Raw genomic sequence first — 121,319 nt, 5'->3', positions numbered from 1 at the left:
TACAGAGTAATACTATAAGATCCCAAGTGTTGTATTGTGGTATCAATCCAGGGGTTACTAATTGTTTTGCTTCCCATTTTAGTGTTGAAATCTATAAGAATGTTGTTCATTTGTTATTTCATGGGAGACAGTTATTAATGGTCCCCAATACATCTTTTGTTTATGTTTGAGTCTGATAGAGAAAGATAAAGAATAATGAGGGAGATTCTGAGAGATCAGGCATCAGGTCCATGCGGCGACTGGAACTATCATGCACAAATTGCAAAGTATAGGTGTGATGTGAGAACCTGTAATAAAAGCTCCACAGATAATAACAGATTATAGCCCGGTGGCTCTGACCATTGTCATGCAAAGGTTTTCAACAATCTCACAATTCCTCATGAAAAGAAATGAAATCAATTAGTTATTTAAAAAAAAGACAAGGAATTTGAGAAATTACCTCAGAATATTGGATTATTATTATTATTTTTTTACAGAAATAGTTGGTTAATTTCTTGGAAAAATGTTGCCACACTGTATTAAGGTGTTTTAACATTATTTTCTATTATCTGACAAATTGGATTTTCTTGAACACACTGCTCTGTGCTTAGAGATCCAATAGTCAGTGTAGGAAAGAGTGATGCAGAATGAAAAGGGAGAAAAATGAGGGGGACGGTTGGGAGGGAAAGAAGGAGACAAGAGCAGAGGAGAAAAGGAGGATAGAGAAACTACAAAGCAACACCCTAGAAGTCTGTTTGGGATTAAATATCTAAATCCTGACTGATCAGCATGTCCCAAGATACATAGCACAATAAAAATGACACAAACTTGTATGCTGACGTTGTGATGTCATTCTAAATAATACATAAAGCTCGTCACATCCATCAACTGATTTAATTTATTCTCTCAGGAAAGCAAAGACAATTAGAACTGTCAAACTTATTTTTGGGGGTTTCATACATGACTTTGCTAAAAGTCTTTGCTTACCTCTATAAATAATTAAATTTGTTAATTTCTATGACTGCAGGTCGATAAAATCAATCACTCCGGCATGCAGACAGGTTTCATAAACTTTTGTGAAATAACAGGTCAGTGAATTTTACTGTTCTACTGTGACAGGATGACTGCTTTTTAAAAACCTTTATTACCTTGATATCGATAGGTTCTTTAGGGCACTCACACTTAGTGGGAATTATTTGATTGTATTTTCATCTGAAAACAAAAATAGCTTCATTTTGGTTAAAATAAAAATGCCCAACTTTATTATTTGGCTTCAAAATTCCTTTTTTTACTTGCCATTTACTTAGAATCTGCAGTGAGTCACTTTGAATCATAAATACAGCTACAAAAGACTGTGTTCACATCTCTTGGTTTACTTTGCTCAGAACAGCAAAGTAAACCAAGGCTTGAGCTTTGAACTACAAATGAGAACATATTGTTAACATGCTAAGTAGGAAATCTGACATTATAGTCCAACATTAGGGTGCAAAGTAGTCATTGCAATACTTCCTCTTAGAGTTGAAAGACATAACTTTGATGATAACAAGATAGGTCTGTTCGCTGTAGCTAGCGGTTGATTCTTGCCCTCTGTTGCAGGTTCTGGTCAGCAGATCTTGTTAAAGCAGGTTGTCAGAATTTGTGGGTATTTCCCAACAGAGGCAAAGGAGACTTGATTGAACTTGAAGTTGTAAATAGTCAAGCAACTAAAATTTTGTGAAACTTGGAACAAATTATCATGCAATTTGAGTTTTAAGGAAATGAGGTTATCTTTGCTTGATGTCTGAGAGAAAACCTTTAATCCTGAAGTGTTCTGGGTCGGGAAGGTAACACAAAGATTGGTCTCAAGCATGCAGGACCTATTCCCTGTGGTTTTATGACTCTGGAGAGGTCTATAGAGTGAAAACAGCTGACCGATCTTAGAATAAAATACTTCAAATAATCTAAAACAAAAGAGGGGTGAGGAGCACATTATAACATTTTCCATTACACTCACTATAATTACTGAGTCAATTAGTTCACATCCCCTCATTATGTGTTTGAATGTCATGTTCATTGTGGGCGTTTGATGATGCATTGTTCATTCAGGGTGGGATACTGATACAAAAAACAAATTCAAAAAAAAAATATATATATATATACAGTACAGACCAAAAGTTTGGATCACTCTGAGAAAGTGTGTCCAAACTTTTGGTCTGAACCAAAAGTTTCAAGAAAAAAAATATATGGTAAAAATAATAAGAGTAATAATAAAAAGTAAAACACATCTAACTGGAACTATATCAGGAGCCTGTTGATGGGTATGGAAACCATGTGGTTGAGGTGCAAGTTGCTAAGGGATGTTACTCAAATATAACTGAGGTTGTGTGCATGAGCCTGTATGTAAAACTGTGATCTTGTGCTAAATCAAGAAATAACTAAAAAAAATAAAATCACTAAAATGACTGAAGCTGTTTAACTATATGCTCATTCCTTCCTGGAGAAAGGACACATAAATTATTGAGAGCCTGCAAGCAAGATGACTCATGTTAATGTCGAGTTCATGTAAACATCTGATCAACAATGCATCTAGTTTGTTATGATGGCAACAGAATAAATAAGATTTAACCTGGTTTTGGATTTAATCAGAGTATTTAAATTAAAATCCGAAGTGGATCTTTTAAAGAAATATATACAAATTAGTCCCAAAAGGCTTGCTCTTCATCTGGCCACACTGTAATTGACAGTCAGCTCTGTTTGCAGATCATTAAATAAGCACGCAGAATACGCACCCAAACACTTTGTCTTTTGCATTTGTGGCCGCAGAGGGACAAAGCCATCTGTCTTGTCATTAACAGGAGCGAACGGATTATATTTTGTGGAGGAGAAAAGCCGGTTTGTTCTGCCACATCCTGCTCTATATAAAACACTGGGGCTGATCCAGCTGCACACTGTGGCAGCTTAGCATCAGGTTTGGACGCACACAAACAAATACACATGGTGAGGAATCACACATTTATAATATAATGGAAATTTTCCACAGGCCTTAGAAAAGATTTAAAATCCTGCAAAAGGCAATGAATACAATTGTTTCTTTTGTTTGTGTTTTAACCAATCTTTGTGCCACTGTAATTATTACCACTTCAGTAACAGACATACTGTATATTCAACCTGTAGTGCAGTTGATTTTAACATTATGCCGTCTACTTAAGTTTATTTTCCTAGAAGTGTTTTTGTATGTAGTAATACACCATGTCCCCCTGCCATGTCTTTCCAACTGTACATGTTGAATCCTCAAACCCTCTACGACCCGTTTAAAAAAAGAACATACGTTTAAGCATTGAAAGAAATGGTTTCTTAACCTTCAGCAACTAAAATACCAGCGCCTACTTCTCACATCCATTAGAGTGATGAGTTTACAAAAGTCATGAGTAAAAAATGCTTTTATTGTCGGTGGAGAAGTTTTTAGAGTGCAGCAACAAAGGCTATTGGAGAACTACTAAAGGTTGGTTATTGCAGTAAAAATGTTCAGAAAATGTCAGGAAAATGACTCGATATGCTAAATGTCTCTGCTGAAAAAAGAAAAACGCATTTTGTTTCAGGGAAAATGAGACACAATATAATAAAAAATCAAAGCAGCACAGAAAAACCGAATAAAAAGAGATCTTTGGCATAAACAGGAAACATTTTGCTTGATAAGGGAATTTATTTGCTCGTTGCAATAAAATAGAAGACTTGTGTCTGCCTGAAAGGGCTGCTCTGTCTAAAAGAGTTATTTCCTCCACCCACTCTCTGCAGGCTCTCCCCTGCCTTAAGTCAACATGAAGCAAGCAGCTGGTCAGCAGAAAATGAACCATGAATCAGAAGCTTTTTCAGTAATTCATAACACGCCAAGTGTTGCTTTTAACATGTGTGGCACAGTTGCAGAACGTACAAGAAAGGCAGGAAATGTAAATTAAAACTGTCCACCCAGTGTTTGAATTAACTGACATAAATACACACCCCCACCCATGGTCGCTTTCCATCCACCCTGTGATTTACAGATTCCTTCCAGAAGACTTTCCTCAGCGGCTTTTTAAGAAAGTATTTATATCCTAAAGTTCTGAGACGCCTTGTCATTAGAATGTCTAATTTAGCAATGAGAGCAGTCCCACCCATCTCTCCCACAGCGCGTTCTCTCCTTTTCTCAACTAGGCCACCTTTGTGGGTTTGTGTAAACACAACATTAAGATGCCAAGTGTGAAGTCCCACAAGACATCTGGTCGTCTCATCGACACTTTAGTGGTGACTCGTTTAGTTGCTATGAAAATCAAATCCAGTACTTGTTTGACATATCATCCTTCTGCAGAAGCAAATAGACATTTAAATTTCTGCTACTATAAAATATTTCACACGCTTTAAGATGCTCAAGTCTGCCAAAAAGAAAAGAAACACAGCAGCAACTCAGACTGTAGTTTCATTTATCCCTTAGAGCAAGTCCAGTCCTTAAGAGAAATCCTGCAGCTTTCTGATGTCTCCCTTCTCTGACACATGTGAATTAATTACCTCATCAACATTTTCAGACCTATTAACAAGCCATTCACTTGATACGGGTATCCTGGAGAAGAAATACATCTACATGTTGCAGGATAGTAGCTCTAGGGGTCACCTCATTAAGAGATTTTAAACAAATTTTAACATGAGTCAAAAACATTAAATACAAAATGATGTTTTCAGTTGCTAAAGGGAAAAACATTAGCAAAACCAGAGTCTGGAATAAAAATGTCGCCCTGTTAAAGCATAAATTGACTGTGAAGTTTGCTTTCACTATAGCCACATCAAGGCCGGAGTCAGATATCACTTTATAAAACCTGTCTGACACCATGAAGTAGGTAAAATCTCTCAGAACACAATGGGAACTCAAGAACATGTGAGAACTCCAGTGAATCACAGTAAAAAACTAAAAGAAATAATTAATTAATTAATAAATAATTTTAAATGTTCTTGTCAAAGTCCAGACTTAAACCTCATTTTAGGCTGAGACCTTAAACAGGCCGTTTATGCTAATGAACATTTCATTGTGGCTGAATTAAGACAAAGAAGAGTCAGTCAGATTTCCTCCAGGAATGTAAATGATTGATTCCCAGTTTTCACAAAGTAAAGTTGTTGCACTTTAGGGTGACTCAGTCAATGATTAGGTTTTCACACATGATCCAGTTGGGTTGGATAGCTTTTTTCTCAAAAATGAAATCATTAAGCACTTTTTGTATTTGCTTTGGTTAACTTGATCTTTTGTTAAATTCTGTTTGATTATCTGAAACTAATGAAAACTGTAAGTGGCCAAAAGCTTTTTCACAGCACTGTAGATTTGACGAAGAGAGCGGTTTCCACACAATATGAATGTTGCATCAGTTACTTCAGCGATCTTTAGTTTAGGACGCTACATATTATAAAAAAAATGTGTTGAAAAGCAGTCCAACGTCTTCTCTTTTCTGGTCAGATTTCTGAGAGAAGGAAAAGAGCCATAAGAACTGTGAGAAAATATGCCAGCTGGCTCCATTTGACTTCAACGGAGGCTAATGCATGCCGACTGTTCTATTAGAAAAACACTGAGATGCTTTATTACGCCGTCCAAAAAGAGATACATCAGGGGAGCAGGGATGCTTGTTGAAGAGCTTGAAGGACAAATGGAGCCAAAACATGGAAGCATCTACTGGAACTGCCAAACTAATGAGATGTGATAAATAAACAGATAAACTCAAACACCTCAGAAGACTGCATGATTTATATACTTACATAATTTTTCACAAAACATCTGCAGTTTTGTAAAACCACTTATTTGAATATCTGAGGAAATGTTACATTACATTTAACTAGTTTGTCTTCTCTTAAGTTTAGTGTGAAAACTAAACTTAAGAATTTAATTTAATTTAGTTTTTGTAACTTAACTAAACTCTTTTTGCCACAATTTCTACAGCTTTGTATATAAACTCAGCTGTGGGTATTGTGCTGAACACAATAAATTTCTATTTGTAAGAAAAATATCATATAAAAACAATGGTCAATCAACTCATAATCAAAAGATAATCAATAAAACTAAGAATAAACCTTATCATCATCATCACCATCATCATGTTGCTTGTAACAACTATACCATGTTCCAAATTATTATGCAAGTGACATTTTCTCAGATTTTCTTAAATGGTCAATGCAAATGATGGTCAGTATAATTTTCAAGTCATGAACTATTACAGTATAAATCAAATTTTACTGAACAAAGCTCCCCATGAGAACAGTAATTATTTCAAAAATAAAAAACTCAAAATGCACTGTTCCAAATTATTATGCACAGCAGATTTTCTAAACATTTTATGGATTATAAAGAACTGCAAACGGTCATTCTTTGAATGTGCAGCATTAAATGGTCACATGTACTAAAATCAAAAGCTATTTCAATCAAAAACATCTTAACAGACCAAGTTACATGTAAACATAGAACCTTCTTTGATATCACAGCACAATTATTGCTTCCATTGAACTTGTGAGTTTGTGGAAAGTTTCTACTTGAATTTCTTAGCAGGATGTCAGAAAACCTTCCCAGAGCTGCTGGTTTGATATGAACTGCATTCAGATCTTCTGCCAGAGGAAACTCCAAAGGTTCTCAATAGGGTTGAGGTCAGAGGTCAGAGGAGGATGGTGACCACACCATGAGTTTCTCCTCTTTTATACCCATAGCAGCCAATGACACAGTGGTATTCCTTGCAGCATGAGATGGTGCATTGTCATGCATGAAGATGATTTTGCTACTGAAGGTTCAGCTCTTCTATAAGAACCATGAAAGAAAGTGATCAGTCAGAAAGTCCATATACTTTGCTGAGGTCATTTTCACACCTTCAGAGACTCTGAAGGATTCGACCAATGATTCTCTCCCCATGATTTCGGCCCAAAGCATGACTCCACCACCTCCTTGCTGACGTCACAGCCGTGTTGGGATGTGGTGGCCATCCACCACCAGTCCACTACTGCGTCCATCTGGACCATCCAGGGTTGCACAGCAGTCATCAGTGAACAAGTCTGTTTGAAAATTAATCTTCATGTACGGCTGGGCCCACTGCCACCGTTTCTGCTTGTGAGCTCTGGTTAGGGGCCCAATAGTAGGTTGATGCACCGGAAGCCTCTGGAGGATCCTCCACCTTGAGGTTTCAGAGGCTCCAGCACCTTCAAATAACTGTTTGCTGCTTTGTAATTGCATTTTAACAGCTGCTCTCTTAATCCGATGAATTTGTCTAACAGAAACCTTCCTCGTTTTGCCTTTATCTGTACAAACCCATCTTTGTTCTGAATCAGCCACAAATCTCTTCACAGTACGATAAATGCTTCAGTTTTCATTAAATATCTAATGTTTTCATACCTTGTCATATGACACTACACTATCTGATGATTTTTGTCAGCAGAAAGATTCTTTCTCTTTCCCATATTGCTTGAAACCTGTGGCCTGCTTAATAATGTGGAACATCCTTCTTAAGTAGATTTTCTTTAATTGAGCTCACCAGACAAACTAATCAACCAGCTCTCTGAAATTAATTATAGTGATTCAAAGGGCCCTGACTCACAATACCATCTATAAATTTAACAGCACAACAAAATATTTTTATCTATATGATAAATTCAATTTGCATAATAATCTGGAACATGGTGTACAAGGAATTTCATATTGCTTATGAAAAAAACTAAACATTTAATATCCAAAATATATTTCACATAGTTGGCTGTGCTAGAGACAACGTACTTATACTATGAAATTAAATGAAATATGGCCATTAAGAGTTAAATGTTCACGCTCAGGCTAAATTTTGAAGATTCAGTTTTAGTTTCTAAGAGAAAAATCAAGCATCCAACATTGCAATGTATTTTGATTTAACTCCAGACATTTTCAGAAAACATTTTATTTATTCTATGATTTCTAGCAGTGATAAAACACTGGGGAAAAAAAAGATTTCAGATGAAAGGAGAAGCTCCATGTTCATTATTCTCTGTGGAACAAACGTGCTGCTTTGCTTCTGCCAAGCTCGACATTTCAGCTTTACAAATATTTGTTCTGTTATAAAAAAAATAAAATAAAAAAAAACTCCCTCTGAGGAGGCAAAGAAAATATCTTGAAAGCTAATCAAAGTTTATAATGGAGCCAAAACAACTTTGCTTGTATTTGGTGAAAAAAAAAAACAATTTTGGGACAGACACTGTGGGAAAAAAAACACTTTTCCTTAGAGTTGGTTCTTGTTGCAGTCTGAGCCACACAGAAAAATAAACACAGAAATCCTTTGTTCCTTCTCATTTAGAAATAAAAGTTTAGCATTTCTTCATGTTGGTTTGAGTCAGAAGCTGCAATGTTTCAGAAAGTATTTTAAAGACTTTTAAAATGGAACTTATCCAAACTAAAATTGTCTGGAAAATGTTGCATATTAGGTCACCCATATGTATAATCCGGGAAACAATTATTTTATGCTGATCCATGTTGCATGTTCAACTATGGTGCATGTGATAGCTTTACAACATGACTATTAAGAAGCCAAAACAACATTCTTTATTTTTAATAAGCAATAACTCAAAATGTCACAGTCAATTCTCATCACCATAAATTCAGACTACTATTTTAAACCCAACCAATACCGTTTTGGCCCCATCATATGTACACAGAGAAGCCAAAAAGTGTTCTAGAGTAAAGGTAGCAGGGCTTCGACATGACTGTTATTCAAATAAAAAGAAAAAATTACTTAGGAGTAAAAAATGTTTTGGTGTAACTGATCATAACATCTGATGTAATTTGTTAAAAAAAAAGTATGTGATCAGACAGACAAAATTTTAAGTTACGCTCAGATTTTGGTATTTTGAAGGTTACCATAAATGGTTGCATACAAGAAAATAACTAAATTACTAAGTAACGAATTCAGGCAGAAGAAACATTTTCAAATTATTTTTGAAACCAATACTTACTGTATGCAATACGTTAGAACAGTGTAAAGTACTTTTGGTAACAATATATTTTGCTTACTGTATATTAATCTGACCTCCAAATGAAACAGCAAGCTCAGCAGATAGAAAATAATATTAGAATGATGAAGATGCCTGACATTGTTTCTGTGTCTGGAGTAATTTTGGTTGGAACTTGCATCAGTGAAGTTATTTGCAGTGGGCAGAGTAGCTGGAAATCTTACTCGGGAAAGAGTAGCAGCAATTCAAAATAATGCAACTCAAGTGTGAAGTATAAAAACATTACTCAAACATAAGTGGCTACAATCAAGACTTTCAGATAAGAATTCCTTAAGATAGCAAACATGGCATAGTTCAAATTTGTTTTTCCAGAAAACAGAAATATGTGAAATACACTGAGATGTCAAAACAAGCAGCCAGTTTGTGACGTTGCATCTCCAAACTTAACATCCTAATATCCTGTCAAAACCCATCTAGTGCCAGAAAGACATCCTAACAAAAACCAATCCTAACCCTTCATTCACATAAGATAATCCTAATACTCAATCTTTATTATCCCGTTGCAGTTTTTCTGTTCTCCCACCTACTGCTCAGCAACATAACACATTACAAAAAGGATGTTGAATTCAACTCTTCAGTGTTAATTCTAGGAAATGTATTTTGGCTAATTACTACCTAAAGTTTTCTATAATTAAGGACAATACTGGCAGTGTGTGCAAATTATATAATTAAGGCAAAACGATCTCTGTGATGCTGGAGAGGGAAGGATGATAGAAAAGGATTAAATCTCCACAGATGCTTGTTTTTTGTGTCTTTTTTAAAAAAAATAGAATTTAAAAGGTTGCCCTACTGACCTCAGTACGAACTGTGCACATAATTTAATCTTTCCACCCAAATCCTTGTCTTCAGTATCTGGACGCTAATTGTCATGCAGATATAGGGACCTGAATGCCCTCAGCCAAAAACCTAGGATGTTTCAACATTGATTTCTGATTATGATCAGAATTCATTTTTTAACTATCTTACACCAATCATAACTGTTCAATAATGTGTCAGTCATGAACAAACTGGCTTATTTATGTGAACCATAGGAATACATGGTTCATTTGCTGCTTTCTGCATCACCGCATCCATCTTATGCAAACAGAGCTAACTAATGTTTAATTTCTGCAAAGGTTACTACTCAACCCTATTGGAAATATGTGCCAAGTAAATAAGACGTTTAAATGAACTGTCAATGTTAAGAAGGAAATGTCAAGAAAAGTGGTCAAATATTCAACCATGTAAAATGTGTGGTAGAGATGCTGTTTGCTAAAAGATATTTAAGAAAATATTAGATGAATGTTATGCACATATTGTAGACTGTAAATTCACACTTGTAAACTATTTTTTTTTAATCAATCAAAGAAATTGATTGCTATGTAATCATTCCAACCCAAACAAAACCCATAATTATTTTACAAGATGTATGTACTGGAAGTGTGTGCTTGTATGAGCACAAACTGATATCAAAACGTAGTTAATCTCATAACACTGATCTGATTATATTATCTGCTTGTGAGCATAAAGAGTCATCTCTTTTTGTCTAGCTGAGGCAGAAATATAGGTCGCAGAAAAGATCCTTTGCCCCTCTCCACTGTATTAAGCATGTTATTAAGGTACATGGAGGATCTTTTGTAATCTTTCCAAATTAAAACCAACTCCTTGCTGGTTTGCAACTCGTGCATGATTATAAAAGATCCCTTAAATATATGCAAAGTCCAGCAGAAATTTGCAAGCCAAAGCAACTTGTGAAACATGATGCTTACACTATTTGTGATCTGTGCACAAACGGCACAGAATAATGATTAGTGTTTGTTTAGATTTGCTGCTTTGAAACTGAACATGTTTGTTTGACAACTAAGACCACCTAAAATCTTATGATAGTTTAACAGTTAGTTGGACAACAATGCTGTCCAAGTAAGAAGGACAACATTGTTTCCTTTTCTCACAAGTAATAATTAACTTTTTCACATTACCATCCCTCACTTAGTTGAAGACAACCCAATAGTGTACTAAACAGGATAAATGTACTGTTTTATTTAGCATTGTGAATGCATATTAACTGAATGTCTAAACATCAAAATGTTCGCTGATCTTAACTTAATAATTATCAAAAACAGAATTACAAGACTTACCATAAAATATATAAAATTTAACATGGCATTGTCCCAACTTTCTCCTCTTAATTCCCACGCTTCATGAACAAAGAATAGTTTCTCTACCTTTAACCTCAGCTAGACTCACTTTACTCTCAGGCTTTAATCTACTTTGTGAGTCACCAAGCAACATGTACTGAATATTATTCAAACAAAAGCAAAATAACACTCCAAAACCCAGAGTTAGTAAGATATCACAGTCTTTCAATAGACCACCGGTGTTATAGATTAACTGGTGGTGGCATCTGGGAGAGACAGATGTTTCTGTGGGAGTGGCTTTTTAAGACCCCTTTACCGAACCAGGAAATAAACAATATACGTTGTCAAGAGAAGTGGAGTTTTGATGACTACACCGAGCCCTCTGTGAAAACTGAGGATGAAGAATCTGCATCTTCACATCCCAGACGAACCTCTTCTCTTTCTAGTGGATGAGGACGGCGAACTGCAGGAGGGTGATGGACTCCCAGCATGTGAAAGGTCTGACCTCGTGGAGGGGGTGTCAAGAAAATCCGAGCTCATCCCACTTCCCCATGCTGGAGATTTTAGTTTAACAGTAATAATAAATAAAGTTATCTTTAAAATGAATCACTCAAGTGACATCAGGGCCCAACAGTAGACTTAAGTGTCAATAAAGTTAGTTTAACAGTAATAATAAATAAAGTTATCTTTAAAATGAATCACTCAAGTGACATCAAGGCCCAACAGTAGACTTAAGTGTCAATAAAATAAATCTAGTTGTGTGTGTTGTTTTTGTCTCATGCAAACTTTGCTTTAATTCTACTTTTTTCTATCTAATCATAAGAAATCATAGTCAGTCAGAGAGAGTCATTAAACAGGAAAAGCAGGTTTCCTGGAAAAAGAGGAAGTTTCCAGCCTGCAGATTTATAAAAATAGTTGAGACTATTTTAAAGCATGAAAGTTTTAAAAAATTAAATCTAAACATTTTGAGTAATTTGATAAGATTCAAAGTAAAATACTTATATTAATATTGATTTACTTGTAATAATAATTACACTTATATTTGTGAGAACACTTATAAGAAAAACAAGCAAATGTAACTTTGGTATCAAATAATTAGAATAATAGATTATTCTTGGTTTCTTTTCAGAAAACATCTGTAACAACTCACATTAAGATCATAATAAGAGTAACTAATAAGTTATGGTTATAAAATCATAAATGAATGATAGATCAGAGAAGCTGAAGAAAATAAATGTGATATAAGTTATGGTTATAAAATTATAAATGAATGCTAAATCAGAGAAGCTAAAGAAAATAAATGTGATATAAATGTGATTTTGACATTGAACTTGAAATGGTGTAAAAGGTTATAAAACTGCAATTAAACATCACTGATATGTTGGAGGTAGATGGTAGGTGAAAGGTGACAGGAAGGGAAAAAGGGGAACTAACAGGAGAGCAGAGATGATCAGCACCTTATATGGAAACAGGAGGTTGAGCAGCCCTGAGACATTGGCACAGACATCATGACATGATGTCTCTTAAGACAGTGACGGATATGAGATCATCTGTCTAAGCAGACAGCAGGCGCACCAGGGGGGTGGATGAACCCTATATAAGGTGGGTGCAAAAGAGGAACCGTTCGTTGGATCCTCCGGGCAGCTTCGAGCCAAGAGATGGACAAAGAACTCTGCAGCTGAAGAAGAGCCGGGGCCACGGAGCCGAAGACTGTCCCGCTCATGGAGACCAACCCGTCTGGCCCACAATCTGTGGCTTCGAATCGCACTTCTCTCATCGGCTGGGTTCAGACCCCAAAGACAAAGATGAAGACAAAGACAAGGAAGAAGAACTGGTGCCTTTTTTCCTGCCAGCACCAAGTCCTGTGTGACCTCAGCATCCATGCGGAGAAGAAGCTCATCGGACCTGCGGAGATCCTGGCCTTCGCCGATCAACATCTTCCTCCTGCTGCCACACCTTCTTCGTCGTCGTGCCAGGTCTGGGGTTCGAGGCGCCAAACTCCGTCCGTCTCTCTCAAAGGTTCCCTTTTTTAGTTCTCAGTATCAGCAGTAGGGAAAGATAGACTAGATGATTGATTTTACTTATTTGATTATTTCTGCTACTGAATTAAGCTGTACTGACCCTTGCAAAAATGCCTTACTAATAAAATATTTAGCATAAAGAAAATCTAAAGATGTTGTGGACATTCAGTTAATGAGTCACCTTAAAGTTCTTTGATGGTTGTAAAATAGCTGTGATGTTTGATTCTGGAGAGGAAAAAGTGGAAAATGTTTTTAGGTTGCTGGTAGCCCATATTTAAAACAACATCCTTGGGACTCGACCGAGTCACTAAAACCTACCTGGTTCAATAACAAATGCAAGTTGCAAAATAGAGAACGAGCGACCGTTAACAGGTGTGCTCTGTGAAACTAGTTGGCTGTAGGCTGCTCAGTCTGGCTAATTCACAGGGGGAAGAAGGGTGGGACACCTGGATGTAGGCCGTCAGATAACCAGGCGAATCGTTTCTCGAAACCAGCTTAAACAGAGTTTACTTCAGTTCTGGACAGGGTAAATCCCAGCAGATTTAGGAAACTCAACGGACCCGTTAGACGGAGAGCTGGTAGCACATCTCCCCTCTCAGAAGAGGAAGTACGAGAGTGAGAGAGTAGAGACAGAAAGGAGGGGGGGGGTGTTGCGCAACAACAATCATTAATCATTTTTCAGTTCTTTTAATAAAGGTAAAACTAAGGTACATGGTTCTAGTGAAAAGGAGGCTTCATAATTTCCTTTGGCGAGAGTAAAATAATGACCAAGGGACTCACATCCAAGTCACTAAATTTAACCTAGCCGGTTCCAAGAGCAAGTTATATTTTAGAAAGCGAGCTACCGTTAACAGGAGTGGTTATTGGAATTATGCAGCTGTGAGGGCTACTCAGCTGACTGTTTCTTAACTGAAAAGGGTCGTAACTTCTGGATTGGAGGTAGTTAGAGCTAGACGAATCGCTTTCGATACCAGTTTGAATAGATTATCTCTTATAGATCTCATTCAGGGTAATACCCAGGTCTTAGAGATTTTCCGGACCTGTTAGACAGAGAACTGGTCAGTAGTCAGTCCCGGAGGGTTGTGATGAAGTGGGCGGGGCTAGCTATTGCAGGATAACGGACATTTGTCGCACTTTGATCAGGAAACGACACAGCCACCTAATTTTTTTTACAAACATCCGCGTTGAGGACCCCATTTGACTGTCATTAGTTAATTCAGGTCTTAATGCGGCTCGTTTTGTTTTTAAGTTTATTTCCCCTCGTCACCAGCCTGCAAACTGTTTCCCAGTAGAGAACACAGACAAATACTGTAGATATGGCTCATAATCTGTTGGTGGTATCTGACAGTAATGTAGTAACGTTTATTATTATAATTTTGGTTTGTCAATTTGGATATCACCACCAGCTATAATACTGGCAGTTAACTTTATATAATTTAGATGAGATTTTATTGCAGTATAACTTATCGACATTACTTGATATTCCTCTCTATTTGGACACGTAAACACCACAAGCAACACCATCAGGTATGTGATTTAAATTTTATTAAATATGATGACACCAACCTCATCGTTTAGCGACACTTACTGTCGCTAAAAAAAAGAAAAGGTTCAGAAACAGTGCGGTTACATTGCAGGATCTGAGCCAAAAACACACACTAGATTAGAAGTATTAAGCAAATCACATTACAGAAACTTGAGAGTCAATTCCAATGTTTTTTCTGATCAGTGCTGGTTACAAAAAGCAGAAATCTTCCACTTAGGTTTACATTGTGGCTGTTCATGAGATGAAATTAATTTATTCTGGTGAACCTGACTGTGAATGGGATTGTCATGTTACTCATTGATCTGGTTTTGCTCCAACGCGGTGTTTTCGAAGCGCACTGAATGCTGCTCTGTAGAAACTTGTTTTGAAACATAATTTTCAAATGCAACATTAAACATATTTGCTTCAAATGGGATTTGTAGTAAAGTTTTGCAAACGGTTTTGTCACACAAGTAGCATTTTTCAACAGGCATCAACACAGCCACCTACAATTTAGAAACATCTGCGGTGCACATAGGTTTCAACCAGTTAATTTAGCCACCAGTTAATCTATAACACCGGACTTCCCAGCACAGGTTTTCATGCAGCCAATCTAAAACTCGGCGGATAAAACGTACAATAGAAAGGTGCACAAAAGCCCTGTTGCAGTGCTGTTTACTGATCAAATAAGAGGTAAACGTCTTACAGAGTGGTGTTGGTGTGTTTTACCATGTACTGACCTGAAAAATAACAAAACAGGATTCAGCAACGACGACAGAAGCGCTGCCTTTAGCATTCAGATTGCGTCCGAGGTAAACATGAAGTCCGCCCCAAAACCAACCGGGAAGCAACGCCTCCCAAACAAAGGTTCCACTTTGCCACAACTGCTGTTTCAACCTCAGGAAAATACTAAATACAGTCGGAATAACATGCAAATAAAATATGATTTGTTCATTTTTGGTAAAAAATAAAATAAAATAAAATAAAAATAACAACAATAATAATAATAATAATCTGTATATGAAAATATTTCTAAATTACAAAACAACCAAATTAATATGGTGACATATTTTAGGTGCACCACACCATCATTAAATACACATAACATATATGGATCAATGTTAGTTTTTTGAAAGTTTGTTCCAGATTTATGGTGGATAGAAGCTGAATGCTGCATCTCCATTTTTGGTAATGGTTCTGGTGCTGCAGAGCAGACCAAAGCCAGAAGACCTGGAATATCTGGAAGGTTGATACAATGATAATACATCTCTAATGTATTTTGGTTCTAACTTGTCTAATTCTACACACTTGTGATGGTTTTTACCAAATAAATTCTGTTTCTGTTTGGACAATTGTCCTCCTCATGTAGAGACATCAAAAGTTGAAACTGACAGATCATTGAAGGTTCAGCTGATGCTAGATATTACTGGAAGTCTTTGATTGTGATAATGGCATACCACAGAGTCTTTTATCAGAGTATTACATATTTATGAGAACTGATTGCACGATAATGTGTTAAGGTGAAACTGTCAGGCAATCATCCTGCTCAGGAAAATAAACAGGATGGACTTTTAGACATTAGAGAATGAACTCTGAGTGGTCAACTCGGCCTTATCCATAAACCAGCAGTGACAAGCTAGTAGGATGACATAGTTAGATTTTAAAACTCTTCTTACATTATTTTTCTCTGAAGGCTATTTTGATGACCTGCTCCCATGTATCCAGTGTGTCTTCTAAAGAGAAAAATGTTGCAGCTTTCTCTTATTGCACTGCCAGGAATAGAAAGTGACATTCCAGTGTTTGCAACTAAGTACATTTTTTGTTATTTTGTTAGTTTTGATTTTTTAGAAGTGTTGTGTGATCCATTAGGTTTTACTTCAGAAATGCATACACATTAACAATTTTTTCATCTATGTAAAATATTTACTCTTATAGGACTCTATTACAAACATCAGATCTGCAATCAAATGAAATACTTTAAAAATATAGAAGAAAAACAGAATTACATATAATTTTGTGATTTCAGCGGTGTGGTTAAAACTCCCATTACAGCCTCTGACAACCTGCTACATGCTTCAGATTCTGGATATAACAACTGACATGACCAAAGTCAAAGTAACACAAGAAAGCACAAAAAAGCCTGCTGTTTTATTGGGGTCTAAGTTAATTTAACACTGCAGAAAAAAATATAACTTGAACATATTATACAGAAGCTTGATATTATTTTTAGCTTGGATCAGAGAGTGACTTAAAACCTAAAAAGCTACAAAGGTCTGAGGCTTTCCAAAATGTTCCTACGTCTCAGCATATCATTAGAGTGCATGAAGGTCTTCCCATCCCTTTTTCTCTGTGCAGAAACATGGAATCAAAAGCCACAAACACAGACCAACACGCCGCTGTTGCTTGGCTTCTTTAAAGCTGTTGGCCAGCAAGTCTGTCATTACAGGAGCAGAGCTCTGGGTGTGTCAGACAGTGAAAACCAGGCCTGTAAAACATCGGTGGTCCACTGACGAAGTCTCTGTGTGTGTCTCCCCCTACTGCCAACTTCTTGCACTACAACAAAGGGCTTCTTAAACCATAATGGGAAATCTGAATACTGTACCACAAATTCCAGAACAAGGCCTGGGACAACCGCTACCCTGCTGCAGCTTAGTACACATGAAGAACATATTAAAACATTACATTCAAAAATGATTAATTTTTCTTGAAAGTAAATTAAAAAAAACTCTGAACATTCTGAGGAGCTTTGCTGTAATTGTATATACATATATTTTATTTCCAAGTTTTCTGTTGGTTTTAAATAAGCAAGGTCTACATGAATGATTTTGTAATATCTCAAAATGTCTTCTGTACAGTCTTTCACATGTTTGACAATAAGTTGAGACCCCTTCCTATTTTTTTTTTTCAGTTGCCATTTGCGAAGGCTTCTATAAATTAGAAACCTATTTTCTTATTTTTTGTTGTTTCCTGACTAAGCAGTCAGGATGATCTGTAATCATTTAAAGTTGTTGTTTTTCAGGCTTCCTAAACCTCCTTCCAAGCTTTTCTTTTAACTCTAACTAATTTGTCAGCACCTGATCATTTTCAGAGGAAATGTTTTCTTTTTTGTTAGGCCAGTTAACTATGACTCATGGTTGCATAAAAAATGTTCTTAAAGACAACTGAGCAAATAACCACTTTTAGATTGCACCATCAGGCAGCTAAACACAGAAAACTCATTGTCATTTCTTAAGATTCAAAGCATCAAAGATGACACAGTTTGACATAAACAAAATCTGATTTCTCAGAAGATCAATTAGTTGAAAATATTGATAAAGACATCATAAGTCAACTCTTGAAAATGTTTTCTTTACACTGCAAGTCTTTCAGATCCATCTAAATTGATGTTTCACCTTTTTTCAGATTGCACTTTACGTTGATTAGGAGTAATCAGTAACTTTCTATTTCCATGAGGTATACTTATTTTGTAACACAGGTTTATTTAAGTTAGCAGATATAATTCTTCGTAGGTCATTGAAGATTGATAATTAAAAAGTCTAAAGCAGGGGTGTCCAATGTTTGGTGATATTTAGGACCCTTTGAATCAGTGGTCTGCAAACATGGTGGCTGATGCAGATGGACATGTTTTTCTTCTTTATAATGTTTAAAAAATGTCTTAAAATAAGAAAAAAAAATGCTAGTACAACATGAATTATGTTTTATTCTTGTTACTGAGCTTGGGTAAAAACATTTGCTAGCCCATAACACAAAAAACTCCCCATGAAATGTTAAAAGTGCAGATCTGTCTTAAAATAATGCAATCATGCGAGATTTTTAAAAATGTTTTTCGATCAACTATGAAGTCCTTACTTTACAAGATTCTTACTATTTAACTCGTTTCACTGAAGTATTGAATGTTTATTAGTGAGCAGATAAAAATAAACAGGAAAGAAATTCATTTTTAAAATTGTATGAAAAACTTCAAAACAACATGTTTATGTGGCCCCCAATCACTTTCAAGTTGATCATTTTGGCACTCATGGCAAAATATTTGAACAACTGGAAGTGTGACGTTAAGATTATATTGACACAATAAAAGATTCGTTTTTATTCACCTAAAACAAGTCTATTGCAAGTTTTTAAGTGTCTTATAAAAGAAAGGAAAAATTGCATTAAAACAAGACATTTATTACTACATCCTTCATTTTTTCTTAAAATAGCAACAGAAAAAGGTGTTAGATGTGATTTGAGGAGAATATTCTGCTTCTTCTTCACATGTTCAAAGGCAAAACTCAGAAGTAGGCCTGATAGGCCAGGAGATATCCATCATTGTACATGTAGATCTGCCTGTTGACCGGGTTGTAGCTCAGACTAGCCACTCCTTTGGCTACCTTCTCCAGTGGCAGTGCCAGAGAGTTGTCCTCTTTTCCTGTTGCTGTGTCAAAGGCGTAGAATACTTCCTCTCTGTATTCATCTACATAGCGGGTGGCGTACATCACACCACATACCATGAAAGCGTTAGTCGCTGCCTTCTTGAACAGCCTCGTCTCCCAGGTTTGAGACACGTTGATCGTCTTTGAGTTGTCATCCCAAAACAGCTTGCTCACTACCAGATTACCATGGTTGCCAACAGTGGCATATAGAGCCCACAGCCCGGTTTCATCAGCCTCAACATCCACATCGCTATTCGAGCGGCATTCATAGTAACAATATGGAAATTTGTTGTTGAAGCCCACACCTGTGCCAGGAAGGGTCACCCGCTTGACCTCATTGGTCTTCAGGTCGTAGCGGCAAATATCTGCAGAGCGGTAGCAGTGATAATACAGACCGTCACCGTACAGCACAGCACTAGGACCCTCAATGGCGGTGGGAGCTGTGACGGAGGATGAGAAAGTAGCGTCCCTGTGGTTGGCAGAACGCATGAAGTCTTTGTAGGTTTGGTAAAGGCGGACTATGTTTCCATAGATGTTGCTGCTGGTTAGGGTCTGAACCCAGTAGGTTTCTGTGTCCGTCCCACTGTCCATCTGCGCCTGTTTGCCCCATGATCCAGAGATGTGGTTCTTGTCATAGGGATTGATTTTGGTTGTAATGGGGTCACTGATGTTGGTGATCAGGCCCTTCATGCAGTACCTGTTCTGGCCTGAAACAGAAAGTTTAATCTTGAGTGCAGATTAAACTTTCAATATTTCATTGGGTGTTTCATAAAGGAGTGGAATGATTATTATATTTTGCATAATACATATTATAGTACACTGATTGTTTTACTTCTTGGTCACATCAAAATGTTTCAGAAGAAATAAATTTTAACTTCTGACCAAGGCAACCAGAGTGGATATAAAATGTAGTTTGGAAGTCATAATTTCTAAAAACCACCTGGTTCAAACATATGTTAAAAATTAAACACCCCCTTTTTCAACCATTGGACAAGATTAATTATTTGTTTTTGGAAAGCTGACTTGAATTTCATTTGCCACACCCAGCCCTAATTACTGCAAGAGAAGCATGAAATAGGCTAAAAGACCCCAAAAAGCAACGCATTAGGCTCCAATCTGAAGAAATAAAAAAATGGATGAGAAACAAAATCATTAACTTCAATTAGTCCAGAAAGGGTTAAAAAGCCATTTATAAGGCTTTATAACTATAACAGAGTGCAATAGATTCCTGTAAAAGAAATTTCAATAAGACACAATATAAATTTATTCGAAACTATGTGAAAATTCAGATGTAAACGTGAAATTGGTATTACATAATGCAAATTAAGTAAAATTAAAAAATCTACTTTCATTAAATAATAATAATGATCTGGAATAGCTCTGATTAATTAGATCTTTGTTGTCACTGCAGACACACAGACCTACCTCTGAAGTCTTTTGGGATCGACTTGCAGGATTCGACGTTGTTCTTCAGGTAGCGAAGTTTCTCCTTGACTGTCTTCATGTTCACTGTGTCTGACGTTTGCATCTTTAGCACATCTTTATGCAATTTACCCACCTGAAAGACACAAATAATTTAAATAAATATCTCCTGAAGAACAGTCTACAATTTCTTGAACTTTGGTTATGTGTGACAGTTATGAGTAGTCAGTATTTTACCTGCATTAGGAAGCATTTAGAGTTTTGCTGGTTTTGGAGAATCATTGTTAAGCTAACTAGAACTAGGAAATGCTGATGTACAAATTTATTCACACTCTGTTTACTGTATATGACATTTCCACATTTTTCTTTTCTATAAAATGGACAAGTTGCGTGTTAACAACATGGCCTTTAAAATTCATTCATTGTTATACTTTCTATATTTAGGGTAAGCTATAGCAATTATTACATTAACTGTTATATTACTTTTATTTCTAAAAATCAAAAAATTTATAGAAAAAGAAATAAGCATGAGCCGCGAATGCATGCAGCTGAAAGTTTTTACAGAGTTATGACTTTACATTGAAACTCAAACATCATTTCATAATTTAATAGCCACCCCAGGCAAAAGCTGTGGTAGAAAACTCTTTAAATTGAATCTAAGTTAATAAGGTAAAGATTTAAGTGGTAGTTTCCAATAGTAGATTGGAGTCAGGAGAAATGTTGTCCGAGAGCAGGAGTTTGGAGACCTAACAAACCGCAACCTGTGGAGGAATTCAAAAGTGCCATGTGATGAACCCAAGCTTCCTGTAGCAGGGAATAAATGCTTGTGAGTGTCGCTTTAACTTTCTGTAAGCATTCAGAGCAAAGACTGCAGTTTGAACCTGCATTGTTTCTCAGACTGCCACATGCTTTAGCGCTTCCATTGATCCAAAAAGCTATTGCTATGATACTTTATAATAACCATACAGTAATTCAATTATTCAACCTGTATTAAACAGTCCAGTTGAAGATATCATCTGCATGTCAGTCTATAGTTAGTTCTCTCACACCATGTTGTTTGGCTCTGAAGTCATTTCAAGCTATTGCTAAAGCATTCTGATTCTGAGCCACCTCAATGTGGCTCAGAATCAAAAAATCAATCATAGAGTAAAATACATTTTCTTACCTGAGAAACATTATGATCACTCTAAACACGAGAGTCACCTCATAAAATAAAACATTTAAATTCTCCAGAGTAGTGTTATTTAAATATTGCAACGACTCAAGAATGTGTTCATTTGAGTTCATACATTTAAACTCCTGCAGGTAAGATATTGGCCACTCATACTGATTCCAACCCCTCAAATACTTTACTATGATTTCAATGATTCCTAAGCTGTGCTGTCTTGATTTTTGCTGAGTATCTGTTGAACCTCTTTGTGGAGTTTCTGCGACTGGGCATTGTTGAGCTGGCTGTGCACAACGGTGATGTCCGTCTCCAGCTGGCTGAGCTCCTGGCCCAGCAGACGGATGGACAGCGCTGTGTACAGTCCGCGGTCATGCAGGTACCGGTATGGCTCAAGTCGTGCTGTCAAGTTTGAAATTTGAACCTGAATGCCAGGGAGACGCTGACTGGAGACCAAAACCTGCAGGGAAACACACACAGAAACTCCAAAATGTCAAGGTTGCAGATTGAAGCAAAACTATCAAGAAATTGTTTCCTATTTTTTGAGAATGGTTCGCATGGTTTTAATGCTCTAAAACAAATCAAGTCAGACAAAAACACAAAATGAATTTATTATTCCGCTGTAGAACATAACAGACTTTGGCAATTTGATAGCCAAAGTTGTTAGTTTTAATAATTGGCTATAATCAAAACATTTAAATAAACATGTGATTGATATATGTTAAAATGTAAATAAAATTTTAATACACTAACAATCTTTTTGATTATTGTTATTATTAAATTCATATAATTTCATTATACAATCAAAGTTTTGTGTGGTTTTTTTTTTTTTACTTATTTTGAACAGACAAAGTAAAATCAAGAAAAAAATAAAATTAAAGCAAATTACCATTTGCTTTAAAGTTGAAATGCAATTTTACATTGTCTTTTCAAAAAGGAGCAGGTGGAAGACACACGATCTAATGATTTCCTGCCCCTCTCACTCATCAACTTATAAACATTTAAATCTCCAAACACCAGATAAACTTACATTATTTCCACATAACATGACACTTAAATCTCACATTTTTGTCCTTAAATGTACAATTATTTAACTCCATAAAAATAATCTTCAGTTCTTACCTGCCCCTGCAGGCCATGCAGAGACGTCTCACAGGTTTCAACCTGCTGCTGCACAGACTCATACTTCAGAGCAGGGAACGACCATATTGTGGTGTTCACATCGCACTGGCAAGAGTCAGACTTTTTCTGACCAGGTACACGGTAAGCCCAGATCTGTACCTACGTGCAAAAACACAGATGTTTATGGAAGCAGAAGACAGATGAGGTGCTGAAAACAAAATAAAACTCCTCACTGAGATTGTATCTTGAGGTTTCAGTGTAATTTTAAGGATTTGTAGAAATGTGACTTACCGAAGAAAAGAGCAGTGGGAAGAGCAGCAGCATCATGCTTGATGAAAAAATCATCTGTGATGATTGGATCAGCAAACACACAAACGCTCGTCTGTGAGTTTCTCTAAATCAGCAGACTAATTTACTGTCTCTCGTTAGTCATTACTGACCCATAAAACCAGAACTCAACTAAATATATCAAAATGCAAAGCTACCAAAGACTTGTGGTCTGGCTCAGAGTTTCCTACTTCCCCTTTTCTTTATTGGTCATTTATTTGTGAGATTAGTTCCTCTTTTAAAAAATCTTATATTTTTTTTATTTGAAATGTATAAAACCCTACAGAACAAAACCTTTATTTCCATATTTTATTTAACAGTATTAATTAGATTGTGTTGCTGCACTGTGCCAGATTATTTGCCCCATTTCTTGCCGTCTATCAACTACTTATCCCCCACAGCTATTTGTTCATCTCCAGAAAGTTTAAACTTTTATTCCCCGTTATTTTTAACACAAACATGAGTCTTACCAACCATTATTCTATTGCTTTAATTATGAAAAAGTTTAGAAAGTATTTCATCTACTTCTTTTCGGTGATGGCTTTTGGCAACATTAATGGAAATGTAATGAAAGCACGTGAACACAACCTCTTCTAGGTGACAGTGGTGATCAAATGTTTGAAAGCCATGATTCTCTAACTGTGGTACAAATGCCACCAAGATGCCTTCTGACTGAAACCTCCAAAAAAAAAAGTGGCAAGAAGGAAAAAATAATGAATATATTTGTCTTCTGTTGTTAGTTATTCAGTTAAGATCAACTGGGTGTACTTATGTAGCACTAATTTTCAACAAATAATGGGTCAAGGAGGCAATTTACAAAAAGGTAAAATGGCTTCAAAGTCATTCATATCTGTTCCAGTTCAACCCTAGTTATTTGGCAATGAAAAAAACTGGTTAAAATGTTTTTGTTTTTTTTAAATCAGAGGAATCCCAGCATATTGCATTGAGTCACTGCCTTGGCCGCATTCACTCCTCCTGAACAAGCATGTAGAGTAGACAGTAAATTGCATGAAGTCATTAATTTGCAACAATCCCTCGTCCTGAAAATGGCTTAACACGAAAAAAGATCTGATCTCAGATCAGGTTCTGTATCCCCAGAACCAGAACCAAACATTCAGTGTGTATGCTCCTTTAATCTAGAACAAACTTCCACAAAACTGAAAAAAATAAAATGCTGAAACAAAGTTTATTTAAATCAAAGGCAAAGATTCCCTTTGTTTAGAGCTACCATGGATTAATACCAACTGGATTATCTTAAATCATAGTTTGTTATCTTATCCTCTCAATTTTTCCTTTGTCACCCAATGTGTTGTTGTTGTTGTTTCTTGTTTTATATTAATTTTAATTATGTAAACACATTGAATTGCCTTGTTGCTGAAAATCTACTTTACAAATAAAATTGCCTTTCCCTGTTCATCCCAATAATGATGAACCATGTTTTTTTTTAAACTTGTTTGAGGTAAAAAAATGCTTATTACGCAGAATAAAGGCAGTGGTTCTTAAAACTCTGAAAAATTCTACACTTAATTTAAACATGCGATTTGATCAAATTGTGGGGTTTTTTTTATGATTCATTGTGCAACTTGATAATTTTCTGTTCCTGAATCCTACAACCACATCCTCAAAAGTGGACCAAAAATCTAAATAATAAAATTAAAGGCATGCTTCAGTCAGGTTTTCTTCTCTGAGTTTGCAGTCAGAACTCAGATAAATAAGGTTATTTAAAATGGTTAAAGCGTTAGCTTATTACAGGGAAATAATCATTAAAGCTTAGCGTTAGCCTGACACATATAAACCGTTCTAACTGATGAATCTTAGAACTTAATCTAGTCATAGTTACTAAAGAAAGGAGACACAATGTCAGCAAGTTCTGAACATTTTTAAAACTCATTTACATGTGGTATTTTTTCATTATTTTTATGCTGATTCCAGTCTGGTTCTATTTAAGGTAAGAAAAAAACAAGCACACTGTCAGACAGTGGGACATAAAAAAATGCTTGGCTTGAGGAAATTAGTCTGTACCGAATCTTTTATGTGACTAACACAAACCACATAAATGAATATTAAATTTAAAAGTCTAGTCCAGGGTTGTGGGTTTTTTATTAAGGTTTTTTTTTCTGCTTTCAGTGCAGATTGGACACTTTCTGTTCCTAAATCCAAATTAATACAAATATTATTAGCAAAAAGATTATTTATTAGTGATTCTTTCTTTTGCACGTGACTTCCCTTAGCAACTTCGTGTCACTGCATCTCAACAATAGAGACCATATGAGCAATTATTCACAATGTGCAAAAGTAAAAGTCCAAATTCTAACCAGATCACATCTCTAAATCAGTTTAATATGCAAAATATTATTTGCATGTTAGACAAATAAATATATTCTTTACAACGCAGCAGTCTGATTTGTCTTTAAAGGAATCACAATGAGCAAATTACAACAAAACTCTTTGGGCTTAATAATAGTGACTAAAAATGGTAAATTTAAATTTTTTGCTGTTTTTGTTCAAATACAAATAATAATTTCTTTCAAATGGAAAGAAAACTCTGAGTTTTGTTCCTTTGTCTGATTTTTTGTTTACACTGACTTTTCTTTTTCTCAGACTTGTCCTTAAACAAATCTGAGTTGAATTGAATTGAATTGAATTGTGCAAATCTGAACTGAACTCTGCATGTCAAGCTGCTTGGTCCAAGTTGAATTTTGTGCACCGGCACCATGAAGATAAATACAAACAAGATTGTCCATTCATAGAGTTTTGGATTTGGATCTGAATCCATTTGCTGCTGGTGTCAACGACTCTCATGTCATGTTTTCTAAAGCATCACTACAGTTTCTGTTTTAGAGTAAATTACACTTTATGTTTAGGTGATCTTCAACTTAATGTTGCCTAGGAGTTGTGTCTATGCATCCTGTCAGCATTTCTTCTCAGTTGGTTAAATCTACCTGTAATAAAAAAAAAAAGGCCATCCATCCATTTTCTAACACCCTTGTCCCTAGTGGGATCAGGTGTCGATCTCCAGCTAACGTTCCGGGCGAGAGGCGGGGTTCACCCTGGATGGGTCGCCAGTCTGTTGCAGGGCAACACAGAGACAGACAGGACATACAACCATGCACACACACACTCACATTTAGAGAGGCCAATTAACCTGACAGTCATGTTTTTGGACTGTGGGAGGAAGCCGAAGTACCTGAAGAGAACCCACGCATGCACAGGGAGAACATGCAAACTCCATGCAGAAAGACCCCGGGCCAGGAATCAAACCCAGGACCTTCTTGCTGTAAGGCAACAGCTCTACCAACCGCACCACTGTGCGGTGAGGGTGTTTGCTCTGTAATGTTTTTGACAAAACAGCTGGATTTTATGCAGGGAATAAATTACACACAGCACTGTTTGATTAGTTGAAATCTACAGGCAATTGTTTTGACCAGATATAATGTATGGGTATCAGAGTAAAGGGTGCAGCGTAGTTTGACACAGCACAGTGTTGCTCTAGTCCCTAAAATCCCCTTTTAGTATTTTTTGTTTTTAATTGCTATGTGACAAATGTAAAAAAAAGTCCATATTAGTACTTGTGCAAGATTAATTTATCAAAAGTTCCTCTCCCTATGCTTATGCCTTCTTAGCCACAAATAGGAAAGGAATAAGATGCAACAAATAAGAAAAGAAACTTCCTCTTTTCCCCATTTGCATGCACACATTAGTGGGAGTGTTCACTGCTTAGAAACCTCATCTGCACACAGGACCTTGAACAAACTCCAGTTTTATCAAGCTCTTTGATCAACGATGAAGCTCTTTGTTCCACTAATTGTTCCACTGTGGGCTCTGTTCTCCCTAGCCCAGCAGGTAAGAAACAATGAATGACAACTTTCTTCATTTTAATCCAAAAACAGCAACCTGATGCTTCAATCTTTAGGCAGCTCCAAGTAAAAGCTGCAAATGTGAGCTGAATCCAACAGAAAAGGCTTTTCCTCACGACAAACTCCAAACAGCGGAAGGCAATGCGACAGACTGCAACACCCACATCACACCACAGAAGGTAATCCCACTATGTCTACCTGCATGTCGGCAGTCATGTTGAGTGTTGTGTAATCAAGTATGCCTCTGCAGGCTCTGGAGCTGGAGAGTCTGCTGCTGGGACTGGAGAAACGCCTGACCCAGCTGCACAGTGACGTGTCTGTCCTGGAGGAGGAGGACGATGGAGAGCTGTATGGTGTTCTCAGTCTGTTCGTTATAGAGAACGAAATGGTTGAGATCAGGCAGCTGATGGACAAGCTCAACAGCACCACTGTGGAACACCAAGTCCTCACCGCTGACACCGCTCAACAGGTAGATTCATGCATTAACTCTCATTCTTTGTCAATTTTTAGTACAATCAATTAGCATTGCCTCAGTTAAAATTTGAGAAAACTCCGAGTTTTAATTCGGGTATCAACTTCTTTTTTTTGTCACTCAAAATCACCCGGTGGTGCACTGACAGGCACCCCTCACGTTAAACCAGTGTTGCATGTTTTAGATGAATCCCTTCTGCCACACGCCTGACTTGAATAAGGGGGTGATTAATAGGCTTCTTCAGCACTTGATGACATGCAATTATTTGAATCAGGTGTTCTGAAACAGAGATACACCTAAAATATGTAGAGCAGTATTCCTTGAGGACAGCAATTGAGAAACACTGCTTTATCTGTAAACATATTAATTTGAACAATGTTTTTTTGGGTTTTTTTTTTAGTTGGTTTGATGTAATTCCATTAAAAGACACAATAATAAGCTAATTTTAGTTAACTATCCACAAAGGTTTAGTTTGAAAATGTCCTTGTATTTTAAACAGCACAAAATATCAAGTGCTTCAAAGGTTTTCCAAGGATTAACAAACAAAAATCATCCTAAATCCTCCACTATTCTGAGCAGCAGGAATGAGTGTCTTTATCACACATTTTCCATTGCTTCACACCAGACCTACCTTCAGTGACCAAACAAATTTTAAGTTTAGATAATTTCCCAACCATTCGACATGTAAATATTGTCTAATGGTGAGTTGCTCACCATTAGACAAGTAGCGGTGTGATGTTGAGGATGTAGATCCTCAACAGTCATGTTTGGATATTTGTTGCTCCCTGACTTAACCATCAGCTGTTTGCCAACATAACTTGGCTACTCTTCAAGCCTTGTGTCTCATTTCAAGGGGTTTTACTCTGTTCGCCTGTGGAATGTGCCAAACATGTGTTTTTTTGGACTTTGTCTTTGCTGTGTATTCTATTGAATATAGATTGAAAAGGATGTGAAATAATTGTATTCTGGTTTTACTTATGTTTTCCAACTTCATTGGAATTGGTTTTAGTTTCAGATCAACACAAATCAAAAGAAAGATGTTCATAAATTAAATTAACTACATGCATATTAAGCAAATGAAGACAAAGAGAAATATGTTTCTCTCTCATCTCATACAGGAAACAGAAAGTCACGGACTAGCTCCTAACTAAAAGACTCTCCGATCAGCTTTAAAAAGAAATATTAAAAATAAAATTGATTAAAAACATGACTGATGATTTATCAAAAAGAGATAGTGATAAAAAGAAAAAAAATCCAGTCTGCTGAGAAAAAAACTTTATAACAAAGAAACTGCTTCTTTGTTGTTTAAAGTTGGAAAGTTATAATCTGAGACCTAAAGCTGACCTGTTGTATCCTTATGTATTAAAACCTGTAGATATTATTATTGAAAGACAGTGCAAAGCTGCTGCCATCTAGTGGCTATAAAGTAGACAGCAAGACAGTTTGTGTATAGAGTAAATATTCTGACCGATACAAATAAACTAGACATGTTTCATTTCCATTTCAATAAAACATCACTCACATAAAATCAATATTAAAAGTCTGTCTGTGGCTCCATGACTTTTCAACGCTTTTTTATATTACTGTAAATTCACAAGTCAAAGTCTTAAACTTTTTTCCCCCCGAAATGTTCAATGTTTCCATTGTCTTTCTCAGCTTGAGGAGTTAAAAACTGAAATGATAAAACTGGAGAAATTTGACACCATGGAGGTGGTGAAGGGACGACAAGTCAACAGGCACCTGAAGAGCGCCCTGGAAACATGCAGGATCGGAGTTAATGCCACTGTCGCACCCACCCAACCACCATATGGTAACTCCCTCAAACATAAAGATCCCAATGACCTTAAACTCAAATGCTTAAATGTACTGACCATTTTCCCAGGAAAAATTGTCAAAAGAACTGCTGCTGTGTAGTTGTGTTTCATTAGCCTGTTTTTAAAAATTTATTTAGGTACTTGTCAACGCGGTCCACTTCGGAGCATCACCGGGCCTGGTGTGAACACACAAGGAGAGTTCTCTGGCAATTATGCATACGGAGCTTGGGGTCGCGATCCCAAACCAGAAATGAGGAAGGAGAATTGGTACTGGATGGTACCGCTGACTTCCAGCCAGTACGCTAACTATATCCGTTTCTACCCCAGTCTTAGCACCCTCATCATTGGGGTGAGCACTCCAGGTGAGGATGTATGCCTACAAAAAAGCAACCAAAAAAAGTGACTCAATAATTCTTCAAAATATATGCATCCAGTGCTTTATTTTAACTTCCGCACTTATGTAAAGTACAGTTAGCTGTTTGATTACTATTTATAAATTTCTACTGGTTTTAAGATACCAGAACGTGTTCAAAAATACCCTTCTCACCCCCACCCCTAATGCCCCACTCCTTAAAAGTATCTAGCAATACCTAAAATTGCTCTGTATTTGGTAAAATACAATAACAAAATATTTTAATTGTTTGAAAATTCAGGTTTACAAACAGCAAACTTTTAAGAAGATGAAACCATGCACATTCACACAGTAGTATAAAAAAAGGATAAAGAATTTACTGGAGGGGTAAATTTACAGCATAAGATATAATACTGTTCAGTTAGAAAAATCTGTTTGGACTCTAAGTCATTGTCACCTGTGGTGTGGCTGACTAGGGCAGAGTCATCAGTGAACTTTTGAAAGTGGCAGCATGGGGAGTTGATGAAATAGTCTGCAGAGTAGAGGGTGAAGAGGAACAGTAACAGCACAGTTTCCTTTGGGGCCCCGGTACTGCAGACCAGCCTGTCTGAGACACCAGCCCTGTGTCTTCACCTACTGTGGCAGGAAAATGGTGTTGTCCAGTATCCACGGGGACAGGCGGTGGTCCTCTTATGACAGTTTCAGACTGTCCATCAGAAGTCTTGGCTGGATGGTATTAAAAGCACTGAATAAACCAAAGAGCATCATCCACACTGTGCTTCCACGCTTCTCAATGTAGATCAGAGCTCAGAGAAGGAAGTAGAAGATGGGATCAACCACTCTGATATCAGGCTTGTAAGTAAATTGTAATGGATCTTATGATGAAGATTTTCCAAAGGAGTAAATATGGCTGATGTCCAACTTCCAGAGGATCTACATCAGATGAGAGGGAAATGCTACCAATTTAGATGAGAGGTCTTCGGCACAGGTACCATGCAGGAGGACTTCCACAGCTGCAACACTTTCCCCAGCTTCAGGCTCATGTTGAACATGTCTCCCATGATGCCATACAGTTGATCTGCACAGTACCTCAAGAGCCTGAAGCTAATGCCATCCAGACCATCAACCTTTTGCACCTCAGTCCTTTGCAGGTTGTTCCTCACCTGAAATGTTGTAAGGGGCAGGGTTGTGGTGTCAGGGAAGGCTGTAAGATGAAATTCTCTGAACAGAAGTGGGTGAGAGATGGCTGAGAATTGTCAAGTTTGGGGAAGAAAAGCAGGCGGTTGTTGAAGATGAGGGGGGTTGCAGCAGGGGAGACGAGAGAGTGGTGAGTGACTGATTATATCTGCTGAACAACTGTTTCAGCTTATTCATCCACTGTAAATCTCCTACAACCTGGGCATTTAGTGTGTCACTGGAAATTGTCGTCAGACTTTCAAACACCACTTTTTTCCCCTTCTCTAATCTTTCTTCTCAGCTCCTCCCTGTTTCCTGATCCAAACAGTCTCTTCTTTTTCTCATGAAGAGCCATTGTTTCAGGATTGATGCCAGAGCTGCAAAACATTGGACCTTTGTGAGGGGCACAGTGTTGCCAACACAGAGATTTTCCCACATGATGGAGCTGGAACTCTCCGTCAGAGTGTCTTTGGTCTCCTCAGACCATTTATTCATTGTGAATTTCATAGCTGGTTCTTTGTGTACAAGAGGCTTTTACACCCATGAAGAAGAACCAGGTTGTGATTTAATCCCCCAGGTGAATGGTCTCTATCAGATTCCCAGCTCACCAGAAATCACTAGATAAAAAATTATATTGCTAAAATGACACATTAGTGTTTTAAGCATTATAAAAGGGCATGGAGTCATATTTAAGAAGATAAAATAATGTATAACAGTAAGGATTACTTAGATTGATTACAAAATAGCAAAATTCCTGAATGCCATTAAGAATATTCGTAAGAAAGTAGGGAATCTTTCTAATATTCTGTAAACAAAAACTGAGCTTTATTGTCAGGCAGAAAAACAAGGAAATAAAATGTTCATCTTGCTTGTTTCATTCACATCGTTTAGATCACTATGTGGAATACTTACAGCAGACTGAAGAACTCTCTTCTGGATCTTGGCTCAGCCAATCAGATGATTTGTTTGTTGATCTGGAACTCACCAGTGCAGAAGAAGAACATTCTGCTCCCGATATGGTTCCAGGAAGTTTTGTTGGTAGGTGTGAGACTTAGTAGCTGAAAGGGCAGAGACCCTTCCAGTGGGGTGGCTGGCTGTGCCTGTGGGCAGCGCACTGGGATGGGGGCAGGGTATTAGGGTCCTGGGCCACTGAAGCGGGGCTCAATTGGCTTGGCTTACTGCCCTCGTCTTGGAGGAGGCCACTCTGTGGGGACTCTCCTCTTAACATCTTTGATCCTTGAAAGGTTCCACGTCTCAGCAGGTGCTGCATTGGTCTTGGGACAAGAGGGAACAAGGTGGGGAGTCCCCTTTAGTGGTGTGCTACTTGTGGACCATTACATTTCAGCTTGTGACTCTTTGGCCTGGGAGTTGCTGCTCCTTTGCTTTGCTAAGCAACCTTTTGTGTGGACTGGTTGCCTTTCTGATCCAAGCTTATCCTTCCTTTGCTGCTCTTGTGTGCTGTGGGTTGCTGGCCTTTCAACCTTCTTGGCATGAACAATTGTGCACCTCCATGTGACACTCACTCACATACACCTTCTCAACACAAACACAATTATGTCTCTTTCTAATATATTTTTTATGACACTAGTGGCCTTTATTTGCAATATAATAGACAGGAAGTGGGTAAAGAGAGAAGGAGGAAGACATGCAGCAAACATCCCAGGGTCAGGCATTGAACACTGGACAGCTGCGTCAAAGACCAGTTGCCTCCATACATGAGTGCTCGCTCTACCTCTACACCACATGGTGCCCCAAACCCAATTATTTCAATATTAATGATAATATTAATTGTTTATTTTTGCATAGAGTTTGCACAGTCCACAACCCTAACGCAGTCCAAAACATGACCCTCCCATAACCCTGCAAGAGTAAACACATATAGATAATAAATGGATTCATGTTAGTTAGTTTTTAATCTTCAACTTCTATTAGGTAAAACTTTAATGTCTTTAGCTTCTGTTTCAAGTACTTAAAGGTTTTGCTAAAAGTAAAATGTAACCTTATATGACACTGTTCATGCAAATATATTTATTTCACTTTTATCATAAAAATATTAATTGGCAGAGAGGCACTCCTTTTAGGACTTTTATCTTTTATCTAGAAAACTCACTGCCTTTTGAACAAATTAGTTTTAACCATACTGAGTTACCATGGTGATTAACCCAAATGGAAGTTAACCATCTGAACCTGAAGTAGGTCCTTGGTTAAGCACTGAATCTGTTCCTCTATCGCTATTGTAATCTGCAAGTAGGTGTGAGCAAAGAACAAATAAGTAATCCTTTACATTGTGACAAGAGAAGAATATTCTACATATGATCGCTGCAAACATCTAAGCTTCTTCGTTCTTGACAAACTGAGGTCCAGGTATTATAATCACACCAGTAAGAGTATTCTAGTGTTTCCCTGATTGTACATGTTTTCTACCAGGCAACATTCAGATTGCTTCCTCTAACCCAACCACCAACACCATTCAGGGTCCCAATAATGTTTTGTATGGAAGTGCCTTGTACTACAACTGTTACAACCGAGATGCTGTTTGCCGATTCAACCTCACCAGCAAAAGTGTAACCAGCGTACAACTACCAAAAGGAACCAGGTTAGATAATGTTGCTAAATATTTTAACAAGAACATTTGATGTGCTAGTTCTGTTTGAATCATCACTACAGCCTTAGTGTTGTTCTTTTTTTATTTTTAAATTGTTAGTATTATCTCTGTCTTGGGTCTGCTAGGTATAACTCGAAGAGTAATTTCTGCCACCTTGAAGACTGCTACCTCTACACTGACCTGGACCTGGCCACTGATGAGTCAGGCGTTTGGGTTGTCTACACCACCACCGAGGCATTAGGCAATCTGGTTCTGACCAAGGTGGAGGAGACTGAGCCGCCGACGCTCAGTAAAACATGGCACACTTCAGTCTACAAGCGAAGTGTGACCAACACCTTCCTTGCCTGCGGCGTCCTCTACGCAACACGTTACATCGACACAAATGTGGAGGAAGTGTTTTATTCTTTTGACACCACGACAGGGATGGAGAACTTCAAAGTTAACATCTTCATAAACAAGGTGTCTCCTAACATATTCTCCTTGAACTACAACCCAGTGGACCAAATGCTGTACGCATACAGTAATGCTAAAATGGTCTCCTACAAGGCTTTGTTTGGGTACTCTGATCGTTATTTTTCATAGGAGTGACAATTAATGGTACTCGCTGTATGATCATTTGACATGATAGTATCATCATGGTGTTAGATTATATAAGCATTGTCCTTTTTCTTTAGTCATGAAAATTTCAGATGCAACAAGTTTCCTATGAAAGACAGCATATTCTCAAAACGTTTCTGCATGACTTTAGTGTTATTATTGCAGCAGCGCTGTCGTTGAAAGAGAAGTTGATTGTAAAGAGGCAGATTCGACTTTTGTTAGTTAGATAATCAACTACAGTTAAAAAATAAAATTACTCGGCTTGTTCAAATGCACGCTGGATTGTGATAAATATGGAAAATCCTTTTATTAAGTTTATAAGAGAATACTTTTGAAACAACAAGAAGCCATAATGTCTCCTTTTACTTCCTCGTAGTACAGTAGATGCTTAATAGTACCAGGGATTAGGAACCAAAACCTAACTTTAAAATTATGTTCTGTTTTGAAATCTTCCAACCTAGTAAAAACTGACCATTACTTCACCTGTTCTTGATTGAGTAGTGAAGTTGTTTTCAGGACATTATATCCTGTTTGTTATAATCGCCTAACAAACATGATAAATGGCCTGAGACAAAGAGTAGGCAAACGCCTACATCAGTAAAGAAACACTACAAAGAATAACACTTCAATTTAAAATGAATTCATTAGGGTCTTTAAATTTTAATAAAACATCTAAATGCAGTTGATTTTATTGGATATACACTCAGCACTTTAGTAATTAGTTACACTGCCTTTGCATTTTTTTGTATTAGTGCAAAAAATAGTAAGAGTGATATGCTGTCTTTAGAACTTATTTCAAAAGATGAATGGTCAAACATGATCAGATAAACACACAAAAAACTTGTCAACAGTTATAAAAATCATTTCAGTGCTGTAATGCAAATTTAAGTTTTTCTATTAATTACTGAGAATTGCTTATATAAATTATAAAATGTCCTTGATATTAAGCATACAATTTTGGTTGAAATGTGAATAAATACCAAAAAACATATTAACAGTTTGTCATAAAAACAGAACAAAAAATTAATAAATAAAATCTCACAAGATGGCAAATCACAGTGCTTCATTTTGAGTGAATATGTAAATTCCTTGGACAATTGCTCCATCTGCAGGCTGCCTTGTAAAGTAAAAAATACCAGGAAAAATGCAAATAATAGACTTCAGACATTTTGGGATGTGATACCCTAAAGGCATATACAATTTTAAAAAATCTCTTAAAAATTACAACTGTAATTTATGGCTCTTGCCATATAAGAGCAATATTTTAGTCATGTGTAAAATATCATTTTTACACATAATATTTGAGGATGAAGGAGGGAGGGATAAGAGCAGCTGCCACTGACCCTCCAGGTTACCATGGCAACGTTTTAGAGACTTTGGACCTAACCAGCCAGCACTAAGATTATCAGAGATAATGTTAGCATTCTTCTAAAAGAAATTGGAAAGGGATACTTCATTGAATATTAAACCTTTTTTTTTTTGAAGAGGGGGACACAAAAGAGAAAAATTTCCTACACATTGATTCAAAAGTGTGCAGCAAACATCCAAATGAAAAAAAAATCCCAGTGTGATTACAGGTACTTTTTAAAGATTACAAGATGTTTTACAGTTTTCATATTTAAGTGTTGTGGCATGAAAAAAAACCACACTGAAACACAAGACTTATCCTTTATTTATATAAACTCTGACAATATTGTTTGGTAAAAATTTGCTAGATAACATCTTTATTCAGATAGTATTGCAGGATTAACAAACATTACACATTACAGATCGACCATCATTAATTATACAACGTTTTTGAAATGGCAAAGCCAACATTGATGATAAGTCAACACTTGCTAACATCTTTGATTGGCCATTGTTGTTGTTTAGCCAACACTTTTGCTCATTAAGCATCGTTTTTGAGTAATATTTGTGTTGTATTGAATCAGTTTAGCTCAAAAATAAAATGATTCAATGAAATCAAAAGTAGGTTTGATAGGCCAGAAGATATCCATCATTGTACATGTAGATCTGCCGTTTGATGGGGTTGTAGCCAAGACTAGCCACTCCTTTGGCTACCTTCTCCAGGGGCAGAGCAAGAGAGTTGTCCTCTTTACCAGTAGCTGTGTCAAACGCGTAGAATACTTCCTCTCTGTAATCGTTCACATAGCGAGTGGCGTACATCACACCACACACCATGAAAGCATTGCTTACCGCCTTCTTGAAAAGCCTCGTCTCCCAGGTCTGTGTCACGGTGAGGGTCTGAGCTTCGCCATCCCAAACTAACCTGCTCACTACCAGATTACCATGGTTGCTGAGAGTGGTGTAGATCACCCACAGCCCGGTTTCATCGGCCTCCACATCCACATCGCTATGCGGGCGGCAGTCATAGTAACAATATGGAAACTTGTTTTTGATCCCAACACCAGTACCTGGAAGGGTCGCCCGCTTGACAGACTTGGTCTTCAGGTCATAGCGGCAGACGTCGGCAGAGCCGTAGCAGTGATAGTACAGAGCTTCACCGTACAGGACACCGCTTGGACCCTCGACGGCATCAGCATGATTGTAGGATGGGGCAAGGGTGTAGTCCTTATGGTTGACAGATGCCATGAAGTCTTCATAGGTTTGGTAAACACGGAGGGTGTTACCATAGACGTGGCTGTTGAGCAGAGTTTGAACCCAGTAGCTGTCCTTCTCTCCCTCTGCGTCCATCTTTGCCTGTCTGCCCCATGATCCAGAGATGTAGCTCTTACCATAGGGACTGGTACTGGTTGTGACAGGTTCACTGATGTTGGTAATTAGACCCTTCATGCAGTACCTGTGCTGGCCTGAAACGGGGAAAAAGTGCCTTGAGTACAGATTACACTTTCAATATTTCATTAGGTGTTTCTCACAGGACTGGTATGATTATTATATTTTGCAATGCAGTGCATCTGTTGATGCCAAACACTAGTTAAGTGTTTGGCATCAACACTTAATGACTTCATTCAAAAAAATGAAGTCAGGTAGGCCAGAATTAAAAATGGTGGATGGTGTACCTACTGTTTACACTGAACATGTCGTAATTGATTAATACAACAACTTACCTTTAAAGTCTTTGGGAATTGTCTTGCAGGACTCCACGCTGTTCTTCAGGTAGCGGAGATTTTCTTTCACGGTCTTTAGATTAATAGTGTCTGAGACTTGCATCTTTTCTACATCTTTACGCAGTTTACCCACCTAGCAAACAAACATAAACACACATCCTCTCAGAACAGTAAACATTTATGAGAATCCATATTTTTCTGCACTTTGTTGTACCTCTGTGGAAAGTTTCTGAGTCTGCGTGTTGTTCAGCTGGGTGTGGACTGCACTGAGTCCGATCTCTAGCTGGCTGAGTTCTTGACCCAGCAGGCGCAGAGACAGTGCGGTGTACAGGCCCTGGTGGCGAAGGTACTGAAAGGGCTGAAGACGGGCTGTCACATTTTCAACTTGAGCCTGAATCTGAGGAAGACGAGTGGTGGAGAGCAACACCTGAGGAGAAACAGAAATAGAAACTCAGTGTTATATATATATATATATATATATATATATATATATATATATATATATACAGGTATATATATATACCTGTATATATACTTGTATATATACAGGTATATATATACAGACAAGATTTTATTCATAGATGCTAACATCATAGCCTGGCAATTTTGTGTGAAGCTACATATGTTGCACTAAAAAATAAAGAAAACGTAATCCATTATCCATTTCCTTAAAAATAATCCAAGTGATTTGAATAGTCAAAGAGGATTTTCATATTTACGCTTTATTTAGCCACATTATACCTACATGGGGGGCAGATGGAAGGAAGAATAAAACCCTGAACAACAATCAGAAAGAGTCTGATGTAAAGGACTAACGAAAATGCTGTTTGGCATTATTGTTGGGTAGTGGGCTTATTGGGCACAGAAATCAATTTTACATTTAATATATATATTTTTTATTCAGTTTATTCTGTGTCATTCTGTCATGAACATTTCAATCAGTCAATCAATCAATCAATCAGCTTTATTGTCAATTCCTCTTACATGTCCAGACATACAAGGGAATCGAAATGACGTTTCTCACTATCCCACAGTGATACAAGACAGGGCGTTACTAACATTGAGTAACAATAAAAGACACAGTCTAATTAAATTATCCTAAACAATTAATAAATAGATGTACAATAACTAGACATATAGCGTAAAAAGTTTTACAACTGAGAATGTATATGTTTATATATAAGTATATGGAGATATACAGATAAAAAAAAGTGGCAGAAGTGCAGAGTTTAAATGCCGAATTTGCCCTCTATGTTAGGATAATAATTCCACTTTTTACTGCTTATTGAAGAAGTAAAAATACAACAAAATAAGTGCAGTTTAATGTTTTCAATCTATCAACCTCATGTCATATAACTTTCTCAGCACAGTTTTTAATAATCCTTTACTGCGTAATGTATAAACGATAGTCTGGGAAAGCAAGTATCATTATTAATTGACATGTATTTAAGCAATAAACATGATGTCTTTTCATAAAATCCAAATAATTTAATGGAAAATATCAGTGACAGCAGTTTTACTTTGTACCTGTTCCTGCAGACTGCTCAGAGATCCCTCACAGGTTTTAACCTGCAGCAGCACAGCTTCGTACTTTAGCACCGGGAAGGACCACATGGTGGAGTTCACCTCACAATGACAGGAGCCGTCTTTACTCAGGCCGAGCACACTTTGGGCATCTCCACCTTTCTGCAGCTACACACAAAAACAATGCAGTATACAGAACACTGGTAAAAAGCTGGATTAACAAAAGGAAACAAGAATAGATTTAAAACTCACTAGGGATGTTAGCAGAAGAAGGAGAAATGGCAGCATCTTCACGGCAGGACACCTTAATGCCAAGTATCTCCCCTTTCTCTCCCTTCACTGAAATACTACGACCAAACCCTCTGATGATTCACAAATCTGTCACCACAGAAAGCTTTCACATCCACATGAAACCCCACAAAGGATGGGAAACTGTAAAGTTTCACAACAAATATGGTTGACTCAGGAGTCGCCCATTCCCCTTTTTAATGCAAGAGTTATTGTTTCATGTTTTTGGAACACACATTGTTTCGCCCTGAAAAACAAAATCACTTCCTCCCTCTCAACTCAGCAACATGTCATTGAACCAGCAACACTGAGCTGAATAGAATAATGACATCCATCCATTTCTGCAGTTTACTACATTTTTATATTATTTCAAACAAATCTCTTATGCCAGCGGTCTCAAACTCAGCGGAGCTTCAGGGTGCCCCGATGGGAGGCAGAATATGACTTTAGGGCAGTGGTGCCCAAAGTCAGTCCTCAAGGGCCGGCATCCTGCAGGTTTTAGTTCTCTCCCTGGTAGCACCAACAACCTTTTCAGGTTCATCAGCATGTCAATGTTCTTCCTAGGCCTTCTAACGAGCCATCATTTGATCCAGGTGCGTTAAACCAGGGAGAACTAAAACAGGATGCTGGCCCTCGAGGACCAACTTTGGGTACCCCTGCTTTAGGGTTTCAAGCCTTTCTGCAGTTCCAAGTCTGATGAGAGCTGGAGAAGGTGGGCTCTCTCTCCTGTTGATATGGTGTATGTAGAACTATACAAAATGGTGCCCCAGTAAATTATATAGTAGGCTGCTCCAGTAATTGTTCAAAACTTTACAAGACCGACTAATTTTAGTGACATAGTGGGTATAAAATGTTGTGCTACATGACTTTATTTTCACTCTTACATTTAACTTTATGACACACAAAATTACAAGTGGGTCGTCCATATTGTATCCAAGTGTATTCTCAACCCATCCTCACTCCCAACTCGTATTGACGCATCGGACGGTCCGTCCTCGTCACAGGGTATTGACGCAAAGGGTACCTCTTTCGAGTCAATATGTGACGCGAGGGGTTTTACCCTATGCCTTACCATAATTTTTGCCCTAAACCTAACCAAATCGTCGGGTTTTGAAGGTTCGGCAGTGGTTGCGAGAACCCTTCGGGTCAATAATCCACGTAAAACATGTGACCTACCCAAGTTTTCACATATTGACTCGAAGGGGGTACCCTTCGCGTCAATATGTGACGCATGGTCAGAAATTGTCCCAACTCATATACTCCTCAATATGACGAGTCGGGAGTGAGAATGTGTTGGTATTCTGGGTAAAGATTGTCACCAGCCGTCCACCAACGTCACCATCAGTCACTTGGCGAACTGTGCCAATTGACACAGTTTGCCAAGAGCATTTTTACGGACTAAGTTAACATGAGTGGAGCTCCATGGAGCGGCAAAGTGAAAAGGATGGAAAAAAGAGAACAAGGAAAAACCAAAAACTGGACGCATATTTTGTTCTCGTCTTGGAGATGAACTGGACTTTTTTGTTGGCAGCGATTCAGACCCGCCAAAACTGCCAGCCCAGCGAAGGAGCCGGACTAGTTACAGATAGTAACTCTGACATTATTCACAAAGTGTGAGTTAACTGTAGTCTGATTGTAAATTGTATCAGTCCAGCCGCATAGCTTACATCCCCTTTTCTCTCTGTCGGTGGTACAGCGGTGATGTCAGGGACTGAAGGCTGAGTTATAGTCGCTTTCAACAGTTCGGATTGAGCGGGTTTTTGAGCCAAGACAGCAGTATGGCGTTTATAGTTAAGGTTTAAATTGGAGCCGAATGGAAGAGCATCTTCCAGATGTTTCTGTTCTCTTGATTTGTTGTACTTCATGACAGATGGATTTCAGAATGACATAGTCACTCTCCGTAGTGGTGAAACTTGTAAGGCCCACTGTCTGTGTCATTAGCCCCGGCCCCCTGGCCCGACTCTGACTTGTTCCGCTAGTGCTCAAACTGATATAGCAGACCTAAGGGCCTGAGTCCTGTACTTTTTAGATTTGTTCCTTGACTTACACACTTGAATTAAATGTCTCGTTAGCATGCAGTCGAGCTTTACAGCATGCTGCTAATGAGCTAATATTGGAGCCAGGTGTGCTGAAGCAGAGAGCCATGTTGTCCTTGAGGACAAGTTTGAACAAAACACATTTTATTTGTACTGCAGTATTAGATCATTTTTTCTAAATCAAGTGTTATAATCCATTGCTTGTTCAAAGGTGATATTTTTCTTCTATGCAGATGACAAAAATCATCTTTTCCAGCAGTTCATAATCAATAAAATGATTAAAACTAGAGACAACATAATGTAATTTGTCATTTATTTAGCTAGAAACTGCCATCCTTTATAGATTGTTTCTTTTAAAAATTATATACAAGTAATAATAACACCAACAAAAAAGCAAAGTGTAATAAAAAATATAATGGATATAGTTTGACTCCAAGTCTAAATAATTTTACATTGATTGTGTCCTTTTCTACAAACTGCCAACAACAAACAACCTAAAACAATAACAATATTAGGCTTTCTTTTTTTATGTAAAACTTGTTTATTATTATTATTTCAGCATCCTTTCTGAACCCCTAAAAGTAAGACTATGTGCTAATGTGTTTACAACAATAGCAAGTGAAAACAATGTGTAAACTGGTATTATTTTAGAGCAGAGAGAGAAAACAGAACCACCCTTGCTAACGAAGAAGCTCTTCTGTGCAAATTGTGAAATTTTTCAAATCACAACTTCACTTTACATTTTAAATGTTTAAAAATTGTGTATGCCATCAAACAATATACTGCATAAACCCATGTCTGAGGTAAAATGTTAATTGTTAAGCCTCTGCATGTCAACCTATGATTTTCCTCTTTATTTATTTCAATTTAAGAGGCATTGAGGATATAAAATTTTCCCCAGAAAAGGAAATTGTAGCTAGTTTTACAACAGCTGTGGCTGACTCAGGAGTCACTCATTTCCTGTTTCTTTAATGCAAAAGATATTATTTCCATCACGTTAATATATGTGGTAGTTTTACTTCACGAAAAGAAAATCACTTCTTCTTTCATTAATGAGGGACAGCTGGCTCCAACAACAAATATCTTTTCTATAAATAATGTTTTTTGATATAAATGTTCAATCAGATGAGATTTTCAATTTTGATTCTTTCTGCTGTTTCACATTAATTTAAGACTCAATATTTTGCATTACATCTTGATTTTATTCTGGAGTTACAATTGAAGAGATTTAGCTTTCATAAATTGATATGATGTGAAAAACGTGAATGGAAATGACTGCAAAACCTTGACAGATTTCACATGGAATTGAAATTGCAAAACAACTAACACTATGAAGTTTCACAACAAATATTGGCGCCTAAGGACTCTCTCATTTCCCTTTTTTTTCATGATTGTTATTGTTTGACTTCTTATAACATTTCAGCTCTAAAGTTGCCCTGTAAAAGAACATGTCAAAAATATCATTCTTAATCCTTTCTTTTCCATTTCAAAACAAAATCCCTGAGGTTTTATAGATATTAATACATAATTTTGTTCCGTTCTCAGCAATGATACATCAGTAACTAAAATTTTAAGCATCCATCTACAAATGCCTTGCAGTATCTTCCACTAAATTTCTACTTATGGGGTACTTTGTGTCAGCGTTAAATACAAAAATAATAAAACTGAAAAACAAAGTAATAACGACTGTTTGGTTGTAGCATGGACATTTTTTAATGGTATTTATTTATTGAAAACAGTTCAATGAGTCATTCTGTATATTGGTCAACATACTGAAGGTGATTAGCAACTTCATTGTTTATTGTACCAACTTGGAAGGTGTTGTGGAAAACAAAAAGTAGAGAAATAATAATAAATTTTATAAAGGAAGACAAATGTCCTAATCTTAAGCAAAGTAAAATAAAATGTAACTTGAGAAAATTTTGCATCATTGTGCATTTTCTAAGTGGATTTTGAGCAACAAGAGTTTTTCCCAGGCATTAAAGTTTTTCCACACTAACTGATTAGGCAATGCATATATCAGGCTTGAACAACTCTTCTTTTTGTAAAATGTGTCCACCCAGAAGCAATGGCCTTGTATATTGTACCCATCTCTGTGTGTTTCTTCAACAGGTGGAACAAAGAAATCCCACTTTTCTGCAATCCCAACCGCAGAGAGGAAGTGAAACCCTGCAAGCATGCAAATCCACCGACTCACATACAGGAACGTGTGGGAGTGTTCATGAAAGAGTAGCTGGTGCTGCAGCGAGGCAGTTTGATTTGTTCTCTGATGCATCATGAAGCTGCTTGCCGTCCTTCCATTGTGGGCCCTGTTCACTGTCACCCAGCAGGTAAGAAGGTTATTAATGGTATTTATTTCTAGATATCAATTATTTGCTCATTTCTCTCTGCTTGTAATGTGTCGTTATTTCAGAAAGCACCGTCAGATGACTGTCGGTGTGAGCTGATAAGCTCAGAGAAACAATTTCCCTACGACAAGCTGAAAGCAGCACAGGATGCCGCTTTAGGCTGCACAAACACCGTCACTCCAAAAAAGGTAGGCCAGTCTCCTCATTTTCAGATGGACTTACTGTGCATTTACATCCGTGCACTGCTTGATTACTTACTGCTCCGACAGAGTGCTGCCTTAGACAGCCTGCTGCTGGGCCTGAGTCGACGCCTGCCCCAGCTGGAGCAGGACGTAGGGATGCTGGAAAAGGAGGATGATGGACAGCTGTTCGGAGTTCTGAGTCTGCACGTCATCGAGAACGAGCTCGCAGAGATCCAGCAGATGATTGATAAGCTCAACAGAACCACCACAGAGAGCGACCACCTCAGTGAAAACGTAGCTCAGCAGGTAAATTCATAACCCTTCAGTAGTTTTAGTGCTTTGTCTTTAAATGAATCACTACTCCGACACATATCTCATCAATGTTGCCACATTTGGAGAAATTTAAGTATATTAACAGAGCATCAACAATTCCAAATCATTAATTGACATTCATTGGGTTTTTGTTTGTTTTTTTTTTTAGTTGGAGAATGTAAAGGAAGAGATGGAGGAGCTGGAAAAATTTGACACCATGCAGGTGGTGAAGAGACAACAAGCCAACCAGCGACTGAAGAGAGACCTGGACCAGTGCAGAAACAATGAAGTTATCCCCACTATCCAACCCGCTCAGCTAATTGGTGGTAAGTTTTAAACCTCTGAATGCAACAACCTATCACATAAGCTCAACAGAACCACAGAAAATGGTTGTTTGGATCATAAATAGGTCATTTAAAGGAAGTTTCCTGCTGATGAAAATTGGGAATTGTTGAAACTATGAAAATATACAGTATTGCTTGATATCTTCCTGGAGGTTTTGATTTCACATTCTCCTAGGCACCTGTCGTCTCGTCAACATCACCGGACCAAGGGTCCACACAGCTGGAGAGTATCCCGGTTCGTACAAGTATGGAGCCTGGGGTCGGGATCCCAAACCAGAGCCGGGGAAGGAGAGTTGGCATTGGAGGGTGATGTTGACGTCCAGCAACAGATACGCTCATTACGTCCGTCTCTACTCCAGCCTGAGCTCTCTCATTGTTGGTATCAGTGTTCCAGGTAAGAGCCTGAACCCCCGCAGGCTTGATTACATCTGTATTTCTCTGACTAAAATTAACTCAAACTGTCAAGTAAAAACTATCAATTTGTGTGGGATTATCTTCAGAAGAGAACTGATTGCTTGAATATTTCATGTGTAGGTCGACCGATTATAGAAAATGTCACTTAGAGGGTAATTTTTAAAAATCGCCTTTATGTTAATTCAAACTGAGTGCTTTACGCCTTCTTTGTCCTTAGGAAATGTTCAGATCCATCCGTCTAACCCGACCACCAACACCATCCAGGGACCGAATGTGGTTCTGTATGCAGGGGCCTTGTACTACAACTGCTACAACAAAGATGCAGTTTGTCGATTCAACCTCACCTCCAAAGGTGTGACCTCCTTGGATTTACCCAAAGGAACCAGGTTGGTGCTTAACTCTTATTGAAGTTGTGAGTGTAAGAATAAAATCCAGAAAATGACAACATACTCCGAACAATTCTAAGAGCTTCTATGAACAGCTGATGAAACTGATGGCGACTGTGAAAATCTGTCAATATCAATGATGACAGAGAAAAACTGAAGAAAAATCACACATCCATCCGGCTGGATGCAGCACCACAGAAAATGGTGTCGTAGGTATGCTGGGTCAATCAGATTCTCTGTAGTGCTGCCAGAGAATGACACCACAAACATAGACTGGCACAACGTTTATTTGTGAGGGTGAAATAAACATCACTCTCTCTTCATGCGGGGAAGAGAGAGTGATGGAGCTTTGCCGTCATTGTTGTTTAAAAGAGGAAGCGGTGTGTGCAGCCACACAGAAACACAAAACCAGCTTCCTGAAATTTATCCACAATGGAACCTGGACTCAAATATGATTATTTCTGGGCTCCCAAGATGCCGATTCACTGTTGATGCACAGAAACATTTTGCGGACACACGTAAAATCCTCTCTGTGTGGATGGGACCCGAAAGCCACAGCAGAATTTCAGTAGTTTTATGTAATATGCTATGTTAATGAGAGTGAGTGAAAGACAATTATGGCTAGATATAACTAAATAACCTTCAGGAAAAAAAGCTGCACTTGATCAAACTCTGACTTTAAGCTATAACAGGCATAATCTCAAATATTTTTCATCATGATTTATAAATGTTTTCAACTTGTTGTATTCAAACAACTGTCCAAAACTAAAACACTGCTCTGTGATCACCTCTGCTTGTTTACCAGGTACAACTCAAAGGGTGATTTCTGCCACCTTGAAGAGTGCTATCCGTTCACGGACCTGGACCTGGCCACAGACGAGTCGGGTGTCTGGGTGGTCTACACCACCACCCAGGACCACGGGAACCTAGTTCTATCGAAGGTGGAGGAGAGTGAACCGCCGAAGCTCAGCAGAACCTGGCGGACTTCAGTCTACAAGCGAAGCGTGACCAACACCTTCATGGCCTGTGGCGTCCTCTATGCTACACGTTTTGTCAGCAAAAACACAGAGGAGATCTTTTATTCTTTTGATACGACGACAGGAAAGGAGAATTTCAAAGTTGGCATCTTCATAAATAAGGTGTCTTCTGACATTCTGTCCTTGAACTACAGTCCAGTGGACCAGATGTTGCATGTGTACAGTGATGCCCAAATGCTCTCTTACAAGGTTTTGTTTCAAATGAGGTAAAAGCAGCAGTAATGCTGAATAAGTGCCAGAAAGCACTGCGCTAATCTGAAAATTCATCTTCTTTATGTCTTAAAAAATGTTTTCTTTTTAAAAGTGACCTTCCTTCTGCTTTCCAGTTTCATCAACTAATTTTATCTCCTTAATGTCTGATTTGTTTGAAATGAAAACAGAACTTTTCTTGTCATAGCCTGTAATCTCAGCCAGAAATTATCTGAGAGGGTAAATGACATTTAGTCAAAATTATCACACTTTATATTATTAGATTTAGAGCTAGATCTGGGACGCCAGGACCATTTTCTGTCCTCAAGATGATTTGTACAGTAAGTTGATGCAGGTTGACAAAGTGTCCAAATAATTTTCACTCCTGAAATCCTTCTCAAGAAAAGAAATATCAGATTGAAAGGGTCTGAATAAAAATCTACAGCAAACTTTTTGCAATTTTATTTTTTTGAAAACCATTTTCCATCTTTTTTAATCTTGAGTTTTGCCCAACTTAGCACTGATCTATCACATAAAATCCCAATGAAATCTAATAAAATATTTGGTAGAATCCTGAGAAAATGCGTAAAGGATCAATACTGTTAGATGTTTCCTAGGTGGCGCTGCTGGGTGTGAGTGAGCTCCATAACAGCTGGTAGTTGCAGTTCTTCAAGCTTTATCTAAAAGCAAATGAAGAAAAAAAATTTGACAACTTCTGCAATTCTGACACTTAGTCTTTATTTCTTGTTACTTGACCAGTACATGGACAGAGACAGCTAAGTTTGTATTTATATAGTATATATATTAAAATTTTACATTACACATCTGAATGACAACGAAGCAGGTAAGAGTCTTTCTACTGTTGTGAATAGAAACAAGCTAACAGGGAAGACTCCCACAATATGAAACAAACAAGAAAAAAAAAGACCTTATTGCTTCATACAAATCAATATTAATGGCAGTAAGTAGAAGCATAAGAGTAGTAGTAACACGTTTATCAAGATCATTATACCAAGATGAGGTTACACCCTACAGTTAACTATAAAAATGGAGGGGAGAGAAACAGAAATGTGTTTTCTCACGTTACAGTAGTGTTAGTGTTTGGTAATGGTAACCTGCTCTAGAAATAAAAAGTATCTACACGAGCGAGGAGGCCTAAACAAACCGATCCAGAGAGTAGCTGACAGGGAGCCATGGACTTTTCTGTTGAAAGACCTTCAAAGAAGAAGGCGGAGGAAGGATCTGCTGTTTTCATGTTCAGGGTTAAATGTTAAGAGGTGTGGGGGCACAGAGAAGAAGTGCAAACCGTGGTGAGATCGAGGTGTAGGATGACAATACCGTACAGCACTTCAAAAAAGGGACAAGATACATTCAGGAGCCCCCCAGGCAGTGTGGGTCGAAGTTGTGTGGGAGGAAACCAGAGTGTAAGAAGGCAGAAAATAGTTTTTTATGAAGAGAAGAAACACTGAAAGATGACTGAACACGAACTCCGCTACATGCAGTCTCGATTTGTTTGAAAATTCACTTGCAGGGTGATCAGATCTCGTAATCCGCTTTCAACTTATGTTACATTTTTTTAATATAACCACAACAGTTAATCTCTCGTGCGTCAACAGATTCACATTCTTTTCCGTTAACATTCATTCAACTGTTTTTCAGGGCAGCATCTCTCTCTGCTCTGCTTTAGCCACCACTCGTTGCACGCTCCCTGTCCCCCCCTGGTGCTCCAGAACAGTTACTACAACACTCTTGAAAAGTGACTTCAGTTGATAGCCCTTTAGGGTGCGGCTGGGCTTGCCTGTGAGAGCCGGGGCACCTTGTGATTTTTTTTTTTTTTTTTAGGGAGAGGGTATTTTTTTTTTATTTTTAAGATGGCTGGGGGTTGCCCTACATTCCGAGCTTGGAGCCCAAATGGCGCCAAAAAAGCCCCGCCTCTGGCAGGCCGCCTCAAGGGAACGCACACCTCAGTATTTGGAAGCTACGCCCCTTCCTAAAGGGGACGGAAATGCTTTGTTTCATTTAAAAAAAAGAAAAAGAAAAACGGAAGTCAGTCACAGGTGAAGTGAGAGTACATGAATACTGGACGTTAATGCAGCTAAATACAAACCCGGGGAGCACCATGTTTAGTCTCAGCAAAGATGGCCAGAGTTCACAGAGGACAGCACGTGCCTTAGTCACAAACTACTCTTGCTGTACGACTAAAAGCGCTAAACTAGTGAGATTATGAGTAAACACCAAATCACTCACTGGCCATGGAGCGATGAGCTTGTGTACATTTTGTGTTTTTCTTTGGCACAGTCTCATCACAAAACCCAGCCCACACAGCTCTCCTTTCAGTAAATGGGCGAAAATGTGCGCTTGTGTGTCGAAAGTGGAAAGTGTGAGGGTGCAGCTTTGGTATATCCACGCAACAGGGCTGGGCGCTGTAAGGGAAATTCTCGGGTGCCTTGACTCCCCAAACCTGTTCTGGTTTGGCTTCTGGTCAGAGTGTGATTGTCACGTCGGAGACCGCAAACAGCCGACTACTGCCAGAACTGCGTTGGTGCAGAAGAGCCTCAGATCCACGATGGGTGTCGCATTTATGACTCTAAACATCCATCTAATCAGCCTAACGAAAACGTTGCTATTTTTACATACTACTCAAATAGGAATGCACCAAGATTTACACACACATGCAAATATGCGTTTAACATTTCTAAGCTATCATTTTGTTGTGGATTGTCTTTAACGTGAAGTGACCTACACACACCTTAAAGCTGCACGCAGTAAATCCCACTAATACAGAACATTTCAGCTAAAGCAGTCATGTTCACCAGCCCGGCCTGACAAATGCAAGAAAGAAGGAGATTTTCCTAAATGATTTCACTAAGAGAGTAGAGAGGCAGGCTCTTCCTTATTTTCTTTAATTCTAACAACTATAAAACACAAAAGAGAAGAAATGTGGTCCAGCTTTTTGATAGAGGTAGTAGTTTTAAATCTAACCCGCTCCCAAAAATCAAGATTATCCTACATCTATGCATTAAACCACTTACTCCTAGTCATTATATGATTTTTATGAAACTGGTTACATAAAGAAAAAGTGTGTCAAAGTAGGCCAATGTGCTTTGGCGGATTCATTTGTAGAACAAAGATAATGGGAATATCTAATTTTGATGCTTTTATCAAACAGGTGGAAAGAAAACTGTTTTTTTTTTTTTAACAAATCATTGTCTTTCAAGATAAATCTAATCTCTGGTTGACTGACTGATGTAACTTTCCTTTCAAAAAGGCAGAGAAGTAGTTTGAAAAATCTGAAAACTATTCCCTACAGTTATATAGGGAATATAAAAATATTCTACTCATTTTATAGAACTAACAATATTCTTTAAAAACAACTAAACTTTCTAAAATCTGAGGTATTTCATCGTAGGATGAACAAATAATACAGACATGATAATGAAGCATCTTTTCATCCTGTTTTGGTTCAGTATGACCACTAATCTAACATAAAATGTATAAACTTTTACAGATGAGTTTAACTCTAAACAAACAGCTTAAACAATAAAAAATACTTTTTATACATAAAAATTTCGTACAAGAAAATGTAGTTTCAACCGTCACCATACTGCAGAGATAAACATGCAACACAGAACTGCAACCATCCTAGAAATTATCATAATGTTTTTACTTTTCCTGTAACTTGAAAAATGCACATCCTTCAGAAACTGCATGCCTGATTTGAAACCACGCAGCTCCAGATTGTCATCTTGCATAAAAATCACCCTTACTCCAAACGCATCAGCTCTCTGCATCTATTTAAACTGATGGGAGTTTAATTTCCAGGATCACAGGTGAGAAAAGTTGCCTCCACTTTATTTTCAATGGAAACGTAAATCTACAGAGCCAGGCTGGGGAAGATGGCAACATCTAATTGTCCTATCTTAAAATTATACTCAGATCAAGTGCAGCTATGCTTCAGTGTGCTTCTAACTAGGCTCTAAAATAAGCTAACACATCATGTCTAACACATCATGCTACGATAAGACCACGTGATGAAACCTGCCCCACTCTGGACGCACCTTTTTTTGTTCCTATCGGCCCTCTTATGGCAGGAGATCAGCTTCCTCATAAGCATTTCAGAGAGAGATGCTGCCAATTTCTCACAAATAACACAAACTACTTTCCAAAATCCACATGCATTTATCTATTTTCATTTTTTTACCTTTGTGGCACCCCCAAAAAGTTCTGCTTTCCTTCTCATTTTTGCCTTCGAAACAAACAGGAGCTTTTAAATTACATATTGGTGTGTGGGTAACCAGTAGTTTGTCGGGGTGCACGTGTGTGTGTCTTTTCTTGGGGGGGAGGAGGAAGGGAATTAGAGGGATGCAGGCAAATTAAATGAGGAACACTTAGCAAACACAAGAATGACATTTCAAGAGCAAAACCAGCAGTTTAAATCCTTAAGTGTGAGGTGAAAGGAGTTTGGGGTGGCTAGTCAAAGGTCTGCCGGACATGTTAAAAGCAGTATAGATGGTATTTTACAGTGACAAGGGGAAGAAGATGGCAGACAAAGATGAAGACAGCGAGAGAGAGAAAGCCGCCAGCTGACACTCATCAAGCCTTATTTTTGATCCTCTTCTTCCCTCTCCACCTGCCACTACCCCTCTTCCTCCCTTTTCTCTGTGGCTCCTCAGCAGGACACCTCCATGGTCTGGGAGACCGCACCGACACCCTCGCCGCTGTCGGAGTTGGTGCAGGCGCGAGAGCGGGACCCCTCCATGGAGCCGGCGCTGGTCAGGGAGGCTGTCCTGGAGCGGGCCAGGCGGGTCATGCTGGCAGAGGGCACTGAGAGGAGAAAGAGGAGAAGAAGAGGCAGTTGGATTTTTGGAAAGAGCCCCCACACCTCCAAAAAAACCAAAAAACACAACGTAATGAGGTAATGTCAGGGAGATGTAGGGAGGACATGCTAATGCGAATAACTGAAGATTATACCTCTTTTTCAGCTGACTGGCTTGTAAAGCAGCCATTAAAAAAATTGGGCTGGTAAAAAAGCTGCTAATGTGTCGGCAGAGAGACACATTGTTGGCACCATGCATGTTATTCTCAGGTTACGATACACAAATCAATCAATCAATCAATCAATCCATCCATCCATCCATCCATCCATCCATCCATCCATCCATTTTCTAACACCCTTGTCCCTAGTGGGGTCGGGATGTGCTGGTGCCGTTCTCCAGCTAATGTTCCGGGCGAGAGGCGGGGTCACCTGGACAGGTTGCCAGTCTGTCGCAGAGAAGAGCTACAGTATATTTTAAATAAATTTATTCAGTTCATCTATTTTATTAAGTAAATCCCATGGCTACATCATTTCTGAAATTATTTGTTTCATCTGTACGAAAAGGTCTGAAATGTTGAAGTTCCCACCAAAGGTCAGTAGATGTCAGCAATGTTAAAGTGATAACTGATTGATTGAGTTATCAATTTATGATTTGTTAATAGTTAAAGTGTTTCACCACACATCTCAACAGTATTTGGACAAATCTTGCTAAAGAAGTAAATAAAAATGGTCCCACTGCTTTGGTTTCCACCACATGCAAAACACAGGAATAATGGGCATGCAAAAATAAGCTGCAATGCACAACACATTGCCTTTGTTTAATCTGAAGTCTTCACCAGTTATGTGTGGACTCTCTAAACACAATTTATTTTTGAATAGTGCACAGAAAACAAAGAGAGCCCCCGGTAGTCGACGGTGGTAGGCCGCCTGCAAATGATAAAATCCGTGCTGTGTGAAATCAGGCCGTTATGAAGCCCTGATCGCCCAAAAAACTTGTTTCAGCAAAGCTGAAATGGTGTAAGAAAGCAAGACAGACTACAATGCTGACTCAGTTACACCTGTTTTCTCAAGAGGGAAGGGTAAAAAGCAGCTTGTGAAGGAACACCCAAAAGATTTGACCAAAGTCATGCGGCTTGGAGGCAGTTCTGCCACATTTTAGGGAAAGATATGTAAACTACTGAATTTGAAGAAAGTAAAATAAAATCTCCATGAATTCTCTCTCATTCTCCCGGCATTTACACACAGGACATAATTTTGGTATTTTTTCAGATAAGAGGAAAATTGTAGTCAATTTTATTGTGAAATTATTGAAAAGAAGGCTATGTATCTTTTTATACAGTGTATGAAAACATCTGGTTTTCAGCATATATGCAAAAATATCCACCTGGATGTCTCGACTCCCAGTGGGACCCATTTTTGCATAATTTTCATTTGAAGACATTCTGTTTGTTGTGATTTTAATTTGAATGCTTTTGCTCAAAGCTAGCATAACGCCATGCAAAGAGCATAATCGGGGATGCGATGGAGTAGGAATGGGGGAACGGGGAGTGAGGACAGTGTATTTTTCCACTGAAGGAAAAATCTGATCTGATTAAAAAAATAAAAATAAAAAAAGTGAAACAGATAATCACAGCCCAAAAAATATTAGAATATTCATAACCCAAGAGATGAACCAAAAAAAAAAAAAAAAGGAAATAATTTTGAAAATGCCATTGAAGAGGGCAGCAGTAAGAGGTCAGAGCTGAATGGGAAGGAGGAAGTACCTGGCCCTCCACTTAACCTCCGATCCTTCACATTAGCAACTGAAAAAACGGGGCAAGGAAGACAGAGGGTAAGATTAACAATTCATCTCCCTCTGCATTAAAACATTTTCATCATATGTATACTATTTCTTCGTGTTACTTTTACTAATCTTAGTACAAGTTGAGGATACTCACTGTAGCCCATTCCCTGCAGGAAATACTTGAAGGCTTCAGTCAGCTTCCCTGGCTGGAAGAAAGTTCATCGGTTTTTAATTCAGTCACACTGTAAATGCCGTCGTCATTGTTTGTCCGGATGTTTATTTTTGTTTGGAAGGAAGTCTTGTAAGTGTTTGTGATGTTACCTGTGTGAGCTGTGGCAGTCCACCAGAATCAGCCATCTGCCACGAGAAGAAATCAAACATCAGCGCTAAGATGTAAACATTTCAGCCCCAGTTGTTGTTTGCATCAGATTAGCAACAGCAGCATGCATCAGTTTACCCCATTTGTGAATTTTAAAAGGAGCACCCAAAGGCAGTATTGTTTTTTTATCCTTTTTGCAGTTAAAATGTGCCCTTATGCAGATGACAAAGTACTTTATTCATTTGGCTCGACTTAAAGCCGAACGGTTGATAAGCTACATTCTGCCTTAAGATTGGTTCTTTATGTTAATAAAACCAAATTAAGTAAAATAAAGACAAAAAGTTACCTTTAGGAAGGTGGTGTTGGTTGGATCCAGCTTGGAGTTGCACTCAACCTTGAAGACAAAATAAAACATTGCATTGTTTGATCATACATCAGTCTTACTTAGTGTTAGCATTTTTACAGCAGAGTAGTGGTCATTAACGCAGCTCCAGTACAGGAGATATTTTTGTGAATATTTAGAATTTATAACTCAGTTATAAACTGAGTTTTATGTTCTTGCATTTTATTTTTCATTTTCATTATATACAACTCTATGATCCATAAACCTTGCTCAGAATTAGCGGTGAAACACACTTTCAAGTGGACTGAGTGTCTATAACCTAGACACTCAGATGGTGCAGTGTGCTGCAGAGATGAGTCAGTCTGGCTGGCAGAGACTCGGCTGAAGTGTTCACACACATAAATTAGGCAGATGTGCACTAATTCACGTAATGCAACGCTGCCCAGACACAAAGTGAACATCATGCACATGGCAGCTCTTTTCACTCTGCTGCATTTAATCTTGGATGCTAATGGATCAAATGATGTGGGTTACTGCCAAAGACAACAAAATGCAGGTCAGGCCACAGGACAGGAATAGAAAACGTGTGAAAATCTCAGACATAGAAAAATTTATCCATATCTCAATGTAAGGAGATCACTTCAGCAGCTCCTGCCTCGTAAAATGAGAAAACATTCAATGTTAAACTCGACCATCATCTGTTAGAGCCAACAAAGCAACTTCTGTTTACATCCCTCCTCTTCCTCACACTCCGCATCTTCATCTTCATCTTCGTTCTAGTTTCCTTTCTGTAGGATGTTTCATAACAACATCCCTCCCTGCTGCCTCCATCGGAGAGAGGAGAATCTGGGCACGCTGCAGATTAACTGGTGCAGAAGGGCATGCATATCTGGGTCACTTCAAACTAGGGAACCCCAGAGACACCTGTCCCTTTGAGAATGCACACACCCACACACACCCGCACACACACGCCCACACCCACAAGCATATCTGCACACCTATAGGATCGCAGATATGCATCATCCTCATAAAGACACACAGATGGACAGCATGCCTGCAGGGGCAGCGGGGTTGTGGAGTAAAAGGACCAGGTTTCTGCTGGCTGACCTGTTTCTGTTGACCAGAATGAGAACAAACAGTTGCTGACTGAATTAACGAGCCAAGAACAAAACACTGAACAGAGAACAAAACACTGAACGGAGCAGGACAGAGCAGGGAGGGAAGGGAGGGAAGGGAAGGGTGGTCTGCTGCCTGGAGCTCGAATTAGATTATTGTTTATTTACTCTGACTCATGTTGACAGGCTCTGCTAAATAAGGAAGGCTGCTGACAGAAGAACTGATCTCCTGTATTAGACTTTTGAAACGTTTAGTTCGGGGATGTCCAAAGTGTGGCCTGCAGGCCATTCTTGGCCCTCAGAAGGATTCTGTGGGGTCAGCAACAAAATGGTGTCATTTTGACCATGACTGAAGAGATTAATTCAATTGGACACTTTATGCAAATCTTCAGGAAATTCTTTTTATTTATTTCATTTTACTAAAGAAGAAAATGAAATATGGAGTACAATACAAGCTTTTGATATATCATGATATGTGTTATAACATTTACAAACTTTTGGGTAACCATTCAGAAAAACCGGCTAAATTGTCACCAACAGCAGTTTAGCCGACATCCACATCTTGTCAGCACTGAACTAAAGGGCTGTTTCACAGTTTTTTTGATGAGTCTGGGAGGCATTTTATTGCCTTCAGTCTAAAGACTAAAATAGGCCCACTTACTTTCTCATTTAGTCTAAAGTGCCACACTGAACACAGTTTGGGACTGAATCTTTTTATGAAAGCTTTCTTAATGCACAACATATGGACAAGTCAAATCTGCACGGATTAAATTGTTTCGAAAACTGTTTGTTTCTTTGTGAAAAGAAAAGAATAGATCTTCATTTTCGTCAAATATTTTAGTAAATTTTTGTCTAGTCACATTTTCTTTTGCCCCAGATTTTATAAAGTCTCATCTTGTTATTACTAACTGGCTGTGTTGTTATACCTAAACATGAATTATGTTGTAGGACTCACCACTCCCTCTTCAGCAGGAGCGTTGTCTCCTACAACCAGCATCACTGGACATCTGCAGAAAACCCGTAAGCATTTAGGATATTCTTTCAAATTCTCTTGGTTTAACTGAACACTTTACTCTCAAAGACTTTGCAAATTTTTTGAATAAAGAAACAAAACTCCTCTTTTTCTATATTCATGGAAAGTCATGTTATAATCACTATGAATCAATAAAAACAAATATAACTATGAATTTTTACCACGTAAAACCAACTGAGGTACTTTGTAGTCAGGTTTGGTCAAAATCATCAAGCATGTATGAAACTGTACAATGAAAATAAGTTCCTAAAAACTCACTTCAAGGTCTTGGCATTAATCGTTGTTCCACCACGGTTCATCTCCAGGTCCCTCCGACTGAAACAAACAAACAAAAGAGGAAAACCGTGCAAGTTTGAGCCTCTCTGTCAAGTAAAGGTTTTGCCTTTCAGACTGGAACAAGATTGTTGGTTTGCTCATTCACCTGTTGTACAAGTTCCAGAAAAGTTGGAGGTTTTGGTGGTTGATGGAGTTTGTTATCTGTTGTCGGTAACTCTGAACCAGTTCTGTGTTGTTCACCATTTCGTCCTGCGCACACACAAAGCACAAATGACTTAGAGAAATTCAAATGTGGATCAAAAAGATGTATTTACTGTATTCTGTTTGGTTTTTGTAACTCAATATTTATATTTCCTGATTCTAAAAAAAAGAGAAAAATAGGAACGTGGTGAAAAAAAAGAACAAAGTCTGATCTTACCTGGCTGAAAAGATGTGGCAGCACAGTGTCTGGGATGGTGCTGGTCAGACCTGACAGCTAAAGATGCAACAACGACACATGTTTCTATTACTGATAGCTGCTTAATACAAAAATCCCACCTGACTTTAGGAAGACTTGAATTAGAAATATGATTGAAAAGAGGCACCTTTGACGCAGCCCAGTCAATCCACCCTTTGCCGTTCGGGTCGATGTTGAGCAGAACCAAACCCTCCACCATGTCAGGGAACAACAGCTGAGTAAAGACGAGTAAAGCACAACAACTACTTTAATGGAAAGAAAGCCACTTATTAACTCATTTAAGTGCAGCTCCTTACATTTACATCATTTTAGGTATACATGTGAAATAACAGCCTATGTGGTTTTAGCTCTGGTATTTTTCAGGAAAATCTGTGACTAAATTTATACCACAGTGATGTACTGTAACTGTTTACGGTTCTCCATTTATTTTGATAAATTGTTCCAAAATACCTGCAGTGGTTGTTGTAGCTACAAAAATTTAGGTCAAGTCAACCAAATAGAAAAAAAATCTACATTTTTGGGGACATTTTTACATGCAGCAATTGGTTGAAATGTGCCTAAAGTTGAGACATTATTAAACATTAACTGGAAGCTGTTGCAGTGGAAAGCACTAAACACTTAAATATTGATAAAGAAGTTGATAATTCACGAACAGGTGCAGGATATAGGATAAGAGTTTAACTCACAGCAAATTTGGCCAGAATATAAGCTCCAGCTCCGACTCCGATCCCAACAATGCTCTTGAATCTGATAATAATAATAATAATAATAATAATGATATCAGCAAAAATTTACATGGAATCTACCCCCAGAGTATTTGTTTAAAAAACAGCTGTACACATAGGAAGCAAATATAAATCTTAGCTGAATCAAGTTTAAAAATAAAGCCTTATTGGATGTAATCATTACTTTATGGCTACATTTGTTTAATACTTTATAAATGTTGTTGTAAAATGAAGCACAAAGCTGACAACTCAAGCTCCAACTGGTTTTTCACAATCATTTGCAGTTATTTCCAACAATGTTTAGTTTCTCAGACACTGAATGGGATATAAACACATACATAAATGTACAAGCAAACTCAGTTTTAATGCAAATGACACCGACCCAAAATGCTGCACAACAGTGGGCAGCATCCCAGCCAGCTGGTCCATGGTGGGATACTGGTACCTGTTGAGGAAAAGGACAGAGTTTGTCTTTTTAATTCAAATTACTGACCAGACAGGTAACCAGTCACTCACTAAAACCATATAAGAAACTAGTGTTTATATCCATCTATCACTCCTATCTTTCATTTAGTCATTTTAAACTGAATGCATTGCTAATATGCTAATAAATATCAGCAGAGTTACATATATAGACAAATTATGTCCTTCAACAGATAATCAAACGTTTTAAAATGCTAAATAATAATATTAATAAATAATTTATCAATGGCTTTACTCTTTTGGCAGACTTAAACAGTTTTTGCATTTTTGCCCTCATTGGTTCCCTAATTACATATAGTTTGTATTGTCTGTAGCTATTTATTTAACAATGTTACATATTATGTATTTGCTGGTATAAAAATTTAGGACTCTGTAATCTTTACCTTTTTCTTGATTATATATAAACCCTTATTCCGGTATTAGTTACACCGATACAGTAATGTAAAAAAATTATAATAATTAGCATAAAAGGAGATATGCTTAAAATTATAGTTTAGTAATAATATTTATACAAGTAAAGAATTGGTGTCTTTGGAAATTTAATCATGCTGAGCTTAATTACAGGCAGAAACACTTGATAATTAAAGTGTTCAATGATGAACATGTCTCAGTCCAACAATGACATTTGTCTTTTTAAAACATGAAGTGCTTCATACCCTTGTGGGAACTGCGAAGCTCCAACGTGTTGCCCTGGGGCGTCGACATGACAAATCACAAAGTGCTTGGTGATCTCCTGCATGTCCTCATTATTGAAGAAGGGATTGAAGCACATTTTGTCTGGAGGAGGAAAAGGGGGGAGGAAAAAAGCACAGTGATGGAGGGATAGGAGCAGAGAAATGTAATCTTATTGAATATGCATCACACTATGACTAGCCCTGACTATTGCTAACGTGGCTAATTATTAACAGTTCTAAAATTATTATTTAGGTTTATAAGAAGTACAAAGTATTAGTCTAAAATAAAAAAAATGTAAACCTTTTCTTTAATTTCGAAATATATCTCACAAGTTTCTAAAGATCAACTTTCTCTATATTGAGCTGATATGGTAACTTTAACTAGAGCTACTTATAATGCTTTCAAATTTCTCTAATAATTCTCTATATTTTAGTGTGACTGAAATATTTAATTGAAATATACCTTAGTAGTAAAACCATCACTTTAATTGCATAAATTTACAACATTCAAACAAATTTTTATGTTACACTTGGTGACAATGTAGTCATAGCTAACTAAAGCTAAACTTTAATTTGTCATATTTTCCCTAATCAAGCAATTTTGGGGGGATTGAAATGTGTCAAAATGTTCAGCTTTAACTCAATATTTGTGAGATTGGTTTTTATTTTGCATAATAGCTTCTTGAATGAATAACTTTCAAAAATAATGTGTGAAGGCAATAAAAATGCAGTTACTGCTAGCCTGAGCCAAAACTAAATGACACCCAGTAATACAATTAAATAACTTGTGTTTAGAAAGTGTTTAGAAACTATTTCAAGCCCAAACTAAATATTAGTGCATTTAGTTCTGTTTTAGTTACAGCTTTGAAAATACAAACAGTAAAACCACCCTGAGCTAAAGCTAAATACTGTCACATTTTTCTCATTTCAGTGTCAAATCAATGTCTAATATTGATTAAAACTGTTGGTTTTGTCACTGAATTAAAGTTTTAATCTAAACTGAACATGAGAAATATGTAAAACAAGAAACTGCCAGTAGTGATTCTTGTTTTCAACTGTGGTAATAAATACAAATAAAAATCAAATAAATAAATATTTGCGAGAACTTTTTAACTTTCCAAACTTTCCGACTGCCTTACTTGGTGTTTCCTGGTTGTTGACACTAATTTTGGTGCCTGGCAGGCTGCAACTATCTTAAAATTTAAAAATATTTTTAGTTTCTGATATCCAGAGAATCCAGCTTGTTGTGGCAATGACTCACAAAGGATTAGTTTTAAACTTAGAGCCCTATTTTCTGAAGCGCAGTGGAAAAAACACGGAACATTAAACTCTGGAATAGCTTAATCTATAGTGTCAGCGCTTCCTCTGTCCTCCTCCCACCGGTTCTGCGGTCGTCCTACTTTCAGCCCATGTGTGTCCGAATCGGTGAAACAGCGCAGCAACAATGTTTCCTCCTCAGGGCTCTGACAGAGCGGCTTTAATTAAATGAACCAATTAACATGACAACTGGGTTAGAAAAGAAAAGCAAGGGAAGGCAGGAAAAGAGGTAGATGTTCAGTCTTTACAACAGCAGCGGCTTTGCATTGCAGGCTTATGAGAATGTGGTCATTACATTAAGTGAGCATCATTGAGGTGAGAACTTCCCCATCAGGAACACGCTGACTCATCGATGCACGCTTGGTGTCTGCACTCCCACCGACTCCATGACCTACTTTCTCTTTTTGGACTTCCTTTACCTCGCCCTATGCAAAAGCTCGAATTCTCCTCCTGTCTTCATCCTGCGCTTTCTCTGCAGTCAGACTTAACACTTTAGCTCCATCATATGCAACAATTCCTGCTGCATGACCTCTTTTCTACTTTTTAAACTGACCCTCTGTATGCTCACTTCTAATCCGTTTCTCTTCATTTCATTTTTCATGTAGCCCCCTGCATCCCACACACACACACATATGCACACACACTCCTTTCTCATGTTCTCCCCTCTTCAGTGTTCCTCATCAGTCTTTTGGCAGATTTCCCCGCCATCTGCTTATTAAGCCTTATTGTAACAGAAGAATACATTTCCACCCAATTTCAACCATATTTCTCTGCTTTTTGAGCATTTTCCTCTGTCCTGTGGTTAAATGACAAGCTGCAGATACTAAGAGTCATGTGGCTCTGCTGCAGGAAAATACATAATTATTTCTTTGTTTTAGTTCTTAATTTTTAGTTTATAGGGTTGATTATTAGAATTTATTTTCCCCTAACTTGGGAATTTAGGCAGAAACAAGCAAAAAAACAGCAGGTCAGATAACAAAAACAACCTGATATCTGCAGTCATACCAGCATTGGATGGTGCACCCAGCCCCCCACCACCATCCTTAACCCACCTTCACTCATCGAGGCAGCGCCGCATTGCTGCTGGTTGGCCCCACCCACTTCTCTCTGCAGGATAGGGATGTTTTTTTGACCTACATTTCATCCATGCCTCTTTCATCACCTCTTTACTATTATCGTCTTTGCATTTTTACATAACCGTCCCTCTGAGACAGTTTCTGTCTCTGTATCGTTTATCTAGTGTCTGATTTAAAGAAATGCCAATCAGGTAGTGTTGCATTGTGGCATGTAAGGCGTCCGTTCAGTGACCTTCAACTTTGACATAAATATGGTGACAGATCAACACAGAGATTGAGGCGATCTTTGTGCAGCGAGCAAGTCATAATGCCCGTTTTAGCTGTTTGAAATTGTACTTCTGTCCTAATTCAGGATAAATTAACATTTCTTTTACTAGATGAACTCAATAATTGGGTTTGTCTTCATTTGCATAATTGACTTTTTCCATTTTTCAGACTTATTCCTTTATTTGTGTGATTATCCTGATTATCTGCCATTCCAAAGCCATTCTAAGCTGCATAAGTTAAACCAGGCTGTCCTCATTGGGTTTAAAGTTGGATTTTAAAGTTTCTCAGAGGTTAAACAATTAGCTACTTATTCTCCATTACACTGGCTTGAAATAAGTAGGCTATAGTAACAAATGAACACCTTTGTCTGTCTTTAATGATTGTATTTTATTTTTAAAAAAAGGCAGAACTGACTATGTTTACAACTAACTGAAACTTAAGTACCTAATGACATGTCTGAAATGTATTTTACATGTGTATTTTTGCATCCTTATTAATCTCAAATAAAGCATTGTTTATGATATTCTCTTTATTTTAGGCATCTATTTTTTGTATTGATATAAAAAAATGTGTGTGCTTTTATCATGAATCTACCATTTGCACATTTTAATGATATGTTTTAGACACAACTGTCTTGAATCTTGTCATCTTGAGATGTGGTGAAAAAGTTGAACAAATATCAGTACTATCAGTATTTTGAGTTTGGCTTCACTGAATGAGAATCAGTAATAAAACTTATCCCAAACTATTGAAAATACTCACTTCATTAGTTTTGTTTTCTACTTGACATATTTACACCAGGATTTTAAACTGGTTTCAATAAAATTACCTGCATGATAACCGCAGTTAAAAAGTCCAGTTATTTATTGGCTATTGAACAAAATCACCAGTACAGCAGACAAAACAAAGACTGAACTTCCTGCAAACATTCTCTATAGCCTCAAGCTTTTATACCTCACTCTAAGCTTTGAATAACATACTTTGAAGCTGACTAAAGGAGTTTACAGCATCTTCTTTAGTGGCAAAAGTATTCTGATAACAATCTGAATGCTGGGCTTGTGTTTTTTGTAGTTAGTCTATAACATAACCATAATGAATTTGTACACAATAGTCACCTTACAAAAATCTCACATTGTGGTCAGTTCCTTTTTTCTTGCTTTAAAGTTTCTTCTCGTTTCATCTTGCTCAAAGATGAAATTCTGATTTATATATAAATAGTTTATTTTTTTGTACTAATTTAAAAATGTCTTCCTTTATTTTCGTAGATATGACTTTAGCCTTATGGTGTGTTGCATATTAAACAGAAAATCAGGATGACAAAGAGGCCAATTATCGCCTCTAAGAGCTGCAGAACTCCTGGCAACACGTTTTGAATACTCACGGTTCAATCCCACATCATGGTAGGTGAGGATCGCAGGCCTGTTCCCCTTGGGAGCGCCTCGGATCACCACATGCAGCATCCCGTAAGGAGTCTCGACATCATGTTCCTGTGACACATGCAGAGACACAAACTCACCTGGTGGCTCAACGAACACATGAATCCATCTGGACTAGGCTACATTAACCCGACCTTCACTAAACCTCCTTCTGTGCTACTAAAAACCATTAAAGTGTTTATTATTGGAACAAAATTGTTCCAAATAATTAAGAAAAAAAAAAGGATTGAAAGATAAACACATATATGATGAAAAAGTGTTAATACAATTTCAGTTTTATCTTCAATGGACTGTAAGTTACACTGCTCAAGTCACTCCTCATATCTGATTTTTTCTAGTTTCAGAGTTTTTGCCATGGGAAATTTCATGCAGACCATGCATGATTTAATATCCACGAAGGCTTTGGACTCACCTTGACAACGAGTGGCTTAAAGAGATTTCCAATTATCTGTTCTGGGTATGCCCTAAGTTCATGTTTCTATATAACTCTGATAAATAATATCTACCAACGAGTAGTTATTTAGCATATTAACGCTAAGTTACTTGGCGTTGCTATGGTCCGATCAGAATCTGTTACAAGAATTTGAGCCATAGGAATTAATCGGAGAAAAAAGTGGGATAAAAACCTAAATAAGTAGAAATGAGACACGATACAACAGTTTTAGAAAAATAATATGCAATTATGAAATTTGAGCCTTTTTATTCAGGAAAAATAAGAGAATAAATAAACTGACATGAAGTACTATTTCCAGTGAATATATGCTAAATGGATGAATTGGCAACACTTGGCTGTGAAACGGACAAAAACGGAAAAATAAAGGGACAACTGGACCCGGAGTTAACCAGAAGAGAAATAAAAGCAAAGCTTTCACATATACGCACGTTGTGAATTCAACTGTGGTAATATAAATGATTGATAGTTTATGGCAGAATGGCTGGAAAAAGTCATTTGTATACTGTCAATTTTAATTGTGAGAAAGAAATCTGAAACCTACTGATCCAAGATGGGCCACAAGAGAAAGAAATCCGTTGCTGATTCATACATGTAGGCAGAAGTTTTGAATTCAAGATTAAAAAACAGAAGATTTCCAAGATTATCTTTATTTAACATTTATCTAATGTCATCAGGTGTTGTAATGCTTTATCGCAGTTTGGATATATTTAACGAATGGAAGACAAAAATGAGCATTTTTTTTGTATCTGCATCTTGGTTATTGACTCCTTGCAAGTATTTCATCATGTCTAAAATATTACGTCACTCGAATGAAAAATCATAAGCAGATACTGTCGCCAGACATGAAAAGCAATTTAGAGCGTGAGTCATAGCCTTTCACCAAGCCTCTATGTTCAAATAGAGATCTGTGAAACCAAAACAGAGCGCTGCAGAAAGAGGCAGAAGTTGCATCATCAGCTGAGCCGTGAATAAAAACATCTCATGTTATGACCCACATTTTGTCTTCTGGTCACAGCCAGGCAAACTCAAAATGGAGGTATGAAGCAAATGTAACTGCACACACACAAACCCCCGCATGCACGCACCCCCCCCCACACACACACACACGCACGCCTGCAGGGGTGCACACGCACGCACACAGAGCAGTGATTACTGTAACTGGATTCATACTTTAAGCTGCACTGAAACCTCTCTGATGATGCTACTGCAGCCTCTCCCCTCTGGAGCATCACATCACTATTGTCCTCATCCCTGCATGTTGTTGTTTTTTTTTGCCCAGTATAAAAGTCTGCTGCTGTCAATCTCCCAGTGTGGAGAAACACAAACATTTATGGCACGGCTATTCAAATCTATCCCTGCATAACATGAAATAATAATAAACACACAGACAGCAGATAAGTGCCAGAATTTTCTGTAATCCTCTCTATAGGCAGAGAGTCATGCAGGATAGTTATGAATTAATCCAGACCGCTTATTTCGCTGTTAGTTCAGCTTTAAAATGTTATCCACAGTCAGTGTTCTAATTTAAGGCAGTTACTGCATGAGGAGGTGTGTTTCCAGTCTGCTTCAGTGTGTGCATCAACTCAGATGAACACAGAAAAGATCAAAATTACCTACAAACATTAGGTTTTTGCAATAACAACATGTTGGCATGATTCCTCTGTAGAAAGAGCCGAAGGAAAAAGGAGGCGAGCAGTACACATTTTCTCACCTTTAACTAGATTTTTAAAAATTCTAATATTCCTCCTCAGATTGGCTTCTGAGATTGAGCTTCAGGATGTCAACATCCAACTGCGTTTGTGCGCCAATATGTGTCAGTGGGACAAACTCAGAGGATGGCGCATCATTTGGTACTGATGCTGCAGGACAAAGCAGACCCCCACACCAGCACACATAATGCACGTTTTTACATCAAGCAGAAGCAACAACAGCTAAAAAAAAAAAAAAAGCTCCCATTGGTGTTATTTTGTTTGCACTCGTCACTCACCCCGTCCCAACACTCAGGCATGGCTGCAACGTGTTAACTGACGGCTGCAGGAAGGCAGACGAGCGGCCAGACCTCTCCTGTTTTACGGGACTAGGTCCTGGTGATGCACTCGCTGGAGGATGGAGGGCTGGATGGTGAGTGCCGCAGCGTCTTTGTCTGCTCTGCTCTGCAGCCAACAACGCGCTCTTATTCTGGGAGCAGCTGCCCCTCCTCTCTCTTTCCTCCCTCACACATCCCTTACCCTGCCTCACGTACTCCACGCGGCGGAGGCAGGAGAGTATGTGTAGCATGTTGGTGATAGGCTCAGAGAGCTGCCCCTCCCCACTATCTTATTGGCTTGACTATCATGTCAGTCATCAGAGGCTCTTCATCAGCATCGCTGCGCCTGAGTCGATGCAATGTTTGCCTGTTTTCCTCTTTGCCTGTTTTCCTCTATGACCTTGTTTTGCTCATGGCTTCTGACAAATAAATTAGTCCAATAGTTACACAGTTAATTACAGATATGGATTATGTCAGCAATGCAAATGCAGACATATGATGTATGTTTTTTGAACCCCTTTGTTAAGAGCAGCATGACTAACTATTGTTTATTGCAGAATGAAATCGGTCATTATTCTGCACATTGTTTCGCTCACATTGGATCCAATAGGTTTACACACACAACCAATTTTTTTTTTTTATTAAAGAAATGAGACCAGGATTCTGTTAAATCATTTCTAAAGATTTTCTCTGAACAACAAATATATTTGGGGAAACAATATGTAAAATTTAATTTAATAACATTTTTGCGGAAGTATGGACACTTTCATGTATTTTGATGCTAGGATTCGGTGGATTTAATGCAATAGGATACTGAAAAACGAAAACATGGCCGCTCTAGTGGAGATTAAAATGCAAATTTACCTGGCTACCAGTCTCTAGCACTAGACTACCATTCAAAGAGACAAGTCAATGCTTTAGGCACGGCATAGTGGCTTCTTTCTTTTCCATCTAATCAGCAGCCCAACAAAACCAGAAGCTAAACCCCAACGAAATGGCATCAGCATCACCTCCACTAATTGAACCAGCAACTAGTGAAAATACTTTCAGAACATAATTAACAGCTATTTATGTAGGAAGTCAATGGGCACAGCAGCGCAATGGTGGTTTCATGGATATCCATCCATCCATCCATTTTCTGTTCACCCTTGTCCCTAATGGGGTCGGGAGAGGTGCTGGTGTGAGAGGCGGGGGTCACCCTGGACAGGTCGCCAGTCTGTCGCAGGGCAACACAGAGACATACAAGACAAACAACCATTCACACAGGGAGAATTTAGAGAGGCCAATTAACCTGACAGTCATGTTTTTGGACTGTGGAAGCCGGAGTACCCGGAGAAAACCCACGCATGCACAGGGAGAACATGCAAACCTTGCAGAAAAATCCCGGCCGGGAATTGAACCCAGGACCTTCTTGCTGCAAGGCAACAGTGCTACCAACTGCGCCACTGTGCAGCCTGGTTTCATGGATATAAAGAATAAATAACTGGGCATCTTCAACTTGCAAAACTCTGGCTGACTGAAATCTGCAATGTTTTTATTCAATAACAACCCTGTACATTTTTTACACATCTGTAGTGACAACGATGTGACCTTGACTCTCCCATCTCGTCATATGGGAGCTGCAACAAGCTCGACCCAGTGATGAAGCAGAGTCAGGCTCACCACGCTGTATGATGCTCACAGACACCAAACCCACATTTCTCTCCAGTTAAAGCAACATGCACCACGGTGGAGAACCAGCAGCCTACGTGCACATCAAGGTGGCAGCAATGGTGTGCCGACTGCAGAGCCTCCCTCGCTCTGACATTCATCAACAAGCACTTTGTCCTACCTCTACGACTTCCACTCGGCCTTTTCCCCCCTCGATCTTTCACATTTTTTTCACTCCATCATCTCTCTTTTTTCTGGCAGACAGATCATTCAGAATCTTTCCCCTGCTGTCATTGACTTTGTCCCCCTTATTCACCCACACACAAGAGATTAACTCTCTCCCTGCTGACTCTGCAGCTCCCCGTCAGCTTCAAACATATAAACATCCACACTCAGCATAACTGATTCACTGATGTTCACATCATATTGCTTGATAGTTCTTGGATTATTATTATTATTATCATTATTATTATTATTATTATTTTGCCTTATTCTAAATGTTATTCTATAATAATTATAATGCATAAAAACATTTCATTAGGTGCCTCAATGCTCTGCAATCTATTCTTTTTGTTGTCATGACCTCATGAACTGGGTTTTGACCGTGTTAAAAAACTGAAAATGTAAAAACAAATGACATTATACTGTAACTGTGTAAGTTAAAAGATTAGAGCAGAAGGGAATAATACAACGTCTGAAAAGTCGTCTTCAGCTAAAGACTCTTCACTGCACACAAACTAATTTCAGAGTGAACAATTTAGCAAGTCACTGTTTAAAAATAATCACACATCACACTGAACCTTCCTGCCTCATTATTACAGTACCTGAGATCTGAGACAAGGTAGGGTGTGATGACAGAGGAGAGAGAGAGAAGAGTTTGTTGAGAAACTTTCTGACTGCCACTTATCACGTTCTGATCAGCAAAACCAATCAGGAATGATCCATGTGATTCTGAAATGGTTTATTAAAGTTTGGAAACTGCAAAACTTTCACATTTGGCCTCAAGCAACTTGGAGTCAAGGAGTTTGGACGGCTGAGAAACAGTCCAGTCCTTCGCATCTGATGTCTCAGATTCAGGAGAGCCTGAGAGTGCTGTAGCTCCGTATCCTGGAGGCTCCTGAAGCACCGACTTCAGCTGCAGTCTACGCCTTCTGAATCATATCCACACTGTTGAACTGGATGTGCTTCACAGTCTGCTTTGGGTTATCTTTTTTGGGTTTTTTCCTCTCCATTATTTCTTCTTTGCTAACAAGTTGTTAGTTCAAAACTTGAAGTCGTCTGAAAAGCTTAGTGCTGCACCAAGCTTTTCTACTACTGTAGTGGTAAGCTACTGACTGCTGATTACAACTCCACAAAACTGTCATGTTCCGTGTTTTTCCTGTGTATTTATTTCGAGTTTCTGAGTTTCCATGTTGTCCTGTCTTCCCCTTGATTGTCCCCAGGTGTTTCTCGTCCCCGTAATTACCTCCTGTGTATTTAGTGTCACCTGTGTCTCTGCGTCTCTGTCGGGTCCTCGTCTCATTTGGCTGTTAGTCTGTCGTCTGTGTATCCAGTCCGTCGTCGTGTCCGTTTGTGTAACCGGTTGCTACTGGCGTCGAGCCCTGGCTTCCGCTCGGCCGTGCTGCCCGGCATTCTGGACATTATTGGACTGTGCAAATTCTGGATATTCATCATTAAAAACCATCATTTCTCACTTTACCTGGGTCTACAGCGTCTGCCTCACCACCTCTACACCGAACCTTATGACAAAAACTCCACTTCAGAGGCTTAATATGACATGAAAACATATTTCAGGGGGACAACTGCTTTACAGGTAGCGCAAGAAACCCATTTATGTAGGTCAGGACTCCTGGACACAGCCATCTTGGGTTTGATTTGCAGCCTTCAAACTTTGTTTCAAATATTCCTCCTCTCTTATCTTTTCCTATTTCCTGTCTTATCATTACAAATAAATTTCATTAGTGCCACAAAAATACATAAAAAAAGTTTTTACAAAAACTTCTTAAAAGCAAACATTGTTTTTGTGCATGAGAACAACAAAGTCTTGACTTCCCCATCCAGATGTACCACACACTCCCTATAAATCTGCATAAAATTAGTGTCTATCACTTTCAGGACAGCGGCTTTTATCTCAGGCCTTGGAATAAAATATTAATTCCTACATTGAGACAGTTTACCCAAGCAAGCATGTCAAAGGGATGACCCAAAAAACACCATGAACAGCCACAGCGTGAGAAAACAGAAACAACAGTAATAATTAAAGAGTAGAGGAGTGAGCGGGTTCGTACCTTCCAGTCACCTGGTGGCATCAGTTGTTCAGGGCATTCCTGGTCAGGGAGGCAAGCACATAAAACACATAAAAACTATTATGTCAAAATAAGAAAACATGAATGAAGTTCACTGTCCTGCATACAAGGAACAGAGCATCCATTGTTGTAGAGACAACAGAAGCGCTCTGTCGGTCCAAACAGGGCATGCTAAGGTGGCATATTTACCATCAGCTGCAGCGTTAGTAGCATAAAAAAACTCACAAACTTTAACAGAAAAGGTATTTCATGCCTTTGAGCTTGCAACGCCTCTAAACGTAATCACCCTATTTGGGTGTTTCAGCCTTTTTTTTTTTGGTTTGTTAAAAATGAAACCAGTGTCAATGTGGTTTGACATTTTGTGAAGAATCTACAGAGTATACTTGTATGTCAAAGGTAAAATTCATTTTTGCAATATAATATAAATTAATTTAAAATATATTGGGGAAATTAATGATTGCATCCATATTCCGTTCCTTTAAAGATACTTTTCTTATTGAACAGACATCCAGCTGAAAGTTTTGTCACAGTTAGTAAAATGAAGATTACCAGAGAGCAGTCAATGTAAGTCTTTGCTTTTCCCGTTATCTCAAAGTGTTTTACCAACAATCAATCGAAAACACAATAATTCGGAGAGTGCAGTGGAAGACGAGGATATCATAACAAAACAAACACTAGAATCTGAAGGTGTTCAATTTCAAGTTTTTTGTTTTGTTTGCGCAAACTTAAGTGCACTAATAAAGTTCATTTTGATTCGCCTGATCAAGCGTAGGATGTTTCTAAGGAAGAACGGAGAGAAGCTCCCATTTCAAGATTTTCAAAGATGATTGAGATGTATTCAGCCACAGGTGGACCAGCGTATGGGTCTAAAGGGATGTGAATATTTATATGGTAATTTTTTTTTTTTTGCAGATTCTTGTTCCAAAACCCAAATTATATTGATCATAGTTTCATTTTTTTAAAGCAATCAGATGCTGAAGCATACAAGTAGAGCAAATACTTAGGGATATTTCACTAATACTACAGCAAATTAATAAATAGGCCTGAAAAGTAAACATCAAAATGAATTCAAGAGTATGTAAGTTACTCAAAAAAAATTTCTCTTCACTTTTTAAGCATTTGAACAACTATTCAATCATACATATCAATTCTGTATATTTAAATAACATAATGGTAATTGTCAAATTTATGTCACATATTTCCTAATGTTCAAGTTGACATCTTATTTTTTCTCTTTATTTATTTAGATCTGTGGATTTTGAGGGATACTCAAAGAGTATTGTAAGATTGTTTTCCAAATAAAAACATCACATAAATGTTTAACTTAAAGGATATGTGGGAAATTGAGAAGAGCTTCAAATTAAATAATGGTGAGAGATGGTGTTTGAATACAAGATGCTGTGCAGCAGCCAGATCCCTTCTCACGGCAAACCACCTCCAAAATGATCTGAATCAACAAACAATTAGTATCTTGCAAAAGTATTCATACCTGACAAACTTTGTCACATTTGGTATAATTAAACCATAAATCACTTGTGCACTTTATTTGGACTTTTGTGATAAACCAACACAAGGTACCACATAGCTGTGAAGGAAGATGACACGTGGGATGCAGAAGCTGCAATTTTTTATATATACACTCTGTGATTTGTTCATAGGACACGAATGAACAAAAAGCATCATAAATACCAGGAAAATAGGATATAAATCAAAAACCATGCGTCTGTCCACCTTTCAGTTATACGCTATGCTTTGTGTTGATCTATCATATAAAATCCCAATAAAATACTTTGAATTTAGCAATGTGACATGAAAAGCTTGAAGGAGTAAGAGTACTTTTGCAAGTTCAATCCAAACCAAGATCAAGACATGACACATTTTCTTGATTGGACAATAGTCATTCATTTATTGGTTTTGAAGTTGTAGATGCAAGTTTTAAGTAAATTATATGTTACCTTTCAGGTGATTTGAACTTTAAGAGGAATCTGGTCGTTGATGTATTGACATAAAACACAAATACTACATGCTTAAGAACAACAGCTATTAGCATATATCTTTTTTTTATTATTATTTTTTACAAACTCTCTGCACACCAAAACAGGTTCACTCATCATAAACATGGTTAAAAAGCCTAGAGCAGAGCAGGAACATCTGTAAATCTTAACAAGACAAAAACAACCAAATTAAGGACACGGATGTGTGGTTAGACAGTTTGTCTGAACAGATGGCTCGCCTCCTTGATGCACACTCTGAATTTGTGGGGTTAATTGGGGATGCTTCAGAAAGAAAACACACACACACACAAAAAACACAAATATAAAACCACGACTTAAGTAAAAGAGGTGAATAATGGAAACAAGATGTGAAATTTTAGTTGAGTAGCTGTGATGACTTGAAAGAAAATGACAGGAGTGCCACAGAGAATTAGAGGGAAACACCTAAAGAAAGAGAAACAAGTTACAAAAAACACAGGATCTGAAGCTGCCCCAAAGAAGAAACTGCACTATGAGAAATTTTGGAGTGAATTTAAAATTTTCCAATATATTGCTTTGTTTGTACCACATCAACAGGATGTGTACAGAGAAGACTATCCAGACAGTTATTTAATTAATTTAACTCATCCTTGAAAGGAAGGTGTAGTTTTGAGGCAACTTGGATCCCCATTGACTTATTTCATGCAGGTGGTTATATTTTTTTGTTCAAACAGGGAAGACGTTAGTAATGGTAGTAAGGTGGTCGGACCAGCAGGTGGCACTCTTCTCTTCCTTTTAACACTTAATGTGTAATGGCTCAGTTCAGGAAGATGTGAGACTAACCACAGGAAATTAATTCTTAAAGGTGGTGTCTCCTTTAACCTTGCAGACCTGAAAAGAATGTTAAATAACTAAGGCTGCAATTTTGATCTGTGTCTGTCTTTCTGAGTTAATTTTGAGAATGCGGATTTTGGCCTAGATTTCAGGATTTTTTCCTAAGGATTTCTCTCAGCAATACTAAGTTTAAGACATCCGGTCCTGGAGGATCAAGGAACTGACTTGATTAAATCCACAGGGGATTAAAACCTATTTTACTGCTGTATTTTGCTATACTGCTTAAGACATTCTTTAACTATGAGCTAAACCAAAGTAGTTGCACAAAACAATAAGGTCTAACAGAAAAATAACTATAAGACATTAACTCCATATCAAATTTGTAATACGTTTTCCTAGTAAGGTTGTTACAACTGGATCTGGACAAAATGTCTTCATGTTTAATTTTCAACTAAACTTTGACAAAGGTACTACTTTAATAAAAGAACCAACAGCTTCTTTCACGATGTGATTTAGACTAATCAAATTAAATTTAGTTTTCTCTGTTAAGATTAAAATGTTAGCATTCAGCTTGTTAGCTTGTAAGGACTAGATACACCAAAAATAATCCCCTAATGTTTCATTTTCAGTTTAATTTTCACCATGGCAATAGTTTAATAAATCAATCTAATTTATTCAAATATAGGTTAATTGCACACATTTATGAGCTTGTTTCAAATGTTTCTTAGCATTTTAGCTTGTTAGCATTTAGCTAGTCTGCTTAGTAGAAACTAGTGTTTAACAAAATGTCTTAATGTTTCATTTTCACCTCGTCTTTTCATCAAAAAATATTGTTTATATAAATAACCAATTGTATAAATGAGAATATGTGATTTCATTGCATGTTGTTAATCTAAATGTTCAAAATTTTTCTTATGTTAGAAACCCTTCAGTTAGTTAGCTTGAAGACAGATGCCATCTGGGACTTTAAGACTGAAAAATATAGAAATTAATTTCACCAAATATTTAAATTTGGGTATTCATGTATATGCTATTTATTGCCGTTAATTTCAGACTCAAATCTAACTAGGCTTGTCACCATTTAGCTATTACTCTTAGTTTGGAAAAAAAAAGTGTCTTAATGTTTCTTTTTTAAAGTTAATTTTTAACCGTATAATAACTGTTGTGCGTTGATTTTATGTTCTGCCTGTCAGATGTTCCTGGTTGTTCTGGTAGTTACCGGGAGGACCCCGCTGGTCCGACGGCGGGTCTGGCGGAGCCAGTGCCGTGCGATGGCATGCCAGCGGTGAGTGGGGCGGCGGGGGGGAGGGGGTTCATTAGGGGGTGCAGGGCTTTCGGGGCACGGGAGTCCCACCGATGCCTCCTCTCCTTTATCCTGCTGTGTTGCAAAACAACAAGCACAACAAAGTGGTTACTGGGCAACAACCAAGTCAGGCAGATTGGCAACATACAGTCAGCATAAAACATAATGTCTATATTTCACATTTTCTTTATCTAATGCTTGTGCAGAACTTCCAAAATGCTCTTGGTGAGCTTCTTGTCCTTTAAATGTCCAAGAAATAAACATCGTGTCCCGTTTCATTATAGCTTTTCTGTTCCTCTGTCACCAGAAAGGTCAGGCTAAAGATTTGCAGGCTTCTTCTAATTAGAGTAGAAGAACAAGTGGTAGGTCTTGTTCAAATTCTGAATCAAAAGCAATAATACACCAGGAATCTGCTCCGTTCATGCCTTGCTAAAATGTACTTTGAAGCAATGACACTTATGGAAACTTAAAAAAAATAAAATGTAATATTTCATCACAGTTTTTACTCTTGTGAACTTTTTTTTGACAGTTTCACTTGTTCTGCAATGTGAACAGGAGCACAACATCCCATTTGTTCTATCTGATCAAATATTCCTTTATCATTCTCAATCCAAACATTGTGTTTTCTTTTCCCATACCGACTGAATGAAGAACTTGTCAGACATTAATGGTTGTGGGTTTTACCACCATCTTGTGCAACCAGCAATCACTCACTGCTTTTAAAGGTCGCCTATGCTGTAGGGCTGCGGACTTTAAATAAGCAGTGAGAGGCAACAGAGTCATTCATAGAATAAAACAGCGGCTAGTCAAGTCATGCAACATGTAACCGGATCAATGAGGCAGCAATCAATGGCATTCAATATTTACCAACAGAGAGTTATAATGAGCAGGCCTAATGACCTTTCCAGCTGATCAATGGTGGTTTATGAGATTTGTACTAATGGAGAACATATTCTGTTTCTTCCCATTAAAAGACGGAGCTCCTATATCCCCTGGATGAATCATATCCCTGACAAAGAGAGTCACAGCTAAGCCATTACATTAGTCAGCAAAACTAAGGTTGGCAAAAGGAGACAGAGTTGCATTACTGGAAAGTAATTTTCTTTCTGTTATTCCTTTCCATCGTGGGCTGTTAAGACTGTTTAGTCATTTCTCATCAAGCTTATCTGAGTCCTCATTTTAAATCAAGCAACTTTTATCTCCACAGTTGAAAAGAATAATAACCAAGTCACTTTACTTAGAAATTGTTGTTAGAAAAGCTTCAAGATGCAATTGACGGTTTGCATATATTTCAGGCATATATCTTGCCTCTTTGAGTCACTTTTGCATCAAAGAAGTCTCCAGCATTTTCATCATTCCTGCATCAAGAGGTATTCAAGAGCCCCTGATTTAGCCTCAGCCTCTACCTGTTGCTTATTTAACGGGTAAGTGGACTGGAATAAGTGGTGTTTATGTAATCGCCTCTGCCTATTCTCTCTTTTTTTGTCTTTCAATCCCTCAGTCTCTTTCTCTTTCTCTCAAAGCTTAAATGAGCTCTCATCTTCTCACAGTGTTGTCATGGTTGGATAGAGTTCATTAATTTCCTCCTCCGCTGGTAAACAGGCCCATTGTCTAATTATAAGCCATCACAAATAATGAGCACAAACATCTCAGTCTTAATATGCCAAGAGTTTTTAAAAGCCCTCAGTAATGGCATTTGAATGCCCAGACAGGAGGGCAAATGGCAACAAAAACACATGCAAATGATAAACATGGTGGACTAACCATGTCTGCATCTGCTCCTCTTTGCTCCAGCAGCAGGGGCTTCTCTTCCGTGATCTGCTGTTCCTTCATCCCTGCCATCCTGGACAACAACCTGCAATCGTAAATCCAACATGGAATAAAAGAAAAAAACATATAAGATTACTTTTTGTGTCAAAGTCTGTGAAAAAACAAATTATCGTCTTTTTATGTCCATATTACGCAATTGCATGTCCACCCAAATGTTTTTAGTTGACACAGCTTCTCCGTTCTATACATGCAGCTAAGCAAGAGTGAGGCAGGTTGAAACATTCTGTAGCATGAACAACAAGCAGCACACAAGCTATGCATACACATCACTTCTATGGGATTTGCTCAAATGTTGCATAATTTGCCCCAAAATAGCATGATTTGGTTACATGCTGCATTATGCAGATGTTCAATCTGCACCACTGAAGGTTCACTTTCTGTAGTATATATTTAATATTTAAAGGAGCTCCAACGGGAGATAATTCAAACCCATTTTCTGATTAATTTGATAAATACATAATTTGCCACTTGGGGGCACTTATAGACAATGAACAAATCATTAAACCTTCATCCCAAGATTGAAGAATTACAAACAGAAGAGGAAAACAAAATCATAGTCACATCTTGGCAAAGTAATTTTCTCTTTCCTGACATAGTAACATACTGTTAGTCTTACACCTATGAGTCTTATAAATGCATTAAACAAGACAGTTCATATGTCTTGATTTTTCTCAAGATACACTTAATTTATTCATAGCTTTCACTTGTGATTACCAAAAATTTGGTTTGACAAATCTTTGGTAATAAAAAACAAAATAGAATAAGGGTGAAAATCTGTTTCATCTCACTCTTGAAAAAAGAAATCCATCCATCCATCCATCCATCCATCCATCCATCCATCCCGGTATCTTATGGATGAATAAGTGTGTTTATCCTTTCTTTTTATTGTCTTTTTATTGTCTTCTGTTTCTTCCCAGACAGATTACTATTTTTTGTTGTTTTTCCAGAATCTGTGCTTCATCACAATATTTTAAATGTTCGTCAAAAAGCCTATTACCACACTATTATATTTAATATTGGAAACTGTAACATAGGATTGTGGTGGCGCAGGGGCAAAGCACAACCCATTTATTGAGGCTTTAGTCCTGGTGCCGGTGGCCGCAGGTTCGACTCCCGGCCCGGCGACACGTGCCACATGTCTTCCCCTCTCTCATTACCCTCTTTCCTTTCAAACTACTTTCAAATAAAGGCCACTAGAGCCAACAAAACCTTAAAAAGAAAAATGTAACATAATTTTTTGTTGCATAAAAATTATGTTACAGAAGTTCAAAAATTATGTTCAGAAGCTTTTGAAAGGGCTTCTGAATCCCTTTCAAAAGCAAGACTATGTGGAATGCTTCTGATAACAGAGACAGATTTTAAACAGGAGCTGACATAGATGCTTACTGACCGAGATTACTCGGTTTATAGTGGAGCTTTATAGTGGAGCTTATAGTGCTTGTTCTCGCCGATACCATAAGCATTACCATTTACCGTGTTGTGACGGTAACTCATGAGCATCTTTTCTCCTTCCTTCTGTTTATCACCTCTCTCTGTCTCCCTCTCATCGTGACTAGTTTATTAAATGGGTCAGAGTGACCTTCTACAGTCACTTTAATGGAGTCATGAGGGGTAATAGTAAGGGAAAAGAACCCAAACAACACCGCCAATGGTCCAGTTACCCCATTTTGATTGCTACTACAATTAGTGGCACTTTTCCTGTTTGCTGAACTAAAATCTGCAATCTGTAATTGAAATACTTTAGAATGAGAAAGATCTCAGGTTGATTTCTAGAAATCAGAGAACACATTAAGGACAGATTTTCCAGAAACTCTGGTAAAGACAGAAATTATGAGTGTATTAATGGTCTTCTATACCAATATAATTTTATACATAATTGTGAGGTAGCAGAGGCTACATGAGCCTTAAATAGACAACAGGTAGACTACACCATAGGCCAGATTGTCAATCCATTATATCAACAAAACATACCTGAGCCAAATAACTAAGTAATTTAGAGTTTCCAATTTGTCAAACTTACAGGATTCTTGACTGTGAAAATGTGGAATTAGCCCAGAGCAACCAGATCAGGCAAAGATAGATATACCCTAGACCAGTGGTGCCCAAAGTCGGTCCTTGAGGGCAGGCATCCTGCATGTTTTAGTTCTCCCTGATTTAACACACCTGGATAAAATGATGGCTCATTACAAGGCCTAAGAAGAACATTGACAGGCTGAGAAGATTGTTATTACCACCAGGGAGAGAACTAAAACACGTAGGATGCCGGCCCTCGAGGACCGACTTTGGGCATCACTTCCCTAGACCAAGGGTCCTCAAATCTAGACCTCGAGAGCCAGTGTCCTGTGGGTTTTAGATATGGCTCTGCTTCACCACACCTGAGTAAAAAAATCAGGTCATTAGCAGAACTCTGGAGAACCTGGCTGTACTGGGGAGGTAATTCAGCCATGTGATCGAGGTGTGTTGAACCAGGGACACATCTAAAAGTTGCAGGACCCCGGCCTGAGGACCTCTGCCCTAGATTGTTACCTGTTGGGTATGCAGTTCCTCAGTCTGATGTACACTGCTTAGCTTGCCTCGATGTCATGAGATGAGAAGATGTTAAATTCAGTTATTTGAGACTTAGTTTGGCCTTCCCCCTTCATGACTGATTTCGACTTGGCCCTGAATGACTTAGGACAGTTTCATTTGTGGGGGGCGAGGGGTTCCCTCAAAGACCTTGAATATCCATTTCCAAATCAAACATTCTGCAAAACATTCATATAGTCTTGATTTGGACCATACAGAGATGGATACGCTGGTGCACTTGGATCATCAGGTCACAAACTGATGGTCAATTGTGAATCACCTTACAATGCAAAAACTGATTATTATAATCAAGTCTAAGCATTAATCATTTTGTTCTAACGACTAGAATTTTACTAATGTTGAAAAAATATATATATATAATTTGCATTGTGCCTGCTGATTACTCCTAGGCTTTCTCATTGTTATATTCCTGATTTTGTTTCTGCTTCTTTTGTTTCTCTTCCAAAGCTTTATGTCGTCTGTTTGACATTGTGCTTTTTTTTTTTGCCAAATCCCTGCTTCTCTATCTCCAAGCATCTCCTCCTTTTATCTTCACAGACTTTGACATTTTACCTCTCCTTCTGTCACTCCAACATCTCTGTCTTGCAGCTGCCCTCTCTCACTTTCAGTTTTTTGTCTTTCACACCTCATCTCATCCTACCATATCTGCACTTTTCCCCAGCCGGTGTCATTGCTTTTTTTTTAGGCCTTACCGTTATGTGGTTATGTAAGATGTCAGATTTTAAAATCAATTAGTGTTGCATTTTATCAGCTATATTTGGCATCATGACGCCAGTGTTGATGGTGGAAAAACACTGCTCCTGGCTTCTCGTGTGGCTTGTCCAGTGACAACCAGACTCATATTATCAGCAAATTATAATTTTGCTTTGTAGCAAATACCTTTCTTTAACACTCATGACTGCAGAACGTCTTGCATTGAAATAATTTTTGGAAAGAACATAATTTGTTCCTTGAGGAATTTTTAAAAATTTACTAAACATTCACTGGTTTTAACCTATTTTTACTATTTTCCTCTAAAATGTAATGATTACCCGGCCTTATTCATTTTCCAAACAATTAACAGCAGTTCACTTTTTCAATGTTAAATTGAAAGCCGCTCAAAAGACACAAATGAAGATTTTAAAAGTGTTCAGATAGGCTTAAGGTTGTCTTTTTCACAACATTGTTTATGCTCATTGAGCCTTCCCAGCTCTTTTTTTTTTTTTTAAAATCAAACTCAGCTCTATTCCCCAGAGCAGCAAACTGCAGAAATACCTGCGTTAACAGAGGTGCTCACACTTACTGGCTAATTAAGTACATTTGACTGGCAGCATTTGGCTGCTACCTTCATACACTAAATGAACCATATTAGAAATCTATATTACTTTTATATATGAGGTTGAATTGGTGATTTATTTAACAAACATTTCTAGAATAAAAAAACTAATTACAATTTTTACCTCACTTTATGAAATTACTGTCCATCAGCAGTGTTTGTTTCCTAACCACTCTGCCCCTCAGGACACTGAAAGGACCACTGAGGCATGCAGTCCACTTTCCACAGAGGAGAGCCAAACTTCAAGGCCTGTCTTCATCACCGACTGGGCTCAGACAGCGACTGTGTCAGTGGGGGTAAATCTACTTTTCTGTTGACTCGTTTGTGGAGAGTAAATGCAGCTAAGAAATTTTTTTATATTACTGAATTGGGTTTTGAGCAGAAAACCTATTCAGCATTTAAAAAAAAAGAGAGAACAAAATGGATTCATCCAGTTTTTTTTTTTTCTTCCTCCTTCACGTCTCTCCAGACAGGGTTGCCGTGACAACCCAGCTGGGTCCAATGGCATCTGGCTCACCCTCTCTTTTCCTTTCAAATTACACTTTTGTTTTCCACCACCATCTTGACTACGTATTCTAGTCTACATACGAACACAGCTTAGCAATATTGTCGGACATGACAGGTTGCATCTCACCTGTTTTTCTAAATGTAACAAATCATAAGCAAGATGAGTAAATTAATCACAGAAACGTAAACCAAACAACAACATATCACCACCTGAAAAAGATAAAAGCTAATCTTGAAGATAAATGCCTCTAACCTTAATTAATCTTTCCTGTTTAATAAAAAATGCACAAATATAAAAAAAAAACAGTGGTTTTAGAGTTAATAAGTTGTTTTCACTGGATTCCCTGCTGCATGTGATAAAGCAACAACTAAGTCAATAATAGGAAACGAGTAGAGCAATTTCCATCCATCAATAGTCCATACCTGCCTACTCAGGGTTGAACGTGAGGTGGGTTACAAGACAAGCAGCCATGCATACACACAGGGGAGCAACTACATACTTTCTGAGGTGTATGTGAACATGTCATCGCCCCCCCAACAACATAAACTTGTACAACTCATTTTTGATTAAAGTATCAATAATAATAAATGTACATATATGTGAATAAATTGCTGCATACAGGGCAATTAAAAAAGAATGAAACAAAATACTGCAACATTTCATTATTTAATATATAAGTGAGTCAAAGAGCCGCTTCTGTTAGCCTGTGTCTAGAACCGCCTATGGCAGGCGTGTCCAAAGTCGGTCCTCAAGGGCCGGCATCCTGCATGTTTTTGTTCTCTCCCTGGTTGTAGTAACAACCTTCTCAGCTTGTCAATGTTCTCCTAAGGCCTCTAATGAGCCATCATTGGATCCAGGTGCGTTAAACCAGGGAGAGAACTAAAACACACAGGATGGCGGCCCTCCAGGACCGACTTTGGACACCCCTGGCCTATGGGCTGCAGGTCTGAGGCATTTTGTTAGCATGTTTTCTATCATTCTTCTAGCTTGATAGGAAGCCTTATCCAAACTGGCAACCCACTGTCATGAGTTGCGGTAAGTGGTGGTGGAGGCAGACGCTGAGACCCAGGTAGGATGAATGATGATGATGATGAATTTAATGATGAAAAGTAATCCACAAAAGTCCAGACAGCACAAAGAGCGGATGCAAACGCTCTCAAAACGTAACAGATAACTGGACAAACACGGCGAGGACCCGACACAGAGACAGGTGACAATAAATACACAAGAGGTAATCAGGGAACGAGACACACCTGGGAATAATCAAGTGGAGACAGGACAACACGGAGGCTCAGAGACAAAGAAACTCAAGCACTAATACTGTTACAAAGGTAGAGATGTGTCCAACGGATCAAGAGGACCCCATAAACACAGCCCGTATGGGTGCCCGCATCGCACATGTTGCCTAGTGTTGGACATAAATAAATTAACTATAAACCATGTCTGTTGTCGTCTTGTATTGAAATCACGTATCCTTCAATGCTTGGTGTAATGACCTCTCGATCACCTTGGGTGACATCTGGAATGTCCAGTCATGTTCATTCATGTAGCTTCCAGGAGGAAAATAAAACAAGGAACCCTAAAGATTTTGACAACCCAAAGCATCTGTCAGAATTCACATCAGAGTTTATCGTATTTGAAAATATAACTGAATACTACCTAATTTTAGGTTAAAGATACTGAACGCAATCTCCATTTATGTTGGGACAAACCAGTACTTGTCTGCTTTTTTTCATTGTGACATTCATTATCCCTCAAAAAGGTTGGCAAATAGTTCAAACATTTGAATTAAAGTGGAGGATACAGACCACAAAAACAGCCAGAATAACTATGAAACTGTTTTTAACTTTTTAGTGTGTGTTTCTGTAATTGTTGCAGTTCTGTTGAAAAAAAAGCCACATTTTGAAATTAATTTTGATTCACAGACTGAATCTAAATACTTTCTCTTCCCCCTACTTTGTTTTCACTGCTCAGAGTGGGGTAGGGATTTAACCTTTGGAAACAACTGGAATAAACAACATACGCTGCCCCCTTTTGAGCCAAACACTGGTTGGAAAGTCCAATTTTTGTCAATGTAACTATTGGAACTCAATGAAGCATCATTACTCTTCTCTATTCTCTACTCTCCTGCTTTATATTGCACACAATGCTTCTCTTTCTTTTTCTCCATTCACAGGCTTGTCTTGCCAAATTACACATTTCACAGTCACACCATTTTAACCTTCTTTCTAACTGTCTTCCCTCTTCAGCTAGTATGTGGCTGTGAACTCCTTTAGTGTTTTGCTGTTTTAAGCATTTCAGTTGTGCAGTTTTCACATAGGCAAGTTTCACAAACACAAGATTGGAGATTGGACTTTTTTAAGCATTTTAAAGCTCATCCAGGTTCCTCCACAGAAAGAAAATCTTCCCTTAAGACTAATTCCTTCTTAAAGGGTCCCATTTAATAAATGACAGATTTTTTAGACTGTAAACATTATCATGTGCAAAACACAGCATTCTTGGCTCTTTGTCTGCCCTTGGGCAACTGAATCCTAATTTGAGATAACTAAAATAAAGGGTAGCCCTTGAGAGCAACTATTGTGCAACTTTTACCTGAATACCTGCTCCAACACACCTGAATGAAATGAAACATGTAGAGAAGGCAATTCAGTCATTTGTGTCAGGTGTGCTGGTAGCTTAGCTCTAACAGTTGCAGGATAGTAGCGTTCGAGGGCTGGAATTGGAGAATCCTGACTTAAATCTGTGCAGCTTTTGCTTGAATGTCTTGACAAACTGGGACATTTTACAGAGGGCAATAGTTTCACACTCATTGTTATAATAGCTGCTATAACAGTAAAAAATGCTTAAATGTGTTGTAAATGTTAAAAAATACATAAAAATGTTGACAAATCTAAATAGTATAGTTACAATTGCACTCTGCATTCAGCTGCGTAGACAATAAGGTGTTTCATTAGGAATATTAGCTGATTAACTAAAATCAAAAAACCCAGATTAACTCCGTACTGGCAGATTTTTTGTTTGTTTTACCTTTGCATATATTATGATGCTTATTTTAAGCTTTTCTGTCCTTTAAGGTCCTACAAAAGTAATAGTTGTGATTGATGACAGAAGTCTGAGGGCTGGTCTCTGTCTCTGCACACAGAACCCTAGAGAGACAGACACCAGAGGCTCAGAGTATCAAGGGAAAAGCTACAACTCTTTCGACTGTGAAGCACACATGAAAAATAGTCAGTACAATACTTAAACATGTATTTTGGCATTATAATTAAACCTACACCAGACATCTTTGACAAACTAATTATTTTAGACCTAGCTTGTCAAGGATAAGTGGGTATAGACAATACAGTAGATTGAAGCTTTAACCGTAGTGAAAGATGGCTCTGAAATGTATCGACAATGGAGGAGCTGAAGTCAAATGTTTTCAAATATATGAATCCTGCTTTTTTCTCTACACAATTACGCACAAGTTTATCCGTCATATAAAATCCCGATAAAATATTTTAAGGTTTGTGGCTGTAACACAACAAAACAAGTTCAGAAGGTCTTAAAACTTCTGTAAAGTACTGTAAGCACAAAGAGAAGCTCTCTGTCAGACAGAAAATCAATTGCAGATTCACGTGAAAGGGAAGCATCACATCTGATCTATGAAGATGGAATCAATACTCCGAAACTGGTACGGCATCAGCACATGCATTGACAGAGGATTAAGGTTAGAATTTCATGAGAAGCAGTAGAAACCTCTTTAAACTGTCACACAAATTAAATAGCTGATTTGTAATTTATTTTTATTGCAGTGCATTACCCAAAAGGTTGCTGTGTCACTAACTCCCACACTAAAAGTGACAAAGCTCAGGTTTGCTCCCCCGAGTCTCCCGCAGCCTCGTCATACCACAAGGTTACTGAATCCACTCAGCTGTGTTAATTAGACATATGGCTGCTGCACTTCAGAGGAAAAAACTTCCAAGGGATATGACTTCTTTTTCTCCTACGTACCCTCAAAGTGATAAGACCGCTCTGCCGGAGTGCTACAGACAGATAAAGAGGAAGATGGAGTCACTGCACTCAAGCGCAAGAAACAGGGACATGAAAACAGGGTTGATTGCAAATATTTTACTTATAAAATTACCTCCAGTGAACTCTGCTTGAGCTCTGTAAATTAGAATTAGGACTGACTTTATGCACCTAACTAAATGTTCAAAGATAATTTAATAGATTAATATAAGTCGCAAAAGAAAATATTTTTGCTTCCGCACACAAGAAAGATTTTTACAATCAAAGAGAATTATTTGGTGTAAATCTGAGATTGTAATTTATGTGCTAAATGGACACTTGTTATAAATCTTGACCTATTAACTTTGCAAGTGTATAAAATGTTGAAAAGCTATTTACTTTAAGTTCAAAAAGTGAAATAAATCAAAGATTTACTGAACACAGAGAGAAATATTTTCAAGTAGTTAGTTAATTTCTTATTCTATCTCTGACTTGATGGAGCAGAGTGGACCAACACCAGCAGATAATATGGCACCTCATATAATCACTGAGGAAACATCGAGCTGCTTGGATTCTGTGCTTCTCAACACTTCCTCCAGACTCTGGGACCTTGATTTCAAAATAAAATTTTTATTCTATGAAGCTCTGGGTTTGCACACATTCTACCTGACAGCCAACATAATACAGATATGCAGGTCTATAAAAACCCACCTATTTTTCCCAACCTCTTGTCACCTAAAATGTCTGCTGTAAAACAAGCTCATTCGTCAAGAGGAGTTGCAACCATCCTGCATCATCCATAGAAGTGCCAGGCTTGCTCACTGGCAGCTTATGACTCACCACAGAAGGAACATTAGTCATGGCAGCAATAAAAGCCAATCTGAATCAATTAATGCATTACCTTCACCAACGATACATAAATAAAGTGCAAAAACCATCTGAATATTTGCCACTGCTAAAAACAACGATCTTTGCCTTATTTGTGACACAATGGCTCACAGAATTCCTCAAATGATGCTCTACTGATGCTTTTTTTCTGCTTTCATGTGAACAGGAGGATGACTTGTATTTCTCTATAAGTCTAAAAAACAAAATCTTCAAAATCTTCTCTTATGAGAAAAAACAAACAAAAAAAACTGGTCATTACAGATGGCCGCTCACTGAGCCTGGTTCAACTGGAGGTTTCTTCCTTTTAAAATAGATTTTTTCTTTCTGCCTGCATGCTCACTGTGAGGGATTGCTGCAAAATTCAAGCAACCGTACACTGTCACTACATGCTCATCTAGGAGGAATGACTGCTGCAAATCAGTGACTGGACATGACCTGCTGGGATTCCTAAGACAGCAAACCTTTTTTTTTTAATGTAATTTGAAAAACAAACTAAACTTGACTGCTTTATTTGTATCTAGGATCCATAGGAGTGTATGAAATCTGTCTATCTGACTCAGATGAACAGACTTTTTTATTTTACAGTGCCTTAAAATGTCATGTGTTGTAAACTGGCACTATGTAAGCAAATTGAATTGAACTGAACTGATGTTCTGTGCTGCAGTTTTTGTCGAGCTGAACTACTCCACCTGTCAGATGGAGAACTTCCAAACAACATGATTGTAAAAGTCCAGTGAGATTACCTTTTTAGGCTATAAAACTTACAGTAACCCTCTGTTATTGTAATCTCTAAAGGTGTGCAATATATATCTTCAGTTGTCAAAACAAAAATGTAAAAAATAAAAACCAAACCACGTCATCCCCAGGGAGCAAGAGCAAATCTGTTTGTGTGAAGTGTAACAAATGTTGCTGTAATTAGCACTAGTCTAATTGCTTCTCTTCGAGGATTAATTGGGTATACTCTAGGAAAATCCTCGTCACCCTCAGTAGTGCATTTCTAATTCGGATCTAATTTTGTAGGTTCAGACAGTCCAATTATTGTGCCTCCTTCCCACATCCCAAACTAAATTGAGTCATTCCTCTCCTCCTAAGAGAGGGATTGCAACAATGCTGCATTTCATTTGAACCTTCAACTATGTCAGAATCAACTATAGCACTCACTTAGACTTCTCGCCTCTGTTAATATCAATATTATTTATTTCCCCCCATTATCGGCAAGATGAACACTGCAGTAATAAAATGTGTTTTTTTGTTCGTTTGTTTTAATTTTGGCATATAACTGCAAAAAATAAGGAAAGTCACGATTAATCTTGGCTCAGAGAAATCATAAATTCTAAGTTACTAATACAGTTTTTTTAATTTGATAAAAACTGACAAACTTAAAACTGGCAATGAATCTCGGTGAACAAATTAATACCTCCTGTTTTTTTCAGATAACTGTTTTAATTCATCTACATCATGTTTCTGTGGCTCAGTCGGTCATCCTGCTATGGAAAAATTCAATCTCCACTGCCACATGTTGATGGACGAGCGTTTTTAGAGCACTGCATCTAAGCAAACCACCTACACGAGTGAGAACTTTTGCTTTGACTAGATCTAAAATCCGGTGAGGACATTTGAAGGAGCCTTGAGAAAAGAAATTCTTGCAGGTAAAAGGTTAAATTAGAGGTATTTGTGTGCACAACAACGAGCACGACGGTGACAAAATCCTTGTGATTTTTCAATTTGCAACTGAGAAGAAGTTCAGTTGGATGTGATGTCATTACCAGATTTTAAGTTTTACCTCTGTCACAAATGAAGCATTAAATCTTGCAAGTTCAATCCCTCGCTACCGAAGATACTTAAATTAAAGACAGTCAAAGCCGATGAAACAACATTATCATCTGTTGTTTCATATAAAGCAACATCCAGGTTCTTTGCCAATATCTTGTCTTTTAACTGTTGGAGATGTTGAGCTAAATGCAGGATTTTATTACTTAAGTATCTTTCTACTGTGGATATTAGCCCTTACTGACATTTCACCACACATCCCCACATTAAGCCCTTTTCCACATCATCCAACCTGTTGGCCTCCAAGCACTCTAGGAGCGGAAATACTTCACCAGCTGACACTGACGGTATTGTAATCTACACACCAAACCATAGAGGCTTTTTTACTTTTAATTATTAATAGCTACTGGGTGTCTAGAGGAATCTTCCTTAGCTGAGCAGCTCCACAGAGCACAGATATAATTTCTGAGAGGAGGATTAAATATTAAAAATTATCTCTCACCTCTTGACAGAGAAACTCAGCAGCCATTTTTCTGGCATTCAAAGATCCCTTGTCTCAAAGGTGGTGTCCAAGAAAAAGATACATGCTGTAGCTGACTTTTCACTCATGGAGAAAAGTAGATTTGTTTATTCATTATTCCTGGCTGACTCAAGCAGAAAATAAACAAAGGAATAAAGAAGGCAGGTCTCGGAAGCGTCCAGTCACACAGTGGGAACTTACTCTTTTGACAACACTCTTGTTCAAACATCTATTTTTGCCTTACCTCTTAGCGGGGGTTAGGTGTGACAGGACAACCCCGCCCCGGCCAAATTGTTTTGGAGTATTGAAAGAGCTAGAAGCTGTCGAGCAATAATGAAGGTAATGTCCATGTGATTTGTGTAGAAGATAAAGTACTAAGTCTGTGCTTTCCATCAATATTCATTCATGTAGTTACTGGTGTTGATGGTGTTAAAAAAAAAGTCTTTGATGCTGCCCAGAATTTCAATTAGGTGCTCATCACTGATGTCAGCAATGCTCTAACAGAAGTGATTGCTGTCGTCCATCTGTCTGAAAACGGCTAATGGCATTTTAACACATATAAGAACAATTGTTGTCTTGTAAATGTATTCAAGTATCTCCAGCAGATGAGCTCCCATTAAAAAAAGGAGGTTGCAGTAAAACCGTAAAGTATTCACAGCGCTCCACATATTTTATCTTACAGCTTTTTTTTTTTCAAAATTGTATTAAATTAATTTTTTTCCTCAAAATTCAACACACAGATACACCATTAAGACAAAGAGGGAAAGAAAAGTATTTTGGGTGCTTGGTAAATTTATTAAAAATAGAAAACCCAAGAAGTGTTTTCTGTGTCCTACATGAAAATGTATGTGTACCAAAAAATAATGACATAATGATGAAATAACGCTCGTTAGGCAATGTAACATCTGGAGGATGGTTGTGAATGAGCCTCTGAATTCAGAGGAAAGCTCCGGAAAGAAGACATGGCAATGACGGAGGAAACCTTCATAAAGTGCATTCTCATTGTAGACAGGCCTGCAGTAAGTACAGGCAGTCTGTGAGGCCATTAAATACATCCTTAATAAATCCGTGATGACAAATGAAATTCTGCACAAAATGAAAGCTGAAGACGGACAAAAGGCTCCATTCAAATGTCTCTGTGGTTCTAACGTTGGGAATTTACGGGTCTGTAAAGTAATAATAACATTAATAATTCATGCTTCTATAGTTCTCAATATAGGTTGAAAGTATCAGGGTTTAGTAGTGGACAGAACAGTCACACTAATAAGGTCAATAATATGACACCTTTGTTTGATTTAATGTTGGACTCATTGTCATTTAAAGATCCAAACAATATCTTTCACTCACATGTCTCAAGATTATATATTCTGTTTCAGCACTTAGGATTGGTAAGTCCTACATGACTGGGAATATAAACAATGCCACTTTTAATTCTGTGTGAAATATGAATGTATGCAATGAGTCTATTCAACATGAATGTTTTTCATACTGATCAAAATAAAATAAAAAACTTTCAAAAATGTATTTTTCATATGAGAATCTCAAAATGAATCAACAACACAGTTGAAGTGATTTATTATCCTGTTAATCTAATTCATGATTCAAATAAACCTGCAATTATTGTATTTATTTTTGTATCTGATACACATGCAGTCACACATACAAGGTTGACTGTAGAAATATGTTGCCAGGTTGGTCTCTTCGGGCAAATTTAGAATCACTCATGTATTCTGGGGATTCCCACCAGAATGTTGCTGGTCTGACAGCATGGTGACAGGTGCTGGTGGTGGAGAGGGAGTACAGTCCTGGGTCTGTTTTTGATTTATTCAAAGAACCTCATCAAACCTCATTCAGTGTGATTATTCTACCATGCAAACTACCAGAAGGAGACAAAAAATATTTTCTTTCCAATTTAATGAAGTATGAACTGTCAAGTCCTGCAAGAAAAATTGCACAAGAAATACTGCATAAATTCATTCAGCAACTGTGTCACTGTTCAGGGTACACTGCTTAACTTGCCTAATAAACTTTAAAAAGAAAACTAAAAAACATCACCCTGAGTAGATCTTACCTACCTCACATTTGTCATCCTTCATTTATAGACAAATCAGATTTTTTTTAGTACATTTCCGGAAGAATTTAATTCCACTTTTTATACTTTTTCTAAGGCTGATAATTGCATTCAGAGACTTTAGTCTGTTATAGGAACAGGATCAATTTTAAGGATGTCTACTGAGCTTGTGCCTTGGAGATGAATTTTCAAACACTTTAAAGCGAGTGCTTCAAGCTTGATATATAACCTTTGTCACAGAATGAAAATTAGGACATTAGATAATGTAGAATAAACAACATTATCTGCAACTGATAATTGTTCTTACCAGTTATATAGGGCAAGAAATTGATCTAGTGAGAAGTCCATGTATGGCTTTAAGAAAAAAAAAAAAAAAAACTGTAAAATTTTATTGGCAACATGACATTTACAAGGACACTTTGAGGGAAGACAGGTGGAAAGGTGTTTTTCTCTTTCGGGCTGAGGGGTAAGTCTAGCTGCAACGTTTTCATCCAGCTAACGATAAGTTACTGGATGTACCTGTAAGTAAATTTGATATAGTTTTCCAAGTTTGCACAAATTACATTCGTAGATTTGGTATTTTTTTAAGCAGTTGATAAAAATAATTTGCAACCTGCTTTCCCCTTCTATTGGTTTTGTTTCTATAGCTCCCCATTAAGCTGCAGGGCAGATGGACGGACAGTATGTGGCCACTAGTCATCATTGGTGGGAGATGGATGGCTTCACCAGACTCTTTCCTGGACTGGATGTCAAGGCTCAAAGCCCAATGGAGCAATCCGTGTTAATAGATGGCTTTCCTGATTAACTACTGTTTTCTTCCTCAGATCTGCTTGTCATTATTGCACTATTAAATTGACATCTCCACAGCACTAATTGTCCTGTATTTTATTACTGACCAAATTAGCAGTAAAATGACAAAACATTGAGAAGCATTGTTGCTAATTTTCTATCAAAGCTAATAATAGAAATGCAATATCCTGGTGTGTCATTATATGTGAGTTGAGCAAATGTTTCTTTCATTGCTAACGACGAATCAAGTCAATTAATATAAAATTAGCTTCTGACCTATAATGTTATTTGTTTTATTTTTTTTTAGGTTTGACTTGCCAAATCTGATTTTCTTCACATACGATTGGATTTGTGTGAACTTTTTCCAGTACAACCATTAGCTGTGATAAAAATTGGCCATAAAAGATAATAAATGTGGTTTCTGCTCTTTTATTAAAGCGTGTTATGACCAGTGTTCTTGTCTGTTTCATTTTAAAAAAAATTGTTTTGCTGCTTTATACTTTGTTTTTGTATTCTGAAACTCTGGGTTTTACTTTTGATGATTGTTGATTCTCCCCTATAATCCAAAAACAGAAGTGGTTGTAAAAAGCATAGACCACAGAAAAGTAAGGATTTACAGGGTCGATGTTTTTCAGTTTTGATGTATTTGATGATTACAACAGAAAAAAACAAGAAGTTTAAGAAATTGACTTGTTGATCTTCCTGAATCTACACCTAAATTTGTCAGGTTAATAAATCTAGCGTTTTACAGAAGATTTATAAAAAGCTCGGTTTATTAGAAGATATAAGCTTGATATGTTAGCCTGTTGCTAAGGTTTGCTGCACGTAATCCTAGCTTAGCACATGAGCTTGTTAAAATGTAGAAAGAAACAGATAAGGAATAAATATAGCAAAGTTTAACTGGTCAACAACATGATTATATTACAAAGTGGTTTATAATTAAATAAGTACAAGTATAAATAAAAATGCAAAACAAAATAAAACATGTAATCATGTGACCTTGTGAATATTTGGGCGGTAGCATGTTTAATTTTAATGAGACAAATTTCCAATATCTTCTGTCAGCTGCCGTCTTTAGTCTCTAGCAGATCATCTCCCTCATTTCAGCATCTTTCTGTCACACCAAGGCCTCAACATCCTTCATTGCATCTACAAATCTTCCATGGTTTTCCTCTTCCTCTGAACTTCTGTAAAAGAGGAAACCGTATGTCCAATATACCCACTGTCCCTCCTATCTAACAGTTTTAAATTACTGACTCCAAACTAAGCACTTGATCCTTTGTTTTGGCTTCAGTCAATAAAAATTCTAATTGCAAATACCAGATAAAACTGGTACTACTTGCATTTGTTGTTAAAATACTATTCCAAATGTTTATATGAACATAAACCAAGCTAAGTTTAAAACTGTTGCCTCTCTCATGGTGCCTTAAGTATGGCCATGCTTTTTGTTTTTCCTCAGAGGTTTACTTGAACTAGACTTGATGGGTTTTTCGTTGTGCCCTTGTCTTCCAGTTGATGCTACACCATGGGATCTTAATACAGTACTAATCCGTAAAAATCAATGCGTTTTTTTTTTTTTTTTTTTGGTGTTCATTATTATTTTTTATTTTAATTCATTGATGGATATGATTTAAAGTGTAACTGAGTAAAATACTTTCCAACTTAAAGTACCAGGTACAGACAAATTGTCCTTAGTTACAGTGATGAGAGTAAATATAACTGGTTGCTTTTGGCTTTTTACTACTCTACAGATTGTAAAATCAAGTTAACTTTCCACATTAAATTATAGTTAAGTTTTTGAACAAAACAACACATTTAGCATATGTAAGCTCTTTGATGTTGATAAATCTTAAGTTTAGTTAGTTTTAGGTCAGGTTTGGTTTTGTTAAAAAAAGCCAACTCATTTGGTAGCTTCTTATCTAAACATATTTATACAGTTTTTGGTAAAATGTTGAATATTAACGAGCAGTTTGTTTTAGTTTCATATGTGGAAATACTGTTTTCAATTTAGTTCTTTGAAATCCACAGCATTAGTGGCTGATATTAATTTAGTACATACAGCATTTCAGGAGTCATAAGAACTGTCCACACCTTTTTTAATATCCTGAACCCTGTCGGCTACAGAAATAATCTTTAAAAAACTGTCATGAGGACAAAGAATGTTGCCATAGATTACACAAATGGTTGACCCTGCTGTGCCTGTCTTCATTTTCAAACAAGGCATCCATTAGTGACCACTAAGTGTCAAAGTGCATAAAGTTAATATCAGGCTGGTTTGGTGCATCGTTCATCTCATCAATATACTCATTTGTAAACATCCAATATTTTGAAACTCATAAGGTATTATGTTTTCTTTAGAGTTGAAAATGGCTGGTTGTATTTCCTCAACAAAGATTTTCTAATATTAATAATTCAAGAAAGTGTGGTACCAGTGCAGAATCAGTCGTTCCCTACAGACTGAGACAGTAACCATGGACAGCCAAGCACACAGGCTGGCATTCGAACACTTATGGCCAACAGTAATGGATAACACACACACACACACACACATACGCGCACTCCCACACACAAACACACTGAGGAGGAAAACAACGCTTGTAAAAATGTGTAATACTGACATGCTCCATTTCATCTGAGTACAGCAATAACAGGAAATAAGAGTGAGATTCATCTGAAAATCTTTCGCCCAGTTGAGCTGCATATTCTTAAATTGAACTGAAAACTGCTCTGTGTTATAATTGGATTTCTTTAGCACTTTGACTGCAGCGCTATAAGCATTGGACCGGAAACAGAATGAAGGCAAAATTTATTAAGGCAATATTAACATTTGGAAAGCCTTCCAGAGAAAACTGTTTTTATTTAGGTGTTATTCAGTCTTTTTGTCATACTGGAGTATGCCAGCCAGTACAAATATCCAATAGACACAAATCTGTTCCAAAAGCCAACTATAAAATAAATCTCTGAAAATTTGCTCTGTTTAACATACAAATGTAATCTCTAGCTATATGTCCTAATTAACTTTATTGCATTACTGTGTCCTGTCTAAGTTGTGAAAGCCTGTGGCAGAACATGTCAAACGAAGCACACAGATTAGATTAGATTAGATTAGATTAGATTAGATTAGATTGCTGTTTTCCAGATTTCTTTTACCTTTTGGCATAAAAAGTTCAACATTAACCTAAAGTGTGTCTTAATGAAACTACAAGATGATTCATTTAATTATGGCTTTTCAGAGTCTCTTTGGTTTCTGCTCCAACTTTGTCCCTCTGACACAGCAAATGCTTTGAAGAAGAAAAAATATTGTGCCACACTTTTTTTCTTCTCCAAAATGCCATTATTAACCGATGTCATCTTTAAAAAGATTGTGATACAAACAATAATTTGGATAATTCTTTTTCCAATTCCAGTCTAATATTCAAGTTTTAATATAATTTCTTATGGGGGAAAAAGATATCCAAACCTGGCCCTATTTTAAAGACATTGTCAACAACTGCCATGGGATAATTGGTAATGAGTCTTTATCGCTGTGAAGGAGGTTTGGTTCCTTTCGTCTTTTAAGAATCGTCTTCATTCAGCCACACTGCATGTTTTTTAAACACTACCACCAAGTGTAAGGTCACGCCACATCATATTCAGTTCAACATGATACAGTTCATTTAAATTCCACTTAAGAATACTTTATCTAAAAGGGAAATTAAATGTTAACATAACTCGGTAAGTATCTTCAAAGAGTTACTGTGGATGGTGAGGAGAGCTCTCTGGTAGCAGTCAGTCTTGCAACAAATCTGAAGAAGCTTCTGACTGAAGATTGTTGCTGTATGACCATCATTTGACGTGCTAACTGCTCAATTTCCAGGTAGCAGAGATTATATTTATCATTTACTTTTGCCGCTCGTTTTTAAATCTCTGTGTGACCATGTGGTTAGAATGAGAGATTCTGGAGTTGAGGATATAACCCTCGCCCATTATGATTCATAGAACAGAGACTTTGAAGTTCTGCCTTCTCTCTCTGCTCCTTAGTCTTGCTCTGCGGCCCCAAAGTCTCCTTTTCAACTCCTCTAAGATTTGCAGTTGTAGTTCAGGTATTATTTGAGCTTTTGAAATGCTAAACAGCTGCTCCCAGTTGTAAAAACAATACCTTTGTTGCCACGGTTGCACATCATAGCAAATGTCTGAAAGTATAAAAGTGGGAGCAAAATTTCTTCCACCTGAAAAGCATCCAAATCCAGAGGGAAAAACTGTCCAGACATAGAAACGGAGACAAAAGTCTAAAAATAGAACAAATCAAAACTAATGTAACAGAGCTAGTCCAACATGCTGCCACCATGAGCAGTGCATATATAGCATTGATTACATATACACTCAGACTTTGATTAGGTCATTCCAAATCCTTTAATTTTTTAGACTTTCAAAGGTGGTCTTGCCTTTTTTTCTCAGATTATTGTGCATAACTCGAGTTCACTTAAGCAGGGGGTCATAAATGATAAATGGCCTTATTTTAACTGATGGTGGACATTCTCCTGCAGGATTTTCAACTTAAGACCAGAATCCATGGTTCCATCAAGTCATCCGGACACTGAATCATCAAAGCAGTCAAAGACGATTACACTAGCAGAACCACGTATAATTATTACTATAGTAGGATGTTCTTTCTTTGGGGGTGGGGGGGCATGCCTTACAAAAAGTAACACTTTTTTCAATCTACAGACTATTTTTCCCCAAAGTTAGGAGTCATCAAGATGTTATGAGGAAAAATGAGAAAGGCCTTTTGGTCTGTGCATTGAGATTGTTTGATTTATAGTCCTCGAAAAAAAAATCTCCTCAGATAGTAGAAGACAAATTCCTATGATGCATTTTGATAAAATATGCCAATAAAACAACGAAAAAGAATTTTGAATGTGAGTTAATTGTAAAAATGGTAGAAAGGACACAACTTTTTAAAGGACTATGCAAAATTTCAAAAATAAATAGAAATCATTAAAAAAAACAAATTAAAATCACAGATAAACAAACAACCCGGACAAATTTTATTCCATTTGAATCATCCCACAGCCACACTTAATTAATAATAAAATTCAAAAACACAAGCAAAATGCCTGGGGGCCCATGAGGGCTAAACATTTAGCAGCGGTATTAAGTTGGCAACATAATAAGCGTTCAATGAATAAACAACCTGGGGAAAGATTAGACTTCACAAAGCTGAAGCAGAGCCAGAAAACAATGTGAACCTCAACCTAAAAATGACCTACAGAAGATTTTAGGATAACATCACCTTTCCTCTGAGCATAACCCTAATGCCTCTTGCGCCTATGAAATTATCTCTAAATAGATAACTATGTCATGACAAATGAACTACTTCTGTACTAAGCATATTTGTTTAATTACTAGATAATGATTCTCTAATGGCTGACTGCTGCATAATGAATATGCACAACACTGGACTGCTTGACAGAATGAAACAGATGAACGGAAAATGCCATAAACAATTACAGCCGAGCTGAATAAGGGGAGAGAGCGGGGGATGGGGACTGTGAGGCACAGCATGGTACGTTATTTTGGCTACAGTGGCTTTATAATCCTACGTACATGGTCTGCAGAAGGATCACTGGAACCGAGCAGCCAGACTTGGAAGGGAAGTTCCTCGCCCCATATATCAGCAGGTATAAAAATACAAGAGACAAGATCTACTATACTGCTGTTGGGACATTCAAGGTGCTAAGGTTGTGAAAAGATTTACAGACTTTTATTGGAAGACTTTGTGCAACAAAGCTACTAAACACAAACAAAAGGACACCCAACAGCCTGAAAAGAATCCTATAAAAAATTTCCAGCAAAGTGAATGTCAAAAATCTTTGCAATAAAATCACTCTCGCTGAAATATTGATGCTTCCGAAACGGTGGGATTGCATGTCCCACAACTGTATCGAAGAACCACCAAAACCCAATATGAGATGAATATTTACTAGCAAAAAATAATTTCAACAACCCTAAAGCAGATAAAAGGAGAGCTCCCAAATAAAGAGAAGAAATCTAGGAAAAACATCTTGCGAAGTGGAAAACATTAGCATGCAGAACGCACTAATAACAGTGCTGCTCTTCCAGTGGCTCACTCACAGTGCCAACCTCATTGTTTAGCTGTTGCGAATGCCACTGGGTGGGAGGGAGATGGATGTTTAGAGAGAGATTTGGAGACTCCAAGGAGAGAGAAGATTTGTTTCAACATACAAAGAAGCAGAAAAACAGCAAGACTTACAAATAAGTAAATCCTCCGATGCCAGTCACTTTTCAGCCCTTACTCCTTGCATTTATTTACAAATTTATATATATTTTGGTGTATAATTTGTGCCACTGCCACAGGTGAAATATATACCTAGTAGTTTAAATTGGTCTCTTAACCTAATCTATTCTACAAATTCTAGAAAAACATTTCTGTTAGAAATAATTAAAATAAGGAACCTTAGGAAAACTGATACAATTGTGTTAGATAAGTCATTAATAAGTTTGCTTTCTTTTAGCGTAAATGTTAGAAATATTTGCAAGCACAGCTAGGGAATTTTACTTTGCTTACTAAAGTTGCCTGTCCTTAAAATGCTGTATTTAATTGTTCTGTTGCCTTCATTTCTGTGTTTTAAATATATATAGTAAAATAGCACCATTAGACAAAACAGAATATTAACAATGCAGCTACAGCAACATTAACAAACATATTAGCAAACATTGTTACCTTTGTTTCAACGCTTTGAAATGTTGCTCTTTGTTAATCAATTTACAAATTTGTTGTTTGTCTAAACTTGTTGTTTATACAAAGTAAATAGTTTATCTAAACATTTAGATAAACTAAAGTAAATAGTTAAGTAAATAGTTTTCCTGGACAGAACATGATAAAAAATAATGTTTGCTTATGAGGAATGCTAACATTGCTAACAGAAATCAAAATTCCTCAAAATGTAGGTTTTTGTTATTCTGATAAATTGTGAGTTTTAGGTACAAAGTAGTTCTCCAAAACATAACAGTAACAACTTTATTTACTAACATTACCAATATTAGCAACACTAGCAAACACAGCTACCTCAGTTAGCTTGCCTTCCAATGATGGCTTTTCTAAAAATATTGCTTTTTGTTATCCTGTTAAGAAAACTAATGATTAATATTAAATCTGAGGATAAAAATGACTAGTTTTTTTTTCTTTTGGCACTTGATTGCGGTGTGAAAATAAGAATGCAAATTTAGCATTGGTTAGTATGCATTTCCATCAATTAAAAACAAAAACAGGTCATTTCACATGTGAAAGCGATGTTAATATGACATCCACATGAAAACAAATAAAAATATCTAATTTACCAAAAACAAAACTAACAAAAATATTGTAGCATGTATTTTCCAACATATGCCTTTTCAGTAGCCTACTGCAAACTAGGGCAAAAATAATGGTGAGAAGCCATTCCAGTGTACAACCTCATAAATATGGGGTGTGAGTCGGTCATTTGCAACTGTGCAAGCAAAGGAGCTTCAAACAGATACACCCAGAATTAATTTTTCAGCTGGAGCTCAATTTGACACATTAATATTCACACAGGGCTCTGGGTTTATCTGGTCTCCTAACGCTATGGTAAATCTCAATAGTCAGATGCCAAAATAGGCTTAATGGAGCAGTGACACGGTCTAAATTAAACCTGATGTGAGGCTGCTAAAAGAACAAAAAACAGAGTCTATTTTGCCTTTGTAGATCTATTAATAAATTCAGAGCAAGGAAACAGACCGCTCCCAAAGGGAAGACAGCCTCAACTTCAATGGGAATGTGGGAGAAAAAACAGTTTAGAGACAAAACACTCACTGGACGTAAAAAAAGAAAAAAGCAATTCTGGCAGAAGGATATATTTTAATTATTCTTCCTTTTAATCATTAATGGGTTGGTGACACTACAAAGGACAAAGCTAGTATTTTTGCTCATTGATGTAATCTTTTCAAAGGGTTCAGGTGGCAAAATTAAGATGCATGGTTTTATTTCTCAAAAGAACACCAGAATTTGCGTTTCGGAATCAGACAGGTGTCGCCAGGAGCATTCATGCATTCAGATATGAGGCATCGCTATCCAAGCCTACACCAAATTCAATCAACTTTTATGACTTCCACCTACTGTAGAGGCATCATTCAGCTGCCTCACCCTGCGACAGCCAGACATTATTTTCTGCTCCCTTCTCAGTGACGTAAGCCCCTTAAGAGCGCAATATTTATATATGCATTTTGCTCTCAGTCTTCAGCAAATGGTGCCCTTTTGTTCCCTGCGGGGTCAACAAATTCAACCTGTCGACATTCCGTTCACGCAAATGCAGAAGCCGCCAGCGGGGGTGTGTAAACAGAAGTACAAAGCCTCAGCATTCACAGATTCTGTGCCAGAAGAAAAAAAAAAGAAGGAAAAAATTGCTGCCCTCATTTTAACATCCTCCTCTTCCTCCTGCTGCTGTTGTCCTCTAACATAAAAAAGCCACCTCTCAAGGGAGGCGTCAAGTCTCAATCATGGACAATATAAAGGATAAATGGACATTTTAAGCCATTTAGTATTAGTATTAGTACCTTAGTATTACCCATTTTAAATGTTTAAATTAATACAAAGCTGCAGATAGATACAAATTTACTGTACCTGTAGCGTAGCTCTCAGTGATCGTGGTTGGGTTTTTGTCCTTGTCTCTCCGTCTGCCACAATCTGGATGAAAGAAAGAGAGAGAGGGAGAGGGGGTGTGTGTGTGAGTGTGTGCTTGCGGTTGCAGTGGACAAAAAGAGAGAATGGTCTCTTCGTCACTCTGCCTCCCACCCCTTCCTCATGATAAACACAGAGCACGTGGCTTCACCGACGATGCAGCACGCAGAGAAAATCACACCACCGAGAAATGAAGAGAGAAAAAAGGATAATAGGGACGGACTTGACGTAAACAGACGAGCACAAAACGAAAATTTTTTTAAAAAAAGCAAGAAAGGAAATTGCACGGACCTCCATCTAATGGGTGTGGTCGGCTGCTCTGAATTGACAAAGACTGAGATCACAGAATGTGCTGGAAAGCAGGGAAATATTCAATCTCATCAGAAACTGGGGAGGAGGGAAGCCTTGTCTGAACAAGCAATTGTGACACAAAATGACTCCATAACAGCTCAACTCATCCTCACACCCACACTCGCACACACACACACACACACACTCGCACACGCACACACACACACACGCACACGCACACACACACACACACACACTCAACACAAGCAGACCAGCTCAACAGCCTGTAGGCAAACGGGGGAACATTTTGTCTGGTCGGCGCTGCCGTCAAAGGATCTGACCATGTTTGGGCATGTGGGCCATGAAGTGATAGAAACACTGATAGCAACATTTGCATGTCTCTGTTAGACTGATTTCTTCAGCACAGTGGTGGTTTACAAGAAGAAATATCCATCTTAAATATGTCCGGGTTCTTTTTTTCTTTTAATGTAATTTTCCAGAGATAAATGTGTGATTGTTGATGTGAGCATTAGGGATGGATAGGAGAAGTAGAGCAGTAGAGCAGTTCTTCCAGACGTTTATTCATTGCTCGTCTGACTGTTTCAGACTGCCATGCCCTTTAGGGATTCAGAGGACACTCTGGTGCTGAAGTCTGCCATCGCATAGTAAAACGTCTGATTCACAGCTCTTATCTACTATTTTTTTAGACTCATACGACCCAGTAAGGTTGGTAGTATCAGCTGCACCTTTCATGGCGTTAGGTATACCAGACACAAAGAGGGCAGGAGGAGGAGGGGAAGCTGTGCATTTTCCTTCAGGAACAGTGAATGGTTTGTGGTTATTGGTTTTTCAGAAGTGGAATGCATTATGCAGGAAACAGCAACCTGATAAATAATGAACTAACGAGTCTTTAATACGTTGCAGGATTGGTCATAGTGCTATAGAATGCCTTATAGGTATTCAAACCCCTGGAATATCTTCATGTTTTGTCACATTGCGCAGAAAAGGATTCAAGCGGTGTGCAATTCTGTTCACCATGTTTAACTTAACATAGAAAGCATGTGGCACAACTGCACACCTACCAAAGCTTGCACCTGACATTTTTCTAACTTTGGATTCTGGTAGTTCTCGTTCTTTCTTGTTGTTGGACCTGCCAGCCAGCAAGGAAATTTACTTTTACTTTTCAAACTCAGATTAATCTAAAAATTCAAAAGTTTTTTTCTTGCAAATTTTCTGCTTTTGGAGCTCAGAAACAGCCTCGTTTTAAGAATAATAATAATAAAAAAAAATCTGAAATTAATCTAAAAATTTCTGCTCCTCATCAGGCTAATCTAAAACTCCTTTTTTATATGCTGTCCTAGTTTTTTGTTTGCTTTTTGATTTTCATCTTAACAGAGACAAATGCCTTTTGAACCGTTATGGCTTTTAACTTTTTTGGACATATTTCCTTGTAAAAGGCTTTGTGTAGCTTGAGTTGATGGAAACGTGATATACAAAAATAAACTTTCCCTTGAACTAACTCTGGAGGAGCCTCAAAGATCCATTTGTCCTCTTTTAAATGGAAGAAGAAACAGATACACCCACAGTTTTTCCTTGTCTGTTTTAAAAGACAACAAAGACTTTTTTAATTTCAAGAACCAGATGAACTATCTTTGTTAAAAATACAGTTCCATGGTGAAGAAGAAATCTTACAGGCTTCAGAGACAGGAGGAAGGCAGATTAAAACAAAAAAAAGAATAGGTACCTTTATTCAACAAAACCAGGACTGCATGAGGACAAAGCCTGACACAACTAAAGTTGGCACAATTGTGTAACAGGAGGGCACAACTTAAAAAAAAGAAAACAAGGATTTTGCAGCCTGCCTGAAAACCTGGGACTATATCCCATGTAAGTTATTAACTAACACAGGCCAGGTGTGAAGAAACAAACAAGGATGTGGTATGCAAATGGATACAGGAGCTTTGTTCTATGTAATTTTGTCCAGTTGCAGGGCCAGTGAGTAGACTATATACATGTGTAATAGCATAAACTTGTGCATTCAATTATGTTTTTTTATTTATTTATTGTGGGCATTATTTATTGTGCTAATATTACATTTTGAAAAAGAAAGGCTGAAATGTGTTTTAAAAATTTACCTGTTTGACATTCATTTTCGTGATTCATATACACTTTTATGTGGCTAAATGGTCCATACCAAGTTTCAAAGTACTCACACCCTTTTTGTAGCAATCAACAAGCTTCTCTCATAACTCTGGTCGGTTATTTGACTCCTCTTCTTCTGAGAATTAGCAGAACTGGTTTGAAATTGGTTGGTTTCCTGGCACAGACTCGGCTTTTCAGCACAGTCCATAACTTTCCAACAGGGTGGAAACATTTACATGTGCCTCTTAGATTGGTTTCTTCAGCACAGGCTTGTTTCAGATGTTTAACGTTAGCCTCCTTCTTTCCATTCCAAAACCACTTTTATCCCAGTGATCCCAGTGTATTTGGGATCACTGTCTTGTTGGAACACTCACTTGTGTCAAAGTATTAACCATCTAACACAAAATATCCCTTACAGGTAAAAAGATAACCGTTCAGGACATTCAGCAAAAACTCAGGAACCACCAAAAACTAAGAGGATGAGAGAAAAGGTTCTGCTTTAAAATCAGCACCTTTGAGCGTGGCTGCAATTGGCTGCTATTCATGTGGATATTCTAAAAAATACTTATTCTTTTTTGACAAGCATTGATTAACGACTAAGTACTTTCGAAGGTGTCAAGGTGAGACTAAGCCAAAGAAAACCACACCAACTTCCTTGTGTGATGGTGGAAGAATAATTAAGACGACTAGCTCCAAATTTCTTAACCTTCCCTCTAATCAACAGCTAGATGACTGAAGCTTATCCTGTTGGATGTTGCAACTGGATATTAATCCTAAAATCATCTGGATGAATAGAATGGATAAAAGCAAACTATCACTCAACTTCTAAATTGCTCCAAACCTCATATTAAAAATGTATGGGCAATACTTTAAATTGCTGCCTGTGTCAGAAAACAATCAATTCAAATATGCTCCACAAATTAAGAAGAGCGGTCAAATATTGAGGCTGCTGATGGATACTAAAAGCTTGTTGCTTCTCTCTAACTTGTTAAGGGTTTTTACCCAAATATTATTCAGGGTTGTTGTACATAGTCTAGCCTGTACATATTATTTGGACTCTGTTAACAAGAGAAAATTTTCAGTAGACTGGTGTAATAAATTCTAGATTTTAAAAAGTTGGAGTTATATGTTGTGCAACAGTTCAAATACATTTTTTAAAGCTTTTTTTTTTTAGAATATTAATTCTGTACTGTACCAATTCATAATAAGCATCATCTTAAGTCACATCACAATATTAGCAAATCCAATTTACATCCAATCACATCAAATCTAAGTCGAGTCTGTTTGACCAGAAAAAGACATCAAAGCTGTTCACACAATAAACTACTATTATAACTATGGCTATATGTAAATCAATAATATACTATATCAAGAAATACTATTCATAAAAGGCTGCTAAGTTTTCAACATATCATGCAAATAGGGGGATGATTTAGGGGGATCAGATTGTTTTATTTACTATGGGTTAAATAGTTGTTGTAATAGGTTGCTGTTTTACAGAAAAACCTAAACTTTTCCCATTCCTGGCTGCAGACTCCTGCGATGCACAAGGAGTCTGGTAAGTAAGGATAAAAGATGGTCTTTGCTTTAAACACCACAACATTTTTGTTGCAAGTCCTGAAGTGTCACCTTTATGCATGAATGAATAAATCCTCTGCTGGCATGTTTGATGTCCCGGTGCCTGCAGCACTCACCAGTATTTTTTAATTCCCAGGATGGGGTTTAGCAAAGTGGATGGTAGACACGAGTGCTGTTTTTTAAAACACAAAAAAAACTAATTAGAAAAGAACAAATACTAAAATGGACCTTGATAAGCTTTGTTACCAGTGACATGCAGTCAGGGGAGGCAAGTGAGGCATTTAGAGAAGTAAAATACTAACAATCAGATCAAAGAAACTCAGTTTGTCCATCTGACTGTTCTATAAAATTGTTTTCTGTGTAATTTCAAAATATTATGGAAATTGGTCAAATCTGCTGAATGTACGCATTTCCTGTTCAAATACATGGAGAAGGGCGAGGTGACGCAGCTGTTCCTCACCTCTGGTAGCTCTGGTTCACACACAGTGAATGATGCAGGTTGACCCATGCCCATTACTGTCTTTCTTCATATTGGATGCACTGTAAAAAAAAAAATTTCATTTTTACGGTAAAATACAGGCAGCTGTGGTTGCCAGAATTTAACCGTTAAAATTACAGTCAGACAATTTTTACAACTGCTGATTCTACAGTAATAAATGGTGTTTTATTCAACCTTTTACTGTAAAAATGACAGTTCTTACCATTGAAATTGATCAAGTTTTATCCTAAAATTACCAGTAAAACAATATTACAAATACAGTTAGAGCCATTAAATATGAAAGTATTTTGTTGTAAAATTAACAGTCTAAATTATAAAATATGTCACTGAATTCCTGCACAATTACAGGGTTTTGTCTGTATTTTAAACAGTAATTAACCGGCAGCTGTGGTTGCCAGAATTTCACCGTCAAAATTACAGTAAGACATTTTTTACAATTACGATAGATGAGTATTGGTGTTGCTGATTCTACAGTAATAAATTGTTTTTTTAACCTTTTACTGTAAAAATTACTATTATTACCATTATAAAAATGATATTTTGTCCTAAAATTGATATATAAGATGCGGTTCATGCCATGAAATTTGAAAACATTTTACTGTAAATTTAACAGTTTTACCATGCTAACATTTCCCTAAATTACTGTATTAATACATGTTTTGTCTTTATTTTTCAAAGGGAAAAAACTGTAAAAATGTAGGATATTCATCCTTTTCTTTAATGGTAAAAGAGCACCAGTATTGCTGATTTTATGGTTAATTACTGACTTTGAAGCCATAATGTTATATAAAACTAAGAAAAATAAACTTTTTGGCTAAAAATTAACATTGAAACATTAAAGAAATGTTTAGTTAGTGCAAATTGTGAAATTAAAAAGTGCACATTTACTTGGTAAAAGTATCAAATCGATTAGAGCAGCTAAATAATGTGTTACCAGTTTTGTCTAATGGTAAAAACATAGAAAAGTATAAGTAAATTTTACATAAAGTATCCAAAAACCAAACTTTATTGTATTTTTTCCATTTAATGAAAACTTTTTGGGCTGTGCAAACTTCTCACAACCCTGTGAACACTGATTACAAAGAACTTGTAACATCTTCCAAAAAGCAGCAAGCACTTATATTAGTGCAAATGTTTGAACAGATATGACACAACATTATCACTTCAACCCCGGTGCAGTGTGTTTCAAATGAATAATCCATATCATATGGAATTGGCACATACACAGAAATAAGAACTTTCTAACAAATGTGCTGGGCACCACTGTAACCTTTCTGAAATAGATAGCTAAAACTGTTCACGTTTGTCAGGTTTTTTGACTTGAAACTTGTAAATCACCACATATTCATTAAGCCGTGACAGTGGTGCAGCATAAAATCTGTGTTATTGTCATCTGCTATATACATATATATAAAAAAAATGTCTAACATAAATTTGCAAAATTTAACATGAAGATGAAAAATGTGAAATCTTACAGTGTAAACCTTAAATACCAAGAAAATGCAGTTTTCAACATACCGCAACATAACAACATTACACATCATATCACATGACTCACAAAGTATGGTCTAAGTCCACTCATGGTCTGCAAGGTCAGCGATGAGCGTGAGGACTCTTGGGTTGACCGCAAAGATCTTCCTCCTCTTGCTATGCTCAACTTTTGTTCCTCTCTCCGGATTAATTGAAAAGAAACACCTTGAAGAAAAGAAATTTTATTGCATTTAATGTTATGTTTATAAATGACTTAACAGAAAGATTTCACAAGATCCAGCTTTGTGGTGGCGGGATTCAGTGGCAGAGCCAGAGGAATATTTAGTGACAGGCTTTTGTGCCTATCCTGCTTCACAAACAGACTGAAGAACTCTTCTGTCTCCATGGCCATAAAAAATATACAATTTAAACACTTCTCAGCAACAGCAAAGAAATGATAAAATATTTTCACAGTTTCTACTGGCATTATTTCTATCATGAATATTTAGATTTAGCAGTTTTTTCCCCTCCATTTCTTTTGTATTTATTATATTTCGGTAACTAGTAACATTCTGATCTATGTTGTGAAAACTTTATCTTGCTGGTAAATATAGACTGTGTGTAAGTATAAGAATTACCTCTGGAGGAACTCCAGTGTTGACCGCAGTCCCACTGGGTAGTGTATATTAAAACAGTAGTAACTGCCAAACATCAGGCAGATGGCACAGGAGAAGGCAGTGATGTGGTCATTGATAATCTTCTGATCAATACTCAACATGAAGCAGTCTGCAGTGAAGCAAGAGGACCCTTTGAATAAAAAACATGAACAAATATATATCACAAAAAGCCCGTGTGAACCATTCAACTACTTTGTCAACTTGGTTCAGACATACCACACACAATAAGGCAGGGTGTTGCTGGCACATCCTCCATCTCAACCTCTTCAGCAAGGCTCGTCTTCTCAACATAGTGGAACATATGCTCTTCCTTCTCACCAAAAAAAGCAAGTAGAAGAAGAATCATCTCCGTACAACCACTGGACTGACCTTTTTCACTTGCTAACTTGAGGAGAGACTCCAGAACTTGTTTTTCTTTCTGAGCAAAAACAGTTTTCAGGAAGTTGACGATGCGCTCCCCCTTTTTGTCCAGATTGGTGAAGAAGGCTTCCATCAGACTGATGCCAGTAAGTTGCTGGAAGTGTTCTGCCATGCCAGTTTCATGGAACAAAAAAGGCCATTCTTGGCATAGCTTCAGGATGCTTGTACCTTTATTGATGTCCTTTCGTTGCGTGTAATAGGTGGACTTGATAAGTTCTTTCACATCTTCTGCAGCATATTTTTTGTCTTTGAACATCTTTTTCATGTCATCTTTTTTCTTAAGCTGACTCTCTACAGTCTCAGAAAGGGGCAAAAACTTTGGCGCCCAGTTGACACAGCCATATGTGTCTTGAACACTGGCTTTCTGCTCAGCAGGTATCTCATCAGTGTCATTATCTGATTCTGCCTTGCGTTTAGTTATCTTTGGTGTGTCTTGTCGTTTGACATTTTCAATTCTTGCCTGGAGTTGTTTTACCAAGGAATGATAACCAAGTCCAATAACGTCACCATCAATGACATCCTTAAGTGACTTTGGATACCTGCTCACCATCCTTTCTGCTATTTCAGTAGTGTTGCGTTTGGTTGGATTCTTGCAAATCAGCATCATTTCAGAGACAATAATCCTCACCATTTGTCTTCGAAGTCGTGCACTTGGCCTTTTCTGTCGTTCCAAAGTCTGTATCAGCTCTTCTGGAAGCTTCTGCCACGGTATCTGAAAACTGTCAACCCAGGTTGGCAAAACTGGGGAGCAGCTCAGGGAAGGCGATGAAGTAGCAGCAGACGATGGTTGTGAAAGTGAGGCTGCAGATTGAGAGGACTGAACGGACTGTGGAGAGGAGGATGCCCCGCCTGAAGTTGAAGCCATTGAGTCTGGAAAGGTACAACACATGAAATTGAAAAACATTAAGTATATAAGTTTTTGGTAAAGAAAAAAAAAATGTTTATCAAAACAAGATATACACAATATGCTTAAATCTCACAACTGCAATTATTTTGAAATATCTTATCGACTGGTCATATCAAATTAAGTTATACATAAATATATACAAGTACATGTACTTTTTACTGTTAGAATTTTTCATCATTTAAATTGTGTTAGTGATATCAAAATTACTTGTGTAAAGTAATGTTAGGGAACTGTTAATGTAGAGTGTTTCCTTTTCTAACAGACTGTTGTGTGTCCCCTGCACAGGAACTACCAGGTGTAAATGAGAAGCTGTACATTGTTGTCCTTGTCAAATAAACAAACATATGAAATATGATTGAAATGTGTCTTTGTTGACCTTTCATTTTCACTTTTGATCTGTAGTTAGGTGTAAAGCACATGTTTTTATGCAAAAGTTACACAAGACTATATCTCAAAATACTTACTATTTTGGGCCCATGCAGCAACCAGTCTTCTGGCCTGTATGGGCTTCAGCACAGGCAATAAGTCTCCTTCGGTGATATACTGGAAATCATCTGTGGTTGTAGTGCCGAGTTTCTCCAACACATCCTCTAAAGCAGCCAAAACTTCCTGTGAAAGACCAGGAAGCGCTGCTCGAATGGCATCGCGGATGTCCTTTTGTGTATCCATCATATCTGTTGAAATACAGAAAACTAAAAAAAGGTTGATCTCTGAACCATTAATATCAAGCCTTTACACTGCCAAAACACTATGCTTTAATGGTACAAACCGATTCCCATCTTTTATGTAAGATGATAATGGCCACATGTCAATCAGTTTACTAATGTGTCTGCATTCTAATCTTCTTGTTTCATCCTTTACAAAGTACATGTGGTAGTGTGGAAGAAATTCTCCACGATACACTCTCATCAGAAAATGAAGTGCAGATTCATCCTTCACCAATGTAAGGATGAGTTCACCAAACTCCAGTGACTCATCATTCCTACTGACTACAAATTGGCCCTTCTTGTACGTTATTCCATTATACTGCACATCTGTGGGAGTCATTGTATTGTTTTCAGTGAACCCAAAATGAAGAACTGCACCTTTAACTTCCTCACTGTAAAGTTCTAAATAAAATGGTGAGCCATCTTTTATTTGCAAGGTTGGGAGAGTCACTGTTCCAGCAGAAAGAAAGGCCTGTAACATTTGATGTCTCTCTGAAAGAGTCAAACACAGATTTTTGAAGTTCTTCAGTTGTCTGGCACATCTTTTGAAGTAACTATGTTTGCTCTCGAACCGCATGGTCCAGAGCCTGATGAGTGGACCAAATTTCAGAATCAGCCCTGGATAGTGCTGTAAATAATGATGTTTAGGTCTCGCTGCGTTATCTGGAAACAATACCTTCCTGGTTTCCAAATATTCCTGGATGAGAACATTCAAATATGCAACCTGAGGCTTGGAAATTTGCTGAGCACAAATCAGGTCAACAATATCCTTAAGCTGCAATGTTAACTGCCATATATCATCTTGTGAATCCTGCACCTTATCACCAATTAACAGAGGCAACAGTCTCAAGAAATTCCAGTTTTGTACTGCTTGTCCACTGAGTTTCAGTGCTTTTGGAGTGACGGCACAAGGTTTGGAACAAGCATCTGTTGCTTTGTATTTGAATTGTCTGATGCGCCTGTTCAAAATTGTGTATGTCAGCCATTTCTTTTTGGACAATCGTGTATTTGAGATAAAGGGCGACATCGTATGAGAGGACACCCTCGAAGATGTCATGGCCAAGACAAGGGGGCATGCCTGGTGAACAAACATTAAAGTTCTCTAAAGTATTAAACACTGACCTGAACTTAATCCCCTGTACTTCTGTCACATCCTCTCTTTCCAGCTTTTCAGTGGCAGATTGATACGTTTCTGGAGTCCGCTCTGGTCCAATGATAGCTGGATTTTCACTCTGAAATTTAGACCGAGTAATCAGACAATATCTGCAGAAGTACTGAGATGTACTGAAATTTTCCGTAAAACCCCCGACGCAGTGAGAGCCCAAGTTGTCTCCAGCAATGCAATACAGTGCTCCTTTCACAACTGATTCATCTGCCATAGTTATCCCATTCTCCTCTAGTATTTTCAAGTCAGTCAACAGTTCTGAAAAAACTCTGGAATGGCCAAATTCCTTGAAATCCTTCTCTCTACACAACAAGACCAACTGCATATGATCAGTATTTGATCGGACATGGGATGGCATATTGAGTAGAGAAAAGTAAACAGCCAAGATCTTGTGCTTTTTTTTTGCAGATCCCAATGGGTTCACAACTTCAAATGCATCTTGATAGAGAACCAGCTTGAGACAATTTTGGTTTTCTTGAAAAAATACGTTGGACATAAACACCTTACCATCGTCACAGTCAGAGAGAACATCAGCTTTTGAAACGCCATGAGCCATCATTAGGCACTGCCAATATTTGGAATCTAACATACCTTTTAACGTATTTAGCACAGGAACATAGTATGCAAATCTATCTTTTCTGTCCTCATCTTTGCCCAACAACACTTTTTTGGGTTCCCCATATTTGAACATGTCTTTAAAACACTGGGCTCTAGAATAAGCAGTTCTCATCGGCCCTGTGTGGCAAGCTGAGAACAAGTCCGACTGTTTTACTGTGTCACAGATTTTTGCAATGTCTTCATCTGCAAATGACATTTCTTTAAGAAGCAAGTTCAATCTATTTAAAGAGTATGTCTGTCCCAATTCATGTATATTCTGCATCTCTTCTACAATGTTTTGAATGGTAGATGATGGAAGAAGATGCTGTCCCTGTAGTTTTATGTAAAACATACAGACATTTCTAAGATACAAGTCACTGAAATTTGGTCCATCCATGACTGTGTCTTCTGCATCTGGCACACTGGAATCTTTTGTGGTAGCACTTGCAGCACTCTGAGTATCTTCATTACTTGTTTCACAAATCACATTTTCCAAATGATTTTTATGTTTCCTGGAGATGTGAGAGGTAAAGGAAGATTTTACACGAAACACAGAGGTGCACCCTTTCACAGGGCAAGTTACTTGGCGCCCCTCTACTATATGCTCCTTCAAGTGAACAACCAAAGCTTTTATCCCTTCACACTGCCAGTTACAAAGTGGAACTGTGCATTTTAATTTTGTTAAACTTGTGTCCAGAGCAACTGTTGGCATGCTATTATGATGACGATAGAAGTGTGCTTTTAATGCTGCATAACCAGTACACACCTGCTTGCAACCGGCTGCAACACACTTGAACATACGCCTGGGTTCGTTGCGATGCAGTTTGCAATGGAGAACAAAGGCTTTAACAGATTTAACTGTTTCTGCACACAGGTTGCATGAATACATCTTAAATATATTACTTCGATGGATAGCTTACAGCGATGGCGATACAAAACAGATGTAAGCAATAGCTTTGTGGAGAGGCTAACTTTCCACAACCTTTTTTTTTCCTCGTTTCCCCTGAAATTTCTTTTCAACCAACCGAATGCAATTCAAACTATTTGTTTTCTGAAAATTTCCGCAATATTTCCTTACCTGAGAAAGAGAGCCGATCAGATGGAGAAGGTTGGATGATGAAGTCTCTGCACAATCTGAGCGGAATAGCTGGACAAAAACGCGAACCACCGAGTGCGACGGGTCCTCAAATGCAGCGCGCTGATTGGTCCGTTCAAATCCACAGCTTCCAAAGTACCGCCAGAACTCCACTTCGCCCGTCCGCGCGGGCCAGGTGCAGGGGCCCTGTTAATGGCCCCCTGTTGGGCCATTAATTAAGACTGACTACAGGCTACCTGCCAGGTCTACAGGCAGGAAACTTGACTTACATGACTTTTGTTAAACCGAATAAATTATATTACAATATAGACTACAAATATCTCTAAAACATTTTCTGTGACTGAGTACAGATTATTTTAATTTATTTGTTAATGAAAAAAAAATCCAATATTGGCAACAAGATAATTTACAGTACAGAACAGTACAGGAAAGATATTTAATTTCCATAATTCCATTCAAAAAGTCAAACTTTAATAGATTCCAGATTCAGGACCCACAACTTAAGACGATTGCAAGTATTTGTTTATTTTTACATAATTTGGGCTATCAGGAGAATTAAATGCAAATTTGTTTTCATTTCCACAACAGTATGCATATTGACAGTTTTGAACTGTATACTTTAGATTAATTAAATGTAAAAAATTACGATATACACTGCTAGAAAAATTATAGTATATTTTTGTAATTGCCACAGCAGTATGCATATTGAACAGTTTTGAACTGTATACTTTATAATTATTGAATGCAAAAACTACGGTATACATTGCTAGAAAAATTACGGTATGTTTCTGTAATTGTCACAACAGTATGCATTTTTAACAGCTACTAACTGTATTATTTAAGAAAGATGAGTGCAAAAACTACAGTATGTACTACTAGTAAAATTACAGCATATTACTGTTAAAAATATTACAAGATTTTTTTTAACAGCAGGGCAATGTAAATTTTCTGAAGAAAAACAGTAAAAATTAAATTTTTTCCTAATTATCTTATTTACGGTAATTACTTGTTAAAGAAATAGTCTAAAACTGATTTCCAATTTACGGTTTTAAATTTTCATGGTTTACTTTATTTAACTGTAAAATTTACGGATATTTTTTACAGTGTGTGCAAAATTACCTGTTTAGTTACATAATGTATTACAAAGGTTGACATTCCAAAGTCTGTCTAATACTTATTGAATGTGTGTGTCATATTTAGTCTTTCTGATTGGTCATAAATGGTGAGGCAGGAAGTACCATGCTGCACTGATAGGGGGCAGTGCTGAGCCCCATTGGCACCATGGGCAACAGATGCTCTTCTTCTCCTGGGCGATTATCTCCATTGAAGCAGTCATACAATTAAAAAGGAAGGCAAACAAGGACAATTTTTTACAACAGTGTTAGAGATATCTGTGGCAACAGATGTAAGCTTCATATACAAACAAAGTTAAAATCATATACCGTTTTCAATTCTAATAAAAAAGAAAAATTAACAAAAAAATACATTGAATGTTTAAATGGTTTAATTTGACTGTATATGAAATATTCTTTTTTTTCTTGCCATCATATTGCTAAACAGTATGAAACTGATTAAAGCTTAATTTAAAGCTTTTAAAAATAAGTAATAAGCACAATTAATTAAGGTCAAAATTGAAATATAAGTTGTTATTTTGGGTTTTGTGTATGTGTTCTTCTGACTTCAAATAAGTAAGTGCATCTCCAATAATGAACCTTACAACATGTCACTCTGTTACCTACAACCTGTCACACAGACAAGTCTTATTTTCTATACGTGTATAAAAAATACCAAAAGCAAAAGCTTTTTTTAAGGACAGAAATAATATATTTAGGGCCAAAGAGTTAAAATGGATAAAAACCTTTTGCCTTTGACAAACTGAAAAATGATCTCTCTCTGAGGTCAAGTTTGTTCTGGATTCCCCCTCTTCGGTTTCCTGAAGATATCACCAGGTAAAAGGTCAGACATAAGAACTGGATTGAGAATAAGTGACAAGCAACCAATGCCCCAATACAAATTTATGAAGACTTTTAGAAAACCTATTGAGATATCAAAAAAATATCAAAAGACTACAGGCAGATTTGACTACTGGAGAGTAAAGTAGAAAGAAATCATGGGCGATATGAAAGTTTCTTTTCATCGATAACTTATCCTCTAACAGCAAAGTGAGAACAGACCTTTTCAACAGAGTTTTGATGCATGTCACAGCACTGAAACTGCTGATTTGGTGTACACCCTAGCCTCTGGTGACAATCCAGCACTGATTTTTATTAGACCTGAGTGTTACCTCTTACGAAACAGATAATAACATTAACCTCGTCAACCTTGAACAGGAGGCTATTACTGGCACGGCTCAGCAGTGGGTCCCCGCATATTTTCAAAAATGTCATTTTTAGTATTAACAAGCATTCTTCTAGTCTTCTGCAACCCTAGTTTAATTCAATTCAAACTGCAATACAATCTTTTAAAACGTAGTTGATTGTAAAAATGTCAACTGTTAAAAACCAAGCTGTGGTGACCCAGTCACTTTTATAAAGTCAGTGACGCTTCTCAGTATTCCCTACTCCTGAGAAATCATTTGATGATTGTAGAGAGAAACAACTAACCTTCAACAGAAAAAAAAAGTATTTTTCTGACAGGACAGAAAACGGGTCAAGAGGACAAACAGGAGACAAAGACGAAGACACAGAAGCCTCAAACTACAATAAAAAACAGTTAGGGGACACCAAAGACTATTTCAAGCATGTTTGTTAAAATCTAAAGAATATATAACAAAAAAAAAAACTTTTTCACAAGTAAAGGGTTTAAAACACTGTTGAACATTAACATTCTGTTAATGTACATTTCTCTATGTGTAATTTAATTTACATATACATGTCTGTGGTTGTATGTATTTCTGAGTGTATGTGCACACCTGTACGTATATGTTTTGTAAATATATATTCGTATGTGTGAGTATGCATTTATTACTTATAATTTGTGTCCATATTGATATTTGCAAATTTGTGGTTTAGCTTGTATGGTGTTTTTCTCTACACTCTACTGTTCTTTTTATTCTGTTTTTAACTTCTGTTACTTTTGTTTTGTCCACTTTTCGCCACGACATCTTCAATTTTCCACTTGCAATATTAATAAAGCATTGTCTTCTCTTATAATGAATTAAAATCTTTCATTTTCTTCTAGTAAGACTGAAATTTGACTTTGGTTTGGTTGTAGAAGCAAGCAAAAGTGCAATTAATTAGTGTTACATGTATTACCTGCTTACTTCTCAAACTATATCTTATCTCAATTATTTTTCATCCATTGTTGCATTCCATTGATAAAAATGTTCTTAAATTTTATTTTGTTGAGATGGAAATTTTGGGCCAAACTAGGAAGCAGTCCCCATTAAAATTGTTAAAAATGCTACCCTGGTCAGTCGCCTCACAGCGTGAAAGTGTCCCATTACGGTTCTGAAACTGGACCGCCACAGGCTCAATCTCTGCAATTTCCCAGCATGTCCATCAGCAGTCATGTATCTGCACAAAATGGCCTGCAGCTAACAGGACTTTGCCATCTCACTGAAAACCACAGAAGACTATGTCAGCTGAATGCCAAAACCGTAGGAAAAGAGGTTAGGATTGTCAGTCACTAATAAAGGACGGTACAGTTTGAGGTAGCTCTGGTCGAAGGTCGAGAGGTGAGATATTCTTGAACCTGCTGACAGTAGGCAGCAGCTTTTTTTTTTTTTTTACGTGTTGTCATGAAGAATTGTGTGATATGTGAGGACACATGTCACAAAGGTTTTAGATCAAACCCTAAAGCCACGTCGTTCACTGCCCCGAAAATTGGACATGGACAGTTTCTCACAGGAAGCTTCAATCTCTCACATGAGAGCAGTCAGTCATCTATAATAATGTAATGCTACTATTTCTAACCAAGAATTGAAACATCACTTAAACACCACTTAATTAATACTTTAGTCTTATTATGATTTAACAAGTACATATAAATTGACGCTGCTATTTATATTAGCTATCTTGTACAGGGTAAGTGAGCTAAGGCAAAATAGCCAGATATTAGAGAAAAATTTATGAATGATTAATTGTTGAGCCAGATTTTAAAAATATATTTACTCAGCAAGCCAACGGACGCCCCCACCCCCAATCTTAGAAAAATCTAGATTATTGTTGGTAGGGGGGAACCTGGCTGCACAGTGGCGCAGTTGGTAGCACTGTTGCCTTGCAGCAAGAAGGTCCTGGGTTCGATTCCCGGCCGGGGTCTTTCTGCATGGAGTTTGCATGTTCTCCCTGTGCATGCGTGGGTTCTCTCCGGGTACTCCGGCTTCCTCCCACAGTCCAAAAACATGACTGTCAGGTCAATTGGTTTCTCTAAATTCTCCCTAGGTGTGAGTGTGTGTGTGCATGGTTGTTTGTCCTGTATGTCTCTGTGTTGCCCTGCGACAGACTGGCGACCTGTCCAGGGTGAACCCCGCCTCTCGCCCGGAGCGTAGCTGGAGATAGGCACCAGCACCTCCCGACCCCATTAGGGACAAGGGTGAACAGAAAATGGATGGATGGATGGAGGGGGGAACCTAAAAGTTAATTCTTATTTTTTTCTTAGATAAATGGCAGAATTATTTCCTTCTTTGTTTCTTTTGCCTTTTTATATTGATATTATTTATATGCAAACATTTTATTTTATTTTATTTTTTTGGGGGGGAGGACAATTCTAGACTTTTCCAAGATTGGGGGGGTCCTGACCTCCCCGACCCCCCGGCTACATGAACCATGTGACCACGTATTGAAGAGTTTGAAGAGCGTCGTAACACTGAAATTTTTGACTTGTCTACTTGCATCTTCAGTATAATTGAACTTGGACAACAAAATCGTTGCAAGGAAAAAAAAATGGCGAAATTACAAAAGTGATTAGCTGGTAATCATGACCTTTTTTGGGAGTTCCACCGCAGATGCAGTGATGTCATAGACACACAAAAAAAACAACTTAATATGCAATAGAGAAAAATGAACTTTATAAAGCTCATTTTCTCTGACTGAAAAATATAACCCAGCACCAGGAGAGAGTAAATTTAATATTTTGCACTCCTGGACACGCAAACAAAATGATGCATTTTTGGGCTAAACAAGTGGATTTGCATGGTATTTCCCTTTCAAGGACCAGACTCAATAAAACTGCCAAACCAAATCAAGTGTTTGCACGTTTACTCAAAAGCAATTTCCATACAACACCTTCCTCCTTACCACCAAGAAGACAGAAAACAGCATATGAACAAACAGACTTTGAAACAAACCCTCACCACCATATTAGACAATTCTCACACTCCCAGATGGTCAACAGGCAACCAGAACATCACCTCACAGCTTTGTGTTTTATGATCCTGACGGCACAGTGGAGCCAGCTGAGCCCAGTTACCTGCGTCAGGCTAAACTACAGCTACAGGACCTAAATGACTCAACAAAGAAACACATCCAACATTACTGCAGCATGCAGCAATCAAAACATACAGCAGATCCCACACCTCATCATTACCACATTCCTCTTTTAGTAAGTCCCCCAGAATTTAAATTGTGTTGAGGACCAGTGCGTATCACCTGACCAGCTGTCAAGTCAAAAGTCTTTCCCATTTGTGTATGATTGATGCATTGAAAGTATTATTTTTAATCGATTGGTCTTAATATTAATTTGATACATTTTCAGTTTTCATCAGGTTAAAACCATAATCATCAAGTTTGGATGTGACTTGAGAGGCCTTAGTGTGTATTTGGAAGATGAAAACGTCTTGGTGTTCCTCCTGGATCTGTTGTTGCTGCAACCCAATCTTTAAGCAGAAGGCAATGCATCCAAAGAGTAATTCAAAGATTTGGAGACAATAATGCTCTATTGCATAAATAAATGCAACCAAAATTTTTTAAATAAAAAAAAAACAAAAAAACAAATGGTCTTCATTTGCTCACAATGCTAACAAATTGATATGCAGATCTCATTCATCGGGTATGAAGTCTTCACACCGAAACATTATTCAGAGCAATGCAAAAGATTCGGCTCTATTACTAAAAGCCCTCTTTATGTATGCATGTCTGTGCACCCTACACTCACCTACACCTGCATAAATGTTCAAACACAGTGGAAGTGACTTAGAACTCCGTGTGGGGCTGTCAAAGCCAACCCATGCTTGTCCCAAATGTTCACTCCCATTGATTGAAACCTAAAAAGCTTTCACTCAATGCAGTGACACCACAGGAGAGCACAGTGTGTTAGCTGCCAACAGACAGACTGACCCCTGGGAGGACCGAGCCACTGTTATTATTAGAATGACTCATCACTCGGTCACACTGCAAAGTGGCCTCTGTAGATTTAACCGGCTGTGAGAGTCTGCATGAAAGATGTATGGAAAATAAGGGCTATTAAAGTGAACTCTGTATATTACATTGAATTCCTCAGATGTTTATATAATGTACATTGAGGAGTGACATAAATCACTTTGGATTAAAAAAAAACTGTGCATTAGGGATTGGTGTGTGTGTGTGTGGGGGGGGGGGTTGCTGCATCACTGTCAGTTATCCATAATGACTATACAGCATAGCAAATATGGTCTGTAATTCTTTGGTCTGTAATTTTTAAATTTAAAATATTTATAGCAGCTTTGATTGTGTATGCATAAGATGCATAAGATGCATAAGCAGAATATTTTGTTTTGTTGTTGTCAGTTGTTGTCGTTAACCCCAAACCTAAAAAGTGGTGCCAGATTTATTCAATAATAAATACAGTATGTAATCAAATCATGCAAAGTAAATACAAAATTCCAGTACAAATAATTTCCACTTCATATATATTACAAGAGATAAAAAATAATCTCATTGTACAAAGAAGTGCACAAAAATCCTCAAGTGTTTGTTCTTTTGTCTCAACACAGCTATAGAACTTAGTAGTCCTATAACTCAATATATTCCTCTCTATATATTGAGATGAATCTTCATATGTCAGTACACATTCCTATAATTGCACCACACCACAGGCCCAAGCTGATATAAATTTCACAGACCATGTCAGGATGCAGTACCTGAATATCGACTAATGCCAGCATGGCACTACAGCCACAAGAATTACATATCAAAGCTATGTGTGCACAGGTTACATTTTATAGATACATGGCCACAGCCGCGACCATGTTCCAACATAATCCACTGCAGTAATAAACCACCATGACATCAAAGCTTGTGCATATTCCTATAACCCTGCATCATTATTTATGTATTTATGAATATTTTGTTTATATGCGCCTAATTAACTAGCCACAACAAACTCGTTTGTGTCCACTTTCTAATCCAGTGTGACGTCCATTAGGTTGGCATAAATTCAGGACCAGTTGAGGACAAGATGATTCATGAAGTTCTTATACATCAAATTTCAGGCCCGCTACAGATATAAGTTTTTATAATGGTGGTTTTTATCAGAGGCTTCCAAGGAGCTGCCAGCCACCTGCTACAGATAATAAGGCGAGGCCAACAGAGTACGGCCCTCCCTCCTCCTCCGTCCCGGTCCCCACAACATGCCTTTGTATGAGCTGTTGCTCAAGCCGAAACCAGGGGAGGAGGGCTTGAGAGGGAGATAATATTTATTTGGAGAGCATAGCGGGGGCGTTGCCTCAGATACAGCTAATCTTCACACCTCATTGCTGAGATGTGTCTGGCTGCTACCTTTTTTTTCTTTTCTTCTCCTGTTCCACTCCTGCTGTCTTCCAACTCATCTCTTCAGACTCCCTGGCTGTCTCTCTCTCTCTCTCTCTCTTTCTACCCACCTCAGGGACATCAGCTTAAGGGACAAAAGGGTGGTGCAGTAGAAAAAATAATGGCGATATTATGATAAGTCCATCATATTATCATGGAATTATAATATGATAGTGAACTGATAATGTGAGGAGTTTCCAGCACAGTGGCATTGGAGATGTTTTTTAATGGTGTAGCCTTTTCCCTCTATTTACATGTTTTACATGTTCAGGAGTCATGTCGATCATAAACTCCTTTGACAAAACTTCTTTCAAACTAACCCCCTTGCAAAAATACTCGACAAGAATCAAAAAGATGTTTTATTAAGTTTGGAATCCCAGTTACAAGAAAGTCATATTACATTTTTATGCTCATGAAACAGACGCTACTGTCAGAAATCACTCACAACATCCACTAATCCTTGGATAAGTAAGATAACTTTTGACAAAGTATATGGGTTGACTGGGTACTCTGACCACCACAATACAAAAGCCATGAGCAGGATTAACCGGGCTCTCCATATTTGTTTTTAGGTGTAAGTGCGTGCATGCCTTATTGTTTGTCCTGTGTGCCTCAGTGTTGCTGTGTGATGGACTGGCGACCTGTCCAGATGTACCCCAACTCTGCTGGAGAAAAGGATCTGCCCTACTTCTGATAAGGAGATATAGACATTTTGTAACTTTAACTAAAAAAGAATAAAGAAACACAAATCCTATCCACAAGATCTGCTCACTGAAAGCTACTCCTCTCACTAGACTTCAAAGCTTAAAGATGGTATTTTAGTACTAGGTACGAATAGTTTGTCATACTTTATACCTAAAACCACTTTCCATGGACACAGAACAGGGGAGGTGTTTGGTATAAATCAAGTATGATACTCTTCCTGGTACGATGTTCCAGGAAGAGAACATCATACCAACTCAGGTGGAAATGCCATGGTTTGAAGATAAATTACTGTTGCAGGACCTGGACATAGTGCCTCCATGCAATCCACCTAGAATTATATAAGGATTTGAGAAAAATTAGACTACATGTAAAAAAAAAAAGCTGCAGTAGAACCCAAACCCACAACATGACAATGACCTGAAACAGACAAATAGATCCAGCAAAAATTGGCTTAGAATTAAGGTTAACACTTTATTTGAAGGGGTGTGCACAAGACGGACATGTCACTGTCATGAACATGAAGGAGTCGTTATGACTATTTATGACTGTTGTCATGAAGTGTCATTTGGTAAATAATTAAATTTTTACTGCAAAGTTGCATTAAAAGTTGAATTAAAACTGTATTCAAAGTGTCAACTTTGCATTATTGGGTAAACATTGACACTGACAGAAAAGTTACCTTAACATCTTGCATTAAAAATTCATTAAATGTGTCAACTTTGCATTGAAAATGTAATTACTTACCGAATGACACTTTGTGACATCAATCATAAATATTGATGAAGACCGCTTCATGGTCATAACAGATGTTATGTCATGTTTATGACAGTCTCTTGTCAGTCTTATGCACACTATTTCAAATAAAGTGTTAACAAATTAAGAAATGGATAGTCCTTGGCCTAGTCAAAGTCAATAACATTAAGATGCTTCGGAGTGATTTTAAAGTGGGATGAACATCCAAGAAAGCCCTCAAACATTTTACAGCTGTAAGTGAGAGGTGGGACAAACTTTCCTCAGGACTGTCAGAGACTGGTAGCTGGCTACAAGTGTCTCACTGAAGTTATTTCAGCTGAATGGGGTAAAATTCAGCTGAGTTATAACCTTTTCATCAACTAGAAAACACATTTTGCTCAAGTTTAATGAGTAAAACAAGGTTAAATGTAGGTGTGCTTCATGTCAATAAGCTACAGGTTTCTCTGATTCGCTCGTTTATTCTTCTTGTACCTGTTTATTTTTTATTGTAGCATTTCTAATAAATTCCATAGATCTTTTTAAAGTGTTTGTAATCCATCTATTCCTATTTTTTTTCTGTTTGACTCCAGACTTTCTCCCCGTTAGTAATACAAGCTGGAAGTCATGAACCCTTCGTCAAGCTATTTTCTTAGACTAAGATGTTTTAGGAATACTCTTAATCAGCTTCATATCTTTATCTTTTTTTAAATTGGTCACTGGAGGTCTAATACATGTTATTAATATGGACATGGTGAGACCTGGGCTTTAAATATTAATCTTCATCTTTTTATAACGAGTCAGTCTCATTCAGCCCAAAAAAATTTCAAACGTGCTAGCGGCAAAAATATCTAATATTTAAATTTGAAGTCTGACCTTCCTGCCCCTGTTTGAACTGCTGTGACTCTGGTAATTAAATATTCAGAGGTCTTGGTACTTCTGCTTTCATGTTTGAAAGTGTGTTTTATAGATCCTTTAATTTGCTTTAAAAAAAACTGTGTGCAGTTTTACTTTATTTCTGCTTGTCTTTGTAAAAAACTCATTGTTCTAACTTTTTAAATCTCCAGTGTTTTTATTCCTAGTTATATGCTTAAGAGCTGTGAGGAGACTTTGTGATGTAAACACTCTTGTGATTTATGTCAACCTGTACAGTAAGCTGGGAGACACTGTGAATGATCTTTCCATGAATTATTGGCAGTAATATAAATTAAATTACAATTTAGGAGCTTGTATGTAAAGTTGAGAGACAAAAAGTGAGCCTTGGGCTCCCCTCAGTATTTTATTGTGTACGCAAATGCTTTTCCAACAAATACCAAATGTCAGAGGCCCTTAAAAAAGACAGAAGCCAGAACCAGGATTAGTGTCTGGTATGTCAGCTTTCTGGACGCTCGCCCTCAGTTTGCCCTTTGCTTCAGCGAAACCTTTGGCTGAGACTGCCCATCAGCATCCACGGATGGGCATAATGGATCTGCTGTCAGGCAGGAAGGTGTCGATCTAAGGAAATAAATTAAACTCATTAAAGTTACGAGGACTGTGATTTGTTCAATACTTTTATGATACAGGTGCTGAAATAAACCTCTAATTTAGAGGGACAAAATAGCAGGCCACTTGTTCTGGAATATAACAAATCACAATAATTAGAGGAGGGCACACACATTTCATAGCAAAATAAATTCTTCTGTGAACTTTCTTGCTTCTTACTTAAGAATGAGCTATAAATGCAATAATTTAATGAAATAAATAAACATGTCTGTTTTTTGTAGAAAGGACTTATCTATGAATGTTTGTAGGCATGTCTGACCAATCAAATTGCTGTTTTCTGTTATTTTGGAGTCAATTGTTTCATAGTTTGTTGCACAGCAACAAGAATGGAATATGGGTCACTTTTCTTGTGAATCGTTTGCTGTTTATGGCCAATTTAAATAACTGGCTGCATCTAAACCTTCTATCTAGCTATACTATATCTAGATAACTATCTAGCGATAGATAGATAGATAGATAGATAGATAGATAGATAGATAGATAGATAGATAGATAGATAGATAGATAGATAGATAGATAGATAGATAGATAGATAGATAGATAGATAGATAGATAGATAGATATTTACACCAAATATGTAATCATCCTGCTGACATGCTGCAAAAATAGCATCACTCAGCCAGCAGTGATGTGATGAATGCTTCTTGTTTGGTCCTCTGTCAGGGTCAATAGTGACAGCCCAGAGGGAATGTCAATATTTACATAACCAGTGACCTACCATCTAAATCCATCATCTGACCCATGCTTAACACAACGGCATGCTACCAGGATCCAGCCACCCTCACATTCTGGATGACTTTACACAACCCATAAACAAAAGGACATTTTTGCAAATGTAGAATATTTACAATATAGAGGTGAAAATGTTCCTGAACTGATGGTGGTGGTGGTGGAGGGCTGGGGGGGGGTTATGGTTGGTTATTTAGGTGATTTGTATCATTTTCCCTCTAATCAACCTAATATGAAGATTTGATTCAGCTATGTGAAAAAAAATGAAATGACGTACAACGCTAGTTACGAACTGGTCCATTATTTCAAATTAAATTATAGCAACAATTTAATTTGAAATCAATCAATTAATTTGATTATGTTCTTAATTATTAATCAACCATAGAAATGGGTGGAAGCATGTGCATGCAGGTCATTTATTCAAGATGATTTCTATAACACCATATCTAAATAACTTGTGCATTTTATTTACTGAAGGCATTGTTCATGCACATTAAGCCCAGATTTAGTCTTTCAGATGTATGAACATGTTGCAGATTGTGTTATTGTGCATCGCTGGCCTACTGGTTCAACCGGAATTTTTTTTTTTTTTTAATGTAATTAGTTCCACTTA

General features: G+C 37.6%; 6 protein-coding genes across 11 annotated transcripts; 2 read left to right on the top strand and 4 right to left on the bottom strand.

Annotated features, from left to right (window-relative positions):
• Window positions 1–18,241: 18,241 nt before the first annotated feature.
• Window positions 18,242–23,210, bottom strand: LOC114149979 (olfactomedin-like). Its single transcript, XM_028026122.1, has 5 exons — window positions 23,061–23,210; window positions 22,770–22,928; window positions 21,895–22,107; window positions 20,486–20,618; window positions 18,242–19,767 (listed from the first exon to the last, which is right to left on the bottom strand). The coding sequence occupies exons 1-5, from the start codon at window positions 23,112–23,114 to the stop codon at window positions 18,920–18,922; spliced, it is 1,407 nt and encodes a 468-aa protein (XP_027881923.1). The 5' UTR covers window positions 23,115–23,210; the 3' UTR covers window positions 18,242–18,919.
• A 3,598-nt stretch (window positions 23,211–26,808) lies between these two features.
• Window positions 26,809–34,397, top strand: LOC114134889 (olfactomedin-4-like). Its single transcript, XM_028001753.1, has 7 exons — window positions 26,809–26,939; window positions 27,010–27,132; window positions 27,204–27,422; window positions 29,082–29,235; window positions 29,377–29,601; window positions 33,195–33,363; window positions 33,498–34,397. Exons 1-7 carry the CDS (start codon window positions 26,880–26,882, stop codon window positions 33,952–33,954), a joined length of 1,407 nt encoding a protein of 468 aa, XP_027857554.1. The 5' UTR covers window positions 26,809–26,879; the 3' UTR covers window positions 33,955–34,397.
• A 1,228-nt stretch (window positions 34,398–35,625) lies between these two features.
• LOC114134897 (olfactomedin-like) lies at window positions 35,626–38,966 on the bottom strand. Its single transcript, XM_028001764.1, has 5 exons — window positions 38,814–38,966; window positions 38,565–38,723; window positions 37,252–37,464; window positions 37,038–37,170; window positions 35,626–36,779 (listed from the first exon to the last, which is right to left on the bottom strand). Exons 1-5 carry the CDS (start codon window positions 38,847–38,849, stop codon window positions 35,932–35,934), a joined length of 1,389 nt encoding a protein of 462 aa, XP_027857565.1. The 5' UTR covers window positions 38,850–38,966; the 3' UTR covers window positions 35,626–35,931.
• Window positions 38,967–43,088: 4,122 nt separating this feature from the next.
• LOC114153653 (olfactomedin-4) lies at window positions 43,089–46,547 on the top strand. Its single transcript, XM_028032342.1, has 7 exons — window positions 43,089–43,215; window positions 43,299–43,421; window positions 43,503–43,721; window positions 43,897–44,053; window positions 44,247–44,465; window positions 44,703–44,871; window positions 45,677–46,547. Exons 1-7 carry the CDS (start codon window positions 43,162–43,164, stop codon window positions 46,116–46,118), a joined length of 1,383 nt encoding a protein of 460 aa, XP_027888143.1. The 5' UTR covers window positions 43,089–43,161; the 3' UTR covers window positions 46,119–46,547.
• Window positions 46,548–46,813: 266 nt separating this feature from the next.
• On the bottom strand, window positions 46,814–97,843 carry ndrg4 (NDRG family member 4). Of its 6 annotated transcripts, none has more exons than XM_028032354.1 (18): window positions 97,672–97,843; window positions 74,528–74,618; window positions 72,680–72,838; window positions 68,636–68,674; window positions 62,163–62,268; window positions 58,104–58,224; window positions 57,347–57,409; window positions 56,926–56,986; window positions 56,367–56,453; window positions 56,201–56,257; window positions 55,928–56,031; window positions 55,765–55,821; window positions 55,429–55,480; window positions 53,362–53,409; window positions 53,018–53,053; window positions 52,851–52,902; window positions 52,677–52,715; window positions 46,814–50,921 (listed from the first exon to the last, which is right to left on the bottom strand). In XM_028032354.1, exons 2-18 carry the CDS (start codon window positions 74,603–74,605, stop codon window positions 50,767–50,769), a joined length of 1,314 nt encoding a protein of 437 aa, XP_027888155.1. In that variant the 5' UTR covers window positions 74,606–74,618; window positions 97,672–97,843; the 3' UTR covers window positions 46,814–50,766. The 6 variants fall into 6 exon arrangements, with proteins under 6 accessions (XP_027888155.1, XP_027888172.1, XP_027888176.1 ...); XM_028032371.1 differs by having other exon boundaries at window positions 72,815–72,838; window positions 97,672–97,839; XM_028032375.1 differs by lacking the exon at window positions 72,680–72,838 and having other exon boundaries at window positions 97,672–97,839.
• Window positions 97,844–103,377: 5,534 nt separating this feature from the next.
• LOC114152270 (uncharacterized) lies at window positions 103,378–105,062 on the bottom strand. The gene is made up of 3 exons (XM_028030101.1): window positions 104,602–105,062; window positions 104,347–104,515; window positions 103,378–103,933 (listed from the first exon to the last, which is right to left on the bottom strand). The coding sequence occupies exons 1-3, from the start codon at window positions 105,059–105,061 to the stop codon at window positions 103,807–103,809; spliced, it is 756 nt and encodes a 251-aa protein (XP_027885902.1). The 5' UTR covers window position 105,062; the 3' UTR covers window positions 103,378–103,806.
• Between the last annotated feature and the right edge of the window lie 16,257 nt (window positions 105,063–121,319).

This window comes from Xiphophorus couchianus, chromosome 2 (assembly GCF_001444195.1).
Source record: "Xiphophorus couchianus chromosome 2, X_couchianus-1.0, whole genome shotgun sequence".
NCBI lineage: Eukaryota > Metazoa > Chordata > Actinopteri > Cyprinodontiformes > Poeciliidae > Xiphophorus > Xiphophorus couchianus.
This window is presented reverse-complemented; position numbering and strand designations above follow the sequence as displayed.

Coding starts and splice junctions, on each gene's coding strand:
- LOC114149979 (XM_028026122.1), bottom strand. CDS start 23,114: ATGATTTTTTCATCAAGCATGATGCTGCTGCTCTTCCCACTGCTCTTT. Junction 22,929..23,060: donor TCCCACTGCTCTTTTCTTCG/GTAAGTCACATT, acceptor TTTTGCACGTAG/GTACAGATCTGGGCTTACCG. Junction 22,108..22,769: donor TGCATGGCCTGCAGGGGCAG/GTAAGAACTGAA, acceptor GTTTCCCTGCAG/GTTTTGGTCTCCAGTCAGCG.
- LOC114134889 (XM_028001753.1), top strand. CDS start 26,880: ATGAAGCTCTTTGTTCCACTAATTGTTCCACTGTGGGCTCTGTTCTCC. Junction 26,940..27,009: donor TGTTCTCCCTAGCCCAGCAG/GTAAGAAACAAT, acceptor TTCAATCTTTAG/GCAGCTCCAAGTAAAAGCTG. Junction 33,364..33,497: donor CAACTACCAAAAGGAACCAG/GTTAGATAATGT, acceptor TGGGTCTGCTAG/GTATAACTCGAAGAGTAATT.
- LOC114134897 (XM_028001764.1), bottom strand. CDS start 38,849: ATGCTGCCATTTCTCCTTCTTCTGCTAACATCCCTA. Junction 37,171..37,251: donor CTCAGAAACTTTCCACAGAG/GTACAACAAAGT, acceptor TTTGTTTGCTAG/GTGGGTAAACTGCGTAAAGA. Junction 36,780..37,037: donor AATTCCCAAAGACTTTAAAG/GTAAGTTGTTGT, acceptor TCCCCGTTTCAG/GCCAGCACAGGTACTGCATG.
- LOC114153653 (XM_028032342.1), top strand. CDS start 43,162: ATGAAGCTGCTTGCCGTCCTTCCATTGTGGGCCCTGTTCACTGTCACC. Junction 43,722..43,896: donor GTGAAAACGTAGCTCAGCAG/GTAAATTCATAA, acceptor TTTTTTTTTTAG/TTGGAGAATGTAAAGGAAGA. Junction 44,466..44,702: donor TGTTGGTATCAGTGTTCCAG/GTAAGAGCCTGA, acceptor CTTTGTCCTTAG/GAAATGTTCAGATCCATCCG.
- ndrg4 (XM_028032354.1), bottom strand. CDS start 74,605: ATGGCAGGGATGAAGGAACAGCAGATCACGGAAGAGAAGCCCCTGCTG. Junction 56,032..56,200: donor TGCCACATCTTTTCAGCCAG/GTAAGATCAGAC, acceptor GTGTGTGCGCAG/GACGAAATGGTGAACAACAC. Junction 52,716..52,850: donor CCTGCAGGGAATGGGCTACA/GTGAGTATCCTC, acceptor CCGTTTTTTCAG/TTGCTAATGTGAAGGATCGG.
- LOC114152270 (XM_028030101.1), bottom strand. CDS start 105,061: ATGTTCAAAGACAAAAAATATGCTGCAGAAGATGTGAAAGAACTTATC. Junction 104,516..104,601: donor ACCCTGCCTTATTGTGTGTG/GTATGTCTGAAC, acceptor TTTTATTCAAAG/GGTCCTCTTGCTTCACTGCA. Junction 103,934..104,346: donor ACACTGGAGTTCCTCCAGAG/GTAATTCTTATA, acceptor CTTTTCTTCAAG/GTGTTTCTTTTCAATTAATC.